This window comes from Barbatula barbatula, assembly GCF_947034865.1.
Source record: "Barbatula barbatula genome assembly, chromosome: 21".
NCBI classification, from domain to species: domain Eukaryota; kingdom Metazoa; phylum Chordata; class Actinopteri; order Cypriniformes; family Nemacheilidae; genus Barbatula; species Barbatula barbatula.
The window spans coordinates 13,202,462-13,345,284 of record NC_136784.1 but is presented as its reverse complement, the minus strand read 5'-3'; the positions used below and the strand labels follow the sequence as shown (position 1 = coordinate 13,345,284).

The following is a 142,823-nucleotide window of genomic DNA, read 5'->3' as shown; positions in this document are numbered from 1 at the left end:
GCAATGCATAGGCAGAGACAGTTGTTCCAGAGTAGGTGTGGATTGTGCTGGCTTGTGTATGTGTGTGGATCTGGCAGAGCGATGGTGAGAGAGCGCGAATAAGAAGCACAACGTGTAAAGCATTTCTTTATCACATTCCCTGTAACAACTGGCTGGTGGGTGGACAGTTCTGTTTGACAGTGCATTTCTTACCATTCCCACACAAACACAAATTTGCTCGGCTTGTCATTAGAGAGGCAGCAGGGTAGTGGGGTTAGCTGGGAGCAAATGTCACCGGTCTGAACGGAGACTGTAAAATGTGGAGAACGGGGGAAAGTACAATTATCTTACCAGCAGCGTGGTGAGAATTTCTGTGGTTTAAGCAATGAACAGGGATGCACATTCAGCTTACGACACACACTGGGACCATTGAGCGAAGAGCCGAGTGGCAGTGGTGTCCAGCTTCATGCGTGAAGTCTACCCCGGCTCTTATTATAACAGGAAACACAAGACATTATAGCATTAACAAGTTGGCAGAGGTGTTGTTTTTAATTTCATATGCACAGAAATCATTAAACATAAAAAAATGTTGTAGGAGCCATATCCATCCATCCATACATTTTCTTCCGCTTATCCGGGGCCGGGTCGCGGGGGCAGCAGTCTAACCAGAGATGCCCAGACATCCCTCACCCTAGACACTTCCTCTAGCTCTTCCGGGGGACACAGAGGCGTTCCCAGGCGATCCGGGAGACATAGTCCCACCAGCGTGTCCTAGGTCTTCCCCGGGGTCTCCTCCCGGTCGGACGTGCCTGGAATACCTTCCGGGGAAGGCGTCCGGTAGGCATCCGGAACAGATGCCCAAGCCACCTCAACTGACCCCTCTCGATGTGGAGGAGCAGCGGCTCTACTCCGAGCTCCTCCCAGGTGACCGAGCTTCTCACCCTATCTCTAAGGGATCGCCCAGCCACCCTGCGGAAGAAGCTCATTTCGGCCGCCTGTATCCGGGATCTTGTCCTTTCGGTCATGACCCAAAGCTCATGACCATAGGTGAGAGTAGGAATGTAGATTGACCGGTAAATTGAGAGCTTCGCCTTGCAGCTCAGCTCTTTCTTCACCACGACAGACCGGTACATCGACCGCATTACTGCAGAAGCTGCACCGATCCGTCTGTCAATCTCCCGTTCCATCCTTCCCTCACTCGTGAACAAGACCCCAAGATACTTAAACTCCTCCTCTTGAGGCAGGAACTCTCCACCAACCTGAAGTGGGCAAGCCACCCTCATGAGTCATATCATGAGACAAAATGGTACATTCTCTTTTATTTGTAAGTGAATAAAAGCATGCATTTTTAAGCATGCTGCTGAAGGAAAACATTTGTCTGGTTTGGTTCACATATAACTCTAGTCATAAAATAAAACATTTTTATGACCAATTTTGTCTCTGAACTTTAATATTAAAGGAGCAATGTGGATATTTTACCGACATCTAGCGGCGAGGTTGTGAATCCCTCCACTACTCCCCCCTCTTTTTCGAAGCACTACGGTGGCTGACACAGGGCAAAGATGTCGTCACGTTTTTGCTTTTTTGCTGAAGGCGATAATGTATTTACAAAACACGCTATGTAGAGCAGATTGTCCGTTTAGTGCTACTGTAGAAACAACATGGTGAATTCCATGTAAAGGGGACCCGCGGTATAGGTAGATAGAAATAGCTCATTCTAAGGTTATAAAATCATTACACTTCATTATGTAAGGTCTTTATACATCTCTATAGACATAGTTATGTATATTATATTGCATTTCTGTCAATAGACCCCCCTACATATTACACACAGCTCCTTTAAAAGGGTGTCTGTGCCTTTAAGACTTACATACTGTGTAGACCACTTCACAAGATGAAATACATTTCGTTGCACTGTACTTGTATGTGTGTAATGACAATAAATTGAATCCAAAACAAGAGGTAAACACTGGTCCAAAAGCACTGCCTGTTTCATTTTTATATCTTACATATATAATTAAGATTTTTGTTTCACATTTTGATTCAGGAATAAATGTTCTGTTGGTTGTATTTTGATCAAACGTTAAGTGTGCAGTGTTGAAAACTGAAAGTTCTTTTGGACCAACATTGGATCAGGGTTGCTTATGTTTTCCAAAGTGGTTAAACACCCCAACTGCAGTTCTTCCTTTAACATAAAAGACAAGATCTTATACAGTAAATAACACTGGTAATATCAAGTGATTATAAAATCTGGCTAATGTTAATGTGCAGCACACCCTTGACATATTGAGACATGAGTTCTCCTTGGGATATGGTTATAAAGGTGTCTGATAGAATGTGATATTTAAGGATTTTTAAATCTTATGAACGAGATTAATTTCATTCCATACCCAACCAATCTGGTAACTCTAATTATAGATCCTAGATTAATATCCGCTGTTCTCCACCACTGAAATATTCATGGAGGAATTTTAGATATGGCATGAATATCTGAGATTACATCACAGAAAAGGAGTGTGCATATTTAGCATGAGTTTTAATCATTTAAAAACACAGACAATATGAATGAGCCTTGCACATCCTGCCATATTCTTTGCGAACTGTTCATAATTTTGTCGATACTGAAGAAGGATAGAATAAGTTAATTCTATAATGCATCTGAAAAAGTACTCAAGCCAAATGCTATAATAATAAAGCATTCAACCCATTATGCAAAGAGCGGTTGCATGCCAGCGATCAGCAGATAGCTTCGTGATGTGTGAATCTGCATTTCACAGGGCTCTTCCTAAATTCAAAACTAAAACTAATCCAACCATCCTTGTCTTTTCTTACATCTTTATTTTCTGGATAGCTGGGCACTGTTTTTCAAAAGGGGTACATTAAGAAAAAGCAGATTTGTCTTGCCTTTCTGAAATAAAACTTTGATATGCACAACGCTAAGCTCCCTCCACAGTCTGCTCAAGGGAGTGAACTGGGGTACTAAGCTGCAAAAGCAGGTAATAAAGAAGCGGTCACGGTGCTGATGCTTTAGCACAGAAGTTCGCATCATAACAGAGGTCATTTAACATAAAAAGATATTAAAAGGCTCATTTTTTATTTCATTTCCCCTCAAGGTCCACTTATAAAGTTTTATTTGTGCCAAACACATAATCTTAATTTAGTTTTTCATGACCGGTTTCTATCCTCTCTGACCTATAAAAGCAAATGGGCCGTTTCAGGCTGCTGTGTCTTTAAGACTTCTACATAAACACCGTCTTCACATGTAGAGAAAGAGCTCTCACTTACAAAGATATGGGGTTGCAGTTGAGTCTCAAATAGTTTGTGCACCCCTATACTTCAAATGTGTCTATTTGCAAAGACTGTTTTACACTGTTTAGATTCACAAAACCAGCACACCTAGTCTGTGAAATCCAACCCGAAGTCCCAAAATCTAGTTTATATTTGATTTCAAGTATTAAATATCCAGTGTGTCATTTTTTATATTTTATAATGCAATATAATATAAACAAGATCTTCAGATGTGTATAAAGACCTTACATAATGAAGCGTTATATTTTTTTCACCCTAGAATAACCTATCTACATTCATTTACATGAAATTCTCCATGTTGTTTCTACAGCAGCCCTGCTCTACAAAGCAGATTTCATAAATACGTTATCTCCTCAATATTTAAAACATCAATGTTATATGTGTACAGAACATTCTTTACATGATGTAGAATGATTTTATGTAGAAAACAGTAAAGCACAAAAAATGACTTGGCTGGGTTTTCCCAGGCAGGGTCACAAATGTTCTTTTGACCAGATTGAAACGACCTAAACGTTGTTAAAAATAAACATGTTCTGCATCCTCTTTATATCTTGGGTTTCTGATCGGCGTATAGGCATCATTGCTCATTTTGGTGGTAGTGTGTAATGTTTCAAGTTCTCGACCTCAAAAATCTGATTTCAGAATGAGCTGTTTTTGCCGTTGGAACTGCGTGCTCTTTTTGGACTGAGAAACAAGTTTTGAGAGTTCTCAAACTTGCAGTATGTTTTCCCAGCGCAATGAACTCTTTTATCTCATAAGATCAAAGAAATGAGATTCTTCGTGATATGAGCCCTTCATAGGCACAATAACAAAAACAGCCTGTTTAATTAAAAGGGTGAGAAAGAGGATGGAAAACGGCCGTGCAAAACTTTAAACTAAATTATGATTGTTTTTGCTAAAAGAAACCTTGACTAGTATCATAAGTGGACTCCCGGGGGAAAATATAAAACGCTACAAAATGCTACAAAACTGCGTGGCTACTTTAAAGTGTATCAACTGAAAAACGTAAAAATATCCTTTCAAATTTTTGTGGTGTTTCCAAAGTCTCTCGGCAGGTCCCGGAGGGGGGGGGTGGGCGTGGGTACATGTCTGTAATTCATGTAAATGTAACCTACTTCTCTCTGCTGGTCCACCTGACTCTTCTCTCTCCTGACTGTTAGTCCTGCAGTAATGGCCTGGCTGCGGATAGCAAACACATCCATCCCATGACCCCTGAGACAAAGCGTAAGGATAATTCATAAAACACAGCACGAGTTCACACACATGAAGCAACGTCAGACACTCACACATTCCCCAATACCATGGTATTTTAAAAACACTACAAAATCCCTTATAAAATAAAAAAGAAATAAAGAAGTGAGGTCTATTTCAAACGCAAACTCCCACACCTGGAGGAACTGTCAAGCCCTGTCTGTTATTGAACTCTAGCACTATATCAAGCTAATGGGGGGAAAAGTGGGTCAACATGAATTATTCACTAGGTTCCTCCATGTAAAAGCAGACACTTTGAGAAAAATAGAAAAGGTCTCAGACAACACTGTGGATGCTGTGGATGAGAAGGATACCTAAATTATAAATCACACAAATCATTAGTTCAACCTGCTGCTCGACTATCGATAATCTGCACGCATCCAAAGTTCGACAGAAAGGAGACTAACCAACAGAAAGAGATCTTCATTTAGTGTGGTTTAGTTTATTCAGATGTATTACAATTTCTGTTTTTTGCAAAAGATTGGGGTGGATTCAAAAACTATATTCAGTATAGGTCAGATGTCCATATTTGGTGCTTTAAATGCCCGTGTGACGTTTTTAAAGATTGTTTTGTGTGTCATAGTCTTCCATAGTCAGGTAAATGAATTGTCACATCCATAACAGTCCATATTGATCATAATTGGACTCTCAAAATCGTGCGTCACATCTGTAATGCAAAAATGTTTTCCTCTTTTAGATATATATGCGTAGACTGATTTTTATGATCATCTGGGGTTTAGTAAGATAAAAACAGATGATTCAATATATTGGTTATAAATACATCCTCTGAGAATTTATATTTCAAGTTTTGACCAAAAATGTCACATCCATCTCTCTGGAATTGCCCACTGATATTATTAAATGTTATATATATGTTAATGCTTAAACTTAAACTAAACAAAAAATATAAAGCCTCAGCATTTAACTGAAGTACGTTTATGTTTGTCAAAAACTATTTAAGCCAATGTATTATTTGATTTAAATCACATAAGTTAATTCACTTTATTCTCAAAATAACACTGGATATATTTGACATATTTTGGATGGCCAGATCTTGTCATTCTTGCAACATCATATTCTCCTGGGACGTTTCTATATGAAGCATGGTAGTCATCATTATTGCAATGTGCATTTAAGTGATATTGGTCATACTTTGGGCAATTTCCTATTTCTCATCTTTTTACTCCGGTACAGACAATATAAAAGGAATCGGTTCAGCGCTACAACACAATGAAAAACAAATTATACTCTTCCCAGCCTCACCTAATAAAAAGTCTGGATTAAAAAGTCACTGATCATTATCATTTTATAGTGACATTTATGTGCCATGAACAACATTCCATCTTGTTAAATGAATCCTGTCTCATTTTCTTTCCATTTTCTTTGTTCATTTCCTTGTGCTGCGGCTCTGATATACTCTATTATTTATAGAAATTATTCCAACAAAAATCTGAAATATGTCTGTTTAAGTTACTTCAAAGCAGAACTGACCCATTTGCTTCATTTCTGTCCATATTTATAGAAACATGGTCCTAGCTTTGGTCTCACATCTACAATCTTAAACAAAATGTTTGCTACATTTTAAACTGATGGAATATATATGAGGCTGCAGTGAGACTTTTTGCTCAGCGAGTAATCTCTCAGACAGACAGATGCTGTCACCTGGTTGTTCAGAATTAGTCTGTCGCTACACTTCCTCAGACTGTCAGTGGACAAAACAGGCTTGTGTGAGAAGTGACATTTAGATCTAGGATTTCTTCCCAGCTTTGTCTCCCAGTTCCCGTAATGCTGACATTTAATTAGGAGTAGAATGAAGACGGCACTCCAGATTGAGCTTGTACTGACTCTGACCTTTTCAGCCCTTTGCTCTGATCTGTCATTATAATACCAGTCCACAGAAAAACACTCTCATGATAAGAATACCAAATCCTGTGCTTAACTGCGGCGAGCCGTTCAATTTAGGACATCGGCGCTAAATCTGCATCTATAGAGTGCCTTCGATGTTCTCATTTATTTAGCGCGTATCGCTCGCATTAATTTGTTATTTCTATCTGTCTTCAACACAATCTTTGTGAAAACTGACATGTTGTGCTGAATTACAAGTGCCACCAAGCGGCTTTGGTACAACACAGGCCTAGTTCTGTTGCCATAATGGTGAGTCTATAATCATATTGACCTCAAGATGAACTCTCTAACTTTGCACGTCTGTTCATGGGGTCTATATAAAATAAAGAATACAAATGTCATTTACTTCACTCTTAGGTTTGCTATTCTAACCAATATTCCATGACAAAATATGTGAGATTGGGACAATCCATTTCATTTTAAGAGGGGATTTCCTAGTGGGTAACTTGGTTGAAAATGGTGTCTCTGACACATAAAATAAGGAAAACAGCTTTACATATGCTAACATACATGCCTGTGTTATTTTAAACAGTAAAATATACATACAGACGTGCTCAAATTTGTTGGCACCCTTATAGCTCATTGAAATAATGCTTTGCTCAACCTGAAGGGTGATGAAATTAAAATCTATTGTATCATGTATACTTGCATGTCATAGAATAAAGCAAAGAAGCTGTGGAAAGAGATGAATTATTGCTTATTCTACAAATATTATTATAAAAAGGCCTTGATTTGTTGGTACCCCTTAGAAAATGTATACATAATTGGATTATGGTGATATTTCAAATTAATTTGTTTATTTAATTAGTATCACACATGTATCCAATCTTGTAATCAGTCATTCAGACTATTTAAATGGAGAAAAGTAGTCACTGTGCTGTTTGGTATCGGTGTGTTCCGCTGAACACTGGACATGGACCAGAGAAAGCAAACGATAGGTTGTCTGGGGAGCTCAGAAAGAAAATAATAGACAAGCATGGTAAAGAAAAAGGCTACAAGACCATCTCCAAGCAGCTTGATGTTCCTGTGACAACAGTTGCAAATATTATTAAGAAGTTTAAGGTCCATGGAATTGTACCCAACCTCCTGGGCGCAGACGCAAGATGAAAATCAATAGTGCGAATGGTTGAAAAAGAATCAAGGATAACTGCCAAACAGATACAAGCTGAACTCCAAGGTGAAGGTACGTCAGTTTCTGATCGTACCATCCGCTGCTTTTTGAGCAAAAGTGGGCTCCATGGAGGAAGACCCAGGAGGACTCCACTTTTGAAAGACAAACATAAAAAAGCCAAACTGGAATTTGCTAAAATTCATTTTGACAAGCCACAATCCTTCTGGGAGAATGTCCTTTGGACAGACGAGTCAAAGCTGGAGCTTTTTGGCAAGTCACATCAGCTCTATGTTCACAGATGAAAAAAAATCTAGCTTTCAAAGTAGTGAACACCATACCTACAGTGAAAAATGAGGGATGCTCGGTTATGTTTTGGGGCTGTTTTGCCGCATCTGGCACAGGGTGCCTTGAATCTGTGCAGGCACAATGAAATCTCAAGACTATCACAGCATTCTGGAGTGAAACGTTTTACCCAGTGTCAGAAAGCTCTGTCTCAGTTTCAGGTCATGGGTCCTCCGACAAGGTAATGACCCAGAACACAAAGCTAAAATCACCCAAGAGGCCTTACTTAAGAGGCCTTCTATGAGTCCAGATCTGAATATCGAACCTCTATGGAAAGAGCTGAAACTTGCAGTCTGGAGAAGGCACCAATCAAACCTGAGACAGCCGTAGCAGTTTGCTCAGGAAAGGTGGGCCTAGCTACCTGTTAACAGGTGTAGAAGTCTCAATGAGGGCTACAGAAAACGTTTGCTTGCAGTGATCGCATCGAAAAGTTGTGCAACAAAATATTAGGTTAGCAGTCCCATCATTTTTGTCCATGACAAATTTATTTGTTTTATTATTTACCAAATTATGTTGAATAAAAAATTCTGATTGTCAGTTATTTCTGAGACAATGATGCATTCTTCGTTTTGGGGTACCTACAAATTTGGCCACATATTATGTGCCAATGGAGTTGTTCATGTTTGTTTTTTGTAAGACTTAAATGTACATGACAGAAATCCAAGTGCACCATTTCTTCAACCAATAGTGGTGGTCTTTAAGAACATTGCCTTGTTTATAGTTTATAAGGTATAAATGTATAAACGGGCCAACTCTGAAATGTGAGCTACAGAACTGTAATATTGCACGTCATGCTAAAAGTAACTTTTTGGATTGAGGAGAAACTTTTAGTGTTTTAAAAGTGTTTTATAGTACAGTAAACTCTTTTCTTTAAAAAGGCAGCCTTTGATGAGACCCAAATGTCCATGTATTTCGTCGTTAATACTAATCGGATTAATTCCTAAAGAGAATGATGAGAGTTTTGAAGGTGAAATAAGGAAATGCACTATTTAAAATGATCTTGCCTTGAACAGTTGCACACTATTACATCATCTATTTTCATATGCTTAAAACAGCCAGGATGGAAAGCAGTCGAGGTGAGCCGGGTTATACCACGATGATCATCTGCATACACACTCGATGTAGCTTTGAGCTTGTGCAAAAAAAACCTTGAGATGTGTGCCACGGAGCACAACCCAGCCCTGAAAGATTCTTTCTGCAGTCGGAGAGAGTTCTCCACGTCTCCTCAACATCTCTAAATAGCTGCTCCACACCCTAGGTTGCCCATCAGTCTTTAGAAATGTGACCTCGATAGCGAGGACCACGGAGACTTGACATAGTCTTGGCAGCCAAAGTGGCCAGATGTCCCTGCAATAGTGGGCACCCGTCCAAGCTGTCTGAGTTGCCCGAAATACTTTTCATGCCTACGGATTTGAGAAGGAGGTTTGAAAGAAAGGGACTGGCAACCGCAGCGTGCCAGAGAGAGAGAGAGAACAGCTTGCAGGTAGAAGGTCAGCTACCCAGAGATCAGCCTATACAGAGCGGCTCAAAAAGGTGCACCCACTTCGACAGTGACTGACTCTGACAGGAGACACGGGAGCGAGGCACAAAGGGAAGTGACAAAGGAGACTTCCTGTGCGGGTGAAGTTGAAAGGCTGAGACGCTGCACATATGGTGAAGGGTGCCGTGGTTCCTGTCTGTGGCTCTCAGAGGAGACCATATGCCCCCACAGCAGGTCTGGCCACCTATGGACGGCTATTAGCTGCATAATTTAACAAGAAGGGCCCCAAGAACTGAGAATATGGTAAATGGGGCGTGTGCTCTTGGACAAATGGAGAGTATGATGGAGAGAATGATAATGGTCCAGGCACCACAGGGCAAAGAGAAACTTCAAAAATGTCCCATTATTGTGGAACAACGGCTCCAGTTGTTGGTTGACAAATGACCATATGTAGATGTTTCCATATTGCTTTTTGTATGGTTTGTGGGACACAATATCATGGCAATTCGCTTTTAGTTTTTTATAAGGTGTCTAATTTAACCTCGTTCATGGTTTGGTAAGATTTGCTTTCTCACCAGGGAAGGTTAGGTTTTATGAGTACATTTAGGGGTTGGGCATCATTGTTGCTTTGTACTTATAATCATACGTTTTTATATGATTCACTTTATAAAAATTATTATTATATAGACACCTTGTAAAACAGTTGCAAATTACAGTGAGATCAGGCCGGTTTGTTTGACTAAAAGGGATAGTTCACCCAAAACTGAAAATGCTTTCATTTATTTAACCTCATGTCATTTTAAACCTGTATGACTTTCTTTCTTCTGCAGACAACAAAATAACTTATTTTAAAGGATGTTGGTAACCAAATAACATTGGCCCTCATTGACTTCCATTGTATGGACACAAAACCACTGAGACATCTCAAAATATCTTCTTCTGTGTACCACAGTGGGCTACTTTAATTGTGTTGTGTCTTAAAAATGTATGTTTACAATGGCCATTTCTACCAAAACAGAGCAGTTGCAATAAAAGTCCTGAATATTTGTCTTTCTATGCAAACAACATTAATCTTCTTAACAAGTCACAGGGGGCTATAATTTATTTCGAGGACAAAACTGATATACCAAAACACATCTTACATTTGCTTGCATCTGCAAAACTTGGCCAAATTTTCTATTCCAGTTCATTTCCATTTCAAGAGATACTCAAAAAATGACACAAAACTCAATTCTGAGAACTTTGTCAAAAAGGACTTGCAACCAAAACAGAAAGTACATTTACCTGTCAAAACGTCAAATTTGTCTCAAATTTCTCTTTCAGGCCTCTTTCAGCACTCATTTCCGATCAAAATGTATCTCTTATCTGTTCATACAAAAACTCTTCCTTTCACTTTTCTCCAAACTTCTCAATTCCAAGCCATGGCAGAAGATCTGACAAAAAAAGAGATAAACAACACGCACGTCATTAAGACTATCAAAAAGCTCAGGGACTCTGCTACACTGGCACTCTCTGGTGGGTTGGATATCAGCGCACAAGTTCTTCTCCCACGACTCGCTCAGCCAAAGGAAGGAACTATTATGGAGCCGGAAAATATTCCCTGCTCTATGCTGGAGACACGAAATGCAAAAAACAGAAATTGCACACGTTCCCCCCTTCTAGTGTAAATATCAGCGCTCATTAAAAGAAGAGGGTGAGCATTAAAAAGTTATGTAGCAAAGTGGCATGATGCCTCCTCAGACTAATGAAAGTGAATAAGGAAAAGCTCAAGATATACAATTTACTGCAAGTCTTTTGGGGAGTTTTTATCGGAAGACTTCTGATGCAAATTTATATGCCTTCTGGAAAGACTTTTACAAGAAGGAGAAAGTCCATTTGAGATGTCGGATTGGAATTCTTTGAGTCATCCAACTAGAGAGAAATGTGATGCTAAGGTTAGTTTTATTCACTAAAAGTTAAACTTTGAAAACGTTCCTGTTCATGGACATCAAAGCAAATATTGACCTAAAATATTTGGAAAAACTTAACTCAAGGAAAATTTGTAATGTTGCCTCATAATTTTTTAAAGCAGTAACATTTTAAAATTAAACAAAAACTATCTATTATACCTACTAATCTTAAATAGCAAAATTAAAACAATATTAATAATAAAATGACAAAAGCCCAAATTCCTAAAACTTTAACTAAAATTAACACAAAAACTAAAAAGCCAAAAATAAAAGCTAATTTAAAATGTTAATAAAACTAAAATCAAAACTATAATTACTCTGCATGATACAAATTGTTCTCCTTAAAATTTAATGAAAGTACAATGAAGCATTGGGGCTGTTTACTGTGCAAGATGCTAAGTAACCCTGGCACAATAAACCCTTAATATAGAAACACATGGCACATTATCATATTATGGTAAGATACTTGTAGCAGCTAGACAAGGAAAGTAATAAGATTATAAACATTGTACATTTTACTTAATATCTGATTATGGTTTAAAAGAATTATGAATTACAGCTTTAATTTTCTGGTTGTTTCAAATATTACAAACCTCCCGTACACTTTAAATAATGGTGCTTTAAAGGGTCTTCACAGTGATGCCATAGAATTACCAGTTTTGTTCAAAGGTTCCTTAAAGGGTATGAGCAATGGTGTTTCATGCATTCTATCTTCTTTACAACGTTAAACGTGCTCTCATACTTGACATGGCCAACTTGTCAAAAATCGTAATGGACGTATGACATGATGTTTTGTTAACAAGGTTCGGGAGGAGCATGTACAGATAATTAACTTGGCTGGCTTTCGATAAACAGTCACAGCAATCATCCCAACAGCCTATAAGTAGTCAAGCCACCTCACCTCCATTCTATCAGAGGTTTCGCAACATCGCTCCTCCACCCCGACTCCACACCACTAGCCCATTTTTACCTCAGCACCGGGGGTTATGATCCGCGTACGGACATACACCAAGTCCAGGGCCCTATCCTCGGTCACGGCAAAGGTGCTCCGAGTTCGAGGAGGATCACCTCGCCCCGGGACAGCACGCCAAACATGCATACTATCTGTCCCAGTTCATAAGCTGCAAGGCCAGCTCGTGATGTTTTCCAATTTACAATTCTCCTGGAAAAGCACACCCAAGCATCAACCAAGGAGTGCAGGAAGGAGCATGCGCACACATGAACCAGCTGAAGCAAAAGAGAGATAGCACTGCATTCGCAAAGTTCAGCTGTGTGTGTTTGTTCCCGGCATTTCAGTGATGGATTTTATATAAATGGTGGATATAACGCTGGATTTGAAAGTCGTTTGAATTTGATAGATGGAACGGTCCCAGTGCTACAATATGCCGGACATGAACCGCACAAGGTAAGTGAAACAGAGTCATATGTCTGTGTTTTGTTGGCAATGGATGTGCATGTGCTTTAGTTACACACTCAAACACCCACCCCCTGTTTTCGGAAATTATCGTACAGCTTTTTCTGTCTTTTATAAATGTGATCAAACTAAAGATATTTGAATAAAGATTGATAATATTCTGTAAATACTCAAGATTAACATGAGATATGCAGAAACTGTCTGAGTTACGCCCACTTTAAAGAACCATCTCATTCTTACTTTTTTATAACCTGAAGAACCCAAAGGGTTCTTCTATGGCATCAACGAACCTTTTGAAGTACCTTTTGCTTGTAGGAGTGTAGGAGTCTTTGAAGCACGCCTGAGCATCGTATTGTAGTTCACGGAAGCAAATGGACCGTGAGGTATAATGGCTTTCTGTTGACTGTAAATGCTTTTGGCTTTAAGCAAACACCAGTCATTATTTTCGCAATTCCATTTCCTGTCATTGGTGCTACCGAAATGACACATTTCACCTTTAAATTGATTTGGATGTCATTGCTTTTCAGAACACACGTAAGTTCCTTTCCCCTTCTCAACAATTTACTGCTGGCTTCTCTCTCTGTCTTTCGTCAGTGACCCTCGGTGGTTCAGTCAACACTGAGCACTAGCAAAGGGCAAGCTCAGAGGAAAGACACATATTAAACATTCATGGCCTGCCTGCATATATCCGTCACGTATTAATGTGTGCAAACCGGATAATGCCTGCAAGGGGATTGCTGGCTCTGTCCCCACAGGTGGGACATGCTGACAGAAATCAATGGAGTTACTTGTCCATATCTTACCCAGGACACAGTAAAGAGAGAAAAAATGAGATAAAGGAAAGAAAGAGTGGGTAAAGAATGAAACTGAGTAAGCATATTCACACAGTTATGATTTAGTTTGCACACAGTTGCATGAGGTGGTCTGGCCTAGGGCCAAACATAGGAAAAATACACGAGCCTTCTGAGAAACACTTACTCTACTTTCTACCTGTGGTCAGAGGGTTTCTTGGCGATGCGATTCTGGAAGTTTCACAGCTCAAAGCCGCATTGATTTTTTTAAGACTGGGTTGAGAAACTACAGCCCCTGGGGCTGAATGTGATATCCTTCATCATCTCCTCCTCAAAGAGAAATCCACCCGTCGGGACCATTCAAGTCCAAACCGCTGCTAAAAATAAACAATCTGTGCTGCTTCGCAGGAATTAAATCCGGTGTGTGTTAAAATGCTTGAAACCAAGGAGACCTTTAAAACCGAGAGAACCATTAGCACTGACATTCATTCCAATGGCAGTTGCTCTAATATCACAGCACATTGCCAAAAAATGCCTGATTCTCTTAGTCAAAACCGAGCACGGATCAGTTTGGAGATAACTGGGCGTACACACAGCGTGCATCATTGCATTTAATAATATATATGGGGCGAAACTGGAACTGCAAGCCTTCTCGAATTAATTTCTTGATTTGACACAGCATCTTCAAATCATGCAGCTACATGAGTGTACATGTAAATGCTGAAAAAGCGAGTTGCAGGAGCCAAAGACGCCCAACTGATGCACAGAAGCTAACAAGATAAAATCTTTGCATTACAGGTTGACCTGCTGACACTTCTAAAAGAAGCATTTTAATGGATTTAATGGTTATGAAGGGTATTGACTTATTTTTAAAGGGGAGGTCTGATGGAATTTTACTTCTTTCAATTTAGTTACTGAGTAGTATAGCTATTTGAGCATAAAAAACATCTGCCAAGTCACAACGCTCAAAGGTCACAGAAAAGGAAGATGTGACGGATTCTATTGGTGGGGTGTTATCTGGCAGATTAATCCTCAAAACACACTACAAAAAGGTCTTTTTAAAAGGTTTTGACGAAATGAGCTAATGATTTATAATTATATTTTAACGGACTGTTATCACTATTCTTTGTGTGATATCACAGAGAAAGAGTAACTAGCACATGACTTCTACAAACAAGAGTGTAAACATACACTGGCTACTGATTCCATGTGTTTTGCACTGGCTATCTTGTCAGAATGATTTGCTTTCTTTATATTATTTTAGTACTCATCAAGAACCCGCTATCATTCGCCACTCGACAGCCTTTATCTTTCATCACTCTGTCAAGGAAACAATATGAAGGCAGGTGAAATGTTGGCATAGCGCCACAAACCATTGCATAATTTTGCGCTGCCATATTCCAAAGATGGGCACGGAAGAGCTTCTGTGCTGCTACTGGTCAATGTCACAGGTGTGACAGAACCCATAGTAGTTTTACAATTTTACAAATGTTAGTCTCTCTGTCCGGACATTGTGAAGCATGGCAGGCACATGTCTAACTATATGACAAACTATGGAAGAAATGATCAAATCTTGCATCCCGACACCTGTTGTCGTTTGTTAAACTTGTAATATTTTAGCACCTTCGGTATAGCCACCTTTTGCCTAGAATTGACAGAAATGTTTCTTTCTCCCTCTCTCTCAGCTGTCCTTCTGAGACCTTGTATCTCCATATATATATCTAGCTAATAAAATGTATTAAAAAGTGCTTGTCAACTTTGACAACACAGTATTTAATCATTTATAAGTATTTTTTTTCCATTTCTTAAAAAACTGCAAATTTGGACATCTAAGATTTTGGAGGCACAGTCACGAAATACAGTATATATGTATGCTTATGTATCAAAAGTGACAACTGCCAACTAAAATACAATTTAATTCTATTTTATGCTTATGTAATACACTATTGTAAAAGATTTGACTTGTGATTGGCCGCTGTTGGAAGTTTTTCAACCCACCACACACAGACCCTTCGCCCACCCCAACCAATTACCAGATTGATCATGATTAGTCACAGTGGCCACAGTTGACTGCATGACTTCATCACAAAGGCTGTGCTAAATTGTCATTGACCGGCGAGTCCTAGAGGGGTGACATGACTGGTGGCCAACCATAAATCCAGGCCCTCTCATTTAGTTTTCCCTCACTGGCCTGCTGAATAGAAACCAGGCCAAAGGCTGTTGGTGTCACGAACAGTAACTCGCTCCAGTAGGGGATTTGGAACTGGGGGAGTGATATTATAAGGGTGAGGAGTGAGTCATGTGATGGAGGGTGTATTCGATTTGACTCGATGTCTTCATTTGCGCTGAAACAGCGGGGATGTCTGGATGTGTGTGTTAATATGGCCCGTGGGTATGATGAAACAGCTCAAACGTGTATTGTGCTTATGTGTGAGTGAAGATGGAATCACTCGACTGCATAATTGAGTGGGATCTTGGCCAGACCCTCTGTGCAGTTGTACTTTAGCTCCTCTTTACTTTCTGCAGTTTCTTGATATCTGCGACTTCTGCTCTGAGAAGCCAAACACAGTGAAAGTTCAGATGAAAGTGGAGATGACTGACACTATTGCATTATGGTTTCTTTTTTCCAAGCTGGTCTTTTCCATATGTAAAAGATAATTCATAGTGTTCGCAGAAGGGGCTTTCCAAAAAGTCATTTCTGTAAATGGCAGGGAAACGTTGTCTTGTAAATGATGGAAAATCTAAAGAATGGCATCAAAAGAGTCAAACCAAATCCATCCAAATCCTCCAAGAAATCATTCTGGTCACCAGTTTAACCAGTTAGGTTTGTTACTGCCAAGCATTCACCAGGTAACAAATCAGCATAGACCAGCCTTCTCTGAACTCTTCAGCAAGTTTAGTGTAGTAACCAAACTTTCACATTTTCGTGATCTTATAAACAATCAATGGTGTGATGGAGTCACTGGTCTCTCTGACATGGTCACCCTGCAGGGAGGGCGTGAAACCAAACTGCTATGACAAAGTGATTGATGCTCCCAATCTGTCTTCATCACGCACAGTTCAACACCAGTGTCACTCAGCGGTGGTCTCGTTCCCATTCTCTGGATGCTGAGATGTGGACAGAGATTTGGGAATAAAGAGAGGAAGAGTGATGCGGAGATGTTGAAACAGGGAGTTAGGGCTTTACCTATAACTAACAAGTTTTAGCTTACGTCACTGCCCAACAAACCCATGATTTGCTACTTGCTATTGCAATTTGGAGGCAGGCGTTTTTTATTGATATAGGTGGAGAGACATTCACATAGAAGTTAGAAATAGCATGCAAAAAAGTATTTTTGGAAGAACTCTACATCATAACTCCGGTAAACATTTGTCCACCTTTGGGGGTACTGTCAGAGAAAATATGGTAAATGTGGTAACTTGTCCATGGGGTGGCAGCCTTAAAATGCTGCTGATAGAAAAATGGATTAGCAAATACGGCAAACCAACAGGCTTTTTGAGCACATTATTTGTTTATTCCTTTCACAGACACGCAAACATATAACCCTTAAAGTCACTAAATGAATCACTACATTGTAAAAATGTGGTTTCTGCCTCAAATTTTTAAGCAGCTTCAATAAATCTGGCTTTACAAATTATTTGAACTTATTATTTAACATTTATAATGTTTTTACAATACTTAAACTCATCAAAATATGTTAAGATCTTCCGTCAACCACATAATTCTCATAAACACTTAAGCATTGACGTGACTAAGACATTATGTTACAGATGCTTCTGTCAATAGATGTCAATAGAATAGAGGAGGATGTTTTGAGCTATGAAACACAAGATGTGTTAATAATACCAACACCCCCTACAGGTATATCAATACTGTAGGTCAAGGACATTTTTTTATTTGATACAGTATGTCATTAGTCTTTAAACACATAATAAAATGCACTTTATTTAACGGTACAAATACATTTCTTTGTATGTTAAAAAGCACAGCATGTGTATCTTTAAGGTTAGTGATAAGAAAATACACAACTTAGACTCAACTCAAAACATTCACAGGGTTTAAAAACATGTGCTTGTCTGATAGGCACAACAAGAAAAGGTTAAAAAAGTTAGGAGCCAGCAACTGCTCAACACTAATGTCAGACATTTATTTACAATGTTTCCGACATTATGAAAATATCTATAAACTGTCTGACAGAAAGCTGGTGAATTACTGCAAAACAGCAGTGGTTCTGGAGGTAACAGTCAGAGTCTCTTTGGCAGAGACCTCATTTACGTGTCCCCCCAAAGAAATAATGAGTCATCAAACTGTCTAGCTTTTCGAATGCTACAGTTTTGTTTTCCGAAGAAACAAAATCTCCTACCGCACGCCTTGCCACTGTCAGAGAAAAATCAGCCGCACACAAAACAACAACAGAACTTGAAAAGGTCAATGCTTGCATAAAAAATACCTTGTCCCTTCCTCTAAACACACTGATATCCCATCATGCATTACTCAAAACATATCACGAAAGGTTACAGTGAGTCTGAACGTCGGTACGCTTCTCTGATTGAGCGGAGACAGAGGTTGCAATGGAATGTTCCCACATGAGAGTTCTTCATGTAGGCAAATTGAACACTTACAGTATCTACATCAAGCAGTCAAGATGCAGTCATACAGTATATCTTACAGCTAGTAAACTGATATTTTTAGCACAACCTGTTCAAAAAACCCACACATGCTTATAGTTTCACAGTGCTTGAAGCACTTTACTAAACATGTTGCCAGCAATCTTCAGTGATATTGAGGGAAGAGTTGAAAAATGTCTCTGTGGTTTTGTGTCCATACAATAGAAGACAACCTGTTAGTTTTTCCTTTTATTGCCCTCTCTGTTTGATACCAAAAATTGCAAGTTACTTTATGTACACCCCATAAATCTTATACAATATTCTGGCAGCGGGGGCACCAGAAACATACCGTTAAATAACAGCTCTTTTCACTCATGTTTTTCTTGTAAATGTAAAGTTTTATTTTGTAATTTGACAGGGGGGGTTGACGTATTTCAAAAATAGAGTTTACAACAAATCCAGTGAAAGACAAACATTTCCGGCAGGTGGAGTGCAAGAAATATCTTTCTGTAATTTGGTGGTAATTCGACCATATTTAAAAAAATATGTAGGAAATCCGGAAAGAAATCGCATCGCATCAAATTACATTAAAATAAAAAGATTCTAGTTAATTTGTTAGATTCTTTGATTAAAACTGAGTTTTGACTTTTCTCTGACATTGAGTAAAATGGCGTCACATTCACCACATTGAACATGCATATGTTAAACAACTACAAAAGTGTATTTTAGCTGGAATGGTAATCAATCTAAAGCGCAAATGTACTTGATGGTTGTTGATCTGTTGTAAAAAATGCAAATGCACATTAGACATCTCCAAGAATAGATGAAATATGATTAAGTCTTAACAGATGCTTCTTTCTACTGAACACCTCCTTAAATTCGCTGCTCCAGACTCATGTAAAATGTTAACTTCCAAACTCACAGCCTTAGAAATATTTCTGACACTACAATATGTTACATGCAACACGTTTTCAACATCTATTGCAGTGCAGAATCAGGAGGCAGCAAAAACCTAATTTGGGAGATGGATGCAATAAACATTTATGCATGACAGCGTGACCAATTTTGCATGTGCTGAACACCCATTTCTTTCTTCAAGTAAACGTGCATCTTCACTTCACTACTCTGTATTCATCAGTTATTCACAAACACGGACACATTTGCATGCATTCAGCCATGAAGGCCTATAGGGATTTTAAATCACACTGCAGTTTTATATCACAGTGAATGGTTGAATCCTTGACTCTCGTACACATTATAAGGGTGTTGATTGTTAACAGTTGACAAAAAAATCCCAGGAATGTTAACAGTTGAACAGACACTTTTCAACTGCACTATATGAATCATGAATTTTTAATGAGGTTATTTTTAAAATTTTCTTTATGTACAAATTTATATTACTTGCTAAACAGAAAATTAAAAAATCACTGTCCCTATTGTACCTAAAGACAATACGTTAAAGTGGCCCTGCAACAGTGTTTTATGCATTCTGACATATTACAATGTTAAACGTGTTGTCTTCTCATTATTGACATGGTCAACCTGTCAGAAAAACGAGTTGTACGTTTGACGTCGTATTTCTGTACTCGATACACTCCCCCAGCGTTCTTACATGTTTCGGAAAATAAAATTCTAACATGAAAAATCATTACGCAACAACATTTCTTAGTCAGCTATTAGACAATTCTGCCGGCGCTTGCACATCACAAACTAATATATTTGTTTTAATTATGTTTATAAATATACGGTCAGTTCTGATCCCTGGTTCTGATTGGCTGAGCCAAGTTCTAAGCCGTTATAAAATACCTCCGATTTGCGTCCTGCCACAATGCCCTTAGCTGTTATAAAATGCTCCGTAACCCACTGCTTCCTGGGGCTTATTGCTTTAATAAACAATATGTTTTATTTTGCTGTTTAAATGTATATTTTGCTGTTTAAAAAAGTACTTATTTCAATGTACAAATAGTCACATTTGATAAATAAACAGAGCAATAAAGTTAATATACTGTAGTTTTGTTCCCAAACTATTTTTACTGAATTAATGAAGATCAATCTCTGTTATGATATTTTATATGATAAATATGAATATGAATATAAAACTATTTAATAATAAAAGTTTGTTTTCAAAATTTTGCTATATTGTGCCATAGAACACATGTACGGTTGATTCGTCAACTACCTACATTCCATATTTACAAAAATTACTTTTTCTTGCCACAAAACTGAACTAGAACTAGAATATCCTCATTTTCATCTCAGGCAGGTGAGGTCAGGGGTCACTGCCACACAGTTTTCTCGAAATATCAAGTGAAAGATGCAGGAGAAGCATAGGGCCTCACAGAAAACCTTAGGAATGAAGCAGATTAAAGTTTCTGTTTTCAATTTTCTAGCTATTTTAAATTGAACTCCTCCTGCGACAGCCCACCACATATGTCTGTGAGCGCAGACAACCATCTGCTAGAATCTACATTACCACCTCACTATCATTGCTACATATGTACAAGACAAATATAGCAAACGTCTTCCCTACAATTAGAAGAGACGAGAGGGGCCGTGAGGTGGATGTATGAGACATGATGAATACTGTACCTGTCAAGACTGAAATTATTACAATAAGACCCTGAAGCAAGCCTGTCAGATCGAGCCGTCTCCATTTCAGTATACAGTCACAGCTAATAAGCCATTCTGTGCCGAGAGGAGCGGGGACCAGGTTCAAAGGTTCTCATATGAGACAAGCCTAAATTTACTCTAAACTTGATGAAATGTGTTAGTTTAACAAAATTTGTTCTTGCCGTCAAACTGCACGTGGGCTGAAAATCCTGTTTCACAGCTCTGTGTCGATTCCAGAGAGTCGGCAATATGTAAGCAATACATCTCTGTCATCTGACAGCGTTGTTTGCTATGCTTCCTGCACAGGGTCATGACTTCACCTACTTGAGAATTTACAAGTAATGAATTGAGAGGCAAAAGCAAAAAATAAAAATACAGAAGCAAAGTATCACAGATGCTCTGCTCCAAAACCTGTAGGGTTCTCTTTCGTAAAGACATTTTAAGACATCACTGATATGCTGTTGCTGAAAGACATTGAATCTTATCTGCCTTGATAACATCCCACCAACTAAACGCGACATATGATCACAAGAGACCAACAAAGACCATTTCAATTTAAATTCCCATTATTACCATAAAACCTATTTGAATTTCTGTGATGGTTTCTGATATTGATTAGCAAATATCGCCATGAACTGTATAACTGCTGAAAACATGCTAAACATCATGTGGCAGAAAATTTCTAGTCCAATGGAAAATTGAGCTTGCATGCACAGATATCGGGCAATGATTGTCTTTTAGAAGACGTACTGTTGAGAGACAGAAGAACCTGATGTCTTTCATTAAAATGCAAAACAGGTACAAAGGTGCAGCTGGAAGACAACGTGTTTGATCAAAGCGACCTTGCCATTACATCTCTGCTAGTCTGAAGCTTTCAAAAGATTGAGATCTGGCTAAATCTACAAAATCTGACATCGAGAGGGTGATTCACTAAGCATGAATTGCACCCACTAATAGCGTAGTTTATTTACGCTCGCCATCCGCGTCATTTTAGCACCCCATACAAATGGTTAATAGTCTAAAACAATGACTTCATTTAAATACACACGGACCAGTGCGATACTACATTTACATTTCGTCATTTAGCAGACGCTTTTATCCAAAGCGACTTACAAAGAGTTCAGAGAGCATACAAGATCAATAATACAATAGGTGCTAATACAAAGTTACTAGTTTCACGAAACCTAGACCACTACCTGTTAAGAGAAAGAGAGAGGGTAAGTGTACATTTTTGTCAAGTATTCACAGAAGAGATGGGTTTTAAGGAGTTCTTTGAAGGTTTCGAGAGATGTGGTCGACCAGACCGAGTACTAGCTAGATTGTGTGTGGGCTGTGATTAGGATGCAGAGCTTCACACTGAAAAACTGTTTAGTGAAATCCACCCTGTTCTTCATTTTATGGCAAATGGGTGGAAATTTAAGGCTGATATGACATTCATGTTTTAAATTGATACAAATCCATTAGATAGTTGCTATAAATGTAAGAGTGTTAAAGCCAACTGTTACCACTGTCCAAGATCATTGTAGCACGACAACAGGTAAGCACAATGAGACCTCATCATCAAAGATGTCAATACAATATAACTACAAAACAGATCCAGTGATTCAGCAGAATGACCATACTTACCCCAAATATGACACAATATAACTCATATACATATACACTTCATTATATTTATAAAACAACTTCCATCCTGAACTTATGGAAATTCATAACTATTTTACGAGGAGGCAAATTTGTATTCCTGGTAAAAGAACGCTGTAACAAGTTCAATAAAAGGAAGGAGCTCCCTCACGGTCGACTGCCGGCCATACAAACATAACGCAACATAAAGTCCAGGCCTGGTCCTCTCTCGCACTTCCCTTTCGCCGCTCCTCTCTTCCGGAGCTTCTCCGTGAGAGATGCGAGACCGGTACACGCACAGCTGACGCTCATTATCACTCACATGACCGGCATCGCGCCTTTTCCTCACAGCTCTCGTTTCACCCGTGTAACGGTGACGGCCCGATAAAAAAAAGTAATAATAATTAACTAATACTAATTTAGATGAAGGTCAAATTTTTTCGGGCGCCAGACAGGCAATCCTGTCAGTAGTTTCAACAAATTATCCCAGATAGCATAAATGCCACTCGTTACTTAAATTAACTCGAGATGAAATTCAATACAAAATCATAAAGGCATAGGATTTGGTTTTAGAATGTTGTATTTAAAAAAGAAACAAGGAACGACAACACTTTAACCACACTTCACTCAATTCGAGTTGCGAACAAACATAATAACAACTGAACTCAAATTCATTATCCTTTCCAGGGTCACAGATTCATGATTTTATAACAACGAAATAAGAAACCAGTCAAAATATTGGCTAGGAGAAAAAATGGCGAAACAAACTAAGAGGGAAAAAAACTAATTTAACTACGATGAATAACACAATAAATGGAGGTACACTACTCACATCTTGGTTTGAGTGTAACCAAAGTAAATGGGGAGTGTGGAAAGTGCTGAAAGGAATGGTGTGATGGTGTGGGTGTGTGCGGGGAAAAACCAGCCGTTTTATATGCAGGGAAGCAACTATTTTATTTTTTATTTTGGCATTTCAGCTTTGTTACACCCGGCTCACCACAAACGCGCTTTCTTAACGTGACAACTTAAAATGAAGATGCGGGACATTTTCTCAATATGCGACGTGCGGGACAAAGTGGGACGGGTGGTCACCCTGTATCTTGATTTGGGGTTTTTAGTTGTACTGGAAAAAATGTATTACGTAAACACTCAAACCAGGACTGTTCAGTAAGTCTGGTATTACTCCTAGCATTACGTTTTCTTTTGTTGGGGAGAAGGAAAACCCAGCTGTGGGATCCGATTACTGTTATTTGCATAACTTTAAGATAGCCTAAAGAAGGCGTCTCTGCAGACATTCACAGGGCAATGAAAGAGATTCAGATATCTGGGAAAAAACTAAAGTCAGATCATGTTTCGGCGCTGAACGTTCTTGATTTAACGTTTGAAAAGACAGACGTGCTCTTTTGTACTTCAAAACCAACCACCTGCGCTAGACAATCAAAAATCTCTGTATACGCACGTTGCACACATTCACACAAACATTGCGCATAGGCCTGCAAGATGTTTCTTGATAACGTGATGCGATACTAAGATAAGTCAGTGTGAAGTTTTAAAACAGTTGCTATAAATAGCCTATCTCTGAGGAATATCTGGCATGGAAAAGGAATATGTTTATCAAAGGGCTTGGGACATATTGAGGTCAGTCTGATGTGGTGGAGTTTGTAGATAGAAGTGGCAGGAATTAAACGGAATATGCTTTCTCTATATTACTATGTCATTTACAAAAAAACACATCTAGTCACATCTGTAAACACCACATCGCACGAACAACATTTTCCGCAGTGCTGTTTTAGGTTTGGAAAGTGATTCGTAGGTTTTGATGTTGTGATGCCCCCTAACTGAGCAAAGACAGGCTAATGCATTCCCTTTGAACGTCCTGGATTGCATGGATGTGTCAATCAGATGCTAAATTGACTGCATCCAGCCTCTCTTCCTCGCTTCTTTACACACTATCTGGACTGTTCATCCAGTACTTGCCTTGACAAAAGTCAAATAGGGGTGACTACAGGGACACATTGCTGAAAATACAGCCGGTCCCCGGAGACCGTGAGACTGCTACCAACCAAAACACAGCCCCGTAGCATTTTACTTTTGTCCCTCCAATTATTTGATAGAAATCTGGTGACTATTCCATTTAATGTGCAGTGACAAAAGTGGAAAATTGGTGCTGAAACTCTTGTTCTATATCTATCTATGTCAAAATTTACTCACATGCAATCATGTACATGACTAATATTTACTGTATATTTGGATTCAGATCGTTTTTTGTTTTTTAATCAATAAAGCCATGAAAACATCAGACTTTAACAAGAAATCATACATACATTATATATCATATATACATAATTTGCGAATCAAAAATAGGTAATATTTCACCGCTGTTAAATCACATTTAGGAAAAAAGGATTTATTCATTTTTTTATGTAAAGAATCTTTAAAAAGAAGTCTCAGTTTGAAGTTGACAAAGGTTGCAGTTTTTTTACTAAAACACCAAACAGGGCTTAAAATATTTACATATTCATTTGACAGATGCTTTTATCCAAAACAACAGCTTATCTGTTTGTGTTTTCTGGAATCAATATAGCGATATTTTTATTTTGTTAAGTTAAGAGAAGAGAAGGAACACACTTGAAAGACATGTACATCTGAGATGACGTAAGGGTGAGTAAATCATAAGAGAACAGTATTAAGGGTTTTCAATGCTTTGCCTTAGAAAGAACCATTTAGAGTTTCAGGTAATGGCTCCTATACCAGAGAGGTTTTTTCAGAAGTCAATCCGAATTCTATTTATTAAATAATTTAATATTTATTTGAAAATATATAGAAATTTTTATTTTATTAGATTACATATATACAAAGTCAAAATATTTAATATTACAGTCTATTGAATAATAAGCCTACATAAGACATTAACACTTTTTATATATTGAACAATATAACTTGGTTCTGCCGCATCATGTCATGTTTCTTTTGGTCTAGTGGCAGGATCAGGACAGAAACTCATGTCTAATGTGGAGAGAGGCGACTATTGTTTATTTGGCTTGCCATATGCTCTCTCCAGTCTCGTCTTTGTTCCCATCCTCTTGATTCATGCCCTACACCTGTTCCCCTCTTGATTTGGTCCCTTATTTAATGCCCTTGTGTCGGCTGTCTTGTTCTGGTTCATTGTGGTTTTTGGGTGAGTGCCTGTGTCTTGTTAGTTTATTTTAGTCTAGTCTAGTCTAGTCTAGTTGTTAATGTTAATTTTAGTCTTGCTTAAGGGTAGTTAGTATTAGTCCGGTCTGTTTCCCTCTGTTTTGTTATGTTACCCCCTCCTTGGTGTTTGTTTTGTCATTCATTAAAGTCTTCTGTTAACCCCTTACCTGCTGTCTGCATCTGGGTCCTCTGTCCGTGTCTCACCCCTGTGATCATGACAATTCCAATATATGGAAATGTATACTGTAATATAGAGTATATGATGTAATTATATTTTCCAGTATATTCCCATATATTTTAATGTCCTATCAGACATGGGGTTCTTATTTGTCTGCTATGATGGATATAAGCAAACAAGTTCAGGGCACAATACAGAGCTGTTACAAGACCTCTGTTTTTTCTGTGATCTGATAACGTGATGCCAATCAACACCACACTCCAGCCTCACTGAGCCTAGATTTAAAGCTAGACAAAGAGAGAAAAGAGAGAGCGTGACCCCTCTCTCCGCAATGACCAGTTTCTCTCTTTCTTTGGCTAACTACCTTCCCTTTTCTTCAGGAATGTTTTTCGCACCATTTTTGTCGGCCAGCGGGATGCCCTGAGAGGGTCCATGCAGTTGTCACAGACCGTTGATCTGCCTACTCCGTGACAGACTTCCCATCATGCACCAGGGCACGAGTATCAATAACCAGGAAAGGGTGGAGGATGTGAGCAAGTAAACAATCTGAATCATAAACAAAGATGAATAGTATCATGAGTATTATTCCACTCAGACTGCAGACGGACACTGCATCCTCTCTGACTGCTGTGTTATTGCATTAGGATGGATTGGAAAGCAAAGACGACACACAAATGGAGGAATATGAAAGAGTGATTGCTTTTCTTCTTTCACACTCCATCAACTACACATTGCGTTCTCCTTTTTCAAAGTGAGCTCTGTCGGAAATTGCCAGAAATTTCCAGACTCTGAAAAAAGGCTGCATTAAATGCTAAAGATTCAGTCACTTTTATTTTTTATTTTTTTACAAAATTTTCTATTGAGTGAATCAATGCGTGTTAAAATATAATCATAATCACCGACCGATCGATGTTTGTTTCTTTTGAAATCCTACATGAACATGAGGTTTGCTTATCAAAACTGTTTCCCTCTCCATCTGACATTCAACTAATTTTGTAGGCAGTTGTTTAAAAGTGCTGGGTGTCATTTTTTGGAGGATCCGTTGACAGAAATGCAATATATTCTACATAACTTTGTCTTTAAATGTGTATAAAGACCTTACAGAATGAGGTATTTCTATCTAAATAGGCCGTGGGTCCCCTTGCGTGGAATTCACCATGTTGTTTCTACAGTAGTCCTACAGAGAGCGCGTTACGTAATATCCTGCGGCCAAAAAGCTACAATTTCATGTTATCTAGTTCTGTGTCAGCCACCGTAGTGCTTTGAAAGGGAGTGGTGGAGTGAGCCGCTGGTTACAATTGGCAACCTCACCCCTAGATGCAGCTAAATTTCATACACTGGACCTTTAAGACAGAGGAAACAGGTCAGTGTGAAAAACGAGATAAAGCTTTCTTCAAGGGTGAAATGAATGGAGGGAGTGAAAGAGCAAGTGAGAGAGATGGTGTTGGTGAGTGAGAAGTGCACATGAGAGAGCGAGAGAGACAGAGTGAGATTTTGTTTACTGGATGTGTTTACCGGCCGTTGCTTTCCGGCTTCTCGCGGCTACAAATCAGAATGTGTGACCACGCCGGGTTCAAATAGACAGAGAAAGCATTCGGTCATTTCACAGTTCATGAGTCCTACAAAACATTGCTGAAGTAAGATAATGTCTAATTAAATCCTAATCTCTCCCTTTACATCTTATATCATCAATTGGATGTTGCGCCAAAACCCCCAATCCAGATTTCAGACGGCTGATATCAAAATGGACATTTTCAACTTTTGAGATCTCTTCATAAAACCTCACAAAACTACTTGATAATGCCGTTTTTGTTCCTGTTTTATGTGTTTGATATTGAAACGGGACACTTGGGTATGTCATATCCAGGGTTGTATTCCTTTAAAAAAAATTCTGAATAGGCTGTGTACTTCGGAGGCATGATTTGCTACCTTCTACATTCTGACACGGTGTCTACATCGGACTTAATGGGTTTGTTGGCTTGCGCCGCATCCAGTGTGGACAAATGTAAAATTTCAATGGTTCTAATGTGTCTTTAGTATTTTGTCATGACACATCGCACAGGTCGCATCCGGTGTAGACACAATGTTATTCTACAGAATGGATTCTGGTGTTGTGCAGTTGAAGACATTAATAGATCTGGGCCGATAACGTTGTCTCTTAGTGCGCTACGAAGACTTTAAAGGCACAGCTTCACTCCAGATATTAGGAGGTCACTTTCTTACATCCGAACAATTGGATATCGTTCGTTCGACAATCAATTATTCCCTCTATTGATGGAATGCTTCATTGCGTTATGTGAGTTAGCAGCGTTCTTTATTAAATGAGCACTTTAGAAATAGTTGAAGTTGCATTTATTAGGACTATTAAAAAATAAACCAAATTGCAAATTAATTCAAACCTATGATATTATTTAATTTTTAAATGAGTGTGTGAACCCGCAATCTCATGCTTTGGGTCTCAAACTTTGGATCGGAGGTCACGCAAAGCCACTTGCTTTTGCGGTGCATTAAAAAAGTAGGACAGCAAACAGTTCTGGGGCACTTTTGAATAGCATTGTCATTTATCCTACTATGGGTCTGTTTGGTCACAAGCATTGGTTCAAATATTTTTCTCTGTGTTCAACCAAACAAATAAATGTATAAAGGTTTGGAACAACTAGAGAGTGAGTAATTCATGAGACAATTTTCATTTTGGGGTGAACTATCCCTTTAAGGCTGCTATGCAACTTTGGAGACTAATGCCTGTGTCATTTGTGGTTTGTGTAACTCAACTGGTAGAGCATTGCTCTAGGAATGCAAAAGTCAAGCTCTATTCCCAGCGACAACACATACTAATAACAAAATGTTTACTTAAGTCGTTATGAGTAAAAGCGTCTGCCAAATGTGTAAATGTCAAATGAAAAATTCTCAGATATGTCAGGAAGCATTTGTCATTTTTAGAAGTAAAAAAAGAAAACCTATATTATTTTACAGAACGTTTATATTCCTGCACGTCTTGTAATGTGGCTTACACTGACGTTAAGATGTCAGGCACATGACAAAAGATCTCCATTAACCAATAGTTGCAATTGTTGACATATCCTATTTGATGCCCTGCCTCATACCTCCCGCAGGGTGAGTAAACTAGACCATACACTACTGTGATTACTACACAGGAACATACGTAAACACTGAAGTTTAGATTGTGAGTTTACAGTTGAAAGATTGTCATTAACATGATGCAAATTACATTATTAAGCCAAGGACTTTTTGCACTGTGTTGCATCTGTGTTATTCATGAGGAAAATAGTTTCTGGTTGTTTAAACAAGATAAAAGAGTGGCAAACTGAGCTGAAAAACACATAGGACAAATTTGAAATAGTATTTTCCTGCACTTGCTTTTAAAATATATTTTGCATAAAGTATGTGACATTTTATATTTGTGAGTAAAATCCTAAGAACACGTACTATAGGTACAGTAACAAAACGGGTGGAATGGCCTGAAGGTAAAAGGATCTGAGTTGGCAACCGAAAGATCGTAAGTTCACACAAGATCAATGCACAATGAGTCATCACTGTCAAACGATTCAGTTTGCTTCAGGGGACCGTTCTTGATAAATGTAGCGACAAAAGCCAAAGTGTCAGTTACATGAGTAGTTGGTTTGGTTTTTTTTCTCTTGACAAACTTTCTGCTATAAACACTTAATACTGTATGCAGAAATAACAATGAACAATTTCCCCAGAAATATTATTTACATTTTGGCTCACACTTTATTGCGCTGTACCACACAGCATTTTCAGCCGTTGTCCCACACGTTGCATGTTAAGAGTGTCAGTCAGTTCTGTTCATCGTTTTAGTCGTCAGATTAAGAAAACATGCACACGTTCTTTTACCCGACCACAGCTCATAAAATGCTTATTCTTTTGCACCATATTTAACTATTTAACAGCACTTAGTCAAAAGCAGTTACCCGACTCACTTTTTAAAGCCTGGCTTTAATCCAATGGCTGTGAAATTGTCAACAAGAGGCCGTGAAGCTGTCAATCAAACTGTGGTTTGGGTGACTCTCTTCCATGTATTAAACCAACTTGCCGGAAACATGAAAGTGAATTTAAGAGATCAAACAAAGAACAACAAATAAGATAATAAATCACAAGCAGAAGGATTTTGTGGACCAGCAACGTGACTTTTGACTTTAATAGAGTAAAGAATGAGTTGCTAATTTTCTGACAATATAGTATTGTTATGATTTGATATGAACACTGGAATTTAACTTAACTTAACTTCTTACTTAATAACTTTAAAATAATTATTTTATAATTCAATACAAATTATTTAATTTAATTTAAATTGAATAATAATCTCCAAGTCCAATTCTCATTTTATTTCACTCATTTTATTTTGAAATGGGAATTGACTAAATGAAACGTACGTAATATAACAAAATCATTCAATGGTGTCTCATGTCCCACATAAACTTACTACCTGTCCAACTTGTGTTTTGTTGGTTGGTGGTCACCCTCGACCAGGGTGAGGTTTTCACGAAACCTGTTTGGGAAAGTTCTTTCAGCCAATTGTTTAGGTGTCGAGAGAGGGACTAAATGAGAAATTATGAACTTCATCTTCAATTTGAACTGTTATCACCTGCTGACATAATTGTCACAACATTTCTGTGTACTTGTGATATGCAGTAAAGCTAAAACCACCAAGTAAATGATTAATGCACTTTGCTGTAGTCACTTTTAAGCCAATTTTCGCCCTAGTTTCTTTTTGACCCACCTTGCTCATGACAGACGAGCAGTCAAGCAAGCGTAGACAATGAAGAGTGCATTAGGAGCTAGATTTATTAGTTTTCCGCCTGCCTGCACCAAACGTTGGAACTTTTTGTTGGGGCTTTTCATACGAGGAAGCCGGCGGCGCTTTTCTGCCTACTTTCTATACAACACAGATGGGCGCACGGAGACGACACACTCAGAAAAAGACAGACAAAACAAAAGAGAGGGAGAAAGAGAGAAGCATTTGTAAATGGAGCTGACTCGATAATGCTTTATAAATCCATATCCTGATATATTTGTTGCACAAAATCTCGCACAATGGCTACTTGGGGTGAGATAGCTTTTGTAAGACTGTTGTGAATGTAAAATAGTGCAAAAAAAATGTTTTAGGAGGATTTATGCGAACTAAGAAAGCGAGGCATCAAAGCGAGAATCCAAGGTCATTTGAATAATATAGCTGGATTATGCCATCTGTCACAATGAGAATCTAGTCTCAACAGACAAGACAACGTTCAACAGTGAAGGCCAGTTCTGAAAAGCAGAGACGAAGACAACTGTCCCACGAGGACAATAAGAGACAATGTCTTCAAATGCAGATTAGCTGTTCTGTACGCTTATTGTTAAATTTTTTGAAACTCTTTGTCCAAATGGGGGATATTATAATCTACGTTTCTTGTCACCAATGGACAATACATACACAGTCCCAGTGTACCACAACATTACACAAACATAGCAAAATAGGGACGGGCGAGAAAGGACGACTGACCATAAAGACAATTCACATACAAGACAGTTGCCTATGGAGGTGGCACTAGCTTTTGAAAGCAGGCCTGGTGGGAGAAATACGATTCCAAAAACTGGCTCCATTACTGTACATCTGTCACCGTAGCAACGGGGGTCCGTTGCCAGCAGTGATGAAGTAAAGACCAGTGGAAGGCAGTTTAAATACTTTAGCACGCCTGTCATGGACCCTCCTCAACAGAGTGAAGACATCCGGCTAAAAGAACATGAGAAGTCCATTATCACACATCCTCTGGCTCTGTGTTTCTCTCTGGTACAGGGTGCTAAACATGCAGTCTGGATAGAAATGCTCTTTTATCTGGATGAAACATCCCAATCATTTGGCATCCGTGAATAATTCCATGCTTTATTTTACTTTACGACCTTTACATGACAAACTTCCTCCAAACAGCATGAAATAACAAAAATGACTTGTTTCTTCACTTAAAAGAAACAAATGTCACTACCATAAGTAAATAGTTCAAATATTGTACAACAAACTGTACAACAAAGTCTCAACTGTTATCTATTAACTCATGTTCATGGACACGATTTCCCCCCTTTCCTTTCATGTCAGGCACCACTTTCAATCTTACGTATTTTAATACGCAATATCATGCATATGCATAAATTGATATCAACGCGATCTGATGGGAATTCATGCACATTTTACAAGGTAAATCATACGCGTGAATTCCTATTTCCTACAATCTCATTCGTATGTTTTGTTAGGATTTCACATTCACACGTTTAGGGGCGGGGTTAGGGGAGCCATTTATCGTTGCCGTTATCACGTTTTTTTAGCCTTTGCGGCTTTGTTTTTTTAGGGTTTGGGGTGAGGTAGGTTGGTTAACCACCTCCTAAAATATATCAGGTCAGCTTCTTTTGATATCAGGTTATATATATAAATGTACAAAAAATGTTTGTATTGAAAGTTGTGCTGAGTGACATGAAAAGGGAGCAATTTGTGTGCATGGACAGGGATAAATTGATTCCAAATTCTCCTGTTTGGTCCAGTTTGATAAACTGTTTAAAGAACACCCGACCAATAATTTAATTCTGTACCCGACCCTACCCATTTGTCAAGAAAACGCAACCCGAACCGCACCTGCATTACATTTACATGTAGACAAAACCATTTATTTTCTCTCGCAACTAGCAACTAAATATTAGGAATTCCTGGTAAATGCATTTTTAAACATTCGGGAGAATCCACTAAAATATTGTTAGCTAAAAGTAGCTATTCTATATTTGAATAATGATTTATGAAATGCATTTTGACTTTGTAAAATATAGCCTATATTGTTCATGTGATATTAACAATAGTTTCCCTTACCTTTTTGTGTCAAATTTTACCAAAGAACTCTAAAGGCTAAGCTGCCATAAAGGCGAAATAATGCTTAATGCAGAAAAGGGACCAGGAGCACGAGGAGCTAAAACGATTATAAAAGTAAGGGATAATGTACAGGCAGCCGGTTGTCATCGCAGAAATAAGCCCTGACAGTTATGAAGGGGCTTATTTCGCAATAACAGCCGGCTGCTTGTACATTATCCCGCTTATTCCATGGCTACTTGCCACATGAGAAAAAAATTGGACATGAAATGTGGATTTTAAATATTTTAGTAGCTAATCTTTACCCTAATGCAGACCTTCCGTGAGGAAAATCTGTTTACTGCCTGCAGGACTCTGGCCTATGCCACAAACAGCCATGAGACTGGGTTGTGAGGTGTCATGTTTACAATTAATTTAATAGTTATGCATTGCATTGGATAAACTCTTGAGGTCTGCAGTATTTTTTTATACTTTTTTTGCTTTTTTTGTGTGTGCCATGGAAGAAAGTCTCTCAAGTTTGGAATAATGTGAGATTAATGGTGACTGAATTTTGAGTCCTCATGAAGAAAATAAAATTGCTAATGCTAATGCACTTCTAAAACTTGATGTAGCGTGTAAGATGTACAGTCTTTCTCTTACACTGTTCAAATGCTCTCTAAGAACGTCGTTCTGCAAATACCGCCTGCAAATGGAATAAAAGGAGCCCAGCTTCCTCTTTCAAAACTATCATAAATATGTCAACACTGGAAAGAAAACTGTGCAATTTTCCAACCCCAGTTTCAAGGGGTCTTTAAGGCCATTATTAAAAAAAATAATCAGCCTTTACATTTACACTATAAAGCATCCTTTTAACCCCTGATCCAATCCCACTAGAATAAAACATGACAGCAGCAGTGAAATATAACGTGTGCTGGAGTGTCCTCAGCAGGATGGAGGTCTTTCTTTGAAACGGTGTAATAATGGCTGGATTCAATCAAGCACTTATAAGCTCAGGTGCTCTGAGTCAGCACTTCACAAGGAGAACTCCAAGTGATGGATCCGGAGCGCTCGCTTTCTGTACAACTGCAGTCTCCGAGTCTGATAACTGCTCAGGCACGGAGGGGGAAATTAAAACGGAATAGCTGGGACTGATAGTGTTGTTTATTCGCATGCATGTTGGTTAAGCACCTAAAGGAATTAGGAAATGACACAAATACACTCAAATTTAGTTGCTGACTACAATTTCGGTCTCATGCCGAAGCTAGAGCGGATATTTTGAGATATGTGTCAGTGGTTTTGTGTCCATACAACGGAGGTCAATGGGGTTCAAAGTTGTTTGGTTACCAATATTCTTTAAAATATCTTCTGTTGTTTGCAGAAGAAAGAAAGTCACACAGGTTTGAAATCACATGGGTGAATAAAGCACCTCCTTTACAATGAGCACAAGTTTAAGCAACAGTATCAAATCTTCGAAGAGTTGATACTTTCAATCATATTTCAGTGTTATGTCTTGTTATTCATTTAAACGTTTGTTCAAGACATTATGGTGCGTGTGACTGATTCATGTTTAGCTTGAAAGTTTATGAAACACAAAGCATTTTCTCACTCACTCTCTTCGACATAAACTAAACATCAGCCGAACGCCTGGGGACAAAACTCAGACTATAGTGCTAGAGAAACAACCTAATCTGTGTGTTTACAGGACATATTGCTTATTTCTTTTCTCTTCTGAAAATCCACACAGACAATCCCTCTAGTATCTCTTTATCTTGACCGCATTGTGCATGTACTGTGTTGTGATGCGAAACTTTACAAATAGCTTGGGATCATTTATTCGTCTTGCTAAACTCAAGCCTAGCTCCGTTCCAATTCATAGGGTTCCTACACAGTGTTCACTGCTCCCTACTAACTGAGCATGGGATATCTGTTGAAGTGGACTTCGTTGACAATAATCGCCCATTTGGAATGACCTGCAACTTCATCAAGGAAAGGCAACGGCAAGGTTGCGCAGATTATAATAACAATATAAATATTGCAATGTACTTTAATTTTACATCTAAAATAAATAAAAATCACATCATGCTTATAACCAAACAGATCTCAACACCCATTGACAGGAATCGTAGTCAAAAGTGCTGTGTGTGTAACAGAAGACTCAACATACAGTATATTGAAAGGAAATGAAAACTATGTGCATGTTCTCATCAATCCTTCTGTTTCACAGTTTCACGTTTGCCCAAACAAACCGCAGAGAAAATGCCAACATGCACGTGGCCTTTACAGAAACTATGCTGGTTTTTCCTATTAATGCAATAAATAAATAAACATTGAAGAATGATCACCATTACAATGTTTTTCCTAGTTTTTCTGGACCCAAAGACCTAGTCAGATCTGGCTCGTTTTTTACAGGAACAGTTGACTCTAAAATAAAAAATGAAACAATTATTTACTCACCTTCATTTTAAACCTATGATGTTCTTTCCAGTGAACGTTGAACAATGAGATAAATCTTGACAACCTTTTTCCAAAGGATAGAATTGAAAACTATGTGTTCAGAGGTGTTATAGAGACCTTACACAATGAAGTGTTATATTTGTATTACCTTAGAATGAGCTATTTCTATCTACTAACGTTGCGGGTCCCCTTATAACATTGAGACCTTAAACTTTCATCATTTCATAAATATGTTATCTCTTTCGGGGAAGAAGCAAAAACATAACAACATACAGTATTTGTCCTGTGTCAGCCACCGTAGTGCTTCGAAGGGGTGGAGTGAGCCGTTTGTTGTATGGCAACTTTTTGGGGTGAACTGTCGCTTTAAATAATAAGAAAGTTAAATCTGGAACTGGCAGCGTTACAGTGACTGAAATGTGTAGTCTACAAATGCAAACTGAATCTATTTCATTTATTAAATCCATTTGAGTTCATGGGGCAACGGACTGTAATTTATGGTTTATTAACCCAATCCCATATAATATGAGTGCCATATTTGGTTTCAGTGCAATAACAGTAACTCAAAGGCAGTGAATTTGAATGTAAATCCCACAGCAGACGTCAGAACTGTTCCGTGTTAATGAGAGCCTACATATTACATATGGATATGATGTAAACCTGCAAAAAAACTGCAAAAAACTCTTCTCACAAAATGACTTTAGTTAAAAAGATGTGAAGATCCTTTAAAACTTTTCCTCAGAATGAAATGCAGATGTCCTCAGTTTAACCGTCCCACTAGTCACAAGTGCTTCTCCAGATACCAGAGCCTTCTGCTTTTCTCTAGACATTCTCAAAACCAATGTAGAAGTGTATAAGCATATTCCCGAGCTTTGAATGAAAATACAACACCATTTCGTGCTCCATGGCGCTCATTTTTACTGTCCCACATCTTCCCAGAGCTCGGCCTACTGCTGGTTCCCTCCTGTGCTGTATTGAGACAGGGATCCGAGACTCTAATACTTATGTGTTAAATCCCACAGTTCAGCCAAGCCTGCACTCACAGCGACCGCAGCATCTTGAAACAAGTCGGATAAGGCCTGGGGATTAAGACAATATAAGACTTGAGAAAAAAAATCCTTGTCTCCGCTCTCCGAGTGATGAAAAGACGCTTCACTACAGCGTTAACTGGTAAGCTACTCACGTCTCTTCAGTGAATAAAGACACTGTAAAGATAATGTACATACGTGTTCACAGAGTGTCCCACAGGATTATGAGTATAAACCGAGATAGAAGCTGATGACTTTATTTAAGAACAAAATGTGGAATTGGCGCCAAGAAGTCGTGGTTTACAGCGATTTTATAAGGGGACGTCCTTATACTAAAAGTAAATCATTGCATTTTTTTTCGTTCTAGATTACTTGTGAGATCTTTTTCTTGTGTTCGTGTCTTTACATTGACGTTGTATGTAATCTACTCATGCAAATAATTACATTTGCGAGGGTGTGTTGCGATAGAGAGACAAAAAGAGATGCTTCTATAAAAAAAAGCATTCAAGAGGCAGGAAATAATGTATGTGGAACTCAAAGGACATTCTAATTCTGAACAACATTCTGATTTCTTCCTGTGAAGCTGCTTTGAAACAATGTAACATTGTAAAAACAAATAAAACTGAATAGAATACTGCAAAAATAAATACAATAAAAATGCTTAGCTTAGCATCAACACTCTTTAAACCCTGTTTGGTCAAGGGAAAAAAAATGAACTGCTCTTCAATCCATATTACGAAATCTGAAAAGGATGCAAGCAATGCCAGCATGTGTATGAGCAGTTTTTTCCCCAAGACGTTTTGGACAAGTGAGAACAAGCAAGTGAAATTAGGAGTTTCGTTTTATTCCAGCTCACCTCCTCACCTAAACACCCACATGACAATGGCACATCCAGCTCACTGCTGATGACGGGAGAGTCAGAACAGAGGAGCTCATAACACATCCAGAGAGAGAGAGAGAGAGAGAGAGAGAGAGAGAGAGAGGGCTCATTAAAACACGTGTTGCTGGGGTGTGCATTGGGGCCCAGAACAGAATCCAATTATCACCTGCTTTTTTTCTCAGCACCCTTGCATCAATACTTCATTACAAAAGAAGCATCCACAGAGATTCACATTCAAACAGGGCCGTGTCTCCAGACCTGTGCAGCTCTGACGCCTCCGATCGGATGCAGATGAATATCATAAACCCTGATATTTATTCCAAAATAGCTAGGTGAAAAATAGCCAGTTAACATCTGGTTTTAAACCAAGTGCAGGTCTCATAGCAATTCACAAGCAGATTGTGAGAACCTGGATTTCCCTTATGCACGCCTACAACTGCTTTTACTGTGCAAGGGGGCTGACGCATTAGAATTGTGTGCTATTATCGTTCCATTTGTGCATTCAATATTATGTCTGGTTTAAATGTGCTGCTTTTCAGTCCGTGTGTGAGACAACCCCTTTGTCAACCTTTTTTTTTAATTGAGTAACATTTTTCAATTGTCACAACTGCAAATTACCACTTGCGGCAATAGTCTGTTTCTTACAGCTACAGAACGTTATCTGTGCCAGTTAAACTAGTCACTAGAAAATATATGACTAAGTCTTTTTTACTGTAGCCTTGAAACGTCTCAGACTTTTATAAACAATCCTTACATTTTTTTTTAATACTTTTTTATTGTTTGCTTTATTTTTTATAAGCAACATTTTTCCACTACAAATGATCTATTCAGTATAACATAGGGTGACACCCTGTACACCGCACAGGAACGGGGCAATGAGACAAAAGACTGTAGAACCCATTATCCACATTATCCCAAATCTGTCACCGGTGAGGTGTAATATGTTTCAGTAAGAAATACTCAGAAATTCAGTCCGCCTTAAGAAATAACTGAAATTCTTTCAGGCTTTCAAGGGATGGTTCACCCCAAACAAAACAAATCATTTATCTACTTACTCGTCCTCGTGTCATTCAACCTGATCTTCTGCAGAAAACAAAAGAAAACATTGGTAATGCTGGCCCATATTGCATGGACACAAAGAGACATTTCTGAAAATATATCTTGTGTTCCACATAAAGAAAGAGCCATAAACAGGTTTTAAGTGATAGTGTGAATGGCAAAAATACATATTTCTTTTTTAGGGGAACTATTTCTTTAATTAATGCGAGGAACTGAGGACCTTTTGAAAAATGTGAAGAAACAAACTTACAGTATGATAAGTGACCTACAATAGCACTATTGCTTATCTTAAATGTTTATTTTTAAAGGTCTCACTGTCAGAATATAACAGCAGAGAAGGACCGCGAAAGCCCACATGCAGAACAGCAGATGTGATTGTAATTGAGTTACATCATCCGCCGCACCCACAAGCTCTGGTGGTCCTTGAATAACCCGGGGAGTCCAATCAAAGTCTTTCATTGGAAAAGTTCAAAGGTTAGAAAGGTCACACCAACAAGACCGTGCACAAATTGGATATTTGCTTTTTCAAGAAATACGCGGTGCGTAATTGAGGGGCAGCAATTTCAAACTGATCGATTGTGCAAGCAGCTGCTAAATGGCAAAAGGAGCGAGAGAGCAAATAATATAAAGGCACATATAGATTTATTTATCTTTTTACAGTGCATATTTTTCACAGGACTTCAATTTAAAGCCTCTGTGTAATTTGGAATACCGCTGAAATGAGAGTTCAATGAGTGCTAGAAATAATGAAAACAGCGTGATAGCATTGATTTATTATAATGCAAGCAGGTGCAGACATAAAATGACAACTTGTGAATGTGAAAAATACTTTTAATCACACTACATGGCAATATGACCTGACGGACATGGATGATGAGACAAAGCAGTGTTACGCTCTCACTGAATACAATGAACACTGACAGGATGATTGTGTCATATTACCTGTACTGGCAACAAGTAATATTACCAATGACAAGCGATAATTGTCATGAGGTGCAAATATTTCCGTGACATTAGATGATGATATTATCTTGTTAGAAATGTATGAGGGGTAGACGCAACTTGACTGGATCACTGGGGTATATAAATGTATTGTTATTCACTCCTACGCTCTCGCATATTTAATAAATCATATAACTTCATATAACAAATTTCATGTCCATTTATTTCATTGGTGGACAGCCTTTAAAGTAATACAAGATCGTATTGATGCACACCTTTGTGTCATGAACTCAGGTGGTGAGAGAAGGAAAGAGGACCCAGGTGCAGACAGCGGGTAACAAGGGGTTAACATATTTAATAAATAATAAAACAAACACCCACGAGGGGGTAACATAACATGGATAAAATAACATGACAGGACTAGGACTAACTACACTGAAACAAAACTTAAATTAACTCTTTGACATAAACTACACATGACTAAACTAACACAACACAGGAACTCACCACACAAACCACAATGAACCAGCACAAGACAGAAGACACAAGAGCATTAAATAAGGGAGCAAATCAAGAGGGGAACAGGTGTAGGGCATGAATCAATAACGAGGTAACAAGAGGATGGGAACAGAGATGAGACCGGAGAGAGCGTATGGAAGGCCATAACAATAATAATTGCCTCTCTCCACATTAAACATGAGGTTCTGTCATGATCCTGCCACTAAACCAAGAGAAACATGACATGATGCGGCAGAGTCATGACAGAAGCCTCTCCTTAAGGAGCAGCAACCTGATGCTCAAGGCACAAACAAGACAAGACAGACTGTGACAACGGCGACAACAAGGCAACATGACAATACAATAAATCAAAACGGGCAAGCACAAGAGTCCAAGGGAAGGGGCACACAAGAGTCCAAAAGGAAGTCCAAACAAGGGCAGACACGGACAGGATAGCCGGCAGACACGGGACCCAGGTGAAGACAGCGGGTAAGGGGTTTTAACATATACAGGACTAATACTAACTACACTTAAACAAGACTAAAATAAACTTTAAACATTAACTACAAAACTACACATGACTAAACTAACAAGACACGGGAACTCACCACAAAAACCACAATGAACCAGCACAAGACAGAAGACGAAAGGGCATTAAATAAGGGACCAAATCAAGAGGGGAACAGGTGTAGGGCATGAATAAATAACGAGCTTACAAGAGGATGGGAACAGAGATGAGACCGTAGAGAGTCTATGGAAGGCCATAACTGCCTCTCTCCACACAAAACATGAGACTCTGCCATGATCCTGCCGCTAAACCAAGAGAAACATGACATGATGCGGCAGAGTCATGACACCTTTGGGCCAATTGACTGGAAATTAGTAAAGTAAGGTCTAATTCAATTCAGTGAATCTGTTCTTTTATTAAGAGGCCGAATTAAGAGACCGTCCGCCATTATTCGTATAGGTTTCGAATAGTTTTTTGAACATGAAAATCAGTTTCGTAACAAGAAAATACGTTCTGTTTTTTTATTCCCTTATTTGGCAATTCTCCCGGAAAAAGGACGCAACTAAACAAAATAACCCTGAACATGTTTCTAACAAAGATTCTTTTGTTGACTGGACTTAGCTCTTACGTTTTTGTCCAAAATGCGTCAAAGTTCACGCAACTTACAAAGCAGAGTATTCTGAACAAACAATATTGCAAGTTTTTGAAAGTTCCCAAGATGCATTGCAGCATGTTCAATTCTGTGTTTCTTATTAGTTTTTCTCTTAAAGATTGGTGTTTTAGTTCTTGCTTGCTTAATATATGTTTTGTTTTGAGTGTTTTTATTGAAAGATGTTTTTTTATTCTTACCATGGTTAAGCCTTCTGTGTACAGTGTTGAGGTGTAAGGGCATGACACAAACGGAAAGACCGACGTAAATGCACTCCACACAAACGAACAAGGTTTAGGTCCGTGTGATACAAAATTAAGTAAATGTACAAATTAAGTAAATGGCAAATAAATATGTTTATTTTTAATTAACCAATCTATGTCCTCTATTTATGTTCAGCAAACAAAAAGCTTTTTCATTAGTAATATAATTATAGTTTTAATTAGGTAAACTTGACTATGTTGTGACAACTAGTGACATAAAAAATATTTTAGTATTATGGTGTGTGGCAATTTTTTGAAGAAATCACGAGAGAACTGGTCAAAAGTGGACAAAATAAACGGATTACAACAGCGGGTGTAAACCAGTATGTGCCTCTTTACTCAATTTGTGATCCGATCCAAAACACAACTTAATACCAGGCATAAAGAGGGCCTTATAAAGACTGCACGGAGCCGCAGCAGGGGGGCAGAAGAGCCACATGTGGCTCGAGAGCCACCGGTTGCCGACCCCTGCCTTAGAATGAGTCATTTCTATCTAGAAAGTCCCCTTACATGGAATGTTTCTAGTTGGGCAACTTTCGGTCACTCCTGTAATATTATGACTGTAATACAGACAAAACCTCGTTTTAATTATTGTTATACAACAAAAATCTCTCCCTTACTGTAACCATCCTATTATTAGGGCTGATTTAATTACAGTGCTACATGAATGAGAACAACATTTTTTGCATACAGTACCAAGGATATTTGAATAAAAATATTTATACTTACAAAACTAATGAGAGAGAAGTCAATGACCAAATCTGGTCAAACTACTGGCGCTCAACACCCTCTTCGAATCGCACCCTCCATTCAGGTCAATGCACAATTGTGACGGACCTCCCTCCGGTCCGAGCACGATTCGGATTAATGACCAGTGGAACATCTTGCCTGCTCCCTATAGAGCCTGGCCTTCTGCTCACAAGCCTTCCAGCATTTTTTTCATTTTATTCCAAAACAGCCAGCTTTTTCCGAAAAACGTATATGAAATCGTTAAACAACCGAAAGAACCAATGTTTTATTAAAACGTAGAACTGCAAACTTTGAATGAACCCTTGGGCAAAGGTACCCGACGAAAGCAAGCAGAAGTGCTGCGATCATCAATCACAACTTGGACCGGCTTCTCAAGCACCCAACAGCAGAAGAGAAGCCGGCGGTAGCACAGCATCAAGCCCCGGCTGGCTCTCCCTCACTAACAAGGATAGAAAAGGCTTCAGCGAGATCAATAAAATGAGACGACCCACAGGAGCGTGAGTCTGGCAATCCTGCGACTCCGAAATAGGCAGCCTGTCAGACATAGCGCTGCTCAAAGAGAGATAGAGGGAGCTAAACGAAGACAAAACAGATAGAGACAGCAGATTGCATGAAAGAGAGAACAAGAGCTTAAGCCACAGATAGAGAGAGGGAGAGAGAGAGAGAGAGAGAGAGAGAGAGAGAGAGAGACGGGTCAGGTAGCCGTGGTGAGCTAGACAGATAAGGGATGGGAAAAGAGATGCAGACAGGATTTTGTAGTCGGTGGTTAATGACATCCCTTGTGACAGGTGCTGGCTTTCCCTAACAACAGCTGGTTGATTTGCCAAACCCATCCCTGCATCTTCAAAGGAATGAAGAGAGCAGATGTGACTCAATTTGGTTTGACAGCTCGAGAAGGGGGGGAAAACAGGCTACAAAAGTCAACACTTTCTATTACCTAAAGTAGGAGCATTTTGAGCAATGTATTCCTCGAGCAGGTCTCGGCTGTGTGGGGATGAAGGCCACGTTGAGGTTTCTCTTGGTACTCTTCAAGCATTGATTAAAAAGATTCAACTCAACCAAACCACGTGGAAGCAGGGATGCGTTTCTATTCACAGTGTCTTGGAAAATGTGTAGAGTTAGAATGAAGAGGCAAACCACACATTAGCTGTGTTATTGAAAGAACTGAAGTACTAAAATTACAGTGTTTTTACACTTTAAAAAATGCCAGATTGATTTCAACCCATTGGGTAAAAGCAAACCGTTGGGTTTAAATGAACCTATGCTGAGATGTTTCGACCCATGTCACTGAGCCACTGAAAAGAAACGTGAGCGGAAAGTGTCATAGTATACTCTTGTGTTTCTTAAAGAACATCTGAAGGGTTTGTCTGTGCAAGGGTCGCTGGTACAAAGCCATTGTGTTTGGTAAGTAAAGGGATTATGGGGTTGCTAGGGTATTCTGAGTGTTTTCTTAGCAGTCCATGTAAAGACAAAGACAATGTGCATAGAAGAGCAAAGGGACATGACCAGTCAACAGGCTGCATGATATGAGGCATCATTAACCAACATATGTAGGGCTCTAACTATGTTTTGAAACCATACAATTTAATTTGCCAAAATTGCATATATTAAAATCTGTGAAAATTAAACCTATTTAGGCATTTAGACATTCTATTGCCATATTACATTCACAATGAAAAACAATACAAATATATTAATAAGAAACATGAATAGAAATAATATTTTTTTTATTATTAAATAGCAATATATTTGTCCACATAAAACTACTGTAGTTAATATGACTTGTATTTTGGCAGGTCGTTGGAAGACGCTTATTCTTTAGTGTGTGTTTGATGCACAGCTTCACTCAGTAAAATATTCTGCAAAAAAAACTCTTAGACTGACAGCGACTCTAGAGATGAAGTTCATGTGTTCCTGTTACAGCGCAGACAAATCCATGAAAATCGCGTATGTAGCACGTTAAACCGTGCAGAAAATTCACTCAGAAATACTGAACCGCCAGATGAAAATCAAAAGGAAAACCTCTGCCTTTGGTATATTTTTCTGTAATTTATTCTGCAGCGTTTTATGTGTTTACATAGCATGTCCAGAGTTTTGAGGGCTAAGCATCAGTAACCATGGTCCGTGGGGAAACGCGAAGCTCCAGTTGTACTGTAGTTCAATGGATTAAACGAAGCTTCGTTGCGAAACATTTTATTGTTTTCGAGTTACTTAAGGAATCGTTCCAGCCCTTAACACATGCTGAATTTGAATACTTATAGGGTTAGGATTTGAGTCATAAAAAGTGCAACACTCAATGGAAACGCGTTATTTCCATTTCAAGTTTTCATGCTCGTATTATGTGTAGAGAATTTCAGCGATAAACAAGCATTATGTGGCCCAATTACTGTTGATTAGTTTTAATTTAATACAAAAATAGACAATAAAACGTTAATACATTAAGTATAAAATAAATTGAAATATAACCAAACATAAAGTTGTGTGCGTCTGGCGAAATCGCCTATAATTACTAATGTTTATCCAATGTAGATTTGATACACGATTATAACCAGTGTAAACACATTATTTAAATACACCTAATTCTAAACACACACATTGAAATTGTCAAAGGATATTAAAAATAATATTTCGGGACATACCTGTATGTGTGCGCCAACATGTAGTGTTTCTTTACAAAGTGATATCACCAACTACTGGTCTGGCATTCATAATACAGCAGTTTCCATCAATTTGTGTGAATGCGTATTATTTTGACAATGTTATCGTGTAAACGTGTACCACAATGCGAAGGAAAAACATTTATGTTGTTTACTACTTTGTTGTGATAAGCTCATTCCTGGTGATGCCAGAAATTCTTTGTAGCACACATGTAAATGCAAATGACTGGAACTGGCAGTTCCCTTATCAGTTTAGAACTCAAAGCAATAAACATTTAAACACTTACTCTGCTTTATTCAGCATGTAGATGATACATATTTTGTTTAGGAGATTATATCAACACAGCAAAACACTATTCTGGCACTCCTCAGGCGAGAAACTTTTGGTGTGGGAGATAAACTAGTTTATACTTTTAAGTGACTCATTAATTGGCCGATATTTTGAGTTAAACTTAAATATCAAACTCTATGAAAGCTTTATTTTTCTATTTACTTAAAGTGGCCTTGGAAAGATGTGGTTACCATCTCTTCTTCTAGGCTTTCAATACATTCACTGAAGCAAATTAAAAACACAACACTTTTTTGTCCCCATTTTTCATGAGCTGAACTCAAAGATCTAAGTCTATTTCTCTCAAATATTGTTCACAAATCTGTCTAAATTTGTGTTAGTGAGAACTTCCCCTTTTGCAGAGATAACCCATCCACCTCACAGGTGTGGCATATCAAGATGCTGATAAGACAGCATGATTATTGCACAGGTGTGCCTTAGGCTGGCCACAATAAAAGGCCACTCCAGAATGTGCAGTTTTACTGTATTGGGGGGGTCCGAAAACAAGTCAGTATCTGGTGTGACCACCATTTGCCTCATGCAGGGCAACACATCTCCTTCAAATAGAGTTGATCAGGTTGTTGACTGTGGCTTGTAGAATGTTGGTCCACTCCTCTTTAATGTCTCTACAAAGTTGCTTTCATATATGCCGATCCAGAGTATACCAAACATGCTCAATGGGTGACATGTCCGGTGAGTATGCTGGCCATCCAAGAACTGGGATGTTTTCAGCTCCCAGGAATTGTGTACAGATCCTTGCAACATGGGGCCATGCATTATCATGCTGCAACATGAGGTGATGGTCATGGATGAATGTCACAACAATGGGCCTCAGGATCTCATCATGGTATCTCTGTGTTCTTTGTCCATAACATACACCTGCCCATACCATAACCCCACCACCACCAAGGGCCACTCGATCCACAACGTTGACATCAGCAAACCGCTCACCCACACAACGCCATACCCGTTGCGCTGTCTGCCACCTGCCCTGTACAGTGAAAACCGGGATTCCTGTGATCTCCAAAGAGCCAAGCGCCATCGAATGTGAGCATTTGCCCACTTATCTCATTTTGAATACAGTTCGTTTTGTGTCATTCCACCAAAAATTGTCTTCGTAAGTTTAACTAAACTTTGCTAGAGCTGAATAATACACTGTATAAAAACAAGTGACACCTTCCGTCTTTATTTAATAGTCTGTTTCACTTGGACATACAGTACATGAAAACATGGACGCAACTTGCGGTTCACAGTCTTTACCAAAAGTGAAACTTGTGTGGGTTTGACGGATCTTAGGTGATGGCCAAAAACTTTTAAATCTTGACGTATTTTCATCAAAAACATCAGTTTCAGAAAAACAATTAATGTCTAGATCTCATTAAAAATTTCTGATGTATTAAGATACTGAGTCGCCGCCGTGTCCTCAAGTTGAGTTTGCTGCAGGTAGGCTGATACTGAGCTACTTGTCAGGTAATTAGGTTGGAAGTCCGACTCTTGCAGACAAACCCCTTTCACCTCTTTCTTCGCTAGACTTTCTTTCAATCTCACTAAAATTAGAGTTGAGCCGAAGGCAAGGCTTACAAAGGCACAGCAACCAGACAGGGTCAAATATGAGAAAGCGGAGTAAGAACGCCACAGGTTGCGGTGGCGAGCGATGAGCAAGCAATGTGAATTTCCGGAGACCTGAAGAGAACAAGCGGAATAAAGAGGAATGCAGAGACAGCCTGAGGTGGTCCATGTTGTGACTAAAGCACAAGGGATGCGTGGGAGCCTACGGTTCGGTAAAGCACACAATTCCCACCCACACACCTTATTTCAAGGCAACTATTTAACATAAAAATGTATTTACATCGAGTTTTAAATTGTTTCTGAGGGATTCGCTCCTGCGGAGGCTCAGACTGTGCCCCGGAGTCAAGCAGGGGAGTTAATGAGACCCAGGGTTACCTTGTCAACAGGGACGAAGAGAAAAAGCACGTCCGTAGGTGAGCCGTACACCGCAGCTGTGACCTGTGATGAACTACAGGGTTTATCACAAACTCAACAAGAACTATTTTTGAACGATGACCGAGGTTAGTTTGAGGAGGCGGCTTGGGTTGAAAACACAAGCAAAACAAAACCACATTAAGTTATGCATCTCTCCAACTAATTTCCACATGAAAACCACTCCGAGGCTTTGTTGCCATTTCAGTCTCGCTCTGCGCAAGCATGCTGGCAGCAGACCAGCGAAGAGAAAGGATGAGAGCGGGCATTGGCAGATTCACGCTGTCCGTGTGGGTTGGAGGTCAACGCAAGAACAGTTTCCTTTGAAGTCCTTTTTTAAGCAAACTTTGCCAAACTATTTGTTGAAAACAAGGATGGAAGTAATTACTCGGCTATGAATACACATAGGAGTGGATGCATTCAATCGCAATACTTTTTGAGTTTACCACCATGAAGAACTGTAGAGTTAAATGCTGGTTTAATGCTTCAGAAGTGTGGACTGGCACCCACTTTACTTCAAACTGCACATCGCTCTACATGTCTTATTGATTCTCATTTGCAATCGCACAAGATATTGGAGCACACTCATATTACACGCACATTCCATTAAAAACCCCACAATTGCTCAGGAGGTCTACTTACATCAAGGTTTGGTCTAAACATAGTTTTCTAAGTGCACAATCCAAGAAAGTGCTTTCTTACCAGGCATCAAAGCTTTCTAGTCTAAATAGGATTGTTTATTTATTAATGAGGGCTGTACGATGCCAGTGTCTTATTTACCCTCATTGGTTTCAGAATGTCTTAGCACAGCAACCAGTAACTAGAATTTATTGCTCTGGGCCCATATTTATCAAGCATCTCAAAGTGCCGTTTTAAAGTGCTGAGAATTCATGAAATGTACTCCTACTTCCAAACTTAAGTATAAAAGCAAATTTCTTAAACAATTGAGAGAGTTATACTTAGCTTTAAGACAGCTCTCAAGTGGAGAGGAGTTGGCACTGTTGGGCTTGTGATGGCACTGAGACAGAGAGATGTGGTGGACAGCGGGGTTGGCCAATGGAACCTTATCTTTCCACATTATACAGGCATAACTTCTGTACTCCCCTGCATATGCGTAATTGCGGGTGGCACCTTTTTGAAGTATGAATTTGTGAAAGGCATTTATTAATGAAACAACATCTATTCATCATTTTCCTTTATCAAATTTATACATTTAAAAAGTTCTTTGTGCGCAAGATAAAAGATTGCGTACATGTCATTAATGCTGCACGCATTCGAGTTATGCTCTATGGATCATCAGTACGGTTGCGTGTTCTCGTTATGCTGTATTGCTATGGATCATCTTGTTAGGCTATGTTGCAATGAATTTGCATAATTCTCTGTATTTTGTTCACAATGGAATGTGTGATTTCACACGCAAGAAATTATTTATACCCCAAATACAATTGTATTTAAAGAAAAACGACATGGATAAAAACACATTTCAGCACCGGTTTAAATTGGGTAATTAGGAAATGGTGGAAAAGTGTTTATCTTTCTTTTCCAATGTTTATATCATAATGTATTCTCTTGAAAAGTCTTTATTGTAACTTTTTTGCTCGTAAGTCAATTCTTAACAGTGTTCTTGTGAGTAATTCTCAAAAATTTCCAGGGCCCGTATTCAATAAACATCTTAAGGCTAAAGGTAGCTCCTCACTTGCTGATTTAGGAGAAACTCTTAAAAAGAATAGGCGTGTGCTAAGAATATTTCACAAAGCATTTGAGCAATCCTAAAATGACTGTAATGCCTTGAAACGTAAACATTTTAGAAAGATATCATGACAATGAACTTAATCATAAAGACAACAAATATCTGCTAATTGTTTATAAGATGGAGACAGGCAAAATGCTGACAATTAGCTCAACATAATTGTATACACTTTATATGAACATATAGTTTATTTGCAAAAGATATTTTTATTATTTAAAAAAAAGGAGTTGTTTATTGCGTTTTAGTGTGTTTTGTTGTATTTGTTAGCTGTATTTATTAAGTTATTGTTACTTAATAAAACAATAATAAACAAACGGTTTGATTGATATTAATTGTATTGCAAAACTGTACATTTTTTATTCTTATTTTGAATACGGCATTAAATATATATTAAAATATTTCATTTGAATGTCTACATTTTTGTTTTAAGATCTTAATGTAAATGTGTCAGCATTAGACCTCATTCTATAATATTTCTATGATTAAAGGAATGTCAGTGACCCATCCACTATCACTGTGGTCATGGAATTGCTGACCTCATCCACAGCAACGAGGTCTACCCCGTCCTTTTTCTTAGCTTAAGATTTCTTTGTTTCTTGGTAAAAGTTGCTCTAAGCAGCGTTGTGAACAAGTTTTAAGTGGAAACTCTTTAACTAAAAACTATAACTGCTGTTTAGGAGAGCTCTTCATGTTAAGATAAAATGTTTTGCGAATACGGGCCAAGAACTTCAACTGTTTTGGATATCGATGGGGCTTAAAATGCAAGTTTGTGGAGCCACTGTTTCTACATTTAAAATTGATTTCTAAAAACACATAACCGCCGTAAAACACCATAATCTTATGGGAAATAGAACCTAGTTTGTACATCGGGTAACATGTAGTCATATGATCTTATTCGCACATTAGAAAAAACTGTTGCGCTCGAAATATCCGTCTCTAGTTAAGGACAACGTTTTGTTTAATTTATGGCTGGAATACACTACTTTTTTTCAAACTAGACATTATACACTTGCAGACTTTTTGAAAGTTTCAGATAGAAACACACTAACTGATCAAATCTGCAGACTGACTGCAACAAGTCCAGACTGAAAATCTGGGCAAAATCTGAGCAAGTCTTGTAGTGTATTTTAGCCTTTAGTGACAGTTCACCCAAAGACAATTCTGTCATTACTCATCTTGTCATTTCAAACCTGTATGACTTTTTTTCTTCCGCCAAACACAAACAATATTCTGAATACCGTTGGTAACTCAACAGCGTCGGCAGCCATTCACTTGCATTGGTTTTGTGACAATACAATGACAATACAATAGAAGTGAATGGGTGCAGCTGATTTTGGGTTATTTTAACTTTTTCAGCATATCCTTTTTGTGTGTATTTTTACATTTACATTTATGCATTTGGCAGACGCTTTCATCCAAAGCGACTTACATTGCTTTGAACTATATATTTGATTCTAATAATGTGCAATCCCCTAGGATCGACCCCACAACCTTGGCATTGCTAGTGCCATGCTCGAAGCACTGAGCTACAGGACAGCTATGTTTTAGTCCCATGTTTTCATTCTGGTTAGGCTGATTTTAACTTTGTTTCATTCCTTTAAACAAAGTAATAAATTCCATCCAAAAAAAATTGAAACTTTAAAATAAAGACACAAAAGCCACTTCTTGCAATCAAATCTTTATTTCTGACAACTTTAAGGCCAAACATTGTGTAGCACCAAAACCAATCAAGCGATTTGGCATTCCTCCTTTAACTATGTAATCTGGCTGTGTATGAACTTGAGTTGAAATACTTGGATGCATCCATCTCCAAAAAGAATAACAAAGAAACTTGTGTCATTGTGCAAATAGGAACAGAAATTGTGTCAGCCCCCCAACGATCAGTTTCCCTGTCACTTAAGGCTCGATTGTGAGGTGAAGGCCAACTGCTGTTGAAAAACGCTGTGTTAATGTGCTCGAAATCAGGTTCAGGCACATTAATCACTTTAAAACAACAAAAGACAATGCAGACGTCTGGCAGAGCCATTTCATCACTAATCCCAAGCAATCCCCAAGACATCCCGGATTGTACTGTGTGCATTTGCTTATGTGAATGTTGGAACACATGCAATGGAATGTTACCACAGCAACAGCCATGGCGGTTGTGTCCAACTTCTGTACTTGAGGGTTACAGATTACTCAAGCCAGATTCCACATGGATTGATTCAATTAGATTCCACCCCAGCGCACAGAGGAAGAAACCTTCAGGAGGCTTGGTTATTCCCAACACCTTCATGCGGATTGAGGTGGCCGGTGTCCACGTTTTCTCAGAGACTTAAGCCAGAAACCGACGCAAACCCCCCAACCCCCCAGAGCATGTGCACTGTTAGGTGCGAAACTAGCAAAACAGCCATGCGAGCAAGCGAGGCAGATGGCGTATGTGGTCCGATCATGAATCTGCATTCATGAAAACAGCATGCATAATTCGTGTTAGGAGAAAGGAGCTGCCAAACCGTAAGCCCGTAAGCCCAGGATCGGTCATTGATGCATTTCCCTGCAGCTGTAGGTCACATACATGCCCATGAATATGTAAACTCGGATCCATTAACTCCATCTAGTTGGCTTGAATATTCTGTTCTGGTGAGATCGCTAGAATTGTTTTGCCCCTAGCATCTGTCGGCAAAAAATTTTATATTTCCACGATATGCTTTTGAGATTTCTCATTACGTTGTGCCTGCGTACGCACTGGTCAACCTCCTACCACGGCCAGCCATTTCCAATTGTTCAATGTAACTTGAGCGCTAGCTGATGCTTATTAAAATGTGTGCCGAGGACTGATTTGTGTCTAAGGCAATAAGCTGGAGTCCCGTTCGCCCGTCAGCAACCAGCGCAGGCTCTGCGGGGGGACAGACACACTGTCATCGGCAGTAATTGGTCCGAATGACGAGCCTGAATTCTGTGTGAGCTAGGGAAAAATGACCAAAAGATCGAGTGGCGAGGAACCTCGACGGATATATACTGACAGCGATGCGCGTTCATGCATTCGGTGGCTAAATCAACCTCTCCAAAACAAGGATCAGAACATATAGCTTGTGCAAAATCCATTTCATTTCATGCCTCTATGGAGAAAATGTTTACCTTCATTTAGATCAACAACCACTCTACACGGCAAAACCCTGGAGCTTTGTTTGTTTGATCAGACGCTAGATTCAGCAGAGAATCGTGCAAACTGCAAGACAGCGGCAGAAGGAATAAAGCCATTCAAACATATCTACTCCAGAGCAAGACGAAAATGATCCTGCCAATTAAAACACAATGTCTGCGCTAAAAGATAGGGGTCAGTCAGCTCTAAATTAGCATGTACTTTCCTCTGAGTGAGGAAGCGAGTGTGTCGGAGACATGCTTGATTTGCAGAATTAAAAGAGCTGGGGTGCTGGTCTGAGATTTTTCATAGCCTGTTAAAAGGATTTCTTGGTGAACATCAGCAGAAGAGGTCCATTGAAAGATGAGAACTTCAAGTTAACTGCATAGAAAGACCTTGATGTGGTGAGCATTAAGGAACGCCTGAAATATCCCAGTATAGAGCACCATTTATAGCACACAGAATACTTAACGGCAGACAGCAAGAGCCCAAGACTTGTCCTTTTTAACCTGGTAGAAATGTTGTGGTTCAATCTTTAATTTTCTCTGATCTTGTTCTCCTCACAAGGTATCCATCAGACCCTTCGCTTTGCCATGTCCATGGTTCCATAAAGACATCTGGTGCTCAAAGGTAAGATTGCTCTTACACCATAAATAATTTTCCTGTGAAAGAATTGCACCGAGGTGAGTAGGGTTATAATGATTAATTTAGTGAAGCATCAGTTTAATTTTAATAAAGCAGTTAATCGTCACTAAACTCGGCCTATTTGTGGAGAGCAATATTAGCCGTTAAACTTTTGCCAAATAACAGATTTCATATCTAAATTTGGCATTTCTATTACTCGTTTCGGATGGGAAACAATGCACATAAAACCAGGGTGATGGAAACCCAGCTACTGACTGCAGCTTTAATGCATCAGAGGAGAATTGGCACTCCCGGCTGAGATTGATTTCTCCCAACGTTTTTGTCTCAAGTTATTAATCAGAGTAATGTAACTCCCACAGTTACAATTGTACAACAACAAGGTTTTAGGGAGTTTGTTACTCTTGTCTTTTGAATGGTACTGTATAACCGTACTCATGTCATTTCAGAGTAATGGTTAACTTACCTGGACAGAGGTCCCACGTTCTTGATAAATCAATTCCATTTCCAGGAAGTGCCGGGCATCAGTACCTGAGGGAAGACAGAACGTTATGACCAGACAGTCAAACATTGCTGTGATGAACTATATAGTATTGAGGAGGAGCATGCAAACTGCAAAGTTTGAGTCATGCAACTCAAGCTTTCCCAGGTAACTTTCTTCTGTAAGGACATTTGTGTTTTATTTTCAATACGTTTAACAATCGCGCTGATTTTGCAAAAGAAAAAAAACAGGAGCAGCATTACAAATACAGATTTATCTACATTTTGACACTGAGTATTTTTAGCATGAGTTGCATTACAAGTCTGATCTAACATGTTAGTACACAAATATTTTAAAGAAAAATCTATTACTGCGTCAGTTTGTAGATTTTTTTACTTTTATATTTTAAACGACTGAATCTTTTAAATCATTGCACGCTGTTACCACAAACGTTTTAAGTAAATGATAAAAGACACTACCAACTTACAAATTTAGGGTTAGGTTTACCTTTTACAATGCTGCACTTAACAGTTTAACAGTCCTCTCCTGCCTTCTTTACTATAAGCAGCCGACGCGTCTTTGCATCAGACTTGACAAATATGGCCCCTGGAAGCTTAACTTTTAAATTCAAATTATTTCAGGCTAGTCAATACATATCCCATTCTCTGAGTAAGACCAAAAATAAAATGTCATTCAAGAAAAGTTTAATACATACCCAAGCATCGAATGCTTTAGCTCTCTCTATAGACATTAGGAAGCTATCCAGGTTATTTTAAAGAGCACAGGTCTTACCTCTAGGGTCCTTTTATAAGTATAAAAAGAGAGAGAAACATTAAAGGTGTGCTTTTAATGGTCAAATCAAACACTTTAAACAGAGTCCTTTAGTGTAGTTTACGTCTTCAGACTACATGCATTGGTTTAAATTTAAAATCTGTTTTTGAAGAGGGAGAAAAGTCGTTACCGAAGGTTATGAATTATTTAAAGGCCATTTCAGATTTTATGATGACAAAGAAAAATAAACCAGGTTAAAGTTTCATAAAAAACAAACTAGGCTTTATTGACAACTGCTGCAAAACATATTTTGGACAGATTTAGTTACCTATTTAGGCAAGCTTACACATGTCATTCTGCATTTTATGGAGAGGATACAAATACTAAATGGCAGTAAAGTACAATTTGGATGTGTTTTTTTTCCTTGTTCCTTTTTTTACTATGTACAATGTGAGTCGGTTTTAGCTGCAGTATCCCTTTACATAAGAAAGAGATGACCCTTGTGGAGATTGTTGTCCAAATCCTTTTTAAAGCAGTTTGTGCATGCAGTTTATATAGCATGGTGTCATTCATTATGATCTGACTTATTTGATAAATACTTTTGCCTTTTAGCCAAACATTGGTTATTCTACAGAACAGTTTTGAAGAGTAAATGTTTATTTTAACAAATTAAGGATTTCAGGACAGTCCATCTCAACAGCGTCTAATTGGGCTATATTTCAAAACTCTAAAAATACAAGGAAAAATATTGAGACCTAAATCTACGTTTACAGCTTTTAAGACTATTTAAATCAAATGAGGGATAATCAATGAGTGTTGGAAGCATCATTAAAGACATTTTCCTTTCAATAATTTATTTTCCTTATTACAAAACAGACATTTTATGTTTAGGGTCCTTTTGATATGCTAATATTAAACAGAATTTTGAAATGTAGCCTACATGGGAATCTGCAACTGCACCTCAGCAGAGTTTTATACGTAACACAAATTAAAGAACTAAAGGGGTGTCCTGGGACACATAAAAAGTGGCTGTACAGTTGTTAGGCTTTACCTTTTGACTAAAAACTTTTTTCCATCCATTGGAACACAAACTTTTACCAACGACAAATGCAAAAAAGCAAGGGTAGGTAGGAGGAGAGGAAGAGATATTGGCAAAAAGAAAAAAACCCAGGCATCTTTGAAATTATCGATTTTAAACGTTCTGTCGTTCTTGAGTCAATCAAATGCCGAATTGTCGAGTTGTCTTTAAAAAAAATCCAAAAACAAACTGACAATTACTTTTGTTGGGTAGCTTAAAGCGTGAGCTGCCATGGGAGACAGTTGTCATGGCGACGTGGTGGGTGAAGTTCCGCTAGTCAGACTTAGTATCGTCCATAGGGGTGCTCCCTGTATCCGGGCTTAGTCTGTCTCGGAGCGGGAGCTTTCCCACCAGTGTTGGTCGAAGTGCGCTGTGTTCCGTTCCAGTCATCCTGAGCTAAAGGTGCAAACATACGAACAAAGGGTGAGATGACAAAAACTAAATAAACAGTAAATAAACTGATTTTTGCCAAGCAAAATGAAATTTGTAAAATCAGCAGAAAAAGCTTGATAACGTTTGTAATAATTCATGTATAAGACAAGATCAAAACATAAAATCTGGAAAACAAAGTTATGGACAATACACCTAATAACGCTGAAAATGTCCTTTTAATACCACCAAATACATCAGTAAAATCTTACCGTAGCTTTCGTACCCCTCCTGCGGCTCTCCATGCCCATAGTCATAATATTCCGGTTCTCTGAAAACACAATAAGCAATGCTAAACTCACCACTTGGTGCCAAGAGAGAACTGCACACACCTACAATTCTCAAACAAGAAAGATCGCTTGAACATCCAAAAACACAAATCCAAGCCAAGAACGTTTTAGGATTGTTTTTTAAGAGAAACTGTGATGGTTCCCAAAAAGCCTCAACACATAATAATCATAAGCAAAGTCGATCTTTCAGGGAAACTTGGCCTAATAATTTATGTAGATTTCACTTACGCCTGTGGTTGAGTGTAGTAGCTCTCATAGGATTCATATGCTGGCTCTGTGTAGTTCTCATCATAGGACTGAAAAAGCAGAACAAACGCAATTGATCCATGACATCAGGAAATTCAGAATGTTTGATAAATTCTTACTAATAAAGAAACACACATATTCTTCGTATGTCTCTTGGGCTGGAGGATGTGGGGGTGGTGGAGGGGGCATCCTCTGTCCTGCAGGGGCAGGTGGACGGGCACGTGTGGAAGCTGCACCTCTTGGAGACTGGGTCGGATGCCCGCCTCTTCCTGCTGGAGCCCCCCTTACAGCTCCTCCTCGAGGGGGTCCACCACGAGCCGCTCCGCGCGGGGGCATACCACGACCCCTGCGGCAATAAATACACATCCATCAGATTGAAATTTCTTCCAAATACTTAATGTAAACTAAATCAGTGATGTCTTTATTAGGTACCTTGGTGGTCCTGAAGGAGGGGGGGCTCCACGGCCTCTGACAGGGGGTCCTCCGCGGCCTCTGGCTCCATGCTCCTGACCCCCATTTAAATATTTCATCTCCATAAACTGCTCTTGGCAAATATCATCCATCATGTCCTGTGTAAAGAAGCATTTAAGTAAATGACAAAATCAAATAATGTGACTCAGCTTTTCACCAAATGAGATCCCTAAACAGCAGTGGGGACAACATGACTCATGTCATGGTAACACAGAAACCCTGACATTCACAACTATCATATGAGGTTGTTTACAAAGTGGACAACAGAAAAATCTGTCTCCGCTGCACCATTTGGCTATAAGAGTTGCTCGAATACAACCCATTTATAAGATTAAATATTAATCCGCCACCACAGGCAAGAGGAAAAGAGTTATTATCCGACAACGCAGGCGGTTCTGAGTTCAACAATGCCCCATTTGGAATATATTAAAATAAAACATCAGCACAACACTGCACACCAAATAAACATGTCTGGGATGCTTTTCTTGGATGAAAAAGAGATTTCAAAGCACTTACAGGAAAAAGAAACTTCTTGATCTCTTCCATAGCGTGTGCCATGCGCAGATATGCCTCGGGAACAGGAGCAAAGACCTCGAGGAACACATGAAGCTCCATAGACAGATGTGCATACTTCGGCTCTCCACTTTTCCTCAGACCGTCCTCCTGGAGAACAGTTTCCAAATAACTGAGAATATGCCATCTAACAATACACAGTTCATTCATACCTCGAGACTAGATCTACCTTAAGCTTTCTTGCACCAAACATTAAACTTGTACTTGAAAATCAATAGCACTGTACCTTGGTTTTGTCCCTCATAGATCCTTTCCCAAGAACCGAGATCTTGGCTCCAGTCTCCTCCTGCAGCCTCTTGATGGTGTTCCCCTGCGGTCCAAGGATCTTCCCCACAAAATTAAACTGCGCAAAACCATAGGTGAAAAAATATTTAAATATTAAAGAGTTTAAAGAAATCTATAGAGTTCCTTTTGGCTTGACTAGGGATGCACGATACATTAACAGCCATATCAGTATGTAATTGATAATACAATTTAAGCAGATATATTATAGACGATAAATCCAATTATATCCACTGGTGAAACTTCTTCAGCCGCACGCTGCTCACAGTTAAAATACTTTACAGAACTGACTTTCGGTCGTGATCATTCACTTACTGCTGTTAGCAAAACAATGTTGATGTAGGTACAGTATGCCTTTATGATTGTGTGAATTATAGGAACAAACGCATATTGTTTGAATGCTTTCTGTCTTGAGACCTGTTAGACTTGTGGCCATTATGAAAAAGTTTCTGGGTTGCTCTGGAAGAACATCTGTAATATGTTTATTACATAAGAAATATACCAGAAACGTTGAAGATTATTTATCCATCAAACTAGTGCAAAGTATGCTTGGTACATGATTTTCAGGGGGAAAGAAGAAAACTATTTCTTGATTCAGTCTTAAGGAATTTTATATTTATATACGGTATATCGGCCAATACATTGGTTATATGCTTATAATTTGAAAGAATTTTTAGGTAGCGTTATCGGCCAAAATGTACATATCGGTGCATCCCCAAGCCTGACTGAACTTGTTTTTAAGGAGTGAAAACTCAAAGGTTTTGATCCCCAGAAAAGGATTTAAATGGAATGTGTAGCAGATCAAAGGCTGGTGCCTTAGTGGATTTTTGCTCCACTCAACATGGTAAGTAACATTTAAAGGTTTGACATCACAAACATGAGGACGCTAGGCTAGAATAGAAGGGGGAGAACACACTCAGGAAGCAACAGAAAACATCTGGTTTCGTGCACGAAACCAATGAGGCATGTCACTCAAAAGCAAGTGATATTCAATGTTTACTCCGGTAGTAACAAACAATAGTTAGAATCTGACATTCCGCTATTGGATGCACATGTCTGTTTGCATGAAGCAGACAGGTGCGAGTTACAGCACACTTTTACGCCTCTGAGGCATCTGGCAGCGCGTGTCTAGTTTAACACGTCATCCCAATGAAGAAGCCTTTTCTGGTATTGATGTTCAATCTAATATTCAAGAATGGATTTTGGGAAATGGATGTAGCTTTCAATTAAAGGCAGGGTGTCCGATTTCTCTTAGCCGTTGTTGATGTTCAAATCACCAAAAGAAACACGCCCCTACGCCATCTTTCGCCAGCACTCGGCTCGATGTCCATCCAGTGCACCTTAATGCTGATTGGCTACAAGGTTGGTTTCGCACCCGGCCCGACAAGTGTAAATTGGAACAAGCGTAATTCGGACACCCCACCTTTAAGCTAGCTAAACTACAAGCAAAACTACAAGGGATGTAAATGCAACTGGTCAAAAAGCCCGGCTAAGCTCTCCAAAATAGTTAAAGACTCATTAAGAATAAAGCTTTCAAATGTAAAAACATTAATAACAGATTACAGGCTTTTTACAGGCTTTGGTAATCAAAGGTTGGAAAAATTCTCAATGCACCTGCGATAAGCACAAGCAGCTGCGAGCGAGTACATAAACCCATTAGCTTCCAAAAATGTTTCGCTCTAATGGCTCCTTTCCAGCACAAATGCAATTCCTAACCTCAACTAAACCTGCTCAAGTCAACACGCTTCCAAATGTTTGGTGCGATTTCCTCACACCCCACAGAAAAGCCTTTTGTCAAGCACACGAGCGGTTCGAAAAAGAGCCCACAACATCCACGCTGCAACATGGAGACACTCACCTTAGGGTACTGTTTGACAGGTATGAGGACCCTTTCCTTCAGCTTGATGTTTTTTGTTGTGAAGAGGTCCAGGTAGCTCTCTGTATCTTTCTCTGTGTCGCCTTTCTGGACCCTCTCGATTTCTGCAAAGCACGACGACAAGATGACTTTTCACCGAAAACACAAAGTCTTATAAACCAACGTGCAATATTGAAGTATCGGGTAACCAACTTTCAAGAACTTTCACCAACTAAAAAGACAAACCCCCTGCCGGACGCTTCCTTATTATTCAAACAGAAACGTTTAGGACTTCGAAACGAAAACGAAGCTTGACCCTCTCGAAGGGTCCACTCCAATTGGGTGCTTGGCACACAACCGCAGGCGAAAAACATCCATCACATCATTGATATCAAAATCCAAAAACGAACCTGTCCAGGTCTGACTGCAGCACACAATGCATGAAATAAGATCACTAAGACATAAGGAGATTTCACTCATTATAGCTGCAATCCGGTGTCCACATCAATGATCAGACAATACTTCTCATTCTCACCGGTGTTATCAAAGCCGATATGATCGGCTCCGATGTCCCTAAATAGGCAAATCTTCACAGCTACTTGTCCCTAAATGATGATTTCACATCAATGGCACATCAGGTTTAACAGCGCGTGTCAAATAAAGGCATTTACAGAGACAAAATCAATAAACGGATCCTGCTCAAAGGGGGTTCTGTGCAACTTCGCCAAACTTGCATTGCTCTATGGCGTCCGCCACAATCCATCATTTACGCGCATATGTAACTCATGGAAGTGATTTATTTCAAGACTCTAGACCGTTCACAAGATTCAGCAAAACTCCAACTGGGCTGATGATATAACATGCGTGAAACGAGGCCAGGAAAATACATTTCCTTCAGCAAAAAGAAATCTCTCATCTCCAGATGCAACACTTCCCACACCAGGACGCATCTGGTCCGGGACATGTTTTTTATTAGTACGACAAATCTCAAACGTCGTAGATTCATCCCTACGTTTCCATTTCATCAATCTTGACTGGTTTTTCCTAAAAAGACTCTCACGGTCCACGAGAAGTGCATGTAGGTTAAGCGACGCACACAAAGAAACGCCACGTTGACCCCCTATTTACGTGCGCGTTACTGGAAACAATGTTCGAGAAATAACGCGCAACATACGATAATATGACATATCTGGTATAAATTCGTTTCATACGTGAATTGGCAATCAAACACGAAGTGTCCAAAACATTCACGTCGTGGACAAGCGTGGAATGTGGTTTAAAAGTTTCACCGTAAAGCCCAATTCAGCGCGTGGCTAATAACGTACCAACAGCGGAAAGGGGGCTGCGGTGACAATACAGCTCTACGCTACGACACGTAACAAACCACAACAGCAGCACACCGAGTCCACATTACCCAATTCTCCACAAAACCCCGAACTACACCGCTAAACGTGAGAAAATGGCTTCAGCAGCACACGCCTGGCTTGCGCTAGATACGCTGTGACGAGACTACGTAACGGTCGCCCCTCGTCCCGGCAGCGATAACGGAAGATTCTCGCCGTTTCTTTTCCTGACGACGCCGCTGCGTCCATCCAAAAAGTTGCGGGATTTGCTCGTTTTCAAACGCGGGTTTTACCTGCAGAGATAAGTTTCATGGCGTGCGTGAACGATGAGTCCAGGCTGTCGCGCTCCGCCAGCAGCTGAGGGATATATTTACTCTCGGTCTCCATGTCGGGTTGGGAAATAAGTTAAAAAAAAACCGGAATGAAGCCCGAAAGTCCGCTGGAGAGACTGTTTTAGTATCCACGTCGATGGGAGTCTTTACGCGAACATGCGAGGCGCTTCGCAAACAGACGCGTTTTCGTCCGGTCGCTGCGGCTTCGTCTCTCCGGTGTTGGAAACTAATGAACAAACGCGCGAGATGAGCGCGAATGACTTAAGCCAGCGGAAGTGACGTCACGAGTGTTGGCTCGAGCGGTACCGCCCCTTGTAATGCAAACGTGTTTAGCGTTATAATGGCGTATACGTGCTTTGGGACGGACTTTGTTTTTATTTGTGAATTTTTTCATTTATAGAGATAGAGTTGTCCTAATATATATCCAGTGAACGGGGGTTTCACGCTGGTAGAGTTGGTCATGTTAAAGTTAAAAAATAATATTATTTTAGTTTAGTATGGACATTAAATCAAGACATATGAGTTGATATCGTATGTGTTATTCAGACTGTGGTGAAATAAGAGGTTTGCATGCGGTTGTTGTGGTCTTTCACATGGGGATAGCGTACCAGTGTACGAACTCGAATGTTTGCTGCCCCCCTCTGGATACAAAGGGAACATTTAAATGGCGCTCGAATCTTATTGCTGCCAATTATAGCATCATTTATATTTCAACAAGATTATACCGTTCTGGTGATTTAACTGTCAATAAAATGTAATTAGAAACATTAAGAGTAGATGCTTAATTTATTCATGCAGTTTCAAGAAAATCATTTCATGTCAGATTCTACACACAAGCAATTCTATCATAACACTGTCGTCGTTTCTAATAAAAACGTGGTTATTTTCCTTCACTTAGGCAAACAATGGACACATCTCTGTTGGCATTCTCTCTGGCATCTCTGGCAAGTGGTGAGGTCATTGGTTTAGCAGGAGGCTGGTCAAACCTTTTGGTCCATTGAAAGCTTTCAGAACTGTCACACCTGCTTAGGCCCTTAGCACCACTAACAGTACCCTCTGCCCCCCCTCATTTCTCCATCGTTCAAGGTTAACAGTCTCTGTTTGTGCATGTCAGACTATTCAAACTCACTTTGAGGTAGGCTTGGATAAAGCAGCTACAAATGTAGGCAGTTGCTCCCATCCCCTACCGAGCTCTGTCTCTGCCCTTCCTTAATGTTTGTTTATTATAGCTGAACACTTGCGTTGAAAACGTTTTTTCCCCAGGAGTTTCCCGGGCATTACGGCGTTGGTGTTAAACCAACTTTATCATCCAGGGCAATTTTTCATATTGTTCATATTGTTCATAATTAGTTTTTAAAGTCAAGCCAAGTAAACATTTCCAGACATTTCCCATTTTAAACGAGCTTTGAATAGGTTTTTGTAAAATTGTGTACGTCTTATTCGAGTAATTTATCTGATATTTAATTGTCATTTTTCACAGCCATTGCCTTTCTTTCCATTCTTCTTAATTCTAAATATAAATTCTGCCACCCACAGACCCACGGGTGGGTCCAACATTGCCTCATCAAATCTATATTTTCCCATGTATCAGTAAAACCAGAACTTTCATTTATTCTAATGCAGACAAAATATGTATTCTCTGAAACAATGCTATAATATTGTGTTTAAAGTTGTATAGTCATGTTGTTATCATATTTCTTCAACAGCAAACTGGAAATGTGTGACGAACATATTCAGCATGAGCAAACAACTCCAGATTCACTCCATAAACCACAACACCAGATTCAACTGATCCTTTTGTCTCTGCTGACAAATGACAAAAAATCAATCACACACAAAAAAAGGAGGCTTTAGTGAAAAACACATATCGGTTACAAAAATGCAGAACATCTTGTTTAGTGGAACAACGCTATATCTCTTCAACATAAACTCGAACAGAGAGAGAGCAAATCAAATATTGACAATCATTACGAGATCAAATATTTCATTAACTGCTATGGCACAGATTTTACAGCGAGGCTTCAGACTCTGACTGTATTGTGCGGTCAAAGAATTGTCTGTTCATGAGATCTCAGATAATTAATCAGCACAGGTTTTGATTCCATTAAACCTGCTTAAGGATAGATCTGTTTCCTGAGAAACAAAGAAAAGCACAACACATTCATCCACGTGCACTAATGATGCTGAAGTAATCACTTCAAATGTGTTTGCATGTAGACGGCCTGCCATTGTGTGTGTGGGGGGTGTTTGTCTCTTGAACCTTTGAGCTCTGGTTTCAGCAACAGACCTGTAATAATAGCAAAAGTTTGAAAACGCAGCTGCACGCTGTCGGGTCTGAATCGCCGGTTTTTGCATAATGATCCCGTCTGCAGGAATATCTCACTAATAGTTTGTGATTTCTCAGTTTGGTAGCTGTTAAGGTTAAAGTGCGAAAGTGGAGGTATAATGCTGAACTTGCTGTGCGGGTCACTTGAGGTTCAGGTAAATAAAGGATTCAAAAGAGGAGCTCCTGAAAATGATAGGAGCAGCAAATTATAAATCATGTTTATTGGGATTTTGAAATTGTAATGAGCAAAAAGCTGTATTGATTTTTGTGGAAACAAAAATAGTTCTTCTATGGCATCGCTGTGAAGAACCTTTTAAGCACCTTTATTTTAGGAGTGCACAGCAATGTTTTTCTATCTAAACATTGGTGCTGTTGGGCAGAAACGTTGCGCAAAACTACTTTTAAGGAGATTGATACCGTTTCTTTTAAACAATTAAATACGTTGTTGTTAAAGTTGACAAGCTCTTATTAATACTTTTCATTGGTTATTTGCAAAACCCATAAACAAACATAAAGAGGTACCAATGGTCATGATTTGTGGAAAAAATACATTTCGTCGCTGTCCTTTCGAAACCTTTGCTAATGATTTAAACGATTAAATATATACGCTCCACTGAAAGATGATTATTCACAGTCATATCTGCCGAAATAGATTCTGAAGATTACATTTATATTTATTCACTTCAATTAATTCATAATGACAAAAAAATCATGTGAAGATACAAGGTTTCAGGAAGACAGCAGCGAAATCTAGATAAACAAGGTTTCTCCATGTCTATAATCTATCATTTATTTAAAAAAAAGACTTTCATTGGAAGGAATGTTTTTCGAGTCTCCTGCGTGCTCCTTACATCACCAATCTACATTTTGCTTTGATCCGTGACCATGAAACCTTCTTACTTCGACTCTTTTGATTGGGTTACTAAATTCACAGAGCTTTTTTTCAGTCTAGTCGAGCTACTTCCGCTGTCTAACTGGATCAGTCAAACTTGGCCTTTGGTTTGGGTAAACGCTTGTGGCTAAACAACTTTCTCTCTCTTTCACTCTGTTGGTCCACCGGATTCAGTCAAAACACACATACCGTTGACAAGCAGTTTGAATGTGCAGCCGGCACGGTCTGCACTAAAAGGAAACAGCAAGCTGCCAGCTTTGCTTTGTCGTCTGCACGTATACTTGCTTTATACCTGCAGCCCGGATTCACTCTCCCAATGCAATGACACCACACTGCCTCAAACAATACCGTGCCAAACCACAGGAAGTAAAGAATTTCTCCTGTCCTTTAGTTGACCTCCATCAAAGGTGTTTGTCATTCACGATGCTCACCGTAGGCCTTGATCGGGCAGCATGCAAGTGCATTAAGAGACTTTATAATTACTTGTGCACCAGGATTAGCTCCCCGGATGCCCATCCGAACAGTTTTCCATTCTACCTCCTGGCGATCTGTGTATTTAAACAGAGAAGACATTTAAGTATCTGCAAGGTCAGTGACATATAGTTCCTTAGATTTCCCGGGGGATGTACAACGGCTAAAGGTACTAATTACCTGCTTACATGCAGCACATTTTTCTAAAAGCACAGATGAGTTGTGACCGGCCAGCCGAGCATGGTGTGTGTCTATGCATAATTCAAATGCCTGGACCAAAAGATATGACGAGATGAATACGGCCGTAACGGAAATCATCAACGGGGTGTGGCGGAGATTAACCAGAACGGAAGAAAAAAGGAGAACGGTGAGTAAATGATGACACGTGCACCAGGCCAGACGGTGTCTGATCCTAATGGCCTGTCAACGGATCAACAAGGGCCCTCAGCAGTTGACAGCGAGACCTTGAGTCCGGTTATCACCCTCGAGCTCCCGACTCAATGTCAGCCTGACCGTGTTCACGCGCGTGTACATACCCACCCACACGTTCATATGCTGCCAACGAGACAAACACTCTGAGGATGGAGGGTGTAAATGACCTTTCAGAGCCGAGGCCTGAAAGACAGCAAAGAGCAAAGCGGAATAACAAATCGTGCTCAGACGCTGACTGAAAACATAAACTTGCGTAGTCGCTTTCGGGTCTTTTTGTTGTTTACTGCACATTAAGCTTAAGTCAACATGAAATGGACTTCATAGCTTATTTTACTTAGAAACCTGTGTTATTCTATGTGAAAAGGCATATGGGCAATTCTAGTGTTATGGTTTGAAATATAAATTCTCGGAGAATGTATTTATTTCCAATATTATCATCTGTTTATATTTGACCAAAGCCGTGATGATAGTCTCCAGACATCAGTAAAATATCAGTCTAAGCATGCGTTTTCTATTTTTCAAGAGGGAAAAATGATGTGTTACGGATGTGACAAAAAAAGGATGGACGTTTCTGAGAGATAACATAATTTTTAGGATTTCTGTGAATTAAAATGTGCAAACCAGAAGCAATAATACCCAACAAATGTAGAAGTGATGGCACTTTATGAAACATTTCATAGTTACTATATTTTCATTTTCATGTGCTCTATTATGATGTGACAATTCCGTTATGGATGTGACAATTCACTTACCTGACTACGGAAAATATGCTTTCAAAGAAAAACTATTTTAAAAGAGACGTCAAAGCACCAAATATGGACTAAAGCATTACTTCCTATTGGAAAAATACTCAAATACAATTTATAACGTCTTAGTGGTAGTTTTGTAGTTAAAACAAAAGAATCTGGTTGGAATTTATATTGTTATTTCAACATGAATGTATTAGAAAAATTACACTTTCAATTTCAACAAGTAACTTAATATTTTACACAGGCTGGTAAAGAATGAAGAGAATTCTACTTCAGAGTAACAACACATACAGCTGCATGGTTTTGGCTTAGGGAGCAGCACTAATGTTGTTTTTATTTAATATTTACTGATATGTTTTCATCTTTAACTGACTGTAATATTGATGTGCAATTACATCTCTTCCTGCACTTGCAGGCCCGAGTCGAAAGCCCTGTTGGCTTAAAAGATGGAACGGGAGGTCGAGGGCGAGCTTTTAAGACTGCAGATCATTGTAAATGGATGGTGTCTTGCCTTCTGAAAGCTTTTGAAATCCTCTCTTGATCTAACAGGCCTGTAAAGATCTGCGTAGCCGTGACATAAGTGAAAGAATGTGCTGTCAGGGGACTTCTGAGAGCGTTAATGTACCGTCAACAGTACCGGAGAGATGAGGAAGAGGACCTCATCCCGTAGGTTACCCACTCCAAGGAGTTTTATTCCGACGCGCTTGTGCGTATCATCAAAAAAATAAAGTGCTTAGAAAAGCATCAATATAATCCTTTTCTTTTTTACGTCAGGTCGGGGATTTTAAATGTGTTACTATGCTACTGCCTAATGCACTTTATAATCTTATAATATTACAATCTGTATATTTCTAATTCCATTCATTTTACTTATTTATCTCAATAATCTCATTTGCATCAATTGCAAAAGGCAAGACATCTGCAATAACCATCATTCTAAACTATACAATACATTTAAATAGGCCAGAATATAAAGACATTGTCATGTTTTTCACCAAAGGCCTTACAAATCATGTTTAATGTCCTTCTCATGAAAGACATACATTTTCATGTTTGAGACAAGCAAAATAACTCTGGTTTTAATCTCGGCCGGTTGCTGAGCAGGCTTTCTCACTGTTTGCCCTAAAATACTAGCCATTTCCAAGGATTATGTTCTGTTAGAGCCAGCAGTGTTTGACAGATTCAGGACAGTTAGTGTGATTTCTTTTTGCCGCACCCCTTTATGGTTGCTAAAATAGGACGCACCGAATAAGTACGGGTGCCAAATCTGGATATATCACCCTCTGAAGGCCAAACCGGTCACTTGTGTTCTTTAGAATTACTAACACGTGTTTTCTCGCATACTTTTTGTCTCGTCTCCACATGATCAATACATCAGCAGATTTGAAGGAACAAATGTGATAATGAGTTCACAACAAGGGAGTCACAGTCAGCTGTCATATTGTGACATTTACATTTGATGCACAACAATTGCCAGCCAGATTATTTATCCAATGCTGTGAATTTCAAGAACAACTTTGTCATTACGTTTTCTGTAACATTTATTATAGGACTTATTCTGATTGGATGATTTAAAAAAGTCCAACCAGAGCTTTGAAGAGAAATCACCACAACATCATTTTGTCTTTTAGGGGCTGGAATGTAATGGATCAAATAAATTGTAATGTGTTAGGACAGTAATGTTTTGCTTAAACTATAGTGTTTCTTTACCTGAACATGTTCAAATGAAAGGCTTTGCTACCACCCTGTGGTCAATGGAAAAAAATACACTATAAGATTGTACACTCAGATGTTACTTTTCTATTAGCTATGTATTTGTTTTCTATTGTTTTTGCTAAGATGTAGGCTATTATAATATTTATATATTCAACTGGAGCATGTAGTTTCCTTCAAAAAAACCTGTTGGATCTAGTAAGCCTTATAGCATAATGGTTCGACACCTGCTTTTTCATTAAAAAGCACTTTTTAGACATGACTTTGTAAGCACTATTGTGGCCTTTGCTCATTTTTTTAACACCATAGTAGGAACATTTGCTTTAGACATGTCTTTGTTCTGTTGAACATAAAATGAATTGAAGAACGTAGGAAAGCAAACAGTTCTGGGGAACTTTTGACTACCATTGTCATTTTTCCTACTGTCAATGGGGTCCATGAACTGTACAAACATTCTTTTGGGGGTTTCAGTTTATTATTTATATAGCACACATAAACACAACAAAAGTTCTTTACACTGACTAAAACCAAACCCTTAAAGAAAAAGAAAAATAAATAACTTGTTAAAGGCTCGGGATAACAGATAGACCTTTAGCTGAGATTTAAATAGCGGGACAAGTGACAGAATTTGTCCCTTTAAAGAGAAAATATTTTGCGTTCCTTTTAATGATTTGTGTTGTCTCTTTTATTTATTCAACACAAAATTACTCATAAGGTGTTAAAATTCAATTACACTAGAAATGTGGAGTTATTATTAAACACATCCTTTCTGATTTATTTTTTATTTAATATTTTAATTGTTTGTCTATTCAAATGTTTTGTTTCTTTTCTGTCACGTTTAGAGTCTGGTGAGACCTTTTCTGCTGTTAACAACCGATTCTTTTTTAATAGTCTCTAGATTATATATGTTTATAAATGGTAAAATGATCAAAAATGACTTGTTAGCCTCAAAAGTTAATGATGGCGAAATGGATTTTATAGCTGAATTGCTCTTTCTTATCACTTTGTTTACTTTATAGACAGAAAAACAAACATACAAACAGAAGCAGACAGACAAGACAGAAAGCTTTTTTCACTTTTCATATTTGACTTTTCACATGATAATGCAGTGGAAATAGACGCGTCTCTTAGCAACAGTTACCAAGGAGAGACGGGAAGACTTCGCAATTGTCAATCAGGATAAACGACCAATCAACTGCACCGTGCAAAATCAATCCCGCCTCCCTAAATGGTGGCCATGTTGTGATCAAATCTCCTGAAAGCATAGTACGTGAAAATCTGCTAAATCGGTAGGCTACTTTCATTAGAATTCAATTTGTTTAAACAAACCACAACATATCGTCTATTTTACTAACATTCGTAATGAACAAGAAATAATATTTTAGATGTGTTGCATATTTATATCACCACAATAACATATACATTTGAGTTGTAAAACACGTATTTTGAAATCATATGTGCACTTTTAAATGTATTATATAATATGTGTACTTCCCTGTGTGATATTTAGAATATACGCTCCAATAATAGTTCAAATAAATGAGTATGTATTGTGTGTGTTAAATATTAGTCTACCATGCATACATTTTTTAAGTGCGACCAGTGGGTGTTTAATATACACACTTGAGTTTGCACTCATTTGCACTTAATTCAAGAAATGGATGGAACAAGAGAGAGTCCAAGAGAGAGCAGCAGCACAGAGCCACCCACCTTCCCACCAAAAGGGAGGGATTTGATGTTTTTAGATCTGGCACCCCGCCTATGCATCAGCGTTCACTCCGTGAATTGGTCCGAACCACACACGAGTGTTATTATATCGTTGCTTACCTGCATAGTTGATCCTAGATCGTTCGTTATTATTGTCATATAACCGGTATTCCCAGAGATCCACGCAGCTGCTGTCAGAAAAGGCGATCGAGATGGGTTGCGCCGGATTCACCTGCTCCAAGAATTCCCTGTGCGCGCTCAACATCCTCTATGTGGTAAGTACCATATGGACATCTTTAGCAGCCTTTATTGCAGGGTTACCGTTTCCAGATGCGCTTTAGAATGAACCTACACGAGATGTCGGATGTGTTGGCTGTAGCGGTGTTGAGATGAATTATTGAGAGTCATTGTTTGGGTGGAATGAGGCCGATGAGCGGTTCTTGTTTCACTCAACAGTGGCTGTAGAATAACATCACAGATCGCGACTCCTCTGTTTTTGCAGTCATGTCCTGTCTTTGTTCTGGGGTTTGTAAATATACAAACTTGTGACTTGTGATCTCAGTTTGCCATTTTTCATGTTTATTGCACATAAACGCGGTTCACTTCACAGGAGATCGACACTCATAGGGAAATATAGTGTTTTCTCTGTTTCAAAATAGAAACCCCGTGCTTAGAATAATAATAGATTAAATGTTATAACATTTGGTTACTTTTGTTTATATGTATCCGCGTTTATGTCAAATGTTTATAAAGCGTGTGATTCGTATTGCAAGACAGTGATCTATTCAAAAGTTATCTGTTGAAACAATGTAACTTATAGGAATGTTTTTCCAAACAATGTTTTCAAAATCTGTTATCTTTGTCCCTGTTCCCCTCACTAATGGTTTCTCTTTCCTCTCTGATCTCAGATGGTGAGTTTACTGATGATTGGCATTGCTGCCTGGGGAAAATGCTTCGGGCTGGTGTCCAGCTTCCAGGTGGTGGGGGGCATCATCGGGGTGGGAGTCTTCCTCTTCTTTGTTGCCCTAGCTGGACTTATTGGTGCCATGAAGCACCACCAGGTTCTGCTGTTCTTTGTATCCTTTACTGTGCTCATGCTGACAGTGTACTACAACTTTGTCTATAGAGTTTAGACAACGGTAAGGTTTTACATGAGAGAGAATCAATACTGCATTTTATCAGTACTATATCATGTGCAATATTAATGATTGTGGAGTGAATATGAAGATGGTGGAGCATTTGGGTCAGCATTTTCCATTCATGTTTTAAGTGTATGCGCAATAAGATATGCGCAAAGTGTCCAGTTTCAGTCAAGTGTAGTTGTCAGCCGAATGCTTCTGACCACAGACTGTGTGATCAGTCAAAACAAAGTTTCAGTCTAAACTGAAAACTAGGTTCTCGCATTTAAAATAATTGTTCAAAAATGTCCTCGGAATTAAAGCATTCCTATTCCCTTTCTTATATAAAAGATTCAAATTATATACATAATATATTAAACAATCATGTCATCTTAAAATCTAAAAATAAAATTGAAATACAAAATATAAATGCACTACATGGATTATCATCGACACATGAAATGCATTTCACTTTGTGACCATAGAGAGGTGCAGTTAACATGTTAAATGAAAATGCACATTTGTGAACTAGATGGCATGAATGGATCGTCTTACTCTGCTGGAGGCAAAAAGTAAAGAATAATAAAAATTGAATGCATAAAATTATGTTTATATTTTTAACACACGTACTCGCAGTTAAATGCAATTTTACATTTGTTTTTGCCATTTGTATTTATTGTATTCCCGAGAGCATTATCTGCAATTTATTTCTTTAGTTTATATCAATGTACTTCTTTTTCTTTGATTTCTGTCAATTCTAAGGATGACATATTTATTTTAGAGGATTGAAGGCTTTAATTTCATCAGTGTCAGAAAGTCTCGATATTTTAAACCCTGTGGGGTTTGGTCCCAGACTAACTTGTTTAAGGGTGTCTTGATCGCACCTGCACTGACAAATCTCAAAACATATCGGTGCGATTTGTTTTGTTTGGTAATGTTTTATGTTTTTTTAAATCGACTTAAATATCCTTATTTTTTCCTGACTTAAGCTAATGCTTGTCTGGGAAACCCCTACATCTTAACCTATATTCAATATAATCCATCGAAACTATATTGACTGTGATTTTACTATGAATATTTATTCACTGTTTGTTTGTTTCAACACTTAATTTATTCAAAACAGTACATGATCATACTGTCCCTGGTGTTTGTAGTTCAGTTCTCTGTGTCTAGTGCGTGTCTGACTATCAATGAAGAGCAGCAGGTGAGAGAAAACACACTGCTTTACATTTACATGTTCTTCGTGATATTTATACATAGTTAAATATTTATTAGTTATGACGCTTTTGAGCTGTATCTTTAAATGACCAATTGAAACATTCAGTTCTCTGTGTATATGAAGTCACATAGTATGTGTCTGTGTGATGTAGAATCATCTTTTGGAGGTTGGCTGGAATAATTCTCTGACCACTCAGAGAGACGTGGAGAAAAGTCTGAACTGCTGCGGTTTCTCACACATGGTCGTCAATGGAAGCTGCGCTGCTGTAATTGATTCTTATACACACACACACACACACACACACACACATCATTCCTTTGACGTTTACTGTGTTCAATGATATATTCAATTCAATTTTATTTATATAGCGCTTTTCACAATTTGCATTGTTCCAAAGCAGCTTTACAGGGGAAAAACGAAAAACCCAAGAAAGGGTAAAACACACTACATGGTGTTTTATATAATAAATCCATTTAGTCTAGTAAATAATATCTAATGTCAGCATCTCCTGGTGGTTTATTTAGCATATTTGCTTTAAGTGAATGCTTGGCTGAAAAGATGCGTTTTTAATCTAGATTTAAATTGGGCGAGTGTGTCTGATCCTGGAATAGTATCAGGAAGGCTATTCCAGAGTTTAAGTGCTACGTATGGGAAAGCTTGACCGCCTTTGGTGGATTTAGTTATTCTAGGTGTTATCAAAAGTCCTGAGTTTTGAGATCTTAGAGAGCGTGATGGGTTGTAGTGTGATAGAAGCTCTGTTAGGTAGGTAGGGGCTAAACTGTTTAAGGCTTTATAAGTGATTAAAAGAACTTTAAAGTCAATACGATACTTAATGGGTAGCCAGTGAAGGGTTGATAAAATTGGGGTTATGTGATCGTATTTTCTGGACCTGGTTAGAATTCTGGCAGCTGCCTTCTGTAGTTTGTTTATTGATGATGCAGAACAACCACTAAGTAGCGCATTACAGTAGTCAAGTCTTGAGGTCATAATTGCATGAATAAGCTTCTCCGCGTCAGCAACCCACAGAATATTTCGTAACTATATTCGTAATATATTGCACCCATATGGATGATAATTAACGTTTTTTGTTGTATGATAACTCCGTGTTCTTTTGTATGTTTTACTTCGGCAACATGCAGCCCTGCTCTCATTACAGCACCTGCACCACCTGTGCAGCAAAGATCCAGGAGCATGCTGGGGAAGTGCTGAGATTCGTGGGAGGCATCGGACTCTTCTTCAGCTTCACTGAGGTCAGCCTCCTGAACTAAACACTCTAAAATATGTTGGGTTATTTTAAACCCAGCGTTGGGTCAAAAATGGACACACTCAAAATATTTCTTGGTTAATTTAACCCAACTTTTTGTTTTTTCCATATGTTTGAACCACCACATTTCACTGTCTTTTCTCTTAAATCTCATTCACAAACACGGTAACCTTATTCCCACTTATGATACGTTTGGTAACATTTATTTATTTGTTGCTTTGTGTTTTGATGGAATGAAAGACATGTAAAATTACAATAAACATGCACTGTAAAATAAATGCCCTAGTAAATTAAAATCATAAATACAATTCATAAATAAAATACATTTTCTTTTTCTAATAATAACATACTTTGCGGAAAGTTAGTGCCTTTTATCAAATTGCTGTTGTGAGATTTTTTATAAAAGTGAAGAAAATTTTGGCACTGAGAAAAATCTACCAGGATGCTTCATCCTTAGTCACCATTTAAGTGCTATCCACTATACGTTTTTTTGTATTTCTCTTTCTCGTCATGTTTTTGTTCACGTTTTTCGTCTCATTATTCTGTTTGTTTCAGATCCTGGGCGTCTGGCTGACATACAGATACAGGAACCAAAAGGACCCACGGGCAAACCCCAGCGCCTTCCTGTAACGGGAAATCTGACGCAGAATTCTCTTGATCCGTTCCGAGCACTCGTCTAAACACTGGATTTGGAGTTTCGTTCGAAAGGAGTGTGTATTTGTTTTCACTGAAGAGGAGACCAGCCTGTGTGTGTTTTTTGCTGCTATATATACTACTCGCTTGATTTTTCAAGAATACAGCGTGAGGACAACACTGTTCTTTTTGAGACTGTACTTGTGCTTAAAGAATTCTGAACGAAAGAATCAGACACAAAATACCAGTACGCAGTAAACGTATTACACTAATGGGCTAAACAACACTGATATTTAGATTTTGTTCCGTTATATATGTGGTAAAACGTAAAAAGAAAGTTTGTTCGCATGATAATGTTTATGTTTGATTGAAAGAATTTCTATGTTTCTCAAAATGGACAAACTACCAAATAGCATGACTGAGATACAATAAAATCACACTGAATCGCTGTTATGCTAAAAAAAGTGCTATAGGCAAAAACCATTCAATGTTTTTCTGTAAAAAAACATTTTATAATATGTTAAAGGGACAGTTCACCCCCAAAGAAATTCATTCTTCACACTCTTGTCATTCAAATCTGTGTATCGACTGGTACAGTAGAAGTCAATGGGGGTCAATTTTTCTAAATATCTTCTTTTATGTTCTGCAGAAGAAAGAAAGTCAAACAGGTTTGAAATGAGGGTGAACAAATGATTAAAGAATTTGTATTTGTGGGTGTATCCCTTTAACAATAAAAAAAATTAACCAATGATATGCACAACCAGAGTGATAAAAACAGAAATGGCATGGAATATTAAAGTCGATAGTTTCCTTTAGTTTGTCATGGACACACTTGTTTTTCTGCCTACTTCGTCTTTGTTTTGTGTGCGTTTTACTGGCTCGAGTTTGTATTTTTTCTTTTGTTTTCTTGCATGAATTGGTCACTGAAATGTACATCTATAGTTCTGTGAACTATGCTGTCATGCATATAAAGAGAAATGAGAAATAAATACCCTCGAGAAACAATAATTTGGCCATTTTTGTCTAACGTAATTGCCGGGTTTTAACAATGCTTTCAGTTGTCGCTTTCATTGTGAGAAATTTCAATAGAGTCTTTCAGAATGGCAACTTCCTCCAAGCTTAAACCAATCAGAGGCCGACACATTCAGTTTCTTTTTGCAGAAGAAAAAAGGCTGGTTGTTACCAGGCAACCATGTGACTCAGGAAAACCTGTTGCTTTGGCCCCTCCCACCAGGATGTTAGCCGGAGGCACCGCTAACTGTTAAAACCCACATGTCATGGTTCATCGATATGAAATGAATTACCATGAGAACCAAACTGTTGAACAACTTCATTTATTTCAAAAAACAGTGAAATACATTAAAAGAAAAGGAAAGCCTGAAGGTAACAGGAACAGAGAGGACATTTTTAAAATGTATACAGGACTTTACAGTGCAGTTTTAAGTGTCAGTAAACAAATGACAAAGTAAAGATGACCCTCGGGGAAGTCGTTTCCTCTCTGTGAACAGAAGAGTCGTGCTTTTGTGTTCACAACTCCGTCTTTAAAAACTTCAAGGCTCTTTGCATGTTGCTTAACACTGTCGAAAGAGGCAAAATATAGAAATACTGTTAGTGGTGTGATGGCTGAATAAAGACGAATTTGTTCAAAACTGTCACTTTTTAGACTCACGGAGTTTAATGTCGCTTGGTTCATAGGCGTACATGCGGTTAGAATAGCGACCAGTAATGTCAGCCCGGACAGTCATAGAGGGATCTGAGATACATGAAAATTACATTTCGGTCATTTATTTAGCAAAAATTATATTAATTCATGTCAATGTAATGGTTTGTATCATCACAAACTCACCAACTAAAAGGATTCTTGGAACATACTGGCCATCAGGAGACAAATGCTTGTCTGTCGTTTCATACTGTAAATGGCATAAATCCCATATTAATCTTGACATTCACAACGCGGCACAAATCTCACAAAGATTAACGTCACCGTTCGCTCACCATCAGGTTCAAGACGATAAATTCTTCATCAGCCAACTTCTGGATCTCTTTATCCTCAGCGAAGGCCTTCTTCAGAGCTACAAGAACAAGACAAACGGAGGTTTCACTTAAGCTTTGGGGCACCTGAAATGCATTTTTAGTCAAAAGCTATTGCATCAATATAAGGGTTTTTAACTATCTGACAATAAAGAATCAGACTCAATATTGAATATAAAGTCGTACCCAGGCTGTGTGGGCAGTCCTCCAAGTGAAATATGACCAAGAGGGGCTTGTTCCTAATAACATAAAAATATGCATTACAGACAATATACGATATGCCAAATCTTAACACGTGAAAAATACAGCAAACCGCCCAAACATGTAAGTTTTGACTTGCTGAAAATGAACTAGAAAATAATTCTACCTGGATCGTGACCAAAACAAGGCTTCCTCGTATGTCTGAGCCCAGATCAACTGATCACCCCAACCTAAGAGGACAAGCAACAATGCTGAGTATGCATACTAAGTCATATTTGCTCATGCATGTGAATGGCTGTTTCTACAAGAGCCATTCAAATAGAAGAAAGCTGAATTTTATGAATGTCATTTAATAATTACAGTGAGATTTGGTTAGCATCATTTTGTCAGTGCCCTATAAAAAAGACTTAACTCAAGTTTTGAACTGACGTCCAAAATGTTTAATTATAAAAAAATCGCAAAATATCACAATAGACGTTTCTTCAAATTAACAAAACAATAACTTTACAGTGTGCAAAAGATATTGTCTTTATTGCATGTTTCACAAATGAAACCCACCTCTGGAGAGAGTTTGAGGGATCCTCTTCTCTTTCTTCACAGCGGTCTTCTCCGGCTTTCCCATAGTGGAGGTCAGGGTCCCCAGGACCAAGAGCACTGATAACAATCCTTTAAGCATCTTACAAACTACAGCAACAAAACACATCAATACAGAGCTGTTAGATTCAATTTATCTATACACACAGTGTGTCCTCTGGTATGCTTAATATTTGTTGAAGCATGTATGGAGAAAGTTTTTGGATCACTTCTCTTCTCACCTGTTTTCAGATATCCCCTTTAGTTTTGTCACAGTCTCCTGCCCGTGCTGTTGCCCTTCTTCTCTTACCAGTGCAACATTTATACACCTGCTCACCTGAGGCTCCGCCCACCCTCTCCCGTTCTGGAATGTGATCCGGCACTTTCATGCCATTCAGTTGCACTTTGCGAGCAAACTTCCTATTTATTCTTGTTTTTGTCTCCGTGCCAAGGCCAGATCAGCAGAGAGCCACCGTAAGTAAGTCAAGTATGATTAGGCTCTTCACGATTGGCTAAGATCTGACCTGTGATGTCAGACTGGGACATGAATGGGATATCATTATTTGTGGCATGACGTGGTGTTAGAATAAGAAACCAAACTATGGATGACTTAAGGCTTCTATGCATTGGTATCATAATTCAAATTCAATTATTAAAGTTTTATAAGTGTGAATTGTGATGGTTTGACAGGGCAGATTTAGTAAGACTGTGTATATTTTACAGATTTTGATATCTAAATCAAATTCTAATCTTATGATATTGAATTGAAGGAAATACACTCATTGAATGTGAAATCTTTAGCAATTGGACATCAGCACATTGCAGTAGATCTAAACTAATATCTGTAAAAAAAAAATATTTAATTCAACTTAAGTAATATTATTTATTAAATGAATTTGATGCAAAATCGTTTTTTTACTTATAATTTTATGTTAAATTAACTGAAACTGTTAAGGCAGCCAGATAACTTGAAAAAACAAATCAGTTTTTACAACAGTGTGTATTTTATATACATGACTGTAAATATGTTGAGGTGAAGAGTGTAGAGTTAACAAGTGAAAACCCATCCCTCCAACATTTGCTCAATGAGGCATTCGATGGGAGGTTTGCTGAATGCAGTCATCTCAGAAAACTGACGTGTCCTTAAGAACTTCATTAATGTCCTTAACAAAATGTATGTCTATAATTTGTACTATTGCATTATATTTTATTCCTTTATTGTATGTTTTATTTATTTACTTAATACAATTTAATATTACTACTCAATATTACCTCTTATTAATAAAAAAAAGAAAAGCATCATTAGTAGACATGTCCTGTTAGTCTGACTGTGCGAACCTCATTCGCTTCTAGGCAACTATTACCTGAAGACACTATTGTGTACCTGTCAAGCTGAACAAATGTGCATGCAAAGATAACATTCACATGTCGCAACAACTGTGCATATACAAGCAAGAGGGGTCAAAAACAGCTTCTTTTAAAAATGAAATAATGTTGTAATTCAGGCCTGAAAAAGAGCTTTTCCACCAGCAGTTCTAAGATAATGTGACCGGCGGTGGATCAATGGCGTCTTTGTGGGGAGCAGGGCCTCTGCGACGAAACCACGACGGAATGAATCAAGTCTTTTTATGACTTCACTCTCTGTGTCCTTCAGGTGGACATGCCGGTGTCTCTGATATTGTGTTCAATTGACCGATAATCAGGCCAAACTACAGGTCTAACACAAAAGGCTCAAGTTTTAACATGAATACAATTCTTTCATACAATTTCAGATCTATATTTATTAATAGTTTTTGCTCAAAGTGAATGTTAAACAAGATTTGAACTTTTGCACACGTTAAAGAGATTTTCGGAAGAGATATGCCGACTGTATGTGTCCACCGTGACCCCCATAGGTGAAAAGATGAAAGATTTGTTTAAATGTTGGACAAAATGGAAAGAGATTCCCATCATGTTTACAATGGTTGCCAAATATTTTATTACAAGCATTCTTCCAAATATCTGTCTGCGTGTTCAGGAGAATAAATAAATGCATACAGATTTGAAACAACTTGAGTAAATGATGACAGAATTTACATTTTTGGTTGACCTGTACCTTTAAGTTTTGTATTTTCTTCAGACGACCCATTGGATGTCTGTGACTATGACACAGGTCGAGAGAAATGCTGAGGTGTCCTTAACACTCATTTATTCTTCCTTCACCTAGTATAGGCAAAACTCTCCATGTCAATATTTGTCCTTGAGGGTTGGGTGCACAGGCCACTCCTCGTCATACACACTGCATCGGCCATCTGTACCCGACTCCGCCCTGAGAACACGGATCTGGTGGCCAGGAATGCAAACGTACGGCCACAGGACTGTTAGGATCTGACTGGGTTGTTGTAACTGGAGGAGGAGACATGGAGGTTCTAGTGAGCTTGTCAAAAAAAAAAAAGTATAACCTTGTTTGAGGTGTACAAACAGTGAGGGATTTGGAAGTAAGAAAGCAAACAGGCACCGAGCGTGAATGATGATTATATATGCATACATTGTATAATGTGATGTCAGACAATGTTAGTTACTATCAGTAAAAAAAAATGTAAAGATAACTTCACTGCACAATCTGATTCATTTCTTAACATTTATTAATTTACACGTAGAAAAAAACTTTACATATCCGAATATGCCTTTCATGTTTAGTCAGCGCTCTGAAGCATAGACATCTCTCAAACGATAATGAAACCTCAGATAGAAAAAATATTATCAGGCTCGTATCAAAATAAAATCATGGGGAAAAACAACAGCGAGATTAACAAAAAAGAAACAAAAACTAGTCCCACAAGAGACACAACGGCCAATGTTTTCACAGAAAACACCTGAATTAATTCGGCCTTGATAGTGGTTCGTAGCCCAGGTCAGGCTCATCTGAACACTGAAGGAGCAGGAAAGACGCGACTCCGGAGTCTGAGAGTCTTACAACTTGTGAACGCACACAGCAGATCAAACAATAGCATCAGTATCAACATGGGAAAAAAAAAATCACAACCAATTCTTCTGATTGTCACACTATAAGGAACAGTAGTTGATATTTCTTTACCGGCTGGGATCTCTTTTCATAGAAAGGCATGATCATTGGACTGAATTCAAGTATGCAACGGGACTTTAGAGGTTCGTATCTGTATATGCAGAGGAACAAAAGGTATTGTTTGCGTGTAGTATTAACCCTTCAAGCGGAGAATCACATGTACAGTATTCTGATGGAGGATAGAGGAACCATAATAGCAATACAATTCAGTGCAATAAAATATAGCTTAATCTCAGATTTGAAATAAATCTTTGAAATGTGTGAAGATGACCGCGAGGCACTTCTTCATGTCAAATGCCTGTTTGCCATCTACACATGCGGTAGGAGGACTTTACCCTTTTTCAATAGAAAACATCAGGAAATAAAACATTAAACAATATTTCTGGCGAACTCAAGAGGGACAAAATTGAACCAAAAGTATTGTAAAATAAAATCTACAAATCAGTTTTTCAATATGACCATTACCTTGTGTTCAATTTCATGATGAAAATTGAAATTGATCTTTGTTTATAATTTGTAAATTTGCACTCGTCACCTCGGGGCTTTGGGAAACTACCAAAATAAAGCCCTTGCAGAAGACTATCTACACCTTGTCCAAGTGGTTTCAAAGCAAAAGGGTACAATCTTAAGCAGTCGATTCAGTGGTACACAGCGGCACAATAAAAATTTACATATGAATCACCATCTTCAGGAAGCAGTATTTACAGGAAAGGTAAATAATGGGTTTCAACAACTCTGCTCCTTTCGTAACTTTCCTTGGGAGTCCTGCATATTGTTTGTGGACCCCATCAAACTGGGGATAGTTTTGATTCAAGAGGAAACTTATGAAGAAAGAACTGTACAAGGATGCAGATGGAATTGTGCTGTCACAGATGCAAACATCCCAGCCCACGCATCCTGTTCCTTTGATTCAGATTCAGTCAATGTACATAAGGCTCATTTTGAGTCCTGTTGCCCACTAGTGGCGGGTTAAAGGAACAGCAGCTTTTTTATTGTTAGTGTCCATGCTGGGGAGGAAGTGGTGGTCCATTTACACCAGGATGGTAAAATGCACAGTTATTTTCATAGCGACAGTTTCCCTTCATCATGAAATGGCGACACATGGGCCTCTTTGACATGTCTAAAATGAAAAGAAAAAGTTATCAGACAAAAGTTTTACGGTTAAATGCATACAAATATATATAGGCAAACGCAGGCATTTAAGCTTACCACCCATGTTGTTATGTCCTCCACGAGGCCCTCCACGTCCCCCTCGTCCTCTGAAGCCCTGATCTCCCCCTCGGAAGCTCTGATCTCCTCTCCCTCTGCCCCGGTGAAAGTGTCCTCCTCGGTGTGGACCTCCCCTCATGGATTCGTCACCCCAGTAGTTTCCGTTGTCCGCTCCTCTGCCCTGCGGCCCGGGCGGGGGACCCATCATGCGTGGCCCACTGGCGTTAAAGGGGGGCCCGTGGCCGTGGGGAGGAGGCGGGTGGTTGAAATGGGGCCCCCCTGGGGGCTTGTTTGGTGGGAAGCCGCCGTTCATGGGCATCTGCATGTTCATATTGTTCATGTTCATTCCAGGTCCATGTCCGAGCAAACCAGGGTTCACTACGAATACAGCAAACGACAAAATAAAACATGATGCTTATGCGTTCTGTGAACAATGTTGAAAAACAACTTTTGGATGGATGATACATACTTGGAGGAACATTTGGAGGTGGGTTCTGATTCTGGTTTTGATTCTGTTGGAGAGAGCCTAGTAGCTGCTTGATTTTATCAGAGAAATCAGGCTGCTTGATCAGATCCTCTGGTGACTGGTTCGTTCCCTGAGCACCCTGAAAACATGAAAGACATTTTAGAAATCAAAGTCGTATCTAGTTTAAACAAATACAATGGTCCATCGTATTAATTTTTTCTTACCATAATTGAAGTCAGCAGTTCCTGCACGTTAACAGCTGGGTTATTATTGGCTGGTGTGGTGCCGCACTGTGGTTGAGGGCTGCGGCCACTGCTGCCCATGCTACCCATGAGGTTGGCCAGAACAGGAGGCAGCTTGGAGCCTTCAGTGGATCCAGAAGCGGGACCAATAGAAGCTGTGGGGTCAGTCTGGTCCATGTAATTCTCTTCCATCATAGTGGAGTCCTATAAGCACCACAGAATGAGGTCAAAGTTTGTCATACCATGCAGAAGTGAAAAGAAAAATGAGGGTGGATTTGTGTAAAAACAAGTGACTGGATGTCTCACCTCGTCCAATGGGATGAGACGTGGAGGCATGGGCTCATATGGCTCAGGGTCTGGCTCATGAGGACTGTCTGGAACACTGCAAAGAGAAAAACTAGTGTTTATATAAAGCTCAAAAATATCATGTTGTGATAAAGATGTTATTAAAGCACATCCTATTTATTTTCAAAAATCTCAAAACTTCTCAAAACCTTTTTGCTTTCATGACCATGGAGCACTTTCATGATCCAAACAAACTACGATGTATAAAGCCAATGACAACCCTCATTGTTAACTATTGAATAAGAATGCTAAACCAGTTGCTAATGTTGTTTTGTGATGTCTTTTAGTGAGGAATACATGGAAATTCAAAAACACATAATACCAGATCACTAGATTAGTCTTACCTCTCTTTACTAAGGAAGATCTCCTGCAGAATTCCCATCTCTCGATCTCTCTGTATCGCCTTCTCTTTGCTGGTGGAACCTGCAATGACCAGGGTACCCAACATGGTCAGCGGTCGCGGTGGAGTCCAAGGCACCCTTTCCTCCATCGTGTCGTGAGAATGACGACGGGCCATCTCAAATGTCTGCCTGTCCATCATCAGCTCCCGTTTAGCCGCCTCTCCAAAGTCTTTAATCTTATTGACATTCACTATAATAAAGATAAAGGTCAAATATGATCAAATGAGGAACATGAATGTTGCAATCCACATTGGTTTTTTAAGGGGGAAAAAAATCTAATCCCCTCAGAAAGGCAGTCTTACCCCTCTCTGTCTCATCCAGGTCAAAGTAGAAGTATTCTTTAAGATTATCTTCTTCCGCCCACCGAACATTTTTCTTTTTCTTTCCTTTCTTAGTCAACAATTCCTCCTCACCTCGAGGTTCAGAGAGAGCATTCGGTTTATCACCTGAAATAAAAATAAATATTCATTAAAAAATCTTTCAATTCAGTCACCTTTTACTGTAAATGAAAGCTCTTGGCTGGTTTCTGTGAATTGTGACTCACCGGTGTCCATTGCTTCGGGATCTTCGGTGGGCACCGGTGTGCCAGGCTGCTCCAGGTCTTGGTTCTCATGAGGAGGGGTGTGAGATGAGGAAGCCTCGGGGGAAGAGGGTTTGGCCTGTGTGCCGGAGTATGACTGTGGCCTACTGTCGAACGGACATGGCTTTGGTGGAGCATGAGAGATAAAACACTGTTAGTAAATGTATGTTTAGGGGTGAAGTTCAAATTCTCAAATCCATAAAAGCTGTCTGTAGTAACAAACCTTATTAGAGGTTGGAGAGACTGCCTTAGTTTTCTTCTTTTTGATTTTGATGCCAGGAACTGGGGCAGAGTTAAGAGCATCCAAAAATCCAGTGGCCTCCATCGCTAAAGAGAGAAAACGCAGATATTCAGCAAAGAGAAGCTTTCACCATATAAATTCAAATGACCCAAGACTACTCTCTCAGTTCATTATATGCTCTCTATATGCTTATGTTGTGTTTCTTATCATAATCATATTGCTTAGGCTAAAGATGCTGAATGGGCAAACTCACGCTGTGGAGGTATAAGTTTGACTTTGATCTCTTTGGCAGAGTTGGGAGTTGTGTTGAGGGGCTTGTACTTCTTCTCCACCGGCGGTGTGTCAGATGGCGTAGTGCTGAATGGACGGAAAGTCAAAGTTTTATCATCTGCTTTAAATCCACTGAAGCACAACCGCATGCAAATTCATTCAAATATTAAACTAAAGACAGGCAAGATGACATTTTTAAACAAAGTATTTACCTTGGTCTTTTAAGCAAAGCAGGCTTGATGTTGTATTTGTCACCGAGCAGGGGTGCGGTGGGGGTCTTCTTTACAGGAACAGGAGCTGGGCTCTCCACCTCCAAACCTGTTTAAACACACACGAACTTAATTTAAAAACGAAAACACTTTGTGATATTTTAATCATATCCGTCTAATCTCTGAAAGACGGACCTGTGGAGCGGATCTTTGCGTGACTCGGAGCGTACGCTTTCGGTTTGTCTTTCTTCTTCTCCTCTTCCGCTGCCTTTTCGCGGGGCCTCACCTCTGGACGCAGTTTTCCCTCATCTTTTTTCTTCTTCTTGTCTGATGCAAAAAAGGAATTGGGTTACAAAACACTACCAAAAGCACACGCATTCACAATAAATCCCATCCTAGGTTTTATGTTGTAAGTGAGAAGACCTACCATTGGGTGAGACTCCACTGGAGACGCTCTGAGAGCGTATAATAGCCATCCAGCCCTCCACCAGCACTAATGCCAGCTTCCTTAGCTCTGAGAAAGAGAAAACACACCTGGTTCAAATCTAAACTCTTGTATCGCAAGCAGACGGATGATTGGTGATAGATTCACTATTACCTTCTGTCTCGCCACTCTTGCTTAGTTGCTTCACCAGCTTTGCTGTGTTGTTCTGGAAGGAGAGCACAAAGATGTTAAAAGACTGTCTGGGACCGTCACGTGTGCTTGAACTGAATGGGTTGGTGCGATGAAGTACCTGCTTGAGATGATCCACGGTCAGGGGAAGTTTCTGCAGGGTGAGCAGGATGAGCTGAAGCAGGGGGGTGTTGGTGGTGGTTTTTGAGTAGGTGAGCCAAGAGTTCAACAGCTTGTAGCCCCCCACTCGGATAAATCTGTGTCGACGAGAACAGGTTATTCACCACTTCCAAAACAAAGAGCTTGCATTTTTTTAAACGTTGATTTTACACTTACCGATTAAGTATGTCGTGTGATTTTGTCTGTAGCAAAATGTTTAGATACATGCATCTGCTGACCATTTTATGAGATGCCTTCATGAGACTGCATGGGGGAAAGAGTCATAAGACGACAATGTATTAGAAACAACGTTATTTAGGGAATTTCTAAAAAGTGTGCTTTGTGAGAATAGCTCCTCACCTGAAGACTTTGGCAACTCCCTCGAGGCTCCGTAGCTCTCCATCCTTCCCCAGCAGAGCTTCAACTCCTCTGAGCACCTCTCTGGGGTCCACTGGGCCCACAGCCATAACTGCTTACTGAAAGAGAAAGAAAAACAGAGTGTTATTTATGCGCTTTGTCCACAAAGAGGTTCTAGGATACGGCATTAAATCTGTAACCAACACTAAAAATGATGAATAGCTTCTAAAAGGAGAGCCCCCTGGAACAGCACAAAACTCAAAAATCTTTAAAAAGTGAATTCCTTTCAGTCTAAGTTTTGCCGAGGTGACCACAAGACTGAAGCAACATACAAATGATAAACCGAGGATACCGGGTAAGATGAAATCAAAAAAGCTCATGGCCTCCATATCACCAATGATCAAACACAAGAGAGCTGCCTGTCTGTATTAGTGAGATCTATAAGTGAAAAACAACTTGAGTGGAGTTTGTTTTACTGAGCTATATATGCCACGCTATGTATTCTCACAACATTATTCAGGTTTGATAATCCATATGGAAATGACTATCACTCACACAAAACCACGAGGCAAGCTCAATGTCAGGTCCAAAAGTCATGTCTTACAATAGCATTCATTAAACATACTTCATACAACAACTTATTCTACTAGAATTCATAATGTTTGTGCATAATAAAATGAGGGACTTGGATTATCAAATTAAATGTGATAATGCAGATGACTACAAAGCCCCCTACCCACTGAAGAAACTCATTTTTAATATATGATGTCTGTTCATATTTACGCTTTACAAGAAAAAAGGGCCAATGGATCAAAGTGTTATGGTTTAAGAGCCGAAAGAGAAACAAGACCATTTTGGTGCTACATAAACATGGTATAATTTATGATCTACAAATTTGGATCTAAAATTTCGATTATTGATAAATAATATGTTTTGCTGAAATAAGGTTTTGTAATATATTTGTGTGTTATGCCACTGTCATCAACCCACCTGCTTTTCATATATACTGTACATTACAACAAAGGAAAGGTTTACAGGTAAAACAAACATTGTTAAAATAATACTGTGATGGCTTTGACCAGCACCGTGCATTCAACCCAATATTTCGTGTACAACAAGAGGAAAGAAAAATACAATAATAAAACAAACCGAAAAGTACTTGAGGAGAGTGCACTTAAGAGTTGAACATAGTCTTCACAATTTCTTTTTATTTCAAATGTTTTAATGATAACCCTACCAACAGCTCAAAAATATAGAAAATATTTCCAATACCTCTTACAATTTCACAAATATTTCTTAAAGCACTGGGAGAGTGTGCAGGTGAATGATCATTCGGTTTACATTCCTGAACCAGTAAAGTTGGACAAACACGTATTCAGCCGTCTTGGAAACAGAAGAGCACTGTCACACTGACAGCTGGGAACCACATAGAAAAGCCTGACGTATAATTCCTCATCTAAACGTCATCATTATATTCTCATTACTTTCATAATGTTAGTATCATTGTATTCTCATTACTTTCATTATATTTAAAACGTGTGTTCATCAACACACACTAAACATAATGAAAATGTTTTGCTCTTTAAATGCAAGATCTTAAACATGTATACGTCATACATTAGAAAATTATTTCATTTAGCTACTTCTGTGTTGCATATATAGTGAAAAATATTAACATGACCTTTAAGTTATGCTGTATTGCGCCATCTTGTGGTTATTTAAGCCCACATATTTAGTTGCACTGTATTTGCCACGTAGTAATATAAACAGAACTGCTTCATTTATAAATATTATAACTGAGACAAAGATAAGCATAAATAATTGCACATTTTAATCAAACTTAAATGGACATATACCAATACCAAAAATACTATTTGACGGTAGTGGGAAGAGTGGGGGCGAGGGCAGCGTTTCTGGTAGAGAGAGAAAGAGGGGTTAAGAGAGAAATATATCACGTGATGTGCCCTGCCCACGCGGAGCATCAGGGAATATTTCTGCCTTCAGTTCCTCTCGCTACAACACAATCGACTGGACACAGCAACGAAACGATCTACCACACTGCAAACTAATGAAACGACTTCAGAAAGTTAACAACGCCGAGGGTTTCGCGCCATACCACACACACAAACACCAAATGTATATGGATAATGAATATTTAGCATGCAAGTTGTAACGCTGTGATTTATGTACTGTATAAAGTCTTTTTTCAATGGAAAAGGTCTACTAATGGCTGAATCGAAAAGTACAAAATTACTCACTTTTGATCGGATAAATATCGTGTGAGAAATCAGGTTTGGTCTTACCCGTAACACGGTTGGTGAAGAACTTTTTATAGTCTCAGAATTCCTTAAACACGGAACATTACACAATTCCTGGAAACGTCACAGTTGTCATAAACAAGAATGTGAAAAGTAAACAAGAATGTACAATTCATATAAAGAAAATGTCAAGATTTTCATGGGAGGGAGGACACGTTGCCAGTAGATCACAATTTCAAGGAAAGGTACTGGTTCACTTTGAGATTAAAATAGAAAATAGATTAAAACAGAACCCCCCCACCCCATCCAACATAATCGTGTTCCCACTAGCAATTTAATGACCAACATCACTTATGACTAAACTAATGAAACCCTTCAAGTTTAACACAATGGAGACTATTTTCATTTTAAAACAAATACGAAATCGTTTGAACAAATTGACTTAGATACTCTAAGATACAGCGTAAATACTCCTTTGTTGATCTGACAATTAAAAGTCATTAAAGGCCGTTTACATAAACTTATGAATCCGCTCTCCAGTAACGCACACATGGGGATTTGCCATCTGTCGAAGATGCTTTCTCTAATAAAGAAGATAAACTGACAGGAGAACAGAGCGGCGACTCTGATTCGCTGACGCCCGGGTTGAGCCACGCCTTCCATCTTTAACCACTTGTCTCGCGCACTCGTTGTGATATCTCTACCAAAACCGGTGCGCGGTCGCCATCTTTGAAAAACAAGTTCTTTGGAAAAACAAGTTCTTCAAAAAACACCCGTCTCTCTCCCTGTCCCCGCCATTTGTCTTCTTCGTTTACAACGTCCTATATTTACCCGCAAGCGACTCACGGATGTTAAGACGACAACACGATGATAGCGACGCGAGACAGCCGTTCCGGACTGCAATATTTTCCGTACATCCAGCCTGGAAAAACAAAGCCACCATTGCCTCTAGTGCTCCGAGTAAACGACAACCCGTCCGCCATTTTAAAGCAAAATCTACAAGACAAATAACACCATCGCTGTCCGTTTCGTACACGTTCAAGCATCTTAAACACAGCACAGAGTGCAATCTTTATAGGCAGACTGCTATAAAGTGATACATAACAGTTTGCCTAGGTTTATTACATTAGACGAGCCCAACGGTATCAATTTCCGACAACTAATACACCTAACGACATTAAAAACAAGATGTTGCAATTCAGTCTGGGGTATTTTTCCATTCGGCTAAATCCACAGTCGCACTTGGCAATCTTTATGTGCAGATTGCGTTGGTTGTTCCAGGGAGCTCTCCTTTGGAAAGATGTCAGTTTATAAAAAGCCCCAAATTAAATTCAGTCACTTCCTGCCTCTGGCAATCTTTATGTACAGATTGCTTATGATCAGCGATGGCTAGCTTATTATGCTATTTATCGTTATTAATCAGTAGGATTTCTCCGTCTCACACACAAAGAGAAACAGGGCGTTGAAGCCGCTGCTCGGACTTTGCGGTGTGAGCTCATACGCTAGCTAGCTCTGCCTCGCTTTATCTCAGCATGCCATCTGCCCCTAACTGTCTGTGGCACGTTTAAGTTAGCTCGCCACGCTTAAGACTAATTGATATAGTTTAGGAATTTATCATTTTTAGCAAGACAATTGGTTAATTCGATTCAAATTGTTTTGAAAGTAAACACTTACTATTAAACCTCTCCTCTGCGTCACGGGTTGCTATTAATATATTGTGCTTAACAGCAACAATTTTCAGCTTTTTAACAGTTTAAGAGAACGTAAACTGTCATGGCTTTAGCATTATTGGCTGAAAAATTGCATAATGGGCGGGATTGTGGTGGCTCAAATTTAGCTTTTCCTTCTTGAACAATCTGGAGCAAAAAACGTAGTAAGCAAATGTCCGTTACTCGAGTAGAAAAACTGAGTTATTTGGGCTTTGATCTTCGTACACAGTTGAAAAATCCTCGACGTCAGATCTTCACTGAGACCGACTCAGACCTGAAACGAAGAAACAGCACAAAGAAATGTTAGAGAAAACGCTCCGAAACTCTGCAGAATCCATCAGAAGTCGTTTGTGTTGTCAAAACTGACTGGGTAGAAGAACTTTGGGATAAAAAAATAATAAAAACGACGTACAAATCACAAAAAGTCGAAGAGTCCTTTCTCCGACAGGTCACTTACCTCAGAAGAATCCAGGAATGATCTGGAAGGGTGGGACTCTGCTTATATAGTTATGACGTTTTTTACGTCACGAGGCGTGCCGTGAGCGCGCTTTCGGGCGTTCCTTCAACACAAAATGGAGTTGATGATCACGCGGTCGGCCCGCGCGCACACTCTCGAAACGACCTTTGTCTGTTCAAGAGCGCGCCCATCCCCCACAGCCTTTGGTCTTTTTAAACATGTTACTACGTCATGAACATGCTTTCTGCAATTGGATGTTTGTTTGGAATGCGATTGCTGCGGTACTTGTATTAGATACATGTTTGTTAGTATGGATACTTTATGTATATACATGGCATGCGCATTAAAAACTTTGAATGCAAAAAAATCACTATCTATTGATCAAATTAATTAACAGATATAGACAAAAAAATGTAATTTTAACTTAAGGTAAATAATTAACGTAAAATAAGACGTAGTGTTCTTTTCTTTTCTCGTGGAGATGCGGAGTTCGGAAATGACAGCGAGTATCGCGAGAGCAATTCCAATGCCGTGCTCTTGAATTGGTGCTTCGAATCTCGCGGTGCTTCGATGTCACCATCCAATCGCTTTGGTCAGCTATGAAGCGGAACCACTTACTGATGGGAATATTATGAATATTGTGTTGTAATATTTTTATGCAAGCTCAGGTTGTTTGTGAATTTTAAACTATGAATGCCTTTTTTGTCAATGTTCTATAATATGTTAATAAAGAAAAGGTGGAACCACTTCCGCCACAGTAAACTTTAACCTCTCAACAACTTCCTTGTTTTATAGAAAGACAAAATGGCAGCCTCCTTAGAACGCACTGGAATAGTAATCAGTCGCATATTTCCTAGTATTTTACAAAGAAATCTTCAAACACAGGTTGGTTGGGTGAAATCGTTTTGATGAATGTTTCTTGCGGTGATCGTATAATCTTTACGGTATAACTTGGTGACCACGCAGACAGCGTGACAGGGTTGATGTTAGAGGGCATCATATGCATTTTATATTACAGGGAATTCGTGAATGGAAGTTAACTCCCATTGCTTCAGTGCAGCGGGTGACTCTCCGTGCTTCATCATCATCATCATCTGCAGATGGCACTGAATCCCCTGAGACGGTGTCTAGATATGCAGACACTCCATGGGAGTACTTAAAAAGTGAAGGTACACATGGGTTTATAATGATTATTGAAACGTATCAATAGTCGCGACTGTTCGGTTTAATTCCCCCTCTCTCTCTCTCTTCAGAGTACATCGAGCGATATGGATCAAAACCTGTCTGGTCTGACTACAGAAGGAACCACAAGGGAGGAATTCCTCCACAGAAGACAAGGAAGACATGCATTGTATGTATTCTGCTTTCTTTCTTTGACTCTAAATGTCATTTGTTATGCATTAGTAAGGCTCAACTTGATTAATTGACCTTAAAGGGATTAATTTTCTGTTGCCATAGAGAGGAGATGAGATCTGTGGTAATCCTTGTCCTATATGCCGGGATCCAAATGTCATGATCCATTACAAGGTTTGCCACCAGCCTGTATCCATCTCACTTTTACATTTGAGAATGCTTTACAGTATACATTAACCTTTAATGTTACAGTAAGGTGTATTTTTATCTGCAGAATGTGAACCTGCTGCAGCAGTTTATTTGTCCTTACACAGGAATTGTGTACGATCCCACTCGAACAGGTAACCCCCCCACGTTTGCGCTCTTAACACATCACAGTGGTTTTCTTTTGTCATTAGATATGATCTTTACACCTCTCCCTTAACCTTCATATCATTGTTCCTCCAGGGGTGTGCATGAAACAACAGAAACTACTTAACCGGGCCATTGATACTGCTAAAGATCATGGTAGATACTGGTTTCACTTGTTATTGACACAAACGTACACACACCAGATCACATTGTAGACTTTCTCATTATTTGGTCTATACAGTTTTTAGTGAATTTTTCTTTCTTTAAGGTTTACTTCCGGTTCAGTTGCCTCATGTGGACTACTCAAAAGAGGACTATTCAAACACGCATGGTGCTGTAGTACAGACACCTGCCCCATCTTCCCTCACCTCTGGAGAGCCGTGGTATCCATGGTACGGCAGTGTTGTACCAGATCAACGAGAACTGGCGAGAGTGAAGCGGATCTATAAAGCATACTTAAAATAATATTCAATAACTTAGAACATGTATGTCTCCCTTATTACATTATGCCATAAGATTCAGACTGAAATAAAACATTCATTATATCATGGACGTTGATGCAAAAATCATTTATTTGGTTTTACATGACAACTACTTGATGCATTATTTTGTTCAAACAGAGCTATTCAGAGACACTGTGCATGTTAACACAACTTTTCCATCTGCCATTTTATTGGTTAACTGGTTCAAAATATTAGTGTAATCCATTACACATGGATTCTATCATTTTAAATTTTGATACAAACTACCAATTCTACAAGGCAGTTCAATACTACACGTGTTTCAGCAGTGACACAATATAATCCAACTTTAGTGCTTAATACACTGCATACTTCCAACTTTCTCTGGTTACAAGTCCCATTGTGGCAATTGAAGTTTTCGAGCATTGCAATACAAATTAAACGGTTGAAAATAAAATGGCCTGAATATAATAATAATACAAGAATGTCAGACATTAATACTAAAGAACAAGTGCTGTATCTAATAGAAATATTGACATGGGATTGGTCAAGGCATGACAAACCCATCCTACATCGACACTGCTCTCAACGATTTCTACAAACCCCCCAGCCAGTTCAAACGTGAGTACTGGGCATGATCTTTCAGTTTGAAGAAACAACTGTATTTTGTGTCTATTGGTTTAGCAAGGAAGAGAGGTTCATCAAGCCCTTCAGTGATGCAGTTTGACATTCTTGTTATTAATACCAGCCGTCGTTCAGTCTTTAGGCTTGTGGACAAGCGTTTCACCAAGGGCCTCCAGCACTTCTCTCTTATATTCTTCAAAATCTCCATCAATCTGGTTGATCGACTGGTCCTCCACCACCCACAACTGGCAGTGGGTCTCAGTGATCAGCCTGGCATCGTGGCTCACAATTATCACAGCTAGATAAGACAGATTCCCATTAAATTCTATGGTTTGACATTTGGTTTATAATCTGTAAGATTTCACACATTTCAAAAGAAGCATAAATATTTACTATGATAAAGCATGAATGATCTAAGTCTTAATGAATATAAAGTTATAAAGGAATGTGTAATATACTCACCCCCTTTGTATTCATTGATGGCTTCTGATAACGCATCAATTGACTCAATGTCCAAGTTATTGGTGGGCTCGTCCTGTAAATTTGCATAAAAAATAATAATCTCCTCAATCCTTTTTTATTGATTATATCAATGGACACACACATAACAACTCCTTACCAGGATAAGGACATCAGGTTGCCTACAAGAAAGTTCAGCAAAGACTACTCTTGCTTTTTGACCACCTAGAAAACAATAAAAATCAGAAATATGTCTTTAAAAAGGAAATAGCACCTGAATGTAGGTGTGACAAGAATAGTCGAAGATTCAATTCTACGATAGGAGGACAATGATTCGACTACCAATCTCAGTCGAATCTTCGTATAGATTTTATCTATGCCCATATAGCGCAAAGTCTGGCTATGACCCAGCGCAGAATCGCGTCTCTCTGCGTCTTCTGTGCTGTGAGACCGGTATAGAGAAGCGTTTCTGTATTTCTGTGGTGCTTACCAGACAGTTTAGAAATCTGGATGGTGTGTGCATGGCTCTCTAAACCAAAGCGGCCCAGGCATTTCCTGGAATCCTGGTACTGAAGGTTGAAGTTCCTCTGGAGGTATTCTGTGGGAGCTTCCTCCATGTTCAACTGATCAGCATACTGCTGGTTGAAGAAACCTACTTTCTACAGACAGACAAACAAATTTAAAATGCCCAAATGAATATACAAAAATGAATGTATAAAACATCATAGTATGCAAAACAACTTACCAATCTGTGGTTCTTTCTCATCTCGCCTCTTGTCTAAAATAAAGAGAAAAAATACATAAGTCATAATGCTTACAAATATGGGCTTAAAGAAAGCAAGTGTTACTTACCGGATTTAATTTCCCGGTCAGCAGCAAAAGGAGTGTACTCTTTCCAACACCATTGGGTCCAACTATACATACTGAACCAGACAACATTAGTGCATGTTAGGTGGGTTAAAACTGCAGAAAATCTACTTATGTTTCCGTTTTCTACCTTTTGTTGACACTAGGGGGCGTTTTCCCGTACAAGGTTTAGACCAATAAATGTTAGCGCTGTCTAAACTAAAACAGCTTGCACTGACACATCTTAAAATTCATAAACGTAATTGTTTTGTCTCTAAATGTTATGTCAGTAATGTTTTTAGTAAGGCATGATTGTAAAAACTGCTTAAATGTCCTAATTTAACTAAAGCCTAGTCTTGGTTTAACCAAACCCTAGTCTGGGAAACCGCCCCAAGATAACTTACTTCTAGACTCCATGTCAATACCAAAGTCCACATTCTTGAACAGAGGCTTCTGGCCTTCATAACAAAAGTCAACACCTGCATGTGCAAGACGGATACAATCAACATATCATCTATATCAAACACTTTATTCTTTTTAGACAAAATCCTACTACAAACTGAAGAGATGAGAGAGGAAAGATAAAAATATAGGTCTAGTAACTCACTGTACAGCCCGAGAATTGGCGGTGAGAGTGGTGGAGGGTTGGGGAAGGTAAATTTGACGGTGTATTCCCTCGGTCTCTTGATGAGCTCTGTGGCATCTTTGCTCTCCTCCTCTTGACCCTTCTTCTTGCCCTTCTGTTGTTTCCTCGTCAGAGCGTCTTTCGTCTGTTTCTCCTGAGAATAAAGGACGGAGGATGAGATGCTGTGCTTCAAAAGATCCAAATTAGGAAGTAAAAGTCAAGAACTTACAGCTTGTTTGGTTGATTTTCCTCCAGCTTTCAGGTCTTTGAGTTTCTTCTCTTGTTTCTCATAGAGCTTGAGGAGTTCTTTCTGTTTCTGTACGTACATCTTCTTAAACGTCACTAGAGACACCAAGCCCACGTAAAATGAAATTAGTTATAGCATTGCTATGTATACGTATATCCCACTCCCACATTTGTCTCAAGACGCACCTCGGTAATGTTTAATCAATGGCATTTTAATACAAGCAAATCAAATATGCTAATTTAGCCAAGGCAATGTCCTATGTTAAATATTTTTTCTTAATCATTTAATAGATTTGATGTTTAGAACAGAAACTCACGGTAGTTGCCCCTGTAGTAAAAGAGTTTCTGATAGTCCAGGTGAATGATATCTGTACAGACCTCGTCTAAGAAACTCTGGTCGTGGGACACGATTAGCAGGGTCTTCTTCCAACTCTGTAGGTAACTTTAATAGAATACAAGAGACATGATTGTGGTTTATGAACAACCAATAAAGAATAATACTTTTACAAATGAAAGTAACATGTGGGCCAGATGGATTTGACTGGCCATATCAATAGATTCATTTACACCTTGTTTTAAACTAATAGTTCACCCAAAAGTGAAAATTCTATTATTTACTCGCACTAAAGTCATTTCAAACCTCCAGCAGAACACTAAAGAAGTAAATTTTGTCACCCTCTTGTTGTCCAAAACCTGTATAAATGTCTTTGTTCTGATGAACACAAAGAATGTTAGCAACTAACAGTTCTGAGGCACCACTGACCACCAAAGTAGGAAACAATATTGTATAATTTTTTTCTGTAAAACACAAAATGAGATACTGTGACGAATTTAGGAAAGCAAACAGTTCTCATGCAGCTTGGACTACCTTTTAAATTTTTCCTACTATGGTAGTCAATGGTGCCCCAGAAACATCTTTTGGTAACATTCTTCCAAATATCTTTCTTTGTGTTCGACATAAGAAATGTATACACGTTTGGAACAACATAGGGGTGAGTAATTCATGACAGATTTTTCATTTTTGGGGAACTGTCCTTTTAAGTAGAAGTTGATCAATTACTTGTTAAGCCAGATGACAGCGTTCAGGTCCAGGTGGTTTGTGGGCTCGTCCAGCATCAGTAGCGTGGGCTCCATGAATAGTGCTCTGGAAAGGAGATAAAAAAACGCTTGAGCATCATACACACCTGTTTGTTCCGCAACACCATCTGAGTCCAAAATCTTTGCTGACCTGGCCAGGGACACTCTCATCCTCCATCCTCCAGAGAACTTCTTGGTTGGTCGGTTTTGCATCTCTGGAGTGAAAGACAGACCGGCCAAGATCCTACGAGCTTTGGCTTCAGCTGCAGCGGCTCCGATCACCCTCAGCTCCTCGTAGACCTGAAATAGAGAGATGCACACACGGTTGTGGTCCTCTGAAGGACAATCAGATCCATGTTTTTGAACGACTGTAATTCACCTTATCAAGTCTCTCAGCTACGCTGTCGTCTCCTTTCTCCAGGCGGCTCTGCAGCTGTCTCTCCTCCTCCAGGAGCTTCAGTCTCCGTGTGTCGGCCTTCAGCACTGCCTGGACCGCTGGAGTGTCGCCCGCCACCACCTCTGAGGAACGTCAGAGACAGAAGTGAGGGGGGATAAATGACCAAAAGTGTTGGTGATGACAAAATTAGACATAATGCTGGGCTGTACCTTGCTCACAGAGAAGAACATCAATGTTGGGAGGAATACTGAGAGCTCTGTTGGCAATGTGTTTAAGTAGAGTGGTCTTTCCTTTTCTGTGATTCAAATACAGGGAGAGGAAGAAAACAGAGCAAGGATTTACAATTGTGTCTAAAGGCAGTGATTTAAGGCATGGAAATATATTTAAAACATAATTTTGCAAACTATTTAAAATGTAAAGAATATCAACCCACCCATTTGGTCCAACTAGACCATATCGTCTCCCAGCAACAATCAGAAGGTCTGCATTGACAAACAGCTCTTTACCATGGGCTGAAATGCTAAATCTTTCCAACTAACAAAGAAAAATAGACAATCAAACACGAATTAATACTTTTAAATGAGAAACATTTTCAGATTGAGAAAACTTTGTCAATGATCTGACCTTGATATCAGAAGCGTTTTCCAGCATGGCCTGTCGTGAGGACAGCTCGGCCTGTGAGACAGAGAAATCCCCCTCGATAGCGTTCTGAGCGCGTACACTGGCCACCTGACGCTCATACTCCATCTATGGAATATAAGACCAGCCAAAGACCCCAAACATCAGTATTCTGCAGTCAAAATATTATTATTGTGTTTTTAATCTTATTGGGGGATAATGCAATTACCATTTTCTTTTTCTTCTTCTTCTCTTTTTTACTTAAGTTAGCAAAAGGGTCCTCCTCTTGATTTTCATTGGTCTGCTCAGATGCAATCCCATCCTCTGCACACTTTCGTATAAGAAAAAGAGATGAACAGTGGGTAAATGTTATGAAAACTTAAAGCTGCAGTCCTTAACTTTGGCCTCTTTGTCGCCATATCAGTATGAAACATTAAATGTCAGTTATATGCAGAGTAATTTTCTTTACATGGGTTGTGATTTGGCACTGTTGCTCTGCGCGGATGAATCCGAGGTATGTGTTAAATGACTGAATGCTCACACTGCATCAGAGCACATCTGTACATCAACGTGACAGTAACATGTGACCGTGTATATACCAGATACAACGCAAAACATTTAAAAACATCACTAATATAGAATCAATTGTGGCGTTTGATATCGTGTCGTACCTGAAGTAGACAAAAGCTCTGGTTGATTATTTAAATTCCAAGAATTGAAATAAAAATGAACAGTGTCACCAGCAGCAGTGCCGCTGTAGCGTCATCCACACACACGTGATAAACTAGCCACTTCTATTTATATAGTTTTTTTTCCTGACGTGATGTAATGACGCAAAGAGATACTCCCCCAAATTCAAATTTCCTGCACGGGGCGACCCGACAGAGCAAATTATAAATAATTATAATAAGCATACCCTAGTGAATTAAGGTAAGATAAGACAATCGTTTGGAACTTTGATCTATATAAGTATTTACTCATTGATTTCTGATTATTTTTACCCCAAAATTATCGCGGATTGCCACTTTATAGGTCCAGTGTATGAGATTTAGTGGCATCTAGTAGTGAGATTGTGAACTGCAACCAACGGCTCACTCCACCCCTCCCTTTCGAAGCACTACAGTGGCTGACACCGGTCTAAGATGTCGTCACGTTTTCGTTTCTTTGCTAAAGGAGATAAAGTATTTACGAAATGCGCTCTGTAGAGCAGTTTGTGCGCTTAGGGTGAATTCTATGGAAGGAGACCCGCGGTGTATGTAGATAGAAAAGCTCATTCTAAGGTAATAAAAACAAAACGCATAAACATATACATAACATAGTTATGTATAATATGTGTCAAAATAAATAACACAATGGACTTTTAAAACAGTGAATATTTGGAACACAAGACTAAAGCGTAAATATTATTGTACCATCATTGTATCATTATCATCACTCTTCTCCTCCTCCTCTTCCTCCTCCTCCTCATCTTCACTAGGAGGGCGAGCCGGCTTTCCTTTCTGAAAAAGCACAACCAAACACACTTGGGTAATTAGTTTTAGAAAAAGCAATCCCAGAATGCACATCGTGTTGTAATTAGCTTAAAAACAGGCTAAATATATAAGAATCAAATGAAGATCAATCTATGACTCAATGCTTGTGTCAAGCTTAAACCAACCTTTGGCTGTTCCTTCTTGCCTTTCTTCTGAGGTTTCTCTTGTTCTTTCTTCTCAGCTTCATCTTTCTCCTGCCAACATTAAGATGTCTGTCAGGTTACAAAACACTTAGTGCCTATAGATGGTTTGATCAGAGGCACGCGCCTGGCCCGAAGTTAACTTCGAGTCTTTGTTCAGTTATAATATACATTTCTTTTTAATATTTATGTTAATATTTTTTGTTTATTAGCTGTATTTTAAATACAATACCATTAAAACTACTCAACAGTTATAGATTCTTTGCTGAGGTCTACCGGAAATGACGTTTGGGCCACATACCGCTTATGTTGTTGCGCTGAAACAGTCTATATTCATTGGCTGTTTAATATAAACACACAAACTAGACCCACCTTCACCTTATTTGGTTCAGAAGCAGTTTTCTTGCCCTTCTTCACTCCCTTCTTTTCATTCTCATCTTTTTTCTCCATTTCTTCCTGTTCATCCTCAGAGGCCTCCTGTGTTTCATGAAATACATTGTGAATGTGTGCGGACAGCACTGTTAACCATTTCTTTCATGAGGCAGACTGGAATGTACAGAATGGGTTAGTTTCCATTAGGTTTGAAGATTTGCCTCAGAGTGTAAAAGAGAAAATTGTCGAGAGAAAAAAGCGGGACAGAAAAACTGTTGAAAGGAATTTTAAGATTAAGAAACATTCCCAAGTACGCACCTTTAATACCTTAGGTTTTGCCTGATCTTTTTTCTTGCCCTTGGTTACCTTCTCAACTTCCTAAATCACATACATACGTGTACAGAAACAGGCACATGTCCTTGTAAATGTAAAATTCATGTTTCAGTTTTAATCAGCATTTTATCCGGCGTAATTCACATTTGTATGCAACACAAACAGATGTGACTCCATGTGATCTTTGACATCATGCAAACTGGATAAATCTCCTTGGCGAAATAGCCACCAATGTCACACAAGGCCAAAAAGAACTAGAATGGATCTGGGAAGGAACTTAACATACAAAATGGAATGAAATCCACTAGGAATGATGGTAGAGAAAATGAGGGATAACTGGACTTGAAGTGAGGATGAATATTATGAGCTTTGTGGTGTGCGATTTTTCTGTATGCATTAGTTTAGGTACAAATATAGTCTAACATTTGACAATAATGCAATGGTAATATCGATAGCGATGAATATTTAGAAAACACGTCAATATTATCAAGGCTGAAACAATGCGTCGACCTATAATTGATTACCTTGACAAATGTGACACAACATTGTAATTCATTAGAAAAGCATATTTTCCATATTATTTATAGTCTTGGTCCTAACCAGCAGCATGGGGGATATCAGGGATCCAATTTATGGTCTGTCCCAGACTTTTCAGGACAATCATTACGATGGAAATAGACAATGAAAAAAATTTGAATCTTTACAAATCATAGTTTATGAAATGATTTAACTAAAATTAAATAGAAATTCTCCAAACATACACAGACATGCACACACACACACCAAGCTTCTGGTATTAAACTATTTATTAACAATCCCTAGCGTATACCGCATTACATTACTACTGTGCAAACATTAATATTAAAAAATGTAAGTACCTGCGTACCAATAAACAATCACTAAATATTCAATAGCTTTTCCATTTCACAATTATCTGGATCATTCAATCGTCAACACATTGCAGTGTCACTACGTCACAATAAAACTTAACCACGTATTTCAAAATACTTCTATCTTTTTTTAGTCCTGCAGAGCACTTTATACTATTAATGTTCATTATTTTGTACCAACTGTACATGTTATGATTTCTTCCTCAATTAAGGAGAAAAAATAAAAAATCCAGGACAAGATTTTCCAGTACATTTTAAACTTTCTTTCATTTTCCATGCGTTTTCCAGCTCTGGAAAATGAATCATTAATATTCCAGGTTTTCCAGGATGCGTGGGAACCCTGTGATATGCAGCGAGCTCTAATGGATTGTACATACGGTTTCATTGGACGCACGTGCCTGGCCTGAAGTTAACAGTCTATGTAGTTCCATTCTATGTTTGAGTGTAAGACTGGCTAATGGCGAATAATAAACAATTTATTATATATTTAATTCATATTAGTATTACATTTTATTCTATATTCATTATTATGTAGTATTAATTTAAATTAAAACTACTCAACCCGATACAGCAATTATTATTGTAACAAATACTAGGTTATATAATTTACTAGATTGTATTACAGAAGACACATGCAGATTATTCTAAATTCCCACTAAATACTAATTATCCAAGTACCAATATGTCTATTTTTTCAGTTTAAATATAAAACTTAAAGGGAACTGTTCATCTCCATGACTAAATGTTAAGAAGCAGGAAACACTCACCATAGAGCCCTTCTTGTTCTTAGGTTTATCATCTTCATCATCTCCACCTGCATCATCATCATCCTCATCACTCTGACCTAAAGCAGCAAAAATGTTGCCACCCTAGTAGTAAAAATAATAAGCAAAACATTTTATATATATAGTAAATTATACATAAGACATATTGATGCTGTTTGGGTAGTTGACATATAAACCGTAAATGTATCCTATGGGGCCATTTGTCAAATACCCCATACAGTATTCAGTTAACACACATTTTGATGCAGTGTAAATTTGCTGACCCTCAAAATAACTCAACATGCAGCCATTAATGTCTAAACTGCTTGCGACAAAAGTGAGAATGTCCAAATTGGGCCCAAAGTGCCACCAATATTTTTCCAGCACCACCTTAACTCTCTTGGGCATGGAGTTCACCAGAGCTTCACAAGTTGCGACCGGAGACGACATCATGGGAGCTGGTGGATGTCAGAGACATTGCGCTCCTATACCTTCCGTTTGAGGATGCCCGACAGATGCTCAAAAAGGTTTAGGTCTGCTTGGCCAGTCCATCACCTTCGCCATTAGCTTCTTTAGCAAGGCAGTTGTCATCTTGGAGGTGTGTTTGGAGTCGTAATCATGTTGGAATACTGCCCTGCAGCCCAGTATCCGAAGGGAGGGGATCATGCTCTGCTTCAGTATGTAACAGTTCATGTTGGCATTCATGGTTCCCTCAATGAACTGTAGCTCTCCATTGCCGGAAGCACTCATGCAGCCCCAGACCATGACATTCCCAGCACCAAGCTTGATTGTAGGAAAGACACACTTGTCTTTGTACTCCTCACCTGATTGCCCCCACAAACTAGAGGTCTTCACGGGTCCACTTAGATCTGAAAACCCGAGGTCCGGCCCGAGACCCGAGCGGGTTCGGGTCTAAAAGATTCACGGGAGCTTCGGACACGGGTCGGGTATATTATTAGTGTCTTCGGGTCTCGGGTAATATAAAGTAAAAAATTGTTTTGCTTAATTGACCCGAGGAAGACCCGAACTATCCTGTACAATAACAGCGCGTCGCTTGTGTGTGTGCCAACTCTCCTCCAACCCTCAGCCGATCGGTTGAAAGCCACGCAAATCTTCCGAAAGTCGTGGTGATCTGAAATCACCTTAGAATTTAAATCCCGAAGTTTCCAACGCTGCAGGGGTTTGCACTCGATGTAGTTACACTCGTATTCAGGAAAAACATACTTCCACCAGGCGACCAGAAGTAGATATTAAAAGACGCGCACATTTCAGTACTACGCGGTTTGGGACACATTGTTGAGACAGAATGTTCGCGCGAGTGGTTGCCATGTCGTCACTTATTTAGATGTGATTCAGCTAAAATTTGCACAACCCATTTAGCCTCAGTTTGCGCAATTTGCCAGAGCAAAACAAGAGGATCAACGTGTTCATTGCCATATCAATTTCATTAATACACGTCGGTTTACATTCAGGTCTAGTCGGGTTTAAAAAACATGTACAATGGGTCGGACTCGGGTCTAACGTTATCGGGTCTGTCTCGGGTCGGGGCTTTAAAATAAAAACGTTATCGGGTCTGTCTCGGGTTCGGGTAAAAAGTGATTCGGGTCATTTCGGGTCGGGTAAAGATCTTTGGACCCGAGAAGACCTCTACCACACATGCTTGATACCATCTGAACAAAATACACCTTGGTCTCATCACACCACAGGACATGGTTCCAGTAATCCATGTCCTTAGTCTGCTTGTCTTCAGCAAACTGTTTGCAGGCTTTCTGGTGCATCATCTTTAGAAGAGGCTTTCTTCTGGGACGACGGCCATGCAATTTGATGCCGTGTGAAGCGTATAGTCTGAGCACTGACAGGCTGACCCCCACCCCTTCAACCTCTGCAGCAATGCTGGCAGCACTCATAAGTATATTTCCCAAAGACAACCCCTGGATATGACGCTGAGCACGTGCACTCAACTTCTTTGGTCGACCATGGCTAGGCCTGTTCTGAGTGGAACCTGTCCTGTTATACCACTGTATGGTCTTGGCCACCGTGCTGTAGCTCAGTTTCAGGGTCTTGGCAATCTTCTTATAGTCTAGCCCATCTTTATGTTTTCAGATCCTCAGAGACATTTTCACTTAGGGGTGTACTTTAGTTGCAAGCGGTTTAGACATTAATGGCTGTGTGTATTCAAGCTGTACACTCACTACTTTACATTGTAGCAAAGTGTCATTTCTTCAGTCTTGTCACATGAATAAAATATTTACAAATATGTGAGGGATGTACTCACTTCTGTGAGATACCGTAAATACAGTATATAAAAAACTTACTTTGTTTCTCTTTCCTCCTTTTAGTGGAGCAACAACTGCAATATTAAAATAAAACATGTCAAGTTTAATAGCTGGTCTGATGTTTGTGAAACACAAACTTTTAACCCCTCGTTCACATTACAAGCGAATTTGTCGCCAGAAGAGGAAAAGAATCATGCAAGATCACGTTCTCTCCTATTGGCTGTCACACACCATTTGCATAAAGTTAAACATTTCTCAACTTTGGCGCATCTCTAGACGCCCCATCCGGTCACCAACTGCTACTGCTCTTGTGGTCAGCATTCCATTGAAATGAATGGGATAATGTCGTTTTGTCGCTTGTAAAGTGAACGGTGCATTACACTGCATTCACGCTCCAGTAGAATACAGCCTTTTATTGTGTATACGGATACGTTTGTGCAACCTACATATAACCATAGCAGATTCCTTTAGATTTTCAAGAATCAAGAATGTTACATGCTCTCTCATTTGTTAGTCACTTTGGATAAAAGCTAAATGAATAAAATAATAAATGAAAAATGTAAATTTATAAATGTTGAAGTATGCTGATGTTACCCTCTTCTTCCTCCTCATCTTCATCACTAGGCTGCACTGAGAGTTTCTTCAGACGCTCCATGACCTCTTCATCTTCATCCTCATCATCTCCTTTCTTGCCTTTCCGCCTGTCTTTCTTTTTCTTCTGAGGCTGACAGCAAATGACAAAGCAGTTCACAAGTACATTCATTAATTTGATTGTTATTTATTAGAAAGCGTTAACATACTGGAATGTATGAAGTTATTGCATGCAATTGAATTATTTTCCGACCTGTTTCCCCTGTGTATCTTTTACTGGCGCCTCCTCTTTATCTGGTTTATTATCTGATGTCAGTTCTTCAAAAAACTATAAGGATGAAACCAGTTAAACACAATAATGATGACACATTTTTTTTATCTCATTTAACACGAGTGATAACAAAGTAATTAAAAAGACAACATTTTTATCATTAGTTGATATTTTTATATTTGAACTTTTGACCTGTCAGGAATTAGATAAGGTAGATAACCACTTATCAACAAATTACATTATTAAAGGGGTCATATGACACGGCTAAACCTAATGTTAGCATTTATTTTAGATGTAATGCAATGTGTACACGTTTAAGGTTCAAAAACACTGTATTTTCCACATGTCGTGCATGTTTGTATCTCCTCTTTGCCCCGCCTCTCTGAAACGTGCAGATTTTTTACAAAGCTCATCGCTCTTAAAACCGAGGAGCGATATGATTGGCCGGTTAACCCGTGCGTAGTGATTGGTTGAATACTGCAAGCGTGTGACAGAAATGCAACGCCTCTTACCATATTTGGAACATCAGGTTCCAAACCAATTGTACTGACAGGTACGCCACCTTACTTGCGTAAACATTTGGGCGGTCTTAGTCAAATCATACCCGAACTGACATAGATTTGTGGGGGTGTGGTTGTGGGCGTTTCAGGCAAGTCTGGGTGAGCGTTCGCTTTTAGATAGCAAGCATCTTTTGTTACGACACCCATGGGCAACTTATAACACACCAAAGATACAGAAAAAAACGTATTTGCGCCATATGACCTCTTTAAGTTCTATAACCAATTGAAAAAAAATATATATATATATAAAGAACAGAAATGTTACTTACACTCTTCTTCCCTTTCTTATCTTTCTTTCCTTTCTTGACATGTTTGTCTACAAAGAAAAGTAGCCCATAAAGACCGTTAGGTATTTCTGTTCACACAATACAGACAGAGACAAAGCAGACTGCACAAGAGAACGCTGTCAAAAGCAATGACATAACGGACCTAGTTGAAACTGCCTACCCAAGCATTATAAGAATGATATCTAGCCACGTGTTAACTTACGTTATCCTGAATTATAACTTGCTGACAAAATGATGCGATGTCTCTTGAAAACTCCGCACCAGCATAAACCCAACTCTCGTTAGCTAATGTGCTAAGCAAAGTACACATTAAAATGAGCCACAACCCTTCTATTTACATTCAACGTGATGACAAAGCTGTGTTCACGTAACGTTAAACGAATGTCGTTTATCATTATCAGCTCCATCTCGTTTATCATCATCAGGGTGTTGCGTTTAAAGAACTATTATAATATTACCTGCTTGTGTTTCGTCTCCGCCTTCCCAATCAGCCACTTCTTTTGATTTCTTAGGCATTTTTAGACTATTGTTTTGACAGAGAAAGAAATAATAATAAATCTGACTCAAATATGAAACAGATCACAACTGGCAACGCACGCGAGCACACTGTAGTTCATAGCACATGCGGCCTAACCCGAACCATCCGCACCACAGACACGCAAACGCCGGGAAGTGCACTTGGAACAGCGCCGCACCCTACAGCAGGCCGGAAAAGGTATTGCACTTGCCTTGCCAAAAATGATTTTTCAAAGAAAAAGTTCTCCCAGTCGAGAAATAACAAAAATGCTATTAAAGTAAATAACCAACAACAGAGCAGGAATCCATAATGCATAAATGCTATTATTTTCAGTGAGTATGAATTGTGTTGAACAGATTTTTCTCACATGCAGGCTTTGGCACGTCCAAGCAGATCGGAAAAACTAATCGATGCTTAATCACCGTCCCCGTTTGCAACACAATATTCTTCTAGCGGGTTTAAAACAACAACTTAACCTTAGAATTAAAGTAAATAATTATATAAATGATAAAAGTAATATTGTCTTTAAGTAATGTTTTTCTACAAAACAATCTTGACTTTCAGACTTTTCTTTTGAAAAAGAAAAGCCGACCCTTCTCACAACCGGCGTGAATGTGCTGCAGGAGCTCGTGTTTGCCGCCAGCTGTCGCTGTATCTGTGGAAAAACGCTTCTAGAATCCGGTGAGCGCATGCGCAGTGGCGCACACTGGTGCTGGGCAAGGGCATTAGGAGAGAAGAGACATTTGTTTAACGTTGACAACTGTTTCGTATTCTTTATAAATCAAACAGACATTTATGTTAACTGGATTGATGTACGTATATCTCTGCGTATAGATCCGACGCGTCGCTGCTTTAGATTCGATTCACTGAGAGCAGGTAACGTTATGTTTGTAAACAGGACTGCTACGGGCTGGGATCTATCTTTGAATACTTACTTTGATCTGTCCAAGTTCATCAGACTATCCGATAATCGTTTTGATTTCTCTATTCGTTTAGGATATTCGTTTGAGTTTATCGGATGGTCGATAGTTTGATTGAGTTGATCTGTGAAGTATGACTGACGCGTGACGTGCATGTGTCAGGCTGGAACTCTGCAAAACCATATAAATGTAGCTTACAATATTTGCTTCCTATATGACGCGTAATATATATCAGACTGTATATAAAGCTGTTAACTTCTCTGAATTAAGGTTTAAAATCTATATACAGGGCATGTTATGTTAATAATAAATGATCAAAATGTAAAAGTGAACAGCAATCAAAAGCATATATCAATTACTAAAGAGCATTTTATGGAGAGTTGGCGCATGCGCATTGGGCAAAATGTCATGATTATGATATGAATGCATGTTACAGCTTGTAAACAGTCGTTAAAGTCCCCTTGAACCGGACGTTGCGATCGCTTTTACTTCCGTAGTTTGAGACATTTCGGCGTGAAATGGAATTTCAATGAGAAAAATAGTGGCCGTTGCTTTCGGCTTTCTCTGCGATTTGATTGGATCTATAGAAACAGCCGTTGCGTTTTGAAATGGGCCTGGCAGCTGACTGACAGTTGAAGAGGAGGAGTTAACGGATGCTCCGCCTAAGCCGTCTAACATACGTCATTGAAGATGGATAGTCATTACAGGAAGGAAGTGCATTTTCTGATTTTAACTGAAGTTTATTGAAAAAATAGAATGACCCACGTGGATAAACTATTAATCAAGAAATACCGCAATATTTCATGAAAAAATAGACATTGTAATTTTTTATTTCGCTGGGACTTTAAGCACATTTTGCCATGCAGCTTTTCTTGTAAACGTGGTTCGTAAGACACCTCAGCCTGAATGAATAAATATTAATGTAAATGACTAACAAAGACAGACATCTTGGTTGGCTGGTACAATAAGGAAATATTTTCTCCTTTTTTCCAGACGTGAAGGAGGGAGTGGCCGAATGCACCTGTGAAGGCGAGGTGTCTAATAATGCCATCACACTGACGCGGTCACAGGCTCCAGCTTCCTGACTTGAATGGCGGTTTACAAAGGGGGGGTCTCTCTTTGGGTGGGGTATATCAGGAACCACGGAGGCTGGCAACCACTGACGAAACAGTGCTGGAATTTATGTCAGGTAAACACACACATTATATACCGATTGTATATGCTGCCTTGGGGATGTTGTGCAGTTTGCAGCAGTGTTCTGAATTTATGAATGAATGTAAGTACAGTGGCCTCAGTATTGATTTGGGACACTAAAAGTGACCCAAAAAGAACAATTCTGTCATGATATACTTACCCTCTCGTCATTTAAACCTGTTTTACTTTCTTCTGCAAACGATACAAAAGATATTTTGAAAAAATGTGTTAACTGGCATCCAATCACTTGCCTTGGTTTTGTATATATATCTGATTTGCAGACCACCGAGTTTCACCTGCATGACAATGGTAGGAACCTGAGCAGTGCATCATGGGCTCTGTCTCCCCCAAACAGTCTTCGCTACCAGTCTGTTAATCGTCCATCGCTTTCCCATCCCTTCCACCATGCCTGCCAGCCAAACCGAGGTCCCGGCCTTGAGGAGGAGGAGTGGGAGGAACCCATCAGCCTGTGTTTCCTCCTCAAACCCGTGGAGACAGACAAGCAGCACGCTGTGGTGGAGGTGCCCCTCCTCGGGCAGGCCAAACTGAGTGAGCTGCTGGCTTTAGGACCCAACCGAACCTTTGACTTACTTTTTCCTTTTACCACTGTTGATGGGAGCAGAGAGGACGATATTAGCATAACCGGGAAGGTAGGGACTGATGAGGATCTGAGGAAGAGAGACTCCTTCAGGAGTCTGTTTGAAATGGAGGGATGTCCCGCACCGTTTATGTTGGGATCCTGTTTCTATTGCTTCCACTGTCCTGGGATGGAGTCTCACTTGGAGAAGGTAAAGAAACCAGAAATCATACAGAAGACACAGGACTATGTAGGCCTCCATATTGCACATTGTAGCCATGCTGAGATGCATAGTGTGGACAGGAGCTCCAGTCAGGGAGATATGGAGGAGGAGGAAAGACTGTCCCAGATGTTTGAGAAGCTGAGGGTGGAGGTAAGATGTTCTACTGTAGTCCCTAACGTAGATGTAGAGCTGCGTTCTAGTTGCTTTCTGTTCTTAAAGGGATATTTCAAGCAAAAATCATCATTTATCAACTCATGTCATTCAAAACCTGTAAATGACTCTTTTCGTCTGTGAAACACAAAAGAGGTTATTTTAAGAAATATCTCAGTGACTTTGTTTGGAAGTCAATGGGGCCAATGCTATTTGGTTACCAACATACTTCAGGTTTGAAATGACATGAGGGTGATAAAATTATGAATCAACAAAAAACATTTGTAGGTGAAGTATCCTTTCAAGTGTCCTTCTGAGAAACTGCATATTTATTGACTGAGCAACATTGCGTTCCAGCTGCCCAGTTTCTTTGTGAAGAATCATGACTACAGCATATACTCTGAAGATGTTGAGTTCATCAACGGTCTTCTGAACACCAAGACAAGGTACAATAATTGTAGATCAAGTGTTCTTCTAGATCATATTAGGCTTCGTTCAGTTAACCAGCAGAAGTCAAAACAATGTAATTTGTCACTGACTGACATTGAGACTCTTGTTAAAGTGATAGTTCACACAAAAAGGAAAATTCTGTCATCATTTATTCACCCTCTTGTCAATTCAAAACTGTTTGACTTTCTTTCTTCAGCCGAACACCAAAGAAGATATTTTGAAGAATGTTGGTAACCGTACAGCACTGGCCCCCATTCACGTCTATTGTATGGACACAAAACCAATGCAAGTGAATAGGGGTCAGTTAACAACACTCTTCAAAATATCTTCTTTTGTGTTCAGCGGAAAAAAGACAGTCATACAGGTTTGAAATGACTAGTAGAGGGTGATTAAATGATATCAGAATTTTCATTTTAGGTGAACGGCCCTTTAACAAATACAAGTAGTCATTTCTGTTATAGGTTTTTCATCACATTTTCATCTAGGCTGAACACAGTTTGATATTGAAATGAAGACTGCTAAGATTCAGTTTCTGTTAGTATCAACATTGCTTATTGATAATAAGTCTCTCCGGTATGTCTGAAGGGGTCGAGTGGTGTACCAGCTGACAGTGACGCTTTGGCGACTGTTGTTTATGTGTTACTATGCGGGGGCTCAGCTGGAGGTGTTGAAGCTCACCAAGCATCCAGAAGACGGCTCCATCCAGGCTCGCTGGAGAGTCAAAGGCCTCCCTTTCCACTCCCTTCTGGTGTTCTTCTACAAAAAGGACAAGAGCCAACTGTACAAGTAAGATACAAGTTCTGTTTCTTCAAAGCTTTGCCTGTTTTTATGTGAATAAATAACTTTCCTTTTTGTCCCCTTCAGAACATATGATGCACTCTCTACCTTCTATCTTGGACCTGATGGAAGGATACAGTGTCATAAAGTTGAAAAGGTGGGGCTTGCCTTTCCACCACTGCTTTAACACAAGAATCCTAGCCAGGCATTAAAGATACAGGAGACCTGAAAATAAAAATACATTTTCTTCATTTACTCACCCTTTTGTGGTTACAAATTTGCATTAATGTCTTTGTTCTGATGAACACAGAGAAATATATTTGATATGAGAAAGATATACAGATTTGGAACAACTCCGGGGTGAGTAAACTTTGACAGAAATGCCTAAACTGTTCTTGTTCGGAAACTAACGCCACGGTTAGTTATTGAGCATACTGTTTTTTTTATGTAGTTATAGTTTTAAGTGTTATATTTATATGGAACAGTGATATTCCACTGCGGGTGGGGCTACTCATCTTCACAAATAGAAAACAAGCGACTGACAACATTGCTGTTAAGGATGAAAACTCAGATTAACATGTAACTTTTGTCATTTTAAATGATGAATGAAAATCAAATACTAAAGCTTGGTCAGACCACATCTCATCTGTTCATCTTTTCTTTGGTTGTCAGGTTATGCAGGCTCGACCTCCCTTGCTGCCCAAAGTGACCTCAATGCTGGCGGGGGCTTTGGTGGCTCTAGGCATTCAGGAACACAGACCCGCCCTCAACCTGCTTCCACTCCTCCTGTCCTCTCGCCGACAAGCCCGTGCCTGAGTCGCAAACGTGTAGATGCTCAGGAGAATGTGTGTGGTCAGACCATTACAAAGACTGAGAAAGATGTGTATAGGAAAATAATGTTATTGTGTGTTGAGTGAATACGATTTTGGGGAAAAATCTAAAGTTAAAACGGTTTATTCCATATATTTATTTCCACTTGATTTTCAACACGCACTGATCTGATCAAATTTCCTTGTGAAAACACAGCTGGTTTTAATTACAAAGCGCAGTTAAAAGGATAGTTTACCCAAAGATAAAAAAGGATTTCATCATGTATTCACCCTCGTGTCGTTCAAAGCTAAATATATTTTGAGGTTTTGTGTCCATATAGTGGAAGTCAATGAGGGCCAATGTTGTTTGTTTATTAACCTTCTCCTTAAGTCATACAGGTTTGGAATGACATGAGGGTGAGTAAATGATGAGATACTTTTCAGTTTTGGGTGAACTATCACTTTTATATACCTCACGATTAAACAGAAAATCCATTAGCCCCCATCATTTGAGCATCACTTCCTTCTCTTAGCAGGAGATTCTTTCTTGCCTAATGCACAACTCTTAAAACAATATTTGTTTGGTTGTTTTACGCACACACAAATCTGTTAAATAAGGTCAAATAAATGGGCTCTTGACTTATGGCTGAGTTAGACTGATAGTTTCTGTTAGTCATGGCTGTTAAGTCAGTAAATACAGCTTTAGTACAACTACAAAGGGAATTGGCCGTAGCATGGTATACGTTTTGTGGGTATATATATAGTTTGCATTTCTATTTATATATTGATTCATTTTCATCAGCTGCATTTACTGAATGTTCCAGTACCTGATATCACAAGCAGTTGCATAATGTTTAGGGCTGCTAGGGTTTTTATTAACTGGGACAGTTCACCCAAAGATGAAAATTCTGTTGTTGCAAATCTGTATACATTTCTTTGGTCTTTGGCCAAATGTTAGTAACCAAAAAGTTCTTGGCCACCATTGACTACCATAGTAGGAAAAATGATTTTATTTTGATCTGTTGGCTCAAACAAGATATTTTGAAGAATGTAGGAAGGTAAATGTTTCCGGTGTACTTTTGACCATTGTCATTTTTCCCACTGTGGTGGTGAATGGTCGCCAAGAACTGTTTGGTTACTGACAATCTTCCAAATATCTTTGTGTTTATCAGAACAAAGAAATGTATAGATTTGTAACAACTGGCGAGTGTGTATATGAAGACATTTCTGGGTGAACTGTTCCTTTAAATAACAGTGATGCCAGAGACATCCTATGCAAGTACTAGTTATCAGTATAGTTACCGGGACTAGTTTGCTCTTACTTTCCTTATTTAATGGTTTACAGTGTGCGACTCAGTCAATATAGTGGCTTGGATTGTTACATTGCCAAATCAAATACTGCACCAGTCTTATGAATGCCGTCCAAGTAACTAAACACGGTTGTAAAACCACAAATTAAACCTTCTCTAGGCATTATTTCTTGATCAGTCTACTGGTTGACTCTTTGAATATTTGGGTACTTTGTTTTTCTCATAAGTAGGTACGATTTGTTTTATCACGAACATCCAATGGCATTCCTAGGACAGACAAAGCATTTTAGTGGACCTCCTGTCACAAGACAAGGCATCTCAAATGAACAAAACGTTAATCCTGCACAACTGAAATATTTCCAACCATATAAAAACAATAAAAGGCATTGCTCCTGGTGTTCGTTTATGTGCTATTGATCCAAAAAACTGGTGTGAATATGTTGTGTGAAAAATAAAAAGCACACTGACATCAGCATCTTCAGCTTGTGTTCTGTTTTGCCAAATTGTATTAAAGGGCTGCTCATCCAAAAATGTAAATTCTGTCATCATTTACTCACCCTCTTTTAATTTTAAACCTGCCTGACGTACTTCCACAGAACACAAAAGAAGATATTTTGAAGAATGTTGTTAACGCTTGCATTCCATTCAATAGACGTGAATGAGGGCCAGTGCTGTTCTGTACCGACTTTTTTCGAAATACTTTTTGATCTTTTTATTCTCGTGCTGTTACCAAACTGGACACCAGTTTATACCCCGTGTATGGAAAGTGTTGTATTCGTTTTGTTAACTTAACTACAAAACTGATGTCAGTCTCTAACAATTTTTAAAGCATGAAACAAGGGTAGACACAGGTGTGTTTAAAAAGTAATTCTACACTATTTTAATTCAACATCCACATTAATGGGAAACGTGGACATAGGCGCCAACAAGATGTGTTTGGCATGCAAGAAATAATACCAGCTATGCATCCCTATGGCTCAAATACTTCAAGTCCTCAGTAAAGAAGTGTGCATTCATGTTTGGATCTAACTTGGGTCCCATTTATATCACCAAATATGAGCCTGTAATACAATACAATTGCTACTATTGTCAATATTAAAACAACTTATTACAACAATATACAGCTCATTTACAATACGCAGAGACATATAGAATATTGTAGCTATTTCTGTGTTTATCACAAGTCACGTTGAACTAGTTTGTTCCGAGCGATACAGCTCCTCTGTAGCTGGTCTAGTTCACAGGCTGTCTATATTTAGTCTCTATCCACACATATGGCTTGACATATGAGTTGGAATGTGTCGGAAGCCGATTTAAAAAAACTGGTCCCCCCATAGCATGAGATGTTAGATGTTATTGGCTGTTCAGTGCGAACGCAAAGACAAGCCACGTGTGTACTGAGCTGTCGGTCAGAAGTCCTCAGAGAAAGCTCTGTGTGCGTTAGGAAACCGCTGTTGGTTGTAGTCTGGATCGTCACTCAGTCTTTTCTTGATATCGCTCCTGACCTGCAAGATGATGAAAAGAGGATGAGGAAAAAGGTCTCACCGCATTTCAAACACAGATTTTAAATCCTAATAATCTCTGACCTGTTGTGTGTATGCTTCTTGTATCTCTGGTGCCTCGAGCTCCCCCTGCAGGTTATCAGGGATAGTTACAGGTCGCACCCCTGCTGCCCGGGCAGCACGGCTCACGGCCTCGGCGAGAGAGAGGGGAGGACCCTCACCCTGTGCTGTCTAGAAGACAAGACATGTAGACATAAGAAAGTGATGAGATTTAAAGAAACTTGCAAGTGACTGGTGGTTGTTTTTTAAAATTGATAATCGTTGTTTTAGCAAATGTTATATTTCACTGCTTTCACTCCTAAGTGTAAGAGAATGCTTTATATAACACTACAGGAAACTCTGTCTTGTCTTGCGGGAATGTATCAAAGTAAAGAGACCTTTCTTCTCTTGGCTGGCATTCCGTGCAAATAAGCATCAGAAAGTGGCGGCTGTGCTTTCATCTTCCTCTGTGTCAACATATCATGTCTTATGATGGGCACCCATTCCTAATGAACACAAACATATCAGAATGGCTTCATTGTTAATATATAAATATCTAAGTCATTCTCTTCAAAGGAAAAAAAACAAGATTCTTACAGGTGGAACAGTTGCAGCCCATGGCTCAACCTCTTCGGACTCCTCCCTTTCTGTCAATGTCATGGCTACTGCACCTCGCGTCTCCGCTGGCCTGTGTGGTGGTTCTTCATGATCGGCAGCATCTCTTAAGGATACCAGGATTTCTTCTGCAGTGGTAGCTGGAGCAGGACACAGACCTTCCTCCATCTGGAGCATCAAATATTATGCTTATAACAATAGATGCACACACAACTTTTATAAAGATAGATCAAGAAAACAATATAATTCTAGTATCATTTACTCATGTCTTCCCAAAGCTGTATGACTTTCTGAGAAAAAAAGAAGATGACCTTCAGACTCACCTCCAGACTAAAGTTCTGCTCTTGTGCATCTGACTCTGTTCTCTGAGACGACTCACTCTATATGTGAAAAAGATAACATGAAAAACATTTGACATGATAAAACATTATGCTGTTCACTTTCTAAGTGGATCTTGAGAAGCGGAATCAGACTTGAATACCTGTCTGTAGATAACGTAATGCTGGATCTGGTCTTCTGTAACTGGATTGTGCTCTTGAATAACATGCAGCCTCATGGACATCATACTGGTCAACCAGTTTACCAGACTGGGGTTCACTTCTGCAGACATCCTCCTCTTTTGAACAAGACACAATATGTTCATTTTTATATATTACATTCAAAAAGACCAATCTGACCTCAAGACAAGAGTTAAGGAATCTTACGATGCGATGGTTGATGACAGCAGTGAGAGCCCTTTGGTCTCCTCTTAAGCAGTAGAGATTGAGAGCCAGACACTCAAAGAGACCCTGAGTGCACAGATACAGCAGACGCTGTCCAAACGTATTATCTGACAAGACGGTAGAAAGAAAGCACTCATAACTTTGTGTAAAGCTCTCTGATATTGTTTTAAATGTTCAACAATGACATTTATCATTATTGATCCACCATTTTAGATGCTGTATTGAATTTGAGTCATAACAGTTTTAAAGGCTGCGTGTATGTAGATCATCCACTGGTCACCTGTGCAACGAAGAATGTGAGTGGCCATGCGTGTGAACTGCTGTCTCAGGAAAGATGTGTTGGTTTGGATGATGTCCACTCCTTCTCGAACAGTCACTATGGACTGGAACACCCATAGCAATGTTAGAGCGTTCAATGTACAAAACAGTACGGGGTGAAAGCTTTCCTGTAGCTCATTGGTTAGAGAATGGCGCTAGCAACGCCAAGGTCATGGGTTCGAGCCCAGGGATTACACATACTCAATACAAATGTATAATTTCACGCTTTGGATAAAAATGCAATAATGTAAATTTCATGTAAATGAGTAGAAAGGACAAATCAAGCATATGAGACTTACAAAACTCTCTGCGATAAACTCCTCTAGTTCATTGATCAGATCCTCAGCAGCATTCTACAAAAGATAATTAAAACCATTATTTTTCTAAATACAATGAAAAAAACTGTGATTTTGCTGTTCAGGATCCTGTTGAGAGATTTTGTAAAAGGAGAGACAGCTCAGACTCACGGCTGAAAAATCTGTGACATTTCAAACTCACAGCTGTAAAAAGAGCAACAGCTCAGGTTTACAGCTGTCAAAAGACAACAACAGCTCAGACTCACGGCTGTGTAGAAGCATAAACTCAGACTCACAGCTGTATAAGAGCTAAAGAACAGCAGCTCAGACTCACGGCTGTGAAGAACCATAAACTCAGACTCACAGCTGTATAAGAGCTTAATCTCAGACTCACGGCTGTGAAGAAGCATAATCTCAGACTCACAGCTGTATAAGAGCTTAATCTCAGACTCACGGCTGTGAAGAAGCATAAACTCAGACTCACAGCTGTATAAGAGCTAAAGAACAGCAGCTCAGACTCACGGCTGTGAAGAACCATAAACTCAGACTCACAGCTGTATAAGAGCTTAATCTCAGACTCACGGCTGTGAAGAAGCATAAACTCAGACTCACAGCTGTATAAGAGCTAAAGAACAGCAGCTCAGACTCACGGCTGTGAAGAACCATAAACTCAGACTCACAGCTGTATAAGAGCTTAATCTCAGACTCACGGCTATGAAGAACCATAAACTCAGACTCACAGCTGTATAAGAGCTAAAGAACAGCAGCTCAGACTCACGGCTGTGAAGAAGCATAAACTCAGACTCACAGCTGTATAAGAGCTTTATCTCAGACTCACGGCTGTGAAGAAGCATAAACTCAGACTCACAGCTGTATAAGAGCTAAAGAACAGCAACTCAGACTCACGGCTGTGAAGAAGCATAAACTCAGACTCACAGCTGTATAAGAGCTTAATCTCAGACTCACGGCTATGAAGAACCATAAACTCAGACTCACAGCTGTATAAGAGCTAAAGAACAGCAGCTCAGACTCACGGCTGTGAAGAAGCATAAACTCAGACTCACAGCTGTATAAGAGCTTTATCTCAGACTCACGGCTGTGAAGAAGCATAAACTCAGACTCACAGCTGTATAAGAGCTAAAGAACAGCAGCTCAGACTCACGGCTGTGAAGAACCATAAACTCAGACTCACAGCTGTATAAGAGCTAAAGAACAGCAGCTCAGACTCACGGCTGTGAAGAAGCATAAACTCAGACTCACAGCTGTATAAGAGCTTAATCTCAGACTCACGGCTGTGAAGAAGCATAAACTCAGACTCACAGCTGTATAAGAGTTTAATCTCAGACTCACGGCTGTGAAGAAGCATAAACTCAGACTCACAGCTGTATAAGAGCTTAATCTCAGACTCACGGCTGTGAAGAACCATAAACTCAGACTCACAGCTGTATAAGAGCTAAAGAACAGCAGCTCAGACTCACGGCTGTGAAGAAGCATAAACTCAGACTCACAGCTGTATAAGAGCTTAATCTCAGACTCATGGCTGTGAAGAAGCATAAACTCAGACTCACAGCTGTATAAAGAGCTAAAGAACAGCAGCTCAGACTCACGGCTGTGAAGAACCATAAACTCAGACTCACAGCTGTATAAGAGCTTAATCTCAGACTCACGGCTGTGAAGAACCATAAACTCAGACTCACAGCTGTATAAGAGTTTAATCTCAGACTCACGGCTGTGAAGAACCATAAACTCAGACTCACAGCTGTATAAGAGCTTAATCTCAGACTCACGGCTGTGAAGAACCATAAACTCAGACTCACAGCTGTATAAGAGTTTAATCTCAGACTCACGGCTGTGAAGAAGCATAAACTCAGACTCACAGCTGTATAAGAGCTTAATCTCAGACTCACGGCTGTGAAGAACCATAAACTCAGACTCACAGCTGTATAAGAGTTTAATCTCAGACTCACGGCTGTGAAGAACCATAAACTCAGACTCACAGCTGTATAAGAGCTTAATCTCAGACTCACGGCTGTGAAGAAGCATAATCTCAGACTCACAGCTGTATAAGAGCTTAATCTCAGACTCACGGCTGTGAAGAAGCATAAACTCAGACTCACAGCTGTATAAGAGCTTAATCTCAGACTCACAGCTGTGAAGAAGTTTAAACTCAGACTCACAGCTGTATAAGAGCTTAATCTCAGACTCACGGCTATGAAGAACCATAAACTCAGACTCACAGCTGTATAAGAGCTTAATCTCAGACTCACGGCTGTATAAGAGCTTAATCTCAGACTCACAGCTGTGAAGAAGCTTAAACTCAGACTCACAGCTGTAAAAATGCTAAAGAACAGCAGCTCAGACTCACGGCTGTGAAGAAGCATATACTCAGACTCACAGCTGTATAAGAGCTTAATCTCAGACTCACGGCTGTGAAGAAGCATAAACTCAGACTCACAGCTGTATAAAAGATTAATCTCAGACTCACGGCTGTGAAGAAGCATAATCTCAGACTCACAGCTGTATAAGAGCTTAATCTCAGACTCACGGCTGTGAAGAAGCATAATCTCAGACTCACAGCTGTATAAGAGCTTAATCTCAGACTCACGGCTGTGAAGAAGCATAAACTCAGACTCACAGCTGTATAAGAGCTAAAGAACAGCAGCTCAGACTCACGGCTGTGAAGAAGCATAAACTCAGACTCACAGCTGTATAAGAGCTTAATCTCAGACTCACGGCTGTGAAGAACCATAAACTCAGACTCACAGCTGTATAAGAGCTTAATCTCAGACTCACGGCTGTGAAGAAGCATAAACTCAGACTCACAGCTGTAAAAATGCTAAAGAACAGCAGCTCAGACTCACGGCTGTGAAGAAGCATAAACTCAGACTCACAGCTGTATAAGAGCTTAATCTCAGACTCACGGCTGTGAAGAAGCTTAAACTCAGACTCACAGCTGTAAAAATGCTAAAGAACAGCAGCTCAGACTCACGGCTGTGAAGAAGCATAAACTCAGACTCACAGCTGTATAAGAGCTTAATCTCAGACTCACGGCTGTGAAGAACCATAAACTCAGACTCACAGCTGTATAAGAGCTTAATCTCAGACTCACGGCTGTGAAGAAGCATAAACTCAGACTCACAACTGTAAAATCACTGACATCTCAGACTCACAGCTATGTTGGCATCTGTGGGTTCCCGTCCCTGCAGATAGTGCTCGGTGAAGAACGCTGTGAGCTGAGGTTGAATGCGGCTCAGAGGCTGAGGATTACCATGCAGGAGCAGAACCATGTCCACCATAGAGAAGCTCTGACACACAAGAGAAAGCAGGTCTCCAAAGAAACCTACCACACAAAGAGAAACAGCGAGTCACATCAAACCACTGAACACATTAATGCTCTTAAGAGGATTTTAATGTTGTGATTAATTTATGGTACCAAACTGCTTGGTGTGACTCAGCTCAAAAAAGTGGTCAATCACTGTCACGCTCTATTAGGCCTAAAAATATGCTTTAAATTATGCTACAATGCGGTGCAGTATCCTTTAGCCAGAACAACACATTTCTTTTTAACTTCCCAAATGTCTCGACAGTGTGATTCCGGCTTACTCACCCACTGCATCTCCAGTCCCAGGAGTGAAGAGATTGCTGGTTTGGGAGAGTCTCTGGACAAACTGGGCGATGCTCTCTGTGCTGCCCTGACCGGCTCCAAGTGAGCCCATCATGGTGGACAGGACTCCCTGCACGATGCCTGTGAAAAGCTCAGGGCTGATGGTCTCCCCAACTCCACTATTAGGCTGAGGGGTGGTGGGGGTAGCCCCCGAGGGGGCAGTGGGTGTGGCTTGTGCAGGTGGAGGCAGCTGGTTTGGAGGAGGAAACACAGGCTGGCCAGACTGTGAAGAAAAGAGCCAGGTCAAATCAATGAAAGGGGAAACACTGGGGTTTGAACCTATGACCTCTGCACTGCAAATGCATCGCTCTACCAACTGAGCTACAGGAGCTAACCTGAACAAACTCGGACAGGCCCTGAATGAAGGCAGAGACCCCTGGAACAGTCACTGTAACAGAGGAAGCACCTCCACCAGAAGCAGCTCCTCCATTGGCTCCTGCAGCTCCACCCAGGAAAGAGCTCAGCAGCTGTGTGAGGTTATCCCCAGTGTTGCCCTCCTGGGATTGAACCACAGACGTTGTACTGGTGGTGTGGGTGGAAGTCTGGGCAGACGTGTTGGTAGAGGATGGGGGAACAGTGGATGAGGAGGTAGAGAAGGTGAAGGAATGGGACGAGGAGGTTGTAGATGTCTGATCACCTAAAAACATAACACATTAATGAAATCACAGCTGTGCGATTAAACATCTGAAACAGGATTTGAATAGGATCAGGAGACTCACCTGTGTGCAATGGCATCAAAAGCTGCCCAACCAAACCACTGACCATCTGTGTGAGAGGAGAGGATGCCACAGGACTACCCTTAATCGTGTGGATAAATATTGTACAGACACAGAATTAAGTTAAGTCACATAAATAAATAAGTTTCAGTAAAAAAATAGTAACAGTGTACACCTTGTAATAAAAACATGTTCATACTTGGCCAGTCTGTTGTCCCGCTGAAGGGGGCACTGTTGCCTGCACGTTGATGGTGGTCCCTCTGGTGCCTGCGGACTGTGGAATGCTTGGGGATAAGGAGGGTTGTGTGATTACCACCCTGGCTTGAGGAGGTGGAGGGACCACGCTCTGAACACCTGTGCCCGCAGTGCCCTGCTGCTGCCCGGCAGAGGCTGTGGTTGTCATGGCAACAGCCTGCTGAGAGATCTGATGCATGATGGCCTGCATGAACTCTGGTGGTAAACCTGGAACGTGGACGGGGGCAGTGGTGCCTTTAGAAGACAAATAAAGACATTTTAATAACAGAAGACAGCTACTTTGTTAAAGGAACCCAAAACTCTATCATCATAAAGGAAGTCAAACAAACATAAACCCATTTTAAAATGCAAAGGGATAGTTCATCCCCCCCAAAAAAATACTTCATCATCTACTCCCCTCATGTCACTCTAAACCTGTATGATTGCATGAAGATATTTTGAAGAACGCTGATAACCGAACAACACCGGAACCTTCATTGACTTCCATTGTATGGACACAAAATCACTGAGATGTTTCTCAAAATATCTTCATTTGTGCTCTACAGAAGAAAAACTCATATACAGGTTTTGAAACAACATGAGGGTGAATAATGACAGACTTATTACTTTGGGCTGAACTATCTATCGTTGGCTAGATATCGGCTATAGCGAGAGGCAGAGAAACTAACCAGTCTGTCCAGCAGCACTGGGGTTCTGTAGCGCTCCACTGTCTAAATCTGCTGCACAGAAACGCACAGATCAACAGCTGCCTGTTTAATAATGTCCCTTTATATAGGCAACTGTCTGCCGTATCCATTAAATTGATGGTAGTTTTAGGGATCAAGACCAGAAATGATTGATGTGTGTTTGACTGGTGCAAACACATAAGCAGTAAGTTGTACCATCCAGATTCATCTGCATCATAACCACAGGCTCTATAGTCTGGTGTGTAATTCTGATCACTCTAGGAGTCCCCTGACCATGGCCTGTCTGTTGATTGGCTCCAGCCGTAGGAGGCGGAGGAACCTGGCCCTGCTGCTCTGATTGGCCAGTGGGCTGTGCCTGACTTTCACTTGTCTGTCTGCCATTAGACGTCATGGTGACTGTGGTTCCAAGGTTCATCTGTCAGGAGGAGTTTTCTTGTCAGGTTGATAATTCATATTCATTATTATGAATATGAAAAATAAAAAAATGTCAACTCACAAGAGGAGAGGTGTAGTGGGACATCGGGCGTACCACGTGTAAGTGGCGGGGTGGCTGAGCGGATAAATTGCATCGAAGGTCACTAAGAGCCAACAAGGTGTTGCCGAGGAGATGAAGCGATTCTCCAATCAAATTGAGAGTGTGCTGATCTTCCTCACGTTCTTGTGTCTGGCAGGAAAATGTAAAGACATTACTTCATCTAATGAAAACAGTGATAATGCACATGTCAGTAATATGATGTCACTTACGACCTACATTGTTATTGTAGTCTGCAGAACTGGCTGCTCCAAGGATGGAATGTGTTCTCTCCATGAAGGGACGGAGTCTCTCTTCCACCCTTCGCACCTCTGACAGAACCTCCACCAACTCCAGTGGACTTGGCTGACTGATGAATGACAGAAATTAGACTATTCAATAAGAAATAGGGCTTAAATCAAATAAAAATAGCTTATGATTTAATTTAGAGATGGGTCAGGGCATTCCAAAAAGTAGATGTAGTATGAAGAATCTTACTTGGGTCCGGAGTGACTTGGTCCCTCTGTCTGTGTTGTGGAGGATGGTGGTGGTGGTGAGGTGTCCATTTGTTGTGCTGGGAATTCTGAAGATGACCGAGGAGGCTGTGTATCCTGTTGAGACGACGCTTCATTGGACGGACGCTGTAACAAAATCATTAATCAATTAGCCCACTACCAAAATCATGTTTTCTGCTGGTGTACCTCACATCACTACACTAAACTGAAAACAACTAAAACATTTTTTTCGACATTTGCAGTGTTCATGTGAAGGTGAGCGATACGCACCTCAAGTCTGTGGATTAAGGCCTGGGTATCTCGCAGTAAGCTTTCAGCCAATCGGAGCCTCATCCTGGGTTCACTCTGTGCTGATTGGTCCACGTTGATATGGACATCCACAGATCCGCTGCTCTGTAAGAAAGGAAACAAATGTTTATTATATGAGGCCAAAGAAAGTTTCAAACAGACTGTGACTAGACATAGCAATTCTAAAACCACCATAACTAGCGCGATCAAGCATATTGCTTACAAATATAAAAAAAATATTGTTTTCTCTCACAGACATTTATTAATCTACTGGAGTAATTTGGATTACTTTATGGTGAATGTATGCATTTTTAAAGCTTCACCATATTGATTATCATATGAGAAGATAACATGATTTAATTTATGAAATAATTTAGATTTTTTGATCAATTGTGACTTTAAATTTACATTTCTGAATTGTTGGTCACTCACTCCTGTGCTGGTGTTCACCCTGACATTACGTCCTGATTCTCCAACACCAGACAGCATCTGCTGCACTTGCATCTGGAAAAATGCAGACACTTTATTCAACTTTCTTTTTTGACAAATTTAGCTAATACAGCTCTCACATTTACAAGCATTAAATCTCTGTGAATTCCATGATACCTGTATTTGCTGTGGATCCATGATGTTCACAGGCAGGTTAAATGTGCCCAGCATGACATAGTTGTTGGCATTGCGGTCATGTGGAGCTCCTGTAAAGGTGGAAGACTGAGGTCTCCCATCCGCTGCACCAGATGAGTCTGAAACCCCACTTCCTCCACCCCCAGGCTGACTGCTCTGGGGAGGCGCTCGTTCCACAAGATGAATTACTTTTCCATCAACGTCTTACATAAGAGTGATATAAAAAGATTTTATAATTTTTATTAGTAACAACATATACATCATTTTAGTTTCCTGAAGCTCAGTGGTTAAAGCATGGCACCAGCAATGCCAAAGTCGTGGGTTAGATCCCAGGGGATTGTACATACTTAGAGACAAATGCATAGTGTGATGCAATGTAAGTCGCTTTGGTTAGAAGCGTCTGCCAAATGCATACAAATGTAAATTGAAAGAAGAAGTATAATTTATTTACATTTGACACATGCAAAAATAATCAATGCTTTATAATGTAATGTATGTGCACGCGCCAGTTAAAATGAAAGACCTTACTGTATTCTGTGAGAGTCCTCTCATCTTGCAACACTTTACCCTGGTAGATCAACCTCTGTTTATCCTCTGGGATTTCAACCGAGGATGCAATGTACTCTTTAAACTCCTTCACAGTCCACTGAGAGAGAAAGAATTTGTGATATAAAGAGGGATTTCCCAATTTGATTGTGAAGAAACATTAATGGCACTCATCTAAGTTCATTATATCATCAGATGATAGACATATACAAACCTCTCCCCTGACAGAAAAGGTCCTACTCTGAGAGTCCAGGGTTTTCACAGTCACCTCTATGGCTACTGGCTCAGCCATGGTCCCTTTGTGGATCAGTTTCTCTTTAAACACACATCATGTATTATTACAGTTTTACAGAAACTAATCGTACAAACCAACCGCAACACAAAACCACATCTACTGACAATAGACAACGTTACAACACTATAACCTCTGTCAGGCGCGCGTTCTTCTGTTACCATAGTAACGCGTCGCGTTCACTTGCAACGCAATCAGTGTCGTCCATTATAAGAGCGTGCTAATTGTCGAGATAGTAGCGTCGCACGCCACCAACATGAATGAGGTGAAGATTAACAATCATATAACGTTTTTAAATCCAAAAATGCTACGTGTTAAATGTATATTACCAACAACAGCGAGATACATCACTACAAAAGCTGCCACTTTTAGCTGGCTAACAGTATCCAGGAACGGTTTCTAATCCCAAAATAAACAAACGCTGAATATATAGAAGCAGTGTGTATTTTGGTTATATACAACAGGGTGCATGCCTTACTTTTTGATACTGCTGTTGTAGATCGGCGATTTTGAGCTCCAAATAATAAATATTTTATTTATGAACAACTATAGGGACAAGGCTAATCCCAAACAATTCGTTCCAGGAAGTGACGTCACGTTCTCTTCCTGCGCTGCGATTTCAAAATAAGGAAAATAATTTGAACATAATTCCAACTAATCATTTTAATACTTATTAATAATTAATTTGTTTGTTTTTCACTTGTTATATTAGGAAAGGCAAGTTTATTTATATAGCACATTTCATGCACAAGTGCTTTACATAAAATGATCGACAAAGAGAAATAAGACGTATCTTGAATGATTCAAGATCACAAATACAACTTTAGATTTTAAGAAACAATAAAACAGCAACAACATGTATTTAAAATGTGAGTGTATGTTGGCATGTGTATATGTCACATTCATATCTTGATTATTTGTATATCTTGTTTTCTTTATTATTTTGTGGTCCAGACAATCCCATTGGTGAGGTAATGTCATGTGATCTAATCAATGACCGATGATGAACATGTGTATGTACTTTATGCTTAATCAATAAAAAGCATTCCAGTTGCACGGACTGCTTGCTGGTGAAAAGTGCAACGCATTCTGGGTATCATTTAGGCACTCTGCTAACAGGTTATGGGCCCAGGGAATCTAATGGAAAATGCCCAGGATTACCAGAGGAATAAAATTGAGTTTTTTTGCGTGTCAAGATGCTGGGTATAAATTGCAATGGATACTGCATGTACTTCAGATAAGACACAGGACCTAATGACAACATGAGCAGAAGAGAAAAAGCATTGATGGATGAGCAGCGTTGCAGATTTTGCGAGGATATTATGCTGGCAAGTGGAAATGTCTTGGTTACGTATGTAACCTCTGTTCCCTGATGGAGGGAACGAGATGTTGTGTCGAACTGACAGATAGGGTTTGACTTGAGAACCTATCATCTTCTGACTAGTTTTGAAAAGGCAAATGAAATTGACGAATTCAATTTGCATGCTGGACTCCGCCCCTGAATATCCGAGTATACAGGGGAGACGGCGTGCTGCATTCATTCACCTTTTGTTTTTCGGAGCCTTCGCATCTGATGACAAAGACTCTTTTTGCTGGATTCTAAGACGTGGTGCAGCGGATTGTCTCTCGTCAGTGACTTCCCCTGTGCGTTTAAGCTGTTCCAGAGGTGTTATTCCTGAAACCTATCCCCCAGCGCTCGGGGCTGGATACTTGGTACATCGGGTCCGAGTGAGACTCCAAGCCGTGCCCGAGCCCAGTGCATGAGCTCAGTAAGACCTGGAGTGCTCCCTTCTCTGCGCTTCCTGTCAAGCTGACTCTGTCACCCTTTCTTCCCACGATGGTGGGGCAGTTAGGGGCCATGTTGACGTACCCCAGGTTGAGCGTGCTGTTGTAGTGCACCTGTGCCCGCAGAGGTCGACCCCTGTCCAAGGCACGCAAGTTTTCAGCATCACTGGTGGCGAAGGCTTACAATGCCGCGGGCCAAGCTACCTCCACTCTTCACACCATGGCCATTCTGCAGGTCCACCAGGCCAAGGTGCTGAAAGAGCTCCCTGAGGGTAAAACCTACCCAACGGTTATGCAGGAACTCGTGTGGACATCGTCCGACCCGGGGCCCGCACATCGTCCGACGATGTCCACACATCCGCTCCTGGCGGATGACACACTACGGCAGCTATGCTGTCTGTGTAACAGCACACGCCTGCCTCTTCTAAAGAACCGTGAAGATCAGGCACATCAGTCCTGTGACAGGTCTGCTGTTCCCAGTCCAGGAGGGGGCAGTAATATCAAACAACAATGTCAGATAAAGCGACGGACACCAGTAACTTTTTTTTGTACGACAATTCCCAGCTTGTACACTTAATACTGCATATAGGAATTTATAGTCTGTCTGATATTTGATCTGTGTTTTGACTTGCATAACCTTTTATGTTTTGCTTATAGTCAATATGTTTCTTGTACAGCTGCTTTGTAACAAATTGTGAAATTGTAAAAAGCGCAATATAAATAAAGTGGACTTGTATAAACAACTTTTTAAAGTATACTTTTTCATTGCAGGTCATAGTTTCCAATTCCCATTGGATTTCGTCCTCTGCAAAAACTTAATAAAGTAAACTACATGCATCTCCACAAACTTGGTGGTTTCTTTTTACAGGAACACGATGCAGCATGTCTACCAACCAAAGAAATCGTGAACGCAACAAATCAGCATATTCAACGACCAAGGCCAACCCCTGAATCTTCCGGAACTCTGGAAAAGCTCAACCTCACGAGCAGGGACTTTCTGGGGGAGGGGGGTTTTACCTGGAACTTTGTTGTGATCCTGGTTCCTGCGGTGAAAACACACGGAGTACTGTCCCAAAGTCTGAGTTCCGGGTTCCCGCTGTGAAAATGCGCCATTTGAGAACCCCTGATTTCAATCAACCGGAACCCCTGATGCACTTTTAGAACGGTATTCTCTCTGTCATCTTTTCTCATTATTCGGAGACCTGTAATCAGTCTAAATGGTGGAGCTGAAAGAGGGAGGGTGCGAACTGACCTCCTCACTACATAACAATATTGCAACTGCAATAATGTCAAGTTTATTTATATAGTGCTTTTTACAACGTTTATTGTTACAAAGCAGCTGCACATAAAAGATATTGACTATAGGAATAACATTTAAAGTTATTGAAGTAAAAAACAAAAAATGTGAAAACACAGAAGACTGACACACAATGGTTCAAACACACTCAAATAAAAAACACGGACTCACACACACAATATAAACACGTACTAATACACACAGATGCATAATACATGCTACCCCTTGGAGATATATTAAAGCAACACAGAGTTAGCTTTCACTCTTATGCTGATGATACGCAACTTTATATTTCCTCGAAGATGTCGTGATTCTGCCACATCATGTCAGGTTCTCTTGGTCTAGTGGCAGGATCATGACAGAATCTCATGTTTAATGTGGAGAGAGGCAATTATTGTTGATTTGGCTTGCCATACACTCTCTCCAGTCTGGTCTCTGTTCTTGCCCTGCCGTCTCCTCGTCATTGATTTCATGCCAAACACCTGTTCCCTCTTGATTTGATCCCTCATTGAATGCCCTTGTGTCTTCTGTCTTGTGCTGGTTCATTGTGGTTGTTTGGTGAGTTCCTGTGTCTGGTTAGTTTAGTTTAGTCTTGTTTAAGTGTAGTTAGTATTAGTCCTGTCTTGTTATCATATCCCCCTGTTTTGTAACCCCATCGTGGGTTTTGTTTTGTATTTATTATTAAAGACTTGTGTTAACCCCTTACCCGCTGTCTACACCTGGGTCCTCTGTCCTTGTCTCACCACCGCGATCACGACAGAAGCTTCATGAAACAAAGAATTTCCCTCGAATAGTGGAATGCATAGTCGATATAAAAAGTGGATGAGTAAAGATATCTTATTACTGAACTCGGACAAAACAGAAGTCTTACTTATTGGACTGAAAACCGCCATACGTAACAACCAAGAATACTGCTTATTAACTATTGATGGATGTTCCATAAAACCCTCATCTTCAGCAAAGAATCTTGGAGTTTTATTCGATAGCACTCTGTCATTTGAGAACCAGGTCGCCAACACCTATAAAATTGCGCTTTTCCATTGAAAAAATATACCTTAACTATGTCATATGCTGTCACCATCAGATGCAGAGAAGCTAATTCATGCCTTTATGACATCAGACTAGATTACTGTAATGCACTATTAGGTGGTTGCCCTGCAGCCTATTACAAAAACTCCAACTGGTCAAAAATGCGTCAGCTAGAGTTCTTACACGTACAAAAAAGTATGAGCATATTAGCCCGGTTCTGTCAACCTTGCACTGGTTGCCTATAAAGCATCGCATAAACTTTTGCACTAAAATCTTACACTACAGATCATAATATATATATTCCGAAGATTTAGGTTGCACTAGTTAGATCAACCGGAACCAGGAACACTTCCAATAACAACTGATGCATTTGTTGCATCAAAGAGGGCAGAATAGTACTCTACTCTCAGCCAGTCTTGTCTCATTGTTCCAAGGTTAGCAGAGAGGGCAGGACGCAGTCCATGCCCAGACCTGACAAAAGTTGTGATGATAGAGCTGGATAAAGGACGTGGCGACACTACAAAATTTCAGCCGCTATTAGATTATTAATGATAATCTAAATAAAAAAATAATTTTGCCCTGTTTTGCAAGCACTATCAAGCTTGTGCAGAGGCTACAGCTTTAGCCAGAGGGAAACTGGAATCCCTTGGTGAGGCCTGTTTTTTTCTCCTCCAATGGAGTTTTGGGTTCCTCGCCACCGTTTGCATACTGTGGGGGGCTGCAAGAATTTTATAGTTTTATTTAATTAACACTACATATAGGAATTTATAGGCTGTCTGATATTTGACCTGTGTTTTGACTTGCATAACCTTATATGTTTTGCTTATAGTAATGTTTTGTTGTACAGCTGCTTTGTAACAATGAAAATTGTGCTATGTAAATAAAGCTGAATTGACTTGACTTGACAGACACACAGACGGACATGCATGAGTGCACACACACACACACACACACACACACACACGTGCGTATCCGTGTGCATGTATGTGTGTTTTGTTGTGCGTTAGTGTCAGTGCATGTATGTTATTTAATGCATTGCTAATAGTTAACATGTCAAACTGCTTTGTAACAATACAATTTTTAAAAAGCGCTATATAAATAAAAGTTGGGTTAAGTGAATTAATCTTATGCATGGATGCACATATATACAAAAACAATTAGTTTTGATGCATGCATACAAGCAACAATTTATGTCTCATTTACCATTTCTTCATATTTACCTAGACAGTCAAACATGTAGGCCTAATGGGCAAAGAAACTACATAGTATTATACATGGGAGTGTAATATTGCAAGAAGGTCTTTTTGGGGCAGGATCTCTTCTGCTCAAATGCCTTGATTCTATTTCCTTAAACTTATGCATGGATGGAGATATATACAAAGAAATGTGTTTGATTTATGCACATAAGCTAGACTGTGTGTCACATGTACAATTTCTTCATATTTATGTAGACGTTCTAACAAAATCTACATGATATACAAAAGAGTGTAATATTTGAAGAGGGTCATTTTGGGGCTTGATCGGTTTTGCCCACCTATCTTGATTCTACCCCTTTCAAATGTATGCGTAGATGCATGTATTGACAAAAGCAATTATTTTGATGCATTCATTCATAATGGCACAGCATTTCATGTGACAGCAAGATTCTCAGTTGTCAGAATACCAGAATACCTACAGAAAATCTGCAGTGAAAATGTCTAAAACATGTGTAAACTGCAACTCTGATTTAACACAGGGGAGAACAGTGTCTGACATTAACTTTCTTAGCTATCAGGAATGTGTCCACCTGGTAATTGAGGGACATCAAGCTCTTAATTCAAGGGAGCTTTCTGAAGAGTTGCAGAGTGGTTAACTGCTGTTTTCCAGTGTCTTAGAGGTCCGAGGTTCAAGGCCTGATTTTCAAAGATATCTCTTTTTAAACACGGGGAACTTTATGTGACAGTAACATTCTTAGTTGTCAAAGTACATTCGATCATTTATCATGCACATTGATAAAAGACTGAAAATCTATCTCAGAAGAACACTCTTGTTTTGACATTAAAATTCAGAAGTGGGACTTTGAGAAATGTATGAACTGTGACTCTTATGGAAGACAGGGGGACAGGATCTGACAACAACTTCTCGATCGAACCCAGGACCTTGGCATTGGTAGCGCCATTCCCCTGTTCCCCTTGGAACTGAGAGACAGCAAGGTCTAAATCCCAACAAATTGGCTATTGGCTGATTTTTTTCCTATGACTCAGAGGTTCTTGGTTCAAGGTCTGCTTTTGTGAGATTTTTTCCATTTTAACAAAAGGGAAACCTTATCAGGTGTCAGAATACCATTGTGACACACACAGTTTGTATAATGTTTTATGCATTTTTCATATCAACACTAAGATATTTGTCTAGTTTTGTTTATTGATTATATAATTGTAATATACTAGTAATTATTTACTGTGAAAATGCAGATCTGTTGCGGGAGTATGGGCCTCTCGATGCTGAAGGAATTTGGTAGATATGCATATTTCACAATATGGAGATGGAGACCAGAAGTAGGGAAAAACGATTTCCACTATGATCTAAATGCAGTAAGGCAAGTAGTGCTCCCATTATTGTAATTTAAAAGGAACAAAAACATATTAATAATTTCATAGGTTTTCCACAGCAATAATTAAAAAAGCGATGAATTTAGGCCATACCAAGAGAAGAGGGCTACATATGACCCATGAACTCACCACAATGAACCAGCACAAGACAGAAGACACAAGGGCATTAAATAAGGGAGCAAATCAAGAGGGGAACAGGTGTAGGGAATTAATCAATAATGAGGTACCGAGAGGATGGGAACAGAGACGAGCCCGGAGAGAGCGTATGGAAGGCCATAGCAACAATAATTGCCTCTCTCCACATTAAACATGAGGTTCTGTCATGATCCTACCACTAAACCAAAAGAAACATGACATGATGCGGCAGAATCATGACAATGGGCCCCAGGATCTCGTCACGGTATCTCTGTGCATTCAAAATGCCATCAATAAAATGCACCTGTGTTTGTTGTCCATAACATACGCCTGCCCATACCATAACCCCACAGTGACCATGGTCCACTCGATCCACAATCTTGACATTAGCAAACTGCTCACCCACACGACTGCCCTGTACATTGAAGACTGGGATTCATCGTTGAAGAGAACACGTCTCCAAAGTGCCAGACGCCATCGAATGTTAGCATTTGCCCACTCATGTCGGGTAACGAACTGCAGTCATGTCGAGACCCCCATGAGGACGACGAGCATATTGTTCAGCTTCCCTGAGACGGTTTCTGACAGTTTGTGCAGCCTTTCTTTAGTTATGCAAACCAATTGCTTGCAGGGTGGCTTGTCTCAGGTGATCTTGGACGTGAATATGTTGGATGTGGAGGTCCTGGACTGGTGTGGTTTCACCAGGTCTGCGTGGATCGTGGAGGAGCAGCTCGTATTCAAGCCCAGTATGTGTGAGTTTCACTCACAAGGTGAACCCTTGCATCTGGGCTAGTGTTCCACACGTAGTGAGTTCTCCCCACTGGTGAGACCGTGTAGGTACTCCACGTATTATCTCCCTTCGGCAGATGTGGTCTCCGTAGCCATCCCCCTCAGGTGAGGGCAGCCTACTCGCCTCTAGAATAGCAAGGCCATTGCCTGTACGAGCGGTACCGCCTGTACGAGCCTCTCGTCGTGGTCACATTAATTGATGTCTTACGATTCGCGAGGACGCACATTTGTGACTCGCCTAGGCCGGTCAGTGTTGTTCGGCTGGAAATCGGGACGCAGTGCAGCACCGTCGCAACGTCAAGAGACCGACAGAAAGGGAATGCCTTGGTTATGGATTTAATCCCTGATGGAGGGAACGAGATGTTGTGTCCATCATGCCACGAGCGCTGTGCCGGCCCGCTGCAGCGAACAATGGTGCCTCTCAAGTTCCTCAGCCCAAAAAGGTGAAGGAATAGTTACGCCATCTTGTATGAATATGTATGGGGCGGAGTCTTGCGTGCCATCCCATTCGCCAAGATCATTGACCTTTTCAAATTATAATCGGAGATGATAGGTTCTCAAGCCAAACCCCATTCTGTCAGTCTCCACACAACTTCTTGTTCCCTCCATCAAGGAACCAAGGTTACATCCGAGATAATTTCCTGAGAGACGAATGTTGCATACCATAGCTTAATGATGTGCTATATTATGCCAAGTCTTATCAGGTAATCATATAAGTAATTTGCACAGTACTGCAAACATGTGGGCACAGAACGGGTAATTCACCTGATGAGACAGATTCTATTGGCCATTTATGAAGAAGGAGGTAGATGAGTATGCCACAAAGAAGTGCCCCTTTATCAAGCAAAACAAGCCTGTAACCCATGTCAGAGCACCCATGGAGAGTATAACATCCAGCTCACCTCTCAAACTTGTTTGAATTGATAGAATTAGAACAAAGCCATGGTGGACATGAGTATATACTAGCATATATACTTTACTAGATTTGCTCAAGCTTACCCCCCAAAACAATGTGGCCATACTGCAGCTGAGCATCTATTAAATTACTACATCCCCCTGTCTGGCTACCCTGGCAAGGTACACCATGACCAGGGCAGAGAATTTGAGAATAATGTTTTTCGTAATCTTTGGCAACTTGCTGGAGTACGCCATTTGAGAACATCCCCTTATTACTTCCAAAGTTACCCAGCTGAAAGATTTAACCGGTCTCTCATCCAAATGATTTGAACATTTGCTGTGAAGGTTAACGTACTGCACGTGCCACTAGTCAACTGGATACTCCCTATTTCCATTATCGAGAGAGAGGGGGGGGGAGAGAGGGAGGAGGAGAGAGAGAGAGAGGGAGAGAGAGAGAGAGAGAGAGAGAGAGAGAGGGTGATGAGTTTGGAGGATTGATCAGGACACATCGTGAGACGATTCAGTAGACATCCACATATTTAATAATTTCTCTAACAAAAATAATTACATGTCTTTGTTCAAGATGCTTTACAACATTGAAAGAGTGAACTTAAACCAGACATATAGCACAGCACACAAACACACACAGAGTTTTGTACTCCCTTTTGAGTACCGTGGGATGGAATTTGCTGTGAAATGTTTCATAATCATTTGCTTCATTTTAGCTCTGGAATCACAATATTCAATCAGTCAATGTAAATATTCTTGTTAATATTTCAAGTTCAGATCTTTTTACACGTACTTCTAAATTATCCAATTCATAGTCTTTGGCACAGATAAACATAACCATATCATGATACAAACACCAAAGGGCCACTTTTGCACTTCCCGAGATCTTTACCTATAGCCATTGCTGAGGTAATGTAATCAAATAAAATCAGTAAGATGCATATGTTAATGCCACACTATTTAACTTAAGCTCATGGCTCCCCATGTGGTTGATAAGAGCAAATTTTCTGTTACCAGATTTTGTAAATAATGTCGCTGTATAAGCTGTGGGCAGTGCAATATATGTGAATTTAATGACTAAACTGATGAAACCGTCAAATGCAGAAACGTCATCTTGAAACCATTTTGCAGTCTTCCTTAAGCAGGTTGATGGGCGGGGCTTTGTGTACCAACCCGAACCACAGAATTTACAGAGTGTGTTTTCAGCCACTATGAGGCTGCTCAAATAGCTTTTGTGTGAATTCGTCTATGGAGTGAAATTTGTGCCAAAACTAAACAAACATGTCCAGCATTTTGCAAACAAACACAACCTTCTTAGCAGTGGCGGCTGGCCCTCACATGTTTTCATCATCACAATATGGCCTCTCTGCCTGTCTGCATGTGTCGATTTCAACTGAGAGGCGATCGAGAAATCACCCACATTAGGCGGGTCTTTGTGGAATTTAGTCAAATCCTTATACATATATTTAGGACGTGAGATAAAATTTATCCAATCAACATCCACAAATCTTATCTGAAATGTGTGATTTTTATGTTGCCCTAAATTGCTAAAATCAGGGTGGGTCTGTAGTTGCGCAATATACAATTGTGTGACAATGGCGGACTCAGGTAATCCCAGACACGAACCTAATGTACGTTTGAGTAGAGAACCTTGGCAGAAAAACTGAAGGTAAAGGAGCTGGGTCCAAATCAGCCTTACCTCTTAATCAGACAGTAGACAAGCGAAAAAGGGAAGTACACGCAAAGCTTCTCTTCCTGTTGGTACACCAAAAAAAGCCTGGCTATGCGGTTGCGTTTCTGCTAATTGCCTTATTTTGCTTTCAAGCCTGTTGTTTAAAGTAACTGGGACAGATCCAGCATGGACAGTTATGTGTTTAAGACTCACTTATTATGAAATTCTCTCAGCTTTATTTTCTAACAAATGTAAACATGGGAAGAAATGCAGTTAAGTAACTTCTTCCAAAACAGCAGATGGTTATTTTGTTTAACTTAAATTTACATTATTGTTTGTGCTAGTTTAATTTATTGCAAAAATTGCCCAATTAGCTTGAAATAGCCAAATAATAGCAGCATTAATTTTTTAACCTAAATAGACACATTTGTGAGAAATTCGATGAGCGAGAATCTTGTAAAAAGGTTCTAAACAGTACATGTATATGTTACACCAGGGGTATTCATTTAAAGTTCCAAGAGTTCCAGTCTTTATATTTTCTTCCAAACTGAGGTCCGGACAATATATTTTTTACAAAATAAATAAATATTTATTCAATTTAGCCCAGTGGGATATACTGTATAAAATATGCAATCTTTTATCAGGCCATTTATTTTATATTTTGATATATGTATTTATAGGCTCTGTGGATTTAGGGGAATGCCCTCTTAATAGAAGTCTGATAATTAATATTTGTAAATAAAAAAAACTACTGACACCATGCAAACAGCAACTGTAATGTAACAATTAAAATGCTATATAACAATTAAAATCATACACAGAAAACAGAGTTACTAACTAAATTAGCCTTTCCATGCCATTGTCCCCTTTTCATTTTCATGTCAGAACTACTTATATCTCTAAAAAAAATTCAAAATGAAAACGTTGTTTATTACAAAATATGAACCTGCTTGTTGCCCAATAATGCTGATGCTAAATGTAGATAAAAATGTCATGGTTAATAAAATCTCACAAATCTGGTTGAAAGGTTTGAGACATATAGCAAACAGGAAACAGACTGACGGATACAAATTCTTTAATATTCGCTTCATTTTGTTTACTGTAGTGTGTATTTACCTGCTCTGCATGTCTGCACTAGTAAATAACGATAAAGACATTAAAGATAAATAAAGATATTAGAGGTTATAAGGGGGAAAAGATCAATTACATAAATGTTCCTGAGTGTGATGTGATTCTCCGTTGTGAAGACGCACAGCTCAATTTAATTAACCAAAATAGTCAAATGTTTGAAATGGTTTATTAGGCTATGTCTGGCGGTCCGGAAGCAAAGATTAGGATCCGGACCGCGGTCCGCCTATTGTTACACCTTTGCGTTTTCTCTCGAATTGCATTATGTATTGGTAAAACGCTTTCTGTTTGTTGACAAACAGTTGAGTTTCTTTTCCAGAAAAGGTTGCGTTTGTGCGCAAAACGCTGGATTGGTTTGTTTAGTTTTGGCACATATTTTGCTCCATATCCATCCAGTTAAGAGTTGTTCTAACACCGAAATAATTTTAGATACATTATTTTAAGGTTGAAAATAACTACAAGGTGTTGCTTTAAGTAATACACGTACAATGTATTAGTATTTCAATTCAGTGAGCTCCAATAGAATTTGATTGTAGCACAAAACAACAACCAGATTACAACAGGTATGTGAACGTACGGAGAACTACATCTAACTCTTATTTCACAAGGTAGCGTAAAGGCAGTTGTTACACAAACAAAGTAAAAGCTTCCGTTACCAAAGGTGTGCCATCACAAGATATGCAACAAAATGAACCACAGAATTCAAGTGATCTTTGCTGCAGCTTCTGAAAATCAGTCACTTCTAGATAAAGCTAAAAGACGATTTGTAGCATAATGTTTTGAGAGTTTCTCCTCAGTGTGATATTGTGGTACATTGAGCAAAAATACAAACTTAAGTCTTGAAAGGTTAACCTGGCAAAGTGAAATCAATGGTCGATTAGTATCTTTCACCACAGCGAGGTAGTCTAAAACTGAAGCTGAATTGCCTACTCAACTACACAGTGCAACTGTATTTTCATATCAGCAGGTATTGTGGCATAGTGACAAGTACTACACATTCTGCGTCTGGTTATGTGTCCACGTATATAACAAAAAGAAAGAAAAGTACAGGGTTGTCGAACATTTACAATTTCCATACAATATAAATATCCTCCAGTGACAACTGCTAAGCTTGTGAAACGTTGGTTGGCAGAAAACTAAGCTCTTGTGACAAACAACAGCTCATCAGCCACACCAGTTGACATCAAACACAACAGCTTAATACTTCTATGACTGGTGTGAGAAACGTATATGGAAAAAAAGTAATACAAAGATTAGGCATTTGTGTTCTTTCACACGCTATCAAACAGTCACTCGCTTTCACGGCAAATAACAGTGGAGAAAATGTACACATTCGTTTACCTCCATTACACCTCCATATACATCCTTTATAGTTGTGTTAGCATACAAATCATTGCAGCTGTGTCAGATTATGAAAGCAGTTCTAAGGTGGAGAAACAACATTTAAATATTAAACATGTGTTGTATAGGCATATGTACAGAATGTTTTCATGTACACATATCTGTTTTGAACCTAATAAACGACACACTTTGCTTTCTGGTATGATTTCAGTTGTATCCCATTTGAGTAGATGGGAATGCTAAATGTTCGCTGTCTGTAACGGATTATGTGTTCAGTCACCACTGATGTGACAATTTTACTTTAGCTATCACTTTTTCATCTCAACATTTTCATAATGTGTGTGCTGTAAAATTTACAAGGTTGAGCACAATATTTTAAGGGTGGGCTTTGGATTACCCTGGGCTAAATGAGGACTTTAGTAGTCCCTGGCATACAAGCTCTGAATTTCATCATTCCATCATTGAAACTTTTTGACTTTTTGTGATTTTCTCAAGAGACTTTGTAGCAGCCGGAACGAACATGTGTAACAGCTGACCAGATGATGTAGGATGAAATATCTGTCTTGCATTACTATTTCATTCCAGTTCCCTGAAGTAATTTGGCCATCTCTATCACATATATAAAGCCAAATCTATGCATTTCAACCATATGTAAGTTTTCTCTCATCATCTATTGCCTACATCTCTCTAGACGTCTGTACAAGGTTAACCTCCCCTCCCCACCCCACTCCCCTTGCTCTCATTCTCTCCTCATTACTTCTGCATATCACACTGCAGTAAAAGAACAATGGACGGGTCGCTCTTGGCCGCCTCTTTGAACTCTTCCAGCGTGATCTCATCGTTGTGGTCCTTGTCCATCTTGCTGAAGATTTTGTCCACACGCTGCTGTGGGGTCAGTCCGTCCTCGTTCATACGCATCATGATCACTGTGCCAACCATCTTGTAGATCGCCTTGAGACGTCCGAAGGATGGGCAAAGAGTGAGAAACAAAGAGCAACTTAGAAAGTTCCAAAACCACTACACCAAACTGTTATTTGACTGTTTCCGGAATCTCTCACCTCAATGATCTCTAGCATCTCCATTCGTGTGATTTTGCCATCTCCGTCTAGGTCGTACATGTTAAAGGCCCAGTTCAGTTTCTGCTCGAAACTTCCTCTGGATGTGATGGACAGCGCACAGATGAACTCTCTGAAGTCGATGGTACCGTCACCATTCTTGTCGAATGTCCGGAATGCATGTTGGGCGAATTTGGAAGCGTCACCATAGGGAAAGAACTGAAAAACATAAACATAAAGCAATTGGCAAAGGCCCATCCTCATGATTTATGTTTTGTGACTGTTACAGGGTATATACCGGAATCATGGAGCTAAATGTAATACTTTTTAAGACCTTTTTAAGACTATTTCCATACATTTTAAGATCTCATTGCAACTTTTCGTCACAAACCAAATTTTAATCTGTTATATTAATGGAGTGACTAACCCAATGCAAGTTTTTTTAGAAAGAGAAACAAGGTTACGCTTATCGCCTTCCGACACACAGACCAGCCGCTACATCTCACGGTTATTCCCAGAGATGGCCCTCAGCCATGGTTCCAACTCCTTATCCTCCAACCGTTTGCCCCCCAAAACTTGCATACCCCACAAGTCAACAAGGTTGTTTAACGACTGGGTGTAAAAGGACCTCCCACTATTTGCCTACACAATTGTTCAATTCGGGCAGACTTTAGCATATGACTCCTTTGGACAAATAATAAAAGATTAAACAAAATGTAATACCTTGGAAAATGGTGTTGAAGACTTTTTCATACTTTTTAAGGGCCTTCATTTTCTCAAAATGTATTTATCAACCAATAATACTTTTTAAGACCCCGCAGACACCATGTGTTAAATATTATGAAACCTATTCCAACTTTTCTTTACGTAACAATAAAGGCATGTAGAACATCAGGCTACCAAAAATGACAAAGCAGCACCTCAAAAGTAGTATTTACAATTATTTGTGCAACATTCCAAATCTTCTGAAGATACATGATAAATTTATGTCAGAAAATTGTTACTTTCCTTTTCCAAATAGTGTACATTTATTAAATTGTTATTCATGTATGTGTAAAATGAAACTTGGCATGTCATATGCAACTTGCCCGGTTTGATTGATATAACATAAAACAACATTGGTTCCGCCATTGGCAATCGCACGCAATCGTGCTGAGTTTAAAATTGAAGTGGTGTGAAGAATTAACAGGATCATTCATCCAAAAGTATAAACTTGTTTAAATGTTCTTACGTTTAAATCATTTCAGACCTGCATGACTTTCTTCTGCAGGACACAAAAGAATATATTTTGAAGAATGTTGGTAACCAACCAACACTTGCTCCCGTTGACGTCCATTGCATGGACGCATTTTCTCAAAATATTTTCATTTTGTTTTGTTTGGTTGAACTCTCTCTGTAATTCTTTATGATGGAAATTGAATTGGCGTATTGCATTATATGCTCTCATTAAAAATAATTATCCCTAAAGTATTTGAGTACTGTATCACCCTCACAACTCTCACCTTGACGTAGAGTTGCTGGAACTCCTCCAGGTTGAGGATGCCAGATGGACAGTCCTTCAGGAATCCCTTATACCACTGCTTCAGCTCGACTTCGTTGAACTCTGTACTCTTGGTCAAGTCATCAAGCACCTCAGGAGCAAGCTTGCTGTTATGTTTCCCCATCGTTCTTCGCCTCTCTGTGGACAAAGGCAGGTAAAGACCTATGAAGATATCCATCCATCATAATTGTAATAAAACCAACAGGTTATTGTAGTGTGTTGGTGACCCACAAGGCCTTATGGCAGTTCTCTGTGGTCATCCGAAAAGAAGTGAAAACCTGACATCTTTGTCCTTTGTGAGTGGTGGAGGGGTGGAGTATTACATTGGTTTACGTTGGTTGCAATTCCCAACCGCATCACTAGATTCCCTACACTGGACATTTAATGTTGGGCATTTCTTTAGAGTATGGAACTGCAAAAATTAATGTAGATTAAATAGTACCAAATATAAAGTGTGTAGAGAACAGATGTATTTGATGTGATGGGTCAATTTCTTTCTACTAGCTTTTCATTAGAGGTTTTACACATGACACTACGGAACAATGTGTCAGAACCATGCCTGCCCATGAAAAAAACAGAGATATTAAACCAAATCCGAATTGGCCTGGGGTTTTGAAAATGTATATATTTTTAGGTGCTCAAATAACAAATGAGACACTGTGTTAATGACTCATTATCTCCACTCTGCGGATTAATGAAGTTCATGAAATATTTAGCAGGTCTAAATAAAGGTGCACAGCACATGATGATGGAATAGAGCAGCAGCAGGTCTGTGGAGGAACTCATCTGAGACCCGGTTGCCCACGGCTCTATTTTTCTTAATGACTTCTAAGATGTGAGCATTCATCTCCCCTCTCTCCCTTATGTCTCTATTTCTCTCCCTGTCGCTGATCTTTTTTGGAATTCTGTGGTCGGCTATTCTGGGCATCTTTCAGATTAGTTAACTTTAGACAGGGAGGTTTAATTAAAGGTCTAAATGGTTAATGAACTGTAAGGCTGACAACATTGGCCTCAAGGTTCTCCACAGCCGATTCTTTGAAACTGTAAGTGGAGACAATCCACTATTGTTTTCAATTAGAAAGGCTTGAATCACACACACGTACAGCTACAAGTGCCCACTGGCTGACCTTTGTTAACTCGTTTGTAATGAGTGACTGTGCAAAATAAAAAACGCAATCTGTCAATCATTACTCCAAAGCACTTTATGAAGTACAAAGGAACTGGAAAGGAAAGCAACTTCGTTGAGAAGACTTATGAAGGTTAATCTACACCTACATTGCTTTGAAACCTCTGAGGAAGTAGGGCGGTTTCCTTAGAGAAAGTCGAAAACACTGGATATTTTGCCACAAATGTCATAAATTCATACAAGCAAGGATTCATATGTAATTTGTAATGGAATAGAGTAATGTACTCAATATCTCATTGGCTTTGGCACACTGGTTTTGTACCTCTCAATAGACGGTTTCATCAGATACACTTGCTGGCCTTAAGTTTCCATCCGTGGTTATAATATAATTTTTTTTTAAATTCATTTATATTCATATTAATTCATGTACATACTTTATTTAATGCTAATTGTAACTGGGACTAAAAGGTGGCCCTGGGCTTCTTCGGCGGGTGCGGCCCACAAAAACCAGCTCGCAACTATTATAGCATTGTAATTAATAAATGTTCATTATTTTTAAGATCTTTCATGCCACCTTGTAAAGTCAATAAAACATTAAACAGAAAAGGCCAGGCCAGTACAGTCACAACCAATTGAAATCAAAATGACATAAAAGCCTGCCTAAACATGTCAATTTAATATTAGGTAATGTATTAAAACTGACCATGACATGGTGTGACATCAGCTTTTATGTCCAAAATCAACATGACTTAAAAAGTTAGCATTTAGCATTTATATACCGAGAAAAGAAAAGAGAATAAGTAACAAAAAACAATTTGTGTGCGCGTGTTATCTGAGGGCGGGGCCAAACGGCAGCACCGTTATATAAACGGAGAGTAGTGTTCAATCTGTAGGAGAAGCAATTTAGCAGCAGAAGCGTACAGAACTGTGTAAGTGTATTTAAATTGTGTCTTGTTGAGTTTTAGTACTGTGTTAAACTGAGAAATCGCTTTGTATTTACTTCCGCTCTGTCACGTGGTGAAACCGCGGGTAGTATCGGTCCTTCGTTCGTTATTGGGCTAGTTTCATTTGTTTGCTTTGTGTGCGCGTGTTATCTGAGGGCGGGGCCAAACGGCAGCGCCGTTATATAAACGGAGAGTAGTGTTCAATCTGTAGGAGAAGCAATTTAGCAGCAGAAGCGTACAGAACTGTGGCGGGGCCTGTTGAATTTACGTAAGTAGACGCGTATTTTAAAAGCGTCTACCCACCGCGGCAGCGGTCGCGTGCAGCCCTCATCGCGTGAAGACCGAAGAGAGTAAAGACATCGACTCTACCTGCGCGCGACTCCACCGAGCCCGGGACACCGACACGGCACTTGAGTATTGCACTTCTTTTGTATTATTATTTTGCTGTTTTGTATCAACCCCTGCACTTTTTGTCTTACTGTTTGCACTAACACTTATTCCTTTATTGTTATCTTTAATGTTTCTCCCTATTTTCTTTCTGCTTCTCTTAAATATGTGTTTTAAAATCCTTTCTGTTATCACAACACGTAAATCATCTGCCGCATGCCGAAGGCGACGCAATGCTAATAACCTTCACAATGTATCACTGCTAGCAACTGCCCCTTCTACTTTCCCAATAGGATTGTGGAACTGCCAATCTGCTGTGAACAAAGCTGATTTCATTACAGCTTTCGTTAAACATTCTGGTCTTTCCATTGTAGCACTTACAGAAACATGGATCAAACCAGAGGACTCTGCCACTCCCGCTGCCCTCTCCCATAACCACACTTTCTCCCACAGCCCTCGCATCACAGGAAGGGGTGGAGGCACCGGTCTACTCATCCCCAAAGACTGGAAATTCAATCAGCTAACACCCTTGTGTGACAACAGCTCCTTCGAGTTTCATGCTGTTACTATCACCCACCCTGTTAAAAGTCATTTTGTAGTTATATATCGTCCCCCAGGTCAGCTTGGACATTTCTTGGAGGAGTTGGATGTGCTTCTTTCATCCTTCCCTGAGGATGGTACTCCCCTGGTGGTACTAGGCGACTTCAACATCCACATTGGAAAGCCACAGGCTGCTGACTTCGTCAACCTGACCGCATCATTTCTCCTCGAGCAGGTTTCCACATCAGCAACCCACAAGTCTGGAAACCATCTAGATTTGATCTTCACAAGGTACTGCTCCACTCATCACCCTCAGGTCACCCCGCTGCACACGTCTGATCACTTCTTCGTCACCCTTGACCTCGACCTCACTGCTCCGGATATCGCAGATGTCTCACCGATGGTCACCTTCCGGCGCAACCTGCGGTCTCTCCCTCCCTCTTGTTTTTCCTCTGCTGTCCTCTCTGCACTCCCCCCCTCTGATGAGCTCTCTCTTTTGAATACAGACAATGCCACAACCACTCTGTGTTCCACGCTTTCATCCTGCTTGGACAACCTATGCCCTCTTGCATCTGGACCAGCCCGTCCATCCCCGTCGGCTCCCTGGTTATCGGATGTACTGCGTGAGCATCGCGCCACCCTCCGGTCAGCTGAGAGAAAATGGCGCAAGTCAAAAGACCCTGCAGACCTCTCTCTCTACCAATCTCTTCTCTCTTCTTTCTCTGTAGATGTCACCTCTGCAAAAACAGATTACTACCACTCTAGGATCTGCAACTCTCCGGACTCTCGAACGCTCTTCAAAACCTTCTCTGCTCTCCTCTGTCCGCCTGCTCCCGCACCTTCATCGGAGTTAACAGCTGCTGATTTTGCATCGTTCTTCGTAAAGAAAACTACTGCCATCAGCAGCCAGTTCTCTACGCCACCATCTGTCGAACCCGCCCACATCCCTGACACGTGTGTGCTCCCTGCCTTTTCTCCTCTGTCTGAAGCTGATGTCTCAAAGATCATTGGCTCCAACCACCCTACCACCTGCCCACTGGATCCCATCCCTACCCATCTCCTCCAGGCCATCTCTCCAACGGTTGTGCCTGCTCTGACCCACATCATCAACTCTTCGCTCACCACTGGGACATTTCCCACAGCTTTCAAAGAGGCCCGCATCACACCGCTTCTAAAGAAACCCACCCTGGACCCTACACTGCTAGAAAACTACAGGCCTGTCTCCCTTCTTCCCTTCATCGCCAAAGCCCTGGAACGAGTTGTGTTCAATCAGCTCTCCTCCTTTCTCATGCAAAACAACCTCCTGGACAGCAATCAGTCTGGGTTCAAGACCGGTCATTCCACAGAGACTGCACTGCTCTCAGTCATCGAAGCCCTGAGACTGGCAAAAGCATCATCCATGTCTTCTGTGCTCATCCTACTGGATCTGTCTGCTGCCTTTGACACTGTCAATCATCACATCCTCCTGGCTTCTCTCAGTGCTATGGGTGTCTCTGGAATGGCGTTGCAATGGCTTGAGTCCTACCTCTCGGGTAGGTCATTCAGAGTATCCTGGAGAGATGAGGTCTCCGCGTCCCAACAGCTCAACACGGGGGTGCCACAGGGCTCAGTGCTTGGACCGCTACTCTTCTCCATTTACATGACATCCCTCGGCTCGGTCATTCAGAAGCATGGCTTCTCCTATCACTGCTATGCGGACGACACACAACTCTACTTGTCATTTCAACCGGACGATCCGACGGTCGCTGCTCGCATCGCGGCATGCCTTAGTGACATCTCGCTTTGGATGAAGGATCATCACCTGCAGCTAAACCTTGCAAAAACGGAACTGCTTGTGATCCCGGGCAACCCAAAGATTAACCACAACCTTGCCATTCAACTAGGCTCATCAACGATTACACCGTCCAGCACAGCCAGAAACCTGGGAGTGGTAATCGATGATCGGCTTAACCTCACAAGTCATGTTGCCAGCACCACCCGGTCCTGTAGATTCATCCTCTACAACATTAGGAAAATTAGACCATTCCTATCGGAGCACTCTACGCAAGTCCTAGTCCAGGCTCTTGTCCTGTCCAAACTGGATTATTGCAATGCGCTTCTGGCTGGACTTCCTGCTTGCACAATCAAACCTCTCCAGATGATCCAGAATGCGGCGGCAAGAGTGGTCTTCAATGAACCGAAGAGAGCGCATGTAACTCCGCTCTTCATCAGGTTACACTGGCTCCCTGTTGCCGCCCGCATAAAGTTCAAGGCTTTGCTCCTGGCCTACAAGACCAACACCGGATCTGCACCATCGTATCTCCACTCGCTAATGCAGATCTATGTTCCTGCCAGATCACTGCGGTCTGCAAAGGAACAACGACTAGTGGTACCATCCCAAAAAGGAAAAAAGTCACTCTCCCGTACCTTCACTGGATCTGTTCCACATTGGTGGAATGATCTACCAGCTGCTACAAGATCAGCAGACTCGGTTGCCATCTTTAAAAAACACCTAAAAACGCATCTCTTCCGTCAACACGTTGCTGATTGAGTTTTTCCTAATTCTCTTCCCTTTCCTTCTTTAAAAAAAAAAAAAAAAAAAAAAAAAAAGAAATGATTACTAACCTCGCTATTCTTAGCTTTTATACTGTGCTAGGCTTTAATGGACTAGTTTGATGCACTTATGTATTTTTCGTTGCCTATGTTGTTATAATTGCTTCCAATGTTTCCTCATCTGTAAGTCGCTTTGGATAAAAGCGTCTGCTAAATGACTAAATGTAAATGTAAAATGTAACAAGTAAGTAGCTTGATAAGCTTTTTAAAACTGTTCATTAC

General features: G+C 39.6%; 9 protein-coding genes across 28 annotated transcripts; 3 read left to right on the top strand and 6 right to left on the bottom strand.

Moving 5' to 3' along the window:
• Positions 1–49,997: 49,997 nt before the first annotated feature.
• Positions 49,998–60,568, bottom strand: khdrbs1b (KH domain containing, RNA binding, signal transduction associated 1b). Of its 2 annotated transcripts, XR_013788142.1 has the most exons (11): positions 60,211–60,484; positions 58,578–58,699; positions 56,664–56,780; positions 56,381–56,527; positions 55,826–55,962; positions 55,529–55,739; positions 55,376–55,443; positions 55,070–55,128; positions 54,629–54,824; positions 52,565–52,629; positions 49,998–52,118 (listed from the first exon to the last, which is right to left on the bottom strand). XR_013788142.1 is itself a non-coding variant. In XM_079484643.1 (9 exons), the coding sequence occupies exons 1-9, from the start codon at positions 60,302–60,304 to the stop codon at positions 54,712–54,714; spliced, it is 1,068 nt and encodes a 355-aa protein (XP_079340769.1). In that variant the 5' UTR covers positions 60,305–60,568; the 3' UTR covers positions 53,607–54,711. The 2 variants fall into 2 exon arrangements, 1 of the variants encoding a protein (XP_079340769.1); XM_079484643.1 differs by lacking the exons at positions 49,998–52,118; positions 52,565–52,629 and having other exon boundaries at positions 53,607–54,824; positions 60,211–60,568.
• A 7,351-nt stretch (positions 60,569–67,919) lies between these two features.
• Positions 67,920–73,772, top strand: tspan13b (tetraspanin 13b). Of its 2 annotated transcripts, XM_079484642.1 has the most exons (7): positions 67,920–68,121; positions 68,716–68,814; positions 69,448–69,615; positions 70,781–70,861; positions 71,028–71,141; positions 72,016–72,126; positions 72,696–73,772. In XM_079484642.1, exons 2-7 carry the CDS (start codon positions 68,752–68,754, stop codon positions 72,768–72,770), a joined length of 612 nt encoding a protein of 203 aa, XP_079340768.1. In that variant the 5' UTR covers positions 67,920–68,121; positions 68,716–68,751; the 3' UTR covers positions 72,771–73,772. The 2 variants fall into 2 exon arrangements, with proteins under 2 accessions (XP_079340768.1, XP_079340767.1); XM_079484641.1 differs by lacking the exon at positions 67,920–68,121 and having other exon boundaries at positions 68,474–68,814.
• Positions 73,773–74,090: 318 nt separating this feature from the next.
• On the bottom strand, positions 74,091–76,033 carry agr2 (anterior gradient 2). The gene is made up of 8 exons (XM_079485538.1): positions 75,821–76,033; positions 75,564–75,689; positions 75,172–75,235; positions 74,991–75,043; positions 74,769–74,845; positions 74,620–74,683; positions 74,443–74,526; positions 74,091–74,350 (listed from the first exon to the last, which is right to left on the bottom strand). The coding sequence occupies exons 2-8, from the start codon at positions 75,679–75,681 to the stop codon at positions 74,301–74,303; spliced, it is 510 nt and encodes a 169-aa protein (XP_079341664.1). The 5' UTR covers positions 75,682–75,689; positions 75,821–76,033; the 3' UTR covers positions 74,091–74,300.
• A 2,147-nt stretch (positions 76,034–78,180) lies between these two features.
• Positions 78,181–88,343, bottom strand: ppp1r10 (protein phosphatase 1, regulatory subunit 10). 4 transcript variants are annotated; one of them, XM_079484416.1, is made up of 19 exons: positions 88,159–88,343; positions 87,667–87,975; positions 83,738–83,853; positions 83,555–83,641; positions 83,340–83,475; positions 83,204–83,255; positions 83,033–83,119; positions 82,801–82,932; positions 82,609–82,714; positions 82,380–82,483; positions 82,109–82,212; positions 81,850–82,009; positions 81,608–81,751; positions 81,249–81,495; positions 80,866–80,941; positions 80,542–80,763; positions 80,321–80,456; positions 79,852–80,229; positions 78,181–79,762 (listed from the first exon to the last, which is right to left on the bottom strand). In XM_079484416.1, the coding sequence occupies exons 3-19, from the start codon at positions 83,842–83,844 to the stop codon at positions 79,638–79,640; spliced, it is 2,403 nt and encodes an 800-aa protein (XP_079340542.1). In that variant the 5' UTR covers positions 83,845–83,853; positions 87,667–87,975; positions 88,159–88,343; the 3' UTR covers positions 78,181–79,637. The 4 variants fall into 4 exon arrangements, with proteins under 4 accessions (XP_079340542.1, XP_079340543.1, XP_079340544.1 ...); XM_079484417.1 differs by lacking the exons at positions 87,667–87,975; positions 88,159–88,343 and adding an exon at positions 86,839–87,276; XM_079484418.1 differs by lacking the exons at positions 87,667–87,975; positions 88,159–88,343 and adding an exon at positions 86,824–87,036.
• mrps18b (mitochondrial ribosomal protein S18B) lies at positions 88,300–90,534 on the top strand. Of its 4 annotated transcripts, none has more exons than XM_079484422.1 (8): positions 88,300–88,462; positions 88,954–89,043; positions 89,177–89,327; positions 89,412–89,509; positions 89,617–89,685; positions 89,786–89,852; positions 89,959–90,018; positions 90,131–90,534. In XM_079484422.1, exons 1-8 carry the CDS (start codon positions 88,457–88,459, stop codon positions 90,325–90,327), a joined length of 738 nt encoding a protein of 245 aa, XP_079340548.1. In that variant the 5' UTR covers positions 88,300–88,456; the 3' UTR covers positions 90,328–90,534. The 4 variants fall into 4 exon arrangements, with proteins under 4 accessions (XP_079340548.1, XP_079340546.1, XP_079340549.1 ...); XM_079484420.1 differs by having other exon boundaries at positions 88,304–88,439; XM_079484423.1 differs by having other exon boundaries at positions 88,361–88,816.
• abcf1 (ATP-binding cassette, sub-family F (GCN20), member 1) lies at positions 90,402–104,396 on the bottom strand. Of its 5 annotated transcripts, none has more exons than XM_079484412.1 (27): positions 103,690–104,396; positions 103,214–103,260; positions 102,367–102,441; positions 102,117–102,246; positions 101,562–101,596; positions 99,250–99,351; positions 97,578–97,637; positions 97,266–97,364; positions 96,873–96,941; positions 96,628–96,714; positions 95,445–95,546; positions 95,222–95,344; positions 95,031–95,131; positions 94,807–94,892; positions 94,580–94,719; positions 94,352–94,500; positions 94,184–94,267; positions 93,441–93,565; positions 93,107–93,219; positions 92,860–93,031; positions 92,657–92,731; positions 92,259–92,329; positions 92,152–92,184; positions 91,897–92,065; positions 91,567–91,631; positions 91,410–91,482; positions 90,402–91,245 (listed from the first exon to the last, which is right to left on the bottom strand). In XM_079484412.1, exons 1-27 carry the CDS (start codon positions 103,745–103,747, stop codon positions 91,079–91,081), a joined length of 2,610 nt encoding a protein of 869 aa, XP_079340538.1. In that variant the 5' UTR covers positions 103,748–104,396; the 3' UTR covers positions 90,402–91,078. The 5 variants fall into 5 exon arrangements, with proteins under 5 accessions (XP_079340538.1, XP_079340537.1, XP_079340540.1 ...); XM_079484411.1 differs by having other exon boundaries at positions 97,260–97,364; positions 103,690–104,377; XM_079484414.1 differs by having other exon boundaries at positions 97,260–97,364; positions 97,587–97,637; positions 103,690–104,377.
• A 24-nt stretch (positions 104,397–104,420) lies between these two features.
• cUnh6orf136 (chromosome Un C6orf136 homolog) lies at positions 104,421–110,954 on the top strand. 2 transcript variants are annotated; one of them, XM_079484408.1, is made up of 7 exons: positions 104,421–104,624; positions 105,662–105,857; positions 106,144–106,812; positions 107,170–107,258; positions 107,848–108,048; positions 108,127–108,196; positions 108,712–110,954. In XM_079484408.1, the coding sequence occupies exons 2-7, from the start codon at positions 105,759–105,761 to the stop codon at positions 108,853–108,855; spliced, it is 1,272 nt and encodes a 423-aa protein (XP_079340534.1). In that variant the 5' UTR covers positions 104,421–104,624; positions 105,662–105,758; the 3' UTR covers positions 108,856–110,954. The 2 variants fall into 2 exon arrangements, with proteins under 2 accessions (XP_079340534.1, XP_079340535.1); XM_079484409.1 differs by having other exon boundaries at positions 104,429–104,624; positions 105,256–105,857.
• bag6l (BCL2 associated athanogene 6, like) lies at positions 110,876–122,365 on the bottom strand. 6 transcript variants are annotated; one of them, XM_079484405.1, is made up of 25 exons: positions 122,226–122,365; positions 121,670–121,770; positions 121,438–121,555; positions 120,892–121,112; positions 120,718–120,789; positions 120,268–120,390; positions 119,981–120,123; positions 119,723–119,852; positions 119,468–119,635; positions 119,167–119,386; positions 118,954–119,001; positions 118,230–118,519; positions 118,034–118,112; positions 117,650–117,951; positions 117,258–117,537; positions 116,821–116,990; positions 113,654–113,707; positions 113,317–113,419; positions 113,019–113,143; positions 112,796–112,930; positions 112,638–112,694; positions 112,297–112,482; positions 112,098–112,205; positions 111,745–111,891; positions 110,907–111,663 (listed from the first exon to the last, which is right to left on the bottom strand). In XM_079484405.1, the coding sequence occupies exons 2-25, from the start codon at positions 121,745–121,747 to the stop codon at positions 111,568–111,570; spliced, it is 3,453 nt and encodes a 1,150-aa protein (XP_079340531.1). In that variant the 5' UTR covers positions 121,748–121,770; positions 122,226–122,365; the 3' UTR covers positions 110,907–111,567. The 6 variants fall into 6 exon arrangements, with proteins under 6 accessions (XP_079340533.1, XP_079340531.1, XP_079340530.1 ...); XM_079484404.1 differs by having other exon boundaries at positions 118,954–119,004; positions 122,226–122,345; XM_079484402.1 differs by having other exon boundaries at positions 118,954–119,004; positions 120,694–120,789; positions 122,226–122,332.
• A 10,648-nt stretch (positions 122,366–133,013) lies between these two features.
• On the bottom strand, positions 133,014–137,144 carry hpcal4 (hippocalcin like 4; the record flags this gene model as incomplete). 2 transcript variants are annotated; one of them, XM_079485655.1, is made up of 3 exons in its annotated part: positions 133,014–135,368; positions 135,476–135,691; positions 136,975–137,144. In XM_079485655.1, 3 exons carry the CDS (start codon positions 137,134–137,136, stop codon positions 135,171–135,173), a joined length of 576 nt encoding a protein of 191 aa, XP_079341781.1. The 2 variants fall into 2 exon arrangements, with proteins under 2 accessions (XP_079341781.1, XP_079341782.1); XM_079485656.1 differs by lacking the exon at positions 135,476–135,691 and having other exon boundaries at positions 135,171–135,368; positions 136,975–137,136.
• Between the last annotated feature and the right edge of the window lie 5,679 nt (positions 137,145–142,823).

Coding starts and splice junctions, on each gene's coding strand:
- khdrbs1b (XM_079484643.1), bottom strand. CDS start 60,304: ATGGAGACCGAGAGTAAATATATCCCTCAGCTGCTGGCGGAGCGCGAC. Junction 58,700..60,210: donor CATGAAACTTATCTCTGCAG/GTAAAACCCGCG, acceptor CGTGCTTTGCAG/AAATCGAGAGGGTCCAGAAA. Junction 56,528..56,663: donor CTATGAGGGACAAAACCAAG/GTACAGTGCTAT, acceptor ACTGTTCTCCAG/GAGGACGGTCTGAGGAAAAG.
- tspan13b (XM_079484642.1), top strand. CDS start 68,752: ATGGGTTGCGCCGGATTCACCTGCTCCAAGAATTCCCTGTGCGCGCTC. Junction 69,616..70,780: donor ACCAGGTTCTGCTGTTCTTT/GTATCCTTTACT, acceptor TATTCAAAACAG/TACATGATCATACTGTCCCT. Junction 72,127..72,695: donor TCTTCTTCAGCTTCACTGAG/GTCAGCCTCCTG, acceptor TGTTTGTTTCAG/ATCCTGGGCGTCTGGCTGAC.
- agr2 (XM_079485538.1), bottom strand. CDS start 75,681: ATGCTTAAAGGATTGTTATCAGTGCTCTTGGTCCTGGGGACCCTGACC. Junction 75,236..75,563: donor CCCTCAAACTCTCTCCAGAG/GTGGGTTTCATT, acceptor TTGTCCTCTTAG/GTTGGGGTGATCAGTTGATC. Junction 74,684..74,768: donor TTATCGTCTTGAACCTGATG/GTGAGCGAACGG, acceptor TGCCATTTACAG/TATGAAACGACAGACAAGCA.
- ppp1r10 (XM_079484416.1), bottom strand. CDS start 83,844: ATGGCTGTGGGCCCAGTGGACCCCAGAGAGGTGCTCAGAGGAGTTGAA. Junction 82,010..82,108: donor TCTCTCCAACCTCTAATAAG/GTTTGTTACTAC, acceptor GCTCCACCAAAG/CCATGTCCGTTCGACAGTAG. Junction 80,764..80,865: donor GTCTCATCCCATTGGACGAG/GTGAGACATCCA, acceptor TGGTGCTTATAG/GACTCCACTATGATGGAAGA.
- mrps18b (XM_079484420.1), top strand. CDS start 88,377: ATGTTACTACGTCATGAACATGCTTTCTGCAATTGGATGTTTGTTTGG. Junction 89,328..89,411: donor GGAGTACTTAAAAAGTGAAG/GTACACATGGGT, acceptor CTCTCTCTTCAG/AGTACATCGAGCGATATGGA. Junction 89,853..89,958: donor GTACGATCCCACTCGAACAG/GTAACCCCCCCA, acceptor TTGTTCCTCCAG/GGGTGTGCATGAAACAACAG.
- abcf1 (XM_079484411.1), bottom strand. CDS start 103,747: ATGCCTAAGAAATCAAAAGAAGTGGCTGATTGGGAAGGCGGAGACGAA. Junction 93,220..93,440: donor TTACTACAGGGGCAACTACC/GTGAGTTTCTGT, acceptor TGGTGTCTCTAG/TGACGTTTAAGAAGATGTAC. Junction 91,246..91,409: donor CATCAATGAATACAAAGGGG/GTGAGTATATTA, acceptor TGTCTTATCTAG/CTGTGATAATTGTGAGCCAC.
- cUnh6orf136 (XM_079484408.1), top strand. CDS start 105,759: ATGGCGGTTTACAAAGGGGGGGTCTCTCTTTGGGTGGGGTATATCAGG. Junction 106,813..107,169: donor TTGAGAAGCTGAGGGTGGAG/GTAAGATGTTCT, acceptor ATTGCGTTCCAG/CTGCCCAGTTTCTTTGTGAA. Junction 108,049..108,126: donor GACAAGAGCCAACTGTACAA/GTAAGATACAAG, acceptor TGTCCCCTTCAG/AACATATGATGCACTCTCTA.
- bag6l (XM_079484402.1), bottom strand. CDS start 121,747: ATGGCTGAGCCAGTAGCCATAGAGGTGACTGTGAAAACCCTGGACTCT. Junction 121,556..121,669: donor CCTTTTCTGTCAGGGGAGAG/GTTTGTATATGT, acceptor TTTCTCTCTCAG/TGGACTGTGAAGGAGTTTAA. Junction 120,391..120,693: donor GTGACCAACAATTCAGAAAT/GTAAATTTAAAG, acceptor CCTTTCTTACAG/AGCAGCGGATCTGTGGATGT.